We start from the raw sequence: 138,003 nt of genomic DNA, 5'->3' as shown, positions 1-138,003 counted from the left end.
TCCTATGGCAGAGCTGTGCACGTGTCTACAGTGCAGAATTCTGCTGGCAAAGCTCTATCAGTACAGGGTGTGATGAAATTTCATTCCTGACTGAAATGCCGCACTTGAAAGATCTTCCAGCACAGCCCTATCAACCAGCAGGGTAAATATATCAGCCTTCCTGGAAAACAGCTGTGCTGAACAATCCCCAGTATAGAGGCACCTAGACTGACTCAAGAACGAGTCTGTTGTCTTCCTGGATGTCAGTCAGGGAGGCGGTGTTGGTGTGTAGGAACAAGTTCTTATGTCTGCATACGCAGCATCTACACTAGGAGCTAGGCAGGCACATGCTCGGTAGCATAGACATGGCCACATTTCCTTTGCAGCAGAGAATGTGCTATAGTGGTGGAATTGGATCAGCACAGTGCTGTGAATGCACAATTGACTTGTACAAATCTATTGCCATTTTAATTGGGAAGAACCAAGTACGCTGAAGTGATATTGTAGAACACTAGTGCGCGGGTAGAACTGTACTGGTAAAGTGTTCCTGTGCAGAGCCGTCTGGTAAAGCTGTTGCTATTATCATGGTGAGGAATCAACTATATTGAATTAATATCAGAGAACTGACTTACTTGATCCTGCTCTATTTCCTTCCAGGAGCTCTTGGGTGGACTTCCAACGACTACTCAAAATTATTTTGCTGGTCAACTGTGTATATTACCTTAGTACCCCTAAGCTAGCCTGGACCCCGAGCCTAGTACTCAGCTGAAATAGTCAAGAAACACAGGGAAAGAGCGAAGCAAAGCACAAAACTCCTCACACGTCAGAGATGCTGAGCAATTGTTCTTTGCTGTTTCAATTCTCCCATTACACAAGTAGGCAGGACATTGAGTGCCTGTGATTGCTGCTTATCACGCCCACTTCCCAGATGTAGTAACACCTGATGTGTGTTGTGCATCCCTGGCAATCCTGTGAATCTCCGCACCTCAGACAGGATACAACAGTGGCACATGCTATACTGGTTACAGCACACTAATACACTGGTAGACCTGTACTGGCAAAGTGTTCCCAGTGCAGAGAGGGCTGGTAAAGCTGTTGCCATTGTCATGATCCTGCTCTATTTCCTACTTACTTGATCCTGCTCTATTTCCTTCCAGGGGCTCCCAGGTGTCCTTCCGGTAAGTACTCAACATTACTTTACTATTTATATTACCTTAGTACCCCTTTGCTAGCCTGGACCCTGAGCCCAATGTTCTCATGGATTAGCCAAGAAACACAAGGAAAGAGCGAGTCAAAGCACAAAACTCCTCACTCGTCAGGTGTGCTCATGAGTTAATACAATTGTTCTCTGCCCTTTCAATTCTCCCAGTACACAAGTAGGTAGGACACTGCATGCCTGTGATCGTTGGTTATCATGACCACTTCCCAGACGCAGTAACACCTGATGTGTGTTGTGCATCCCTGGCAATCCTGTGAATCTCCACACCTCAGACAGGACACAACAGTGTCACCTATCTGACCTCATCTGTACAAGGGAGCAGACTGGGGATCTGGAGAAGTAAATTGGTTTCACTCCCATAAAATATGTGGGGATAGTCACATGAGTCCGTACAGAGTCACGTGAATCCAGCAGGAAGTCTTCTTGAGGTGAGTACTCAGAATGACGGTGCTTTCTAGCTATTGCACAGAACCGTTTCAAGGCCATGCTTCCATGCTGATTTCTGGTTCTGCTTGATGACTGGTTCTGTTTTTTATACCGTAAAAACCACTGCAGTGCTCTGGTGGAATTGTACTGGCCAAGTGTTTCTAGTGTAGAACAGGCTGAGAAAGCCTTTGACATTTCCACGGTGAGGAATCAGCTTCACTGATATAATACGGAAAAAATACTTTTTGGAAAAAATACCGAAACAGCTTTTTTACAAATTTTCCCCAAACGCACAAGCGTGACGGTTGGCTTAGTGAACATCAATCAGTGCCCTTCTGTCTGCATACGCCACATCTACTCTAGAAACTCTGCGGACAGAGGCTGTGTAGTGGACACTTTGCTGGCGGACTGGAATATGCTATACTGGTTAAAGCACGCTAGTGCGCGGGTAGAACTGTACTGCTTAAGAGCTCCTAGTGCAGAGCCGGCTGGTAAAGCTGTTGCCATTGTCATGGTGAGGAATCAACTATGTTGAATTGATATCAGAGAACTGACTTACTTGATCCTGCTCTATTTCCTTCCAGGGGCTCCCAGGTGGCCTTTTGGTAAGTACTCAAAATTACTTTACTGTTTATATTACCTTAGTCGACTTCCTGAATGTCAGTCAGAGAGGTGGTGGTGTTATTTCAGAACAAATCCTTATGTCTGCATATGCAGCATCTACGCTAGCAGCTATGTGGGCACAGGCTCCATAGCATAGACATGGCCTCATTTCCCCTGCAGCAGAGAATGTGCTATAGTGGTGGGATTGTACTGGCACAGCACTCTGAGTGCAGAACTCACCTGTAAAAAGCTATTGCCATATTCTTTGGGAACAGCCAAGTACATTGAAGTGATATCCAAGAACTGAATTTCTTTCTCCTGCTCTGTTTCCATGCAGAAGGACGTGGGTCCAGTAGAAAATGTTCTTGCGGTAAGTATTCAGAATTACGGAGCTTTCCAGCTGTTGCACGTAACCGTTCCAAGGCCATGCTTCCATGCTGATCTCTGGTTCTGCTCGATATACCATAAAAAGCACAGTAGTCTCCTGATAGAACTGTACTGGCCTAGTGTTTTTAGTGTAGAACAGGCTGAGAAAGCCTTTGCCATTTCCACTGTGAGGAATCAGCTACATTGATGTGATACGGGAGAAGGGCGTTTCTTCATCCTCCTCTTGCCATATTCTTACAGGAAGCCTTGCTTCCCCTTCAGGGTGTTCTTGGGGTGGATACTCTGAAGCACTGTCCAGTGTGATTGCTCTATACAATCATTCCTGAGTCTTGAGTGGACTTCCGATGAGTACTCAAAATTATTTTGCTGGTCAACTGTGTATATTACCTTAGTACCCCTAAGCTAGCCTGGACCCCGAGCCCAGTGCTCAGCTGAAATAGTCAAGAAACACAGGGAAAGAGCGAAGCAAAGCACAAAACTCCTCACACGTCAGAGATGCTGAGCAATTGATCTTTGCTGTTTCAATTCTCCCATTATACATGTAGGCAGGACATTGAGTGCCTGTGATTGCTGCTTATCACGCTCACTTCCCAGATGTAGTAACACCTGATGTGTGTTGTGCATCCCTGGCAATCCTGTGAATCTCCGCACCTCAGACAGGACACAACAGTGGCACATGCTATACTGGTTACAGCACACTAATACACTGGTAGACCTGTACTGGCAAAGTGTTCCCAGTGCAGAGACGGCTGGTAAAGCTGTTGCCATTGTCATGATCCTGCTCTATTTCCTACTTACTTGATCCTGCTCTATTTCCTTCCAGGGGCTCCCAGGTGTCCTTCCGGTAAGTACTCAACATTACTTTATTGTTTATATTACCTTAATACCCCTTTGCTAGCCTGGACCCTGAGCCCAATGTTCTCATGGATTAGCCAAGAAACACAAGGAAAGAGCGAGTCAAAGCACAAAACTCCTCACTCGTCAGGTGTGCTCATGAGTTAATACAATTGTTCTCTGCACTTTCAATTCTCCCATTACACAAGTAGGTAGGACACTGCATGCCTGTGATCGTTGGTTATCATGACCACTTCCCAGACGCAGTAACACCTAATGTGTGTTGTGCATCCCTGGCAATCCTGTGAATCTCCACACCTCAGACAGGACACAACAGTGTCACCTATCTGACCTCATCTGTACAAGGGAGCAGACTGGGGATCTGGAGAAGTAAATTGGTTTCACTCCCATAAAATATGTGGGGATAGTCACATGAGTCCGTACAGAGTCACGTGAATCCAGCAGGAAGTCTTCTTGAGGTGAGTACTCAGAATGACGGTGCTTTCTAGCTATTGCACAGAACCGTTTCAAGGCCATGCTTCCATGCTGATTTCTGGTTCTGCTTGATGACTGGTTCTGTTTTTTATACCGTAAAAACCACTGCAGTGCTCTGGTGGAATTGTACTGGCCAAGTGTTTCTAGTGTAGAACAGGCTGAGAAAGCCTTTGACATTTCCACGGTGAGGAATCAGCTTCACTGATATAATACGGAAAAAATACTTTTTGGAAAAAATACCGAAACAGGTTTTTCTACAAATTTTCCCCAAACGCACAAGCGTGACGGTTGGCTTAGTGAACATCAATCAGTGCCCTTCTGTCTGCATACGCCACATCTACTCTAGAAACTCTGTGGACAGAGGCTGTGTAGTGGACACTTTGCTGGCGGACTGGAATATACTATACTGGTTAAAGCACGCTAGTGCGCAGGTAGAACTGTACTGCTAAAGTGCTCCTAGTGCAGAGCCGGCTGGAAAAGCTGTTGCCATTGTCATGGTGAGGAATCAACTATGTTGAATTAATATCAGAGAACTGATTTCATTGATCTTGCTCTATTTCCTTCCAGAAGCTCCCAGGTGGCCTTCCGGTAAGTACTCAACATTACTTTACTGTTTATATTACCTTAGTACCCCTTGCTAGTCTGGACCCTGAGCCCAGTGTTCTGCTGGATTAGCCAAGAAACACAAGGAAAGAGCAAGTCAAAGCAAAAAACTCCTCACTCGTCAGGTGTGCTGATGAGTTAATACAATTGTTCTCTACCCTTTCAATTCTCCCATTACACAAGTAGGTAGGACACTGCGTACCTGTGATCGTTGGTTATCATGACCACTTCCCAGACGAAGTAACACCTAATGTGTGTTGTGCATCCCTGGCAATCCTGTGAATCTCCACACCTCAGACAGGACACAACAGTGTCACATATGTGATCTCATCTGTATAAGGGAGTAGATTGGAAATCTGAGAAGTAAATCGGTTTCACTCCCATAAAATATGTGGGGATAGAACAACAATGGGTGACATTCAGCTAAACTAGTCCTCATAGGCCTCATGATTGGAAATCAGACGAGTACATTGGTTCTCTTCTTTCAAAATGTGGAGTATCAGCACTTGCTGCATAGCCTGGTAGACAGTAACAATCTCTTGCTGCCAATCTTCTTTGTCTCTGTCCCTGCCCAAAAGTCCCATCCAAGTGGGGCTGGAAAAAATGGCAGCAATGGCAGGAGGAACATACTGTCTATTCTACTGATGATTTTCTCTCCGAAATGAGACATTTCCTGTTCTGCCCAAAGGGGAACTGTTCAAGGACAGTATCTGGGCATCCCCAGTGTCTGAGTTCGGGTTCTCTACGTGAGCGAGAAGGCAGATCCAGGGTTCTCCTCGCCTATTCAAAATATTCTTTACATCTAATATCGTCAGCATGTCCTCTGGACTGTTGGTGGAAAAGCTTGAACAGGCAGAAGAATGTTTACCAAACCTGGCATGTAAATACCATGAACGTCATATGCAAAGATCTTATCTTGACTCCTGTTCTCACTTTCAGGGGATATTGTAAATGTTTTGTTCAACATCTTTATTAATGACCTGGCTGAGGGAATGGGTTGCACCCTCAGCAAATTCGCAGCTAACTCTGCCAAAGGGTAGCAGTGTTTTGCCACTTGAGTGTATTTTCTTTGGGAAGAACCAAGTACATAAGTGATATCGGAGAACTGAATTTCTTTCTCCTGCTCTGTTTCCGTACAGAGTGACGTGAATCCAGCAGGAAGTCTTCTTGAGGTGAGTACTCAGAATTACGGTGCGTTCCAGCTGTTGCACAGAACCGTTCCAAGGCCATACTTCCATGCTGATCTCTGGTTTTGCTTGATGACTGGTTCTGTTTCTTATACCGTAGAGCACAGTAGTGTCCTGGTGGAATTGTATTGGCCAAGTGTTACTAATGTAGAACAGGCTGAGAAAGCCTTTGCCATTTCCATTGTCAGGAATCAGCTTCACTGATATGATAGGGGAGAAGAGAGTTTCTTGATCCTCCCTCTTGCCATGTTCGTACAGGAAGCCTTGCATCCCCTTCAGGGTGTTCTGGGGTGAATACTCCAAACCACTTTCTAGTCTGATTGTTCTATACAATCACTCCTAAGGACGAGCTTCCATGCTGGTCCTAATAATGATCTAATGCTGTGAGGATGGACACACGTTCATTCTCATCATCTGACTCAGATTGCACCAAGAGACAGTTAATTTTCATTTTTGGTGGGTCTGTAGCTTCTGTATGACAATGTTTCTTTTTTAAGACTTCTGATAACATACACCGCATCCCATTTCACTCATCTTTGGGAGGACACTGAAGACTCTTAAAATTCGGATTAAGTAGGACTGAGTGTAATTGCTGGCACTAATGTTTTCTATTGCTTGGTTACTGAGTGCAGTTCTTACACATATAGCTACATTTGTAAGTTGCACTTTCATGCTACTAACAAATGTAGTTAATTTTCAAAACAACAATCAGAATGCTCGGTCATTTTTGCAACCGGAAAAACGCAGAACTGCTGAAAGTTTTTCATTGTATGAGAAAATATTCTTTCCAAAGCAAATATTTGAATAAACAGTTTCTTCCATTTTCTCTCATTCTTAAATGGAAAAAATAAAATGAAACCAACAATGTTTTTGATTCTGTTATTTGATTTCTCAAATCCCTTTTTGGAAAAAGTAATGAAACAACTTTTTTAGAAATTTCCCCCAAACACACCAGGGAGACGGTCGCCTTAGTGACCATCAATCAAGGAGATGGTGCTATTATGTCGGAACAAGCCCTTTGGTCTCTGTACGCCGCATCTACTCTAGGAGCTCTGTGGACAGAGGCTGTGTAGTAGACATGGACCTCACTTTGTTGGCAGCGTGGAATATGCTACTCTTTACAGCACACTAGTGCCCTGGTAGAACTGGACTGGCAAAGTGCTCCGAGTGCAGAGACAGCTGATAAAGCTGTTGCCATTGTCATGGTAAGGAATAAACTATGTTGAATTGATGTTGGGCCATCCTCCGAGACTGCTAGAACATGAAACAAATGGCAGGATGTGAGTTAACACAGAGCAGGAAATATACCTTTCTCCCCTAAGGAGTTCAGTCACAAATCTAATTAACACTTTTTTTTTTGAGCAAACATCATCAGCATGAAACATTATATCGGGAACAGAAAAGGGGCAGATGAATGTTGAGCATATCTGGCATGTAAATGCTTTGCCAATACAGTTCCAAAAGTGCCATGTGACTATCTGAGCATGGTGACACTGACAGGTCCCACTGTAAATAAGAAGTGGGCAGCATTATCTCCGGTAAACAAGCTTCTTTTTCTTAGCGATTGGCTGAACAAGAAGTAGGACTGAGTGTAATTGCAGGCACTAATGTTTTCTATTGCTTTGTTACTGAGTGCAGTTCTAACAAACACAGCTACATTTGTAAGATGCACTTTTATGCTACATACAAATCTAGATAATTTTCACAACAAGCAGGATGCTCAGGCATTTTTACAACAGAAATAATTAGAACCTCTAGAAGTTTGTCATTTTATGAGAAAATGTTTTTTACCAAAACAAACACATATTTTAATGGAAGAGTTTCTTCCATTTTCTCTCATTCTTAAATGGAAAAAATGAAAATGAAACCCCAAATATTTTCGATTTTGTTATTTGATTTCTTAAATCCCTTTTTGGAAAAAATACCGAAACAGCTTTTTTTACAAATTTTGCCCAAACACACAAGCATGACGGTTGGCTTAGTGAACATCAATCAGGGAGGTGATGTTATTATATCGGAACAAGCCTTTCTGTCTGCATACGCCACATCTACTCTAGAAACTCTGTGGACAGAGGCTGTGTAGTGGACACTTTGCTGGCGGACTGGAATATGCTATACTGGTTAAAGCACGCTAGTGCGCGGGTAGAACTGTACTGCTAAAGAGCTCCTAGCGCAGAGCCGGCTGGTAAAGCTGTTGCCATTGTCATGGTGGGGAATCAACTATGTTGAATTGATATCAGGGAACTGATTTAATTGATCTTGCTCTATTTCCTTCCAGGGGCTCCCGGGTGGCCTTCTGGTAAGTACTCAACATTACTTTACTGTTTATATTACCTTAGTACCCCTTTGCTAGCCTGGGCCCTGAGCCCAGTGTTCTGCTGGATTAGCCAAGAAACACAAGGAAAGAGCGAGTCAAAGCACAAAACTCCTCACTCGTCAGGTGTGCTGATGAGTTAATACAATTGTTCTCTGCCCTTTCAATTCTCCCATTACACAAGTAGGCAGGACATTGCATGCCTGTGATCGTTGGTTATCATGACCACTTCCCAGACGCAGTAACACCTAATGTGTGTTTTGCATCCCTGGCAATCCTGTGAATCTCCACACCTCAGACAGGACACAACAGTGTCACATACGTGACCTCATCTGTACAAGGGAGCAGATTGGAGATCTGGAGAAGTAAATCAGTTTCACTCCCATAAAATATAGAACAACAATGGGTGACATTCAGCTAAACTAGTCCTCATAGGCCTCATGATGGGAAATCAGACCAGTACATTGGTTCTCTTCTTTCAAAATGTGGAGTTTCAGGAGTTGCTGTATAGCCTGGTAGACAGTAACAATCTATTGCTGCCATTCTTCTTTGTCTCTGTCCCTGCCCAAAAGTCCCAGCCAAGTGGGGCTTGTAAACATGGCAGCAATGGCAGGAGGAACATACTGTCTATTCTACTGATGATTTTCTCTCCGAAATGAGACATTTCTGTTCTGCCCAAAGGGGAACTGTTCAAGGACAGTATCTGAGCATCCCCTGTCTCTGAGTTCGTGTTGTCTACGTGAGCGAGAAGGCGGATCCAGGGTTCTCCTCGCCTATTCAAAATATTCTTTACATCTAATATCGTCAGCATGTCCTCTGGACTGTTGGTGGAAAAGCTTGAACAGGCAGAAGAATGTTTACCAAACCTGGCATGTAAATACCATGAACGTCATATGCAAAGATCATATCTTGACTCCTGTTCTCACTTTCGGGGGATATTGTAAATGTTTTGTTCAACATCTTTATTAATGACCTGGCTGAGGGAATGGGTTGCACCCTCAGCAAATTCGCAGCTAACGCTGCCAAAGGGTAGCAGTGTTTTGCCACTTGAGTGTATTTTCTTTGCGAAGAACCAAGTACGTAAGTGATATCGGAGAACTGAATTTCTTTCTCCTGCTCTGTTTCCGTACAGAGTGACGTGAATCCAGCAGGAAGTCTTCTTGAGGTGAGTACTCAGAATTACGGTGCGTTCCAGCTGTTGCACAGAACCGTTCCAAGGCCATACTTCCATGCTGATCTCTGGTTTTGCTTGATGACTGGTTCTGTTTCTTATACCGTAGAGCACAGTAGTGTCCTCGTGGAATTGTACTGGCCAAGTGTTTCTAGTGTAGAACAGGCTGAGAAAGCCTTTGCCATTTCCATTGTCAGGAATCAGCTTCACTGATATGATAGGGGAGAAGAGAGTTTCTTGATCCTCCTCTTGCCATGTTCGTACAGGAAGCCTTGCATCCCCTTCAGGTTGTTCTGGGGTGAATACTCCAAACCACTTTCTAGTCTGATTGTTCTATACAATCACTCCTAAGGACGAGCTTCCATGCTGGTCCTAATAATGATCTAATGCTGTGCGGATCGACACACATTCATTCTCATCATCTGACTCAGATTCCACCAAGAGACAGTTAATTTTCATTTTTGGTGGGTCTGTAGCTTCTGTATGACAATGTTTCTTTTAAGACTTCTGACAACATACACCGCCTCTCATTTCATTCAGCTTTGGGAAGACATTGCAGACTCTTAAAACTCGGATTGAGTGCTGGAGCGATATTTAGCAATCTCACATTGGTGGCTTCTTTGCCTTTTTGTCAAATCAGCGGTGAAAGTGTTCTCAAAATGAGCAATATATGTTGGGCCATCCTCCAAGACTGCTAGAACATGAAACAAATGGCAGGATGTGAGTTAACACAGATCAGTAAACATACTTTTCTCCCCTAAGGTGTTCAGTCACAAATTTAATTGACACTTTTTTTTGAACAAACATCATCAGCATGAAATATTGTGTTTGGAGCAGAGGCAGAAGGGTAAAGGGGCCGATGAATGTTGAAGATATCTGGCATGTAAATACTTTGCCAATCCAGTTCCAAAAGTGCCATGTGAATATCTGAGCCTGGTGACACTGACAGGTCCCACTGTAAATAAGAAGTGGGCAGCATTATTTCCACTAAACAAGCTTCTTTTCCTTAGCGATTGGCTGAACAAGAAGTAGGACTGCGTGTAACTGCAGGCCCTAATGTTTTCTATTGCTTTGTTACTGAGTGCAGGTCTTGCAAATATAGCTACATTTGTAATTTGCACTTTCACGTTACATACAAATCTGGTTAATTTTCAAAACAACAAGCAGGATGCTCGGTCATTTTTGCAACCAGAATAATGTAGAACCACTGGAAGTTTGTCAATTTATGAGAAAATATTTTTTACAAAAAAAACAAATATTTTAATAGAACATTTTCTGCTCTTTTCTCACATTCTTAAATGGAAAGAAAGAAAATGAAACCAAAAAATGTTTTTTATTTGTTGTTTGATTTTTTTGACAGAATATTGAAACAGATTTTTTTTAAATTTCCCCCAAACACACCAGGGTGACGGTTGGCTTAATAACCATCAATCGACGAGATGGTGTTATTATGCCAGAACAAGCTGTTCTGTCTGCATATGTCACATCTACTTTAGGAGCTCGGTGGACAGAAGCTGTGCCATGTAGACACAGCCTCATATTGGTGGAAGTGTGCCATATGCTATAGTGATTAAAGCACACTAGTACACTGGTAGAGCTGTACTAGTAAAGTGTTTCCAGTGCAGAGACGGATGGTAAAGCTGTTGCCATTGTCATGCTGAGGAATCAACTACACTGAATTGATATCAGAGAACTGAGTTTCTTGATTCTGCTCTATTTCCTTCTAGGAGCTCTCAGGTTCATTAATCGGTGGCCTTCTGGTGAATACTCAAAATTACTTTGTTGGCCAACTGTTTCTATTATCTTAAAACCCCTTAGTTAGCTTGGATCCTGAGCCTGGTGTTCAGCTGGAAAAGCCACGAAACACAAGGAAAGAGCGAGGCAAAGCACAAAACTGCTCATTCGTCAGAGATGCTGTTGAATTCATACAATTGTTCTCTGCTGTTTCAATTCTCCCATTACACAAGTAGTCAGGACATTGCATGCCTGTGATTGCTGCTAATCATGACCTAGATCGATGCAAGAGCAAGTCTGTCACCTTCCTGAATGTCAGTCAGAGAGGTGGTGGTGTTATTTCGGAACAAATCCTTAAGTCTGCATACACAGCATCTACGCTAGCAGCTATGTAGGCACAGGCTCTGTAGCATAGACATGGCCTCATATCCCCTGCAGCAGAGAATGTGCTATAGTGGTGGGATTGTACTGGCACAGCACTCTGAGTGCAGAACTCACCTGTAAAAAGCTATTGCCATATTCTTTGGGAACAGCTAAGTATGTTGAAATGATATCCAAGAACTGAATTTCTTTCTCCTGCTCTGTTTCCATGCAGAAGGACGCAGTTCCAGTAGAAAATGTTCTTCCGGTAAATATTCAGAATTACGGTGCTTTCCAGCTGTTGCACATAACCGTTCCAAGGCCATGCTTCCATGCTGATCTCTGGTTCTGCTCGATATACCATAAAAAGCACAGTAGTCTCCTGGTAGAACTGTGCTGGCCTAGTGTTTTTAGTGTAGAACAGGTTGATAAAGCCTTTGCCATTTCCACTGTGAGGAATCAGCTACATTGATGTGATACTGGAGAAGGGCGTTTCTTCATCCTCCTCTTGCCATATTCTTACAGGAAGCCTTGCTTCCCCTTCAGGGTGTTCTTGGGGTGGATACTCTGAACCACTTTCCAGTGTGATTGTTTTATACAATCATTCCTGAGGACTAGCTTCCATGCTGATGACAGGTTTTGCCTAATAATGATCTAATGCTGTGCAGATCGACACACGTTCATTCTCATCATATGACTCAGATTGCACCAAGAGACAGTTAATTTTCATTTTCGGTGGGTCGGTACCTTCTATATGACAATTTTTCTTTTTTAACACTTCTGACAACATACACCGCATCCCATTTCACTCATCTTTGGGAAGACACTGCAGACTCTTAAAATTCGGATTGAGTAGGACTGAGTGTACTTGCAGGCACTAATGTTTTCTATTGCTTAGTTACCGAGTGCAGTTCTTACAAATATAGCTACATTTGTAAGTTGCACTTTCATGCTACTAACAAATGTAGTTAATTTTCAAAACAACAAGCAGTATGCTCGGACATTTTTGCAACCGGAATAATGTAGAACCGCTGGAAGTTTGTCATTTTATGAGAGAATGTTTTTTTCCAAAACAAACACATATTTTAATAGAAGAGTTTCTTCCATTTTCTCTCATTCTTAAATGGAAAAAATGAAAATGAAACCCCAAATATTTTCGATTTTGTTATTTGATTTCTTAAATCCCTTTTTGGAAAAAATACCGAAACAGCTTTTTTTACAAACTTTGCCCAAACACACAAGCGTGACGGTTGGCTTAGTGAACATCAATCAGGGAGGTGATGTTATTATATCGGAAAAAGCCCTTCTGTCTGCATACGCCACATCTACTCTAGAAACTCTGTGGACAGAGGCTATAAAGTGGACACTTTGCTGGCAGACTGTAATATGCTATACTTGTAAAGTACGCTAGTGCGCTGGTAGAACTGTGCTGCTAAAGCGCTCCTAGCACAGAGCCGGCTGGTAAAGCTGTTGCCATTGTCATGGTGAGCAATCAACTATGTTGAATTGATATCAGAGAACTGACTTACTTGATCCTGCTCTATTTCCTTCCAGAAGCTCCCAGGTGGCCTTCCGGTAAGTACTCAAAATTACTTTACTGTTTATATTACCTTAGTATCCCTTTGCTAGCCTGGACCCTGAGCCCAATGTTCTGCTGTATTAGCCAAGAAACACGAGGAAAGAGCGAGTCAAAGCACAAAACTCCTCACTCGCCAGGGATGCTGAGCAATTGTTCTCTGCCCTTTCAATTCTCCCATTACACAAGTAGGCAGGACATTGAGTGCCTGTGATTGCTGCTTATCAGGACCACTTCCCAGATGCAGTAACACCTAATGTGTGTTTTGCATCCCTGGCAATCCTGTGAATCTCCACACCTCAGACAGGATACAACAGTGTCACATGCTATACTGGTTACAGCACACTAATACACTGGTAGACCTGTACTGGTAACGTGTTCTCAGTGCAGAGCCAGCTAGTAAAGCAGTTGCCATTGTCATGGTGAGGAATCAACTACACTGAATTGATATCAGAACTGACTTTCTTGATCCTGCTCTATTTCCTTCCAGCAGCTCCCAGGTGGCCTTCAGGTGAGTACTCAACATTACTTTACTGTTTATATTACCTTAGTACCCCTTTGCTAGCCTGGACCCTGAGCCCAGTGTTCTGCTGGAATAGCCAAGAAACACAAGGAAAGAGCGAGGCAAAGCACACAACTCCTCACTCATCAGAGATGCTGAGGAATTCATACAATTGTTCTTTGCTGTTTCAATTCTCCCATTACACAAGTAGGCAGGACATTGCGTGCCTGTGATCGCTGCTTATCACAACCACTTCCCAGATGCAGTAACATCTAATGTGTGTTTTGCATCCCTGGCAATCCTGTGAATCTCCACACCTCAGACAGGACACAACAGTGTCACATACGTGATCTCATCTGTATAAGGGAGCAGATTGGAGATCTGAGAAGTAAATCAGTTTCACTCCCATAAAATATTTGGGGATAGAACAACAATGGGTGACATTCAGCTAAAAGTAGTCCTCATATGCCTCATGATTGGAAATCAGACCAGTACATTGGTTCTCTTCTTTCAAAATGTGGAGTTTTAGAAGTTGCTGCATAGCCTGGTAGACAGTAACAATCTATTGCTGCCACTCTTCTTTGTCTCTGTCCCTGCCCAAAAGTTCCAGCCAAGTCTATAATACTGATGATTTTCTCTCAGAAATGAGATCTTTCCTGTTCTTCCCAAAGGGGAACTGTTCAAGGACAGTATCTTTGCATCCCCTGTGTCTGAGTTCGGGTTGTCTGCGTTGGATCCAGGGTTCTCCTCGCCTATTCAAAATATTCTTTACATCTAATATTGTGTTCTAATAAATTAAGAGCAGCTTCAGCCCATATCTCTAAGAAATTTGTGTGCTGGAGAAAGAGAGAGGCCCTCCCTGACTGTCAAGAGCCCACAGTGCCGTTTCCCTCACACATTTAAGTCACCAAGAGGAAAAGTGGTCCCTCATTTCAGGATTTCACATTTGTGGGCTTCAAGCACAGATGTCTGGGGTTTGATTTCAAAAGGTACCAAACACCCGGGGCTACACTAGAGTCTGTAGGAACTTTGGGACAGTAACAAATATTTCCCAAGGCACAAGCAACTCAGTTGCTTCTGTCCTGGGAGGAGCTAACCACCCTCCTTGCAATGGCACAGGACTTCAGTGGAATCAATAACTTTCTTCTTTGTTTTTTTCTTAAAGGGCTAATCAGGGAAATGATCTGCGGTGAGTATCTCCGGTTCTCTCTTTCAGAAGCTTCTGTGGTCTCTTGTCTGCTCTCACCGTGGGAACTGAGACTGGAGCCCTTTGAGTTGAAGGAGGCACCATTAGTACAGTTCATGGTGCAAATCAGTAAAGGAGAAAAGTGCCCCCCTCTTGCTGCTGCCCAGCAGCCTCAACCCAGACATGCCCCCCACCGAGTATGGCAGGAAGCTCTTTGTCTCATCTGCCACTTTTAGTCCATGCCACAGCGTAACAACCAGTGAGCAGAAACAAACCGTTACCTGTCAGCATCTGAGGTGTTGTTTTCCTGCTTGTCTGGCAGTCAGAGAGAAGCTGGTAAGAACCAGGCTCACATTTATGTTAACAGCAGAGAACAGCACTAGCACAATTCATGGTTCATAGGATATGTCTACATTGCATTCCTCCTTCGAGAGAGGAATGCAAATGCAGACAAACAAAATTGCAAATGAAGCACAGATTTGAATTTCCTGTGCTTCATTTGCATAATGGCGGCCGGCTGCTTTTCCAAAATACCATATTTCGAGGAAAAAAATATGGTCCACGCAGGGTTATTTCTAAAAGAAACCTTCCTTCGAAATAACCCTTAAACCTCATTTTTTAAGGAGTAAGGGTTATTTCGAAGGAAGGGTTTCTTTTCAAAATAACTCTACTTTTTTTCTTGAAATATGCTATTTCGGAAAAGCGACTGGCTGCCATTATGCAAATGACGCATGGGAAATTCAAATCCTCACTTTATTTGCAATTTCATTTGTCTGCATTTGCATTCCTCTCTCGAAGGAGGAATGCAGTGTAGACATGCCCTTACTTTCTAAGGACAGAAGGGACCATTCTGGTCAGTTTGTCTGACCTGCATAAAACAGAGAATTTCAACCAGCCGCCCCTGCATTTACCCCATGATTTGTAAAGGGCATAAAGTCCTCTCCAGCACTTACATGTTTTAAGCTCACAAGCTGCTTTTAGAGATGTGAGATAAACTTAAGCTCCTCATATCCCTGGACTTAGGCTCCACACGGCTCACCTCAACGTTGAATATGGGACTTGGACTTCTAAGTCCCTTAGTGGCATCCTCAGCAGCCTATGGGAATGAACGACAAAATTTATTTCTGTTACTCCCATTGATCCCGCGCTCAGGTTAGACACAAGGGATAGAACAAACATGAAAGGATCCAGTGAGAACACCACGGACTGTTTAGATCCAAGTCATTACATCTTATTCGGCCCTTCTCAAGGGCTTTGCCGGCAAGATCCTCAAACAGTTCACGAAATCTGTGCCATGAGGGGGCAGGGAGAGAACGGTCATCCAGGCCAATCCGGTGTTTCTGTCTGTCCATGTTACGGGCCAGGCCCTGGGTGGTGTTTCTGGGGCCTCTGACCTCGCAGCCATTGCCTTTCAATTCAGGCAGCTGAGCGTCCTGCTTTCATTCTCCAAAGAGCCCATGTGGAGGAACCTGACTTGCTGTGGGTGTTGGAAACAGGGTGGCCTGCTCTGGCCAAAGGGAGCTGACTGTTGGACAGAAAAGACAGTACCTCCTCCTGCATTTCTCAGCATCTCTCCAACAGGGTGCGGGGATCAGGCTGAAGGAAGGGGGGGTCCCTGGGATCTGCAATTAAAGTCAGTTCTCTCCAATGACCCCAAGTCGCTGTATCCCCAAAGCCAGCACTGAGGGGGAGAAAGCATCCATGTCACTGCTGTGCTGAGCTCTGTTCCCACATCCCCATGAGCTTCATGCACCACCGAGCAGGAGACAGAGGGGCAGAGGGCTCCTCTCCACAGCACTGGCCTGCCCCCTTCAAGCAGCAAAGTTCTTCTGCCGTCACCCGGTCACCCCATCCTCCACTGGCTGTAATGCTGGGAAGTGCGATGCTGTCTCATCGAAACAGCAGCCCCGTGGCACTCAGAATACTCTCTCACAGGGAGTGCTGACAAGCGGCAGGGATCTGAGACGTGTGGGAACCACTGCGTGAATCCTAGTGCCCGCTCACATCCCCAAAGACAGTTTCAGTTTTTCTAAAATAACCCCTCGGCCTCAGTTCCAGCCCTCCCAAAACTCCCCCGACCCTCTCCTCCCTCTCTGGCCCATCCAGTGCCATCAGTCACCATTTGCAAAGGGCACTGCTGTGCAACGCACACTAGTGTAAGTGGGCCACGGGCTACGCACAGCTGTATCTGGGCAGGAAAGGACTAATGATATCTGGGAGTGGGGGGAGAGCTCTTGTCTGCTCCCCGTGCATTACTGGGGCTATAATGACTGTTTGTCGTCTCTCCCCAGCAGTAAGAATTTGGAGTTAACCATCCAATGCTGACGAAACCGGCCTGGCTGACTTCGAGCACGTCACTTGCCATTCCCCTTCCCATGCTGCTGCCGGACAACTTTCCACCAATCACACGCTGAATGAAAACGTCAATCCGACCGATAGGGCCTCTGGCTAATTCCTGGGATGGTCATTGATTTGTGCTGCTTTTTGATGTAACACTGGGTGGAGGGACACTGAGCTCTGTCCCACGCCTGCCTGGGGGAGGTGAGAGCTTTGCAAATCTTCAAATAAAATAAATAGAAATGCACAAAAAGCTGTTTCTTAGTTTTTAGTAAGTTACGTTTCCTTCCAGGCTGGGATAGGATTTGTACCACGGTAGATGCAGAGTCTGCCACTTTCATTAGTGAATTCCCCGCTCTTTGTAGGCAATGATTGTTCTATGGTGGGAAGGGATGTTCTCCAGTATTGCTCCCTCTCCCTCAGTGGGGGAACCCAGAAAGCAACAACAGTGGTAAAAATGAGCAATGGAGCGGCTGCCTCCCTGAAAAGGAGAGAAGAGTATTTGCCACATTACCAGGGCTGTGACGGGAGAACATGCGGCAAGTTTTCCTTTCAGGGTAGATGTTCTAGCACATAATTCCCATCTGTCTGGAGATGCTTCCCCGCACTCCATAAAATGGTCCCTTTCTACCAGGGCCGGCTCTAGGTTTTTTGCCACCCCAAGCAAAAAATTCAACCACCACCCCTTTTTTTTGTTGGCTTTTACATGTTTTCACTTTGCAATTTTTTATTTTGTTTTCATTTTTGTCCCGGCATTTTAGCCCTATAAATAGCAAATAGAATTTTAATGTTTTTTTCCATAAAAGCCAAGGTGCTTCAAGTAAACTCCCCCTCCCCTTTCACACACTGCTGGATCACAACAGCCTTTTCCCTGGCCTGTCCAGCCCCGCCCCATGGACAAGCACCCCTCACTCCCAACCCACAGAGGGAGCAGGGTGCAGGGATGGCACACAGCCAGAGGGGTGCAGGGAACAGTGGGGAGCTACAGGGGTGGCACGGGGAACGGGAGGCACAGAGCCAGAGGGACACAGGGATCAGGGGGAGCAGGGTGCGGGGTGCAGGGGAGGCATGGGAAATGGGACGTGGGGAACGGGAGGGGCAGAGGGAACGGGGTCCAGGGACAGTGGGGGGCACAGACCAAGAGGGGCACAGGGAAAAGTGGCTGCGGGGTGCAGAGGGGGCGCAGAGCCAGAGAGTCGCAGGGAACAGGGAGAGCAGGAGGTCCAGGGTGCAGGGGACTAGGGGGCGGAGTACAGGGGCAGCGTGGGGAGCTGGCAGAGCGTGCCAGAGGGGCATGGAGCGGGGCGGGCACAGCGAGCCGGGCAGTCGGCAGGGAGAGGTCTCTTGCTGGCGAAGGGGGCTGGGGCTGCAGGGTACTGGAGCCGGCAGGGCGGGGCAGAGCCTGGCCATGACACACTCCGTAGCCAACTTCCGGGGACACGCAGCCAGAGCCAAGCTCTGCCTTTAAAATTGGCAGGGCGGAGCTGGGCATTGTCGGGGGCAGCTGCTTACCTGGAAACGCTGCCCCTGGAAATGTGCCGCCCCAAGCACGTGCTTGATTTGCTGGTGCCTAGAGGCGGCCTTGCTTTCTCCTACAGTTTCACTCTTTTGGCCTGAACATCAGACCACAAACCACTCCCTTAAAATAGCCCAGAAACTACACGTCAGTGTTGCTTCAAGGGACACAGATTATGGCACAAAAACCAGAGACGGCTTCATTTGTTATAAATTCTTTTGAGCATCAGCCCCTTCCACTGGCATCTCAGCCTCAGCACCCCACCTCCATATGTCTGGACAGTATCTCTCTCTCTCTTCCGTGAGATCCAGAATCTCTTTCTCTGAAAGCACTGGGGTCGTTACTGGCAAAGAACCCTAAAGGAGTGACAGGAGCTGGGTCCCGAACCTCCTTCAGTAGGACTGAAAATCCCAGTCTAGAGCAAGAGCATAATCCTCCACAGGGGAAGGGCATCTTGAAATCCCAGCTAACAACACTCCTGGGGGCTCTGTATTTGCCATCGGGGGCTTGAGGTCTCAGGCTGAACTCGGGGCGTGTTCTAGATTTTCTCCACACACCACGAGATCTAAAGTCTCCGCCTGAAAACAGAAAGCAAAAGGCGGCCAGGAGGTGTCTCTTCGAATGCCCTGAACCACAAACCAGCAGAAGCTCCAGAGCTGATAATGGTGCAGGAGGCCTCCGGTCGTGAAGTGCCCAGATCTGGCTTCATTCTAATGGCTGGGGCTTTCCAGGGGAGCAAAAGCCCCACTTATCCTCAGGAGGCTTGTGATCCAACCAGGGGGGCGGCAGCCCCGATCGCTAATCAGTTTCACAAAGGGAGGGAACAGCGTCACAGCTGACAGCTCTGGATGGGTAGGGTCTGCACACACCTCCCTGGGCCACAGAGACGTGCTGGCAGCCGCATGGGGCTAGCAGCAGGAAGCCGCTCTAGCCCCACTGAATTGCCAGGGCTGGCAGTGGGGGGCCCTTGTTGGGTTCTAAATCTGGTGGGAAGGAAACGTGTAGAGACACCACCGCCTGCCCACCTGGGGCCCTACCAGAGGGGGTGCCTTCTGGCTCACTAGGAGAATTAGGGCCCTGCCAGGAGCGAGGGGGAGACCCGCCGGCTCGCTAGGAGGATTAGAGGACTGACTCTGGCCCAAGGTAGATTGAGTTTGAGACCCCTGCTGGAGAGGGACACAAGGCTCCTAAGGAAGTCCGTAAGCCTGCGCTAGCATTCAGTTTGTGAATGGATCCCAGCTCCCCCTTCGGAACTTTTCTCTCTGGGGCACGGGCCAACAGGGTTGTGGATTCACTTCAAGACAGGGATTAGGGATAAATAGTTGCTTTTATTAATCTACTACGTCACTACTATTACAGGCATAATACTGCGAGAAGGTTACACAGCTACTGCAAAGCAATACGCCAATAAGCACAGGCAGAGCAATGCATAAAAGAGTAACAGGCACTTGGAAATGTTTACACCCCTTCAGTCTCCGGGGAGTCCCATTCCGGTCATCTCACACCCGGCCACAGTGGATGTGGCTCCAGCTGCGGGGGACCCGGGGCACCCTTCAAGGTCTAGGTCCCTGGTGAGACTCACAAAGGGGTGGGACTCCCAGTGATATTATACTTTAGCTGTTGACTGAGTGTGTGCGAGTTGGCCCAATGCCACTCTCAATGTTCTCTTGGGGCTCAGAACTGAGGTCATGTTATTTATCCTATACTCAGCTCTCAGCTAGCAAGCATAGGGAGTTGCAGCTGATGAAAGCCGTCTGATAAAGAACACCTGGTATTTTCACCAGCAGGGCTCATGGCTGGCCTAGAGCAGGGGTGGCCACCCCATTTAACAAAGAGAGCAGAAATAGCGGCAGAAGAGCCGCGCCGGAATTATCAAGGGAAAAAAAAAAGGGAGGTTGCCCCTTTAGGAAACAAGCTTAGGGGTTTTTGGCCATATCAGGCTCCCATCAATGGCCGCCATCTTGGGCGTCATTTTGAATCTCCACCCCGGTGAGCACAGGGGAGCCGGGGGCTGGGAGGAGCCGGGGGCAGGGGGGTAGGGGCCGTTTGGGAGGGGCAGGAGTGGCTTCGTGAGCCGCACTTTTGGGGGAGAAGAGCCACATGCGGCTCGCAAGCTGCAGCTTGGCCACCCCTGGCCTAGAGGAATACAAATGTAACCCCTGCAGGTCTACATATGGCTTTTTTATGTGACATTCACCTGGATCTGGTCCCGGGTGAACTGCACTGTGACAGGGCCCCCCCATTTTGCCGCAGGCTGGGATGGGCAGGCCCATGGAAAGGACAGCGAGGGGAGTGAGGGAGCTGCTCAAACAGAGCACGCCATAAGCAAAGAGGATGCCGATGTCCAGGGATGTTTTAATCTCCGCCGGCAGTGCGCCCCCTGAGACCTGCAGGAAATTGAAGATGTGGTACGGGAGCCAGCAGAGGAAAAAGGTCAGCATCAAGACAAGGAGGACCGAGTGGGGCTTCTCAGACGGACTGAAATGGCTTCTCCTCAGCGTGGCAGCTAGAAGAACGTAGCAAGTGACGACCAAGGCTAATGGAATGAGGAACCCAGCCAGGAAGTGGGTCGCCGCGCTGCCCATCGACCTTTCTGTCAGCGGGAGGCTCTCGGGGACGTGGTGCAGCCCGCCAGAGGCGACTTTCCAGGCTGAAGATGAGCTCATGGACTCCCACAGATCCTGGTACCGCAAGCTGAATGCAAGGGCCAGGAGCCACACGACCAGTATGGCGACGGAAGCCAGGCGGGGTGAGCTGCGGGCCCAGGGCCGCCCGGGGCAGGCCACGGAGATACAGTGCTCGGCGTTCATGAGAGTGAGCAGGAAAACCTTCGCGAACATGTTGAGTGAGGTGACGATAATGGTCAACTTGCGCAGAAAGTTGCCCAAGGGCCACTGCGAGTCCAGTGCTCTGGGCAGAACTCGGAAGGGGAGGAAGGAGGAGAAGATGAAGTCAGCAATGGCCAAGTTGAGGAACCACAGATCAGGGACTGTCTTCTTCCCCTGGAAGCCAGTGAGGAAGATGATGCAGCCGTTTCCCACCACGCCCAGGAGGAAGGCCAGGCCATAGACCATCAGGAAGACCAGGTGAATCATGTCCTCTGCTCCGAAGGCTGCCATCTAGGGGTAGGCTCAGGCAGTGCAGCCCTTGTACGGACCAAACAAAGAACAAATATCATGTTTCTGAAAAGCTTAACTCGGTCAGGAGAGATGGATGGGGGTGCTGGAATGATATATCGGGGTGGGGGGGGGCGCTCAGAGCCATTGACCCAAACTGTAAATCTTGAATATGGAGGAAAACCCTTCAAGCCAGGGGTGCAGCCAATGGGTTGACAGCCACTGCGGGGCCTGAGGCAAGGTGAGTGTGTGGAGGAGGGTGGGGCAGTTCCACGCCCCCAGAAGGGGCAGGGCCAAGGGCAGTCAGCCCTTAGCTCTGCCCAGACCATGGCACTCTGCCCCCCATCCCCCAGCCCTCAGAGCCCTGCTGAGCACACTCCAGCAGCAATTCAAAGGGGCCCAAGTCTCCAGCCACTGCCTCATCTCTGGGCCTCAAGGCTACTGCCCCTTCCCCCCACACACATTGGCAGGCCTGGGTGCAGCCCCCCCCAGCACCCTTAGTTCTAGCACCTACATAAAAGGTTGGAGGTTGGGTAGCAAATTGTAAGTAACACCCACACTCTAGCTGAGTTCTGTTAAAAGCTCTAGAAAGCGCTAAGATGGCCAAATAAAGTGCAAATTGCCTGTCTCCTCTAGAGTTTGTGGACCCATTTATGGACTGTGCCACCTAACAGAACTTCCTGGACATTTTTCATCACAAAGACTTTTCTGTGAAAAAAATAGCGGTTTCGTTGAAATCACACCACCTAGAAAAACAGGCCCATGTTGATCCAATTTCCTTTTTGAAAACAAAGCAAAGTTTTTCGGCATTTTTACTTAACAATGAAATTCATGAAGTTGCATAAAAAAGTGAATGTTCCACGAAGATCGACGTGGAAACAAAACATTCCAAAGGGCCTAAAACGAAGGGACTAGTCCGAATTTTCTTTCCCAGTAAAGTGGTGTTATTTGGTTTCGGTTCAGACTGGGATTCTTCTCCGTAGCCACAGCTTTTCCTGAGAGAGGAAATATTTGATTTTGCCCAAATCAAGTTGCTAATATGCATCAAAATAAGCCCCCTGTGTATCTTACTCCATGCCATCCCCGGGAAGGCCACGGAGCGTCCACCAGTGGTCCCCAACTTTTCGGGGCTGCCAGGCGCCTGGGGGCGGGGCTGCTCACATGCCGGGCATCCAGGGGCGGGGCGCATGGACGTATAGATGCATGGGTGGCCCTTGCCCCGGGCGCACGGCGCATGCACGATGCCAGCACCCACATGCCCTGCGCCCAGGGCTGACACCGCGCATGTGCCGTGCACCCAGGGCAGGGGCTGCCCATGTGCCACACGCCCGGGGCCGGCCCAGATGATTCGGCGGGCACACATGAATGCCCCAGCGGGTGCCATGGCACCCGTGGACACCACGTTGGGGACCCCTGCTCCACAGGATTTATAAACACCTCTCAGCCGACTGAGGAAATGTTTGTATAAACTCCCCTCCGCAGCCGCGGTCCCGGCGGAGCTCGAGGTTCGAATAAACCCCAAGTCTGTGGATCTGACCAGGGCTTCTCAACCTCTTCCATGGACTGGGCAGTGTTTTAAGAGAGACCTGCCGGCTCATTGGCCATCGCCAGGTGAAAACTCCTCCCAGCTCCACTCGCATTGCCATTCATAGAATCATAAAACCATAGAGCTAGAAGAGACCTCAGGAGTCATCAAGTCCAGCCCCCTGCTCTAGGCAGGACCAATCCCAACTAAATCAACCCGGCCAGGGCTTTGTCAAGCCGAGACTTACACACCTCTAGGGATGGAAACTCCACTGCTTCCCTCAGTATCCCATTCCAGTGCTTCACCACCCTCCTAGTGAAATAGTTTTTCCCATTGTCGCATGACACCCGGCTTCTCTCTCCTTCCCAGCCACCCAGCCACCACTGTCCCCACCCGTCACCTTCCCTTGCCTAGCCCCACCTACTCCCACCACCCCTCACCAGACGTTGCCTCCCCTCTTGCTGGACCCCCACCTGCCTTCTGGTTGCCCCTTCACTGCCACCCATCTCCCCACCTGGCCTCCTTCACCTGACCCCCGTCTCCCGTCCCGTTTCCAGTCGCCCAGCCCCTCCCCCTCCCCGCCCTGTGGCTCCCCATTGTCTGGTCCTTGGCTGTCCCATTCATGACTTCAGAACGCCCGGGAGCATTGGTTCCAACAAAACGTCTTGCAGCAAACGGCCCATGTGCCTCTGGCTCCTGCTCCCAGGCTGAGCAGCTAGGAATACGACGGGTCGGCAAGACGTGACCAGCCAGCTGCGTGTCCACCACCAGCGAGGGCTCCCTACGGATCCAGCCTCCAATGCACGGAGGCCGGGTTGAGGGGTTAGATCCCTTCTTACCTGCGGGCTGCCGGGCTGTGGTTCAGGGTTAATCTAAGAGGTAATCTCCTCTCGGGCCAGGATCCAGACAGCCGGCAGGACCTCACTCTGCACTGGGCAGGAAGCTGTTCTTGTGGGTTTCCAAAAGAGAAGGAAGGGATGTTCGTGGCGGAAAGTGTGTGTATGGGGGGATGGGGTTTGACAGTCTCATCTGTGTGTTACAGGCAGGCAGATGTCCTGAGCACACGGGCTGCTCAGTCGCACCCCGCTCTAAACCGTGCACCCCGAGTCCCTCCCAGAGCCAGGGAGAGAACCCAGGAGTCCCAGGAGTTAGGGCTTTAACTCCCCGTGCAGCACCGAGCGCGGGACCAGGCATCCTGACTCGCAGCCTCTCCTCTTCCCTCACACCTGCTGCGCATCTTCCTAAAAGGTACTTAACAGCCCAAAGTGAAGACGTGGGCTTGCTGCAGAGGCGTCCGGTGTGGCTCTTTGGCCCGTGCCACGCATGAAGCCAGACTACATGGCACTTTCTGTGCTCAAAATCTATTAAGTGCTAGGCCCCCAGAAACCAAACGCAGACCTCCTGGTGGCAGCCTCACTGGATTTCAGGGCTTAGCCTCAGAAACCCTTGCGGCTGGGTACAGAACAGGATTGGGATACTATGAGACCAGCTCTAATTAGGCTGCTGCACAAGTCGTGGCTGATTGTACTCAGGATCCACAGCGTCAACAGAGAAACAGCCCCTAGGAAGGGATTATAGACCCATGGCTGATGTGCAGATAGTGACTAAGGAAAAGGGATCGACTCCTTCCCAGAACACAAGAACCAGGAGCCACCACAGGAAATGAATAGCGAGCCGGTTTAATACAAACCAAAGGCAGTATGTCTTCAGATAACCTGTGGAACTCCTTGCTGGAGGATGTTGTGAAGGCCAGGATGTTAACAGAGTTCACAAAAGAACCAGATAAATTCATGGAGGTTAGGTCCATTGATGGCTGTTAGCCAGGCTGGGCAGGGAGGGTGTCCCTAGCCTCTGTTTGCCAGAAGCTGGGAATGGGCGACAGGGGGATCCCTTGATGAGTCTTTTTTCTGTTCATTCCCTCTGGGGCACCGGGCCTTGGCCACTGTCAGAAGGCAGGACACTGGGCTAGATGGGCCTTTGGCCTGACTCAGTCTGGCTATTCTGATGTTCTTACTGAGACCTCTTTTTGCTTCCCTGAACATGGCGTCTCTCACCAGCAAGTGGGCTGCCGGAGGGCTTGTGTGAGGAGGGCAGCCAGCAAAGCAGCCGTGTAGGTCTCTGCCTTGTGAGGAGGCCACACGTCCGTGAGTGCCGGGCCCCAGTGCCACAGCCCGGAAGAGCTAATGCCCACGATTCGGTTCCCACAGCTGGGAAGGTGCTGCCGGATGAGCTAAGCCGACAGCGCCTCTGATTCACCTCTTGGCGTCTGTCCCTCGGCCCCATCGGGGGGGGGGGGGAGATGGGCAAATGTCAGACCTGGCTGTGGGTACGGAAAGAGCCAGCATTTTCAGTGTCCAACGGGGACAGCACAGCAAGACTCAGGAAAGCAGGGATCTGGGGAGCTAGCGATTCCCTGCACTCCGGGGCACGGGGCCACCTGGAGCCACACAGCCGGCGGGAACAGAAAGAAGCACCAGAGCTGGCTAGCGGTCGGGTTTACTTGCCTCAAATGGCCCAGGCGGCAGGAGAGCGGAACGGGAGAGACACAAACCAGGGACACTTTCCACCACCCGCCTGTGGAGGGCACCACAGGGATACCTACAGAAGAACATAAGAACGGCCGTACTGGGTCAGACCAAAGATCCATCTAGCCCAGTATCCTGTCTGCCGACAGTGGCCAGCACCAGGTGCCCCAGAGAGGGTGGACTGAAGACAATGATCAAGCGATTTGTCTCCTGCCATCCTTCTCCAGCCTCTGACAAACAGAGGCCGAGGACACCATTTCTACCCCCTGGCTAATAGCCTTTTATGGACCTAACCTCCATGAATTTATCCAGCTTCTCTTTAAACTCTATTATAGTCCTAGCCTTCACAGCCTCCTCTGGCAAGGAGTTCCACAGGTTGACTACACGCTGTGTGAAGAAGAACTTCCTTTTATTAGTTTTAAACCTGCTACCCATTAATTTCATTTGGTGTCCTCTAGTTCTTCTATTATGGGAACTAATAAATAACTTTTCTTTATCAGCCCTCTCCACACCACTCATGATTTTATAGACCTCTATCATATCCCCCCTCAGTCTCCTCTTTTCTAAACTGAAAAGTCCCAGTCTCTTTAACCTCTCCTCATATGGGACCCGTTCCAAACCCCTAATCATTTTAGTTGCCCTTTTCTGAACCCTTTCCAAGGCCAAAATATCTTTTTTGAGGTGAGGAGACCACATCTGTACACAGTATTCAAGATGTGGGAGTACGGTACCATAGTTTTATACAGGGGCAGTAAGATATTCTGGGTCTTATTTTCTATCCCTTTCCTAATAATTCCTACCTGCTGGATCTCACCGAGCAGGGAAAGTCAGATGCCAGCTAGTCAAAGCTGGGACCATCTTCCTCACCTGTGATGAATCCCTGAGCTGGGATATAGGATGCCCAGTCCTTAAACTTGGGTTTGCTGACAAGGCATCTGCCCCGCACTGCCCCTTTAAGGGTTAAAAGAGAGGGCGGAGTGTGGAGCCCACAGCTGAGGCAGATACTGCCAATTAGGGCCCAGCTGAGGGCTGTAGAACACCTGGGCTATGTTTACACTCGCAGCTTCTTGCACGAGAAATATGCAAATGAGGCTTAGCGGCGAATATCACCGAGCCTCATTTGCATACCTAATGAGCCGCCATTTTGCAGAAAAGGCTCTTACGCCAGAAGGAGCTGGCAACACGGCTCCTTCTTGCACAAGAAAACCCCTCTTGCGCAATGCCGTTTTTCCTGAAAATAATCAGCGTAGCGACATTGCGCAAGAGGATTTTTCGTGCGCAAGAAGGGGCAGTGTAGACAGCTCCTTCTGGCGCAAGAGCCTCTTCTGCAAAAAATGGCGGCCCGTTAGGTATGCAAAGGTTCGGCAATATTCCACGCTTAGCCTCATTTGCATATTTCTGGTGCAAGAACCCGCCAGTGTAGACATAGCCCTGGAAGGCAGGGGAGACTGATTCACTCTTGCTCCAGCTGGGGAGCAGGAGGGACCTGGGACGCTGGGGCCTTCCTGAGACAAAGCAGGCCTGGGGAGGCTGCAGGGCCCGAGGCAAGGCCTGAGGGTATTAAGGGACACAGCCAGGGCAGGAGAAGACAGCAGGGTCACCCCCCCTTGTCAACGAGGGGCCATGTCAGATGCCTGTTTGCCCCCAGGCCGGGGCTAGATGACAAAGGTGGGGGTCACTGAGGCAAGGTGGGTGTTGGGGAAGTCTAGATTGTAGAGTAGGACAAACTATTTCCCTAGGCGGGTGGGAAGCGCTGGGCTGGGTTCCCTAGGGACGGGGTGGAATCTCCATCCCTAGGGGTGTGTAAGTCCCGGCTGGACCAAGCCCTGGCTGGGATGATGGAGTTGGGGTCGGTCCTTGTTTTGAGCAGGGGGCTGGACTCGATGACTCCAGAGGTCTCTGCCCGCCCTGGGAGTCTATGATTCTAGAGCAGGGCTACTCAACACATGGCCTGTGCCCCGTTTGTTTGTGGCCCGTGGTGCAGTTTGGGTTTCCGTGGGGCTCAACACGCAGCCCCCAGGTGGGAGCCAAAACAAAAAAGGCGTCAATAGAACGGTCTCCTGTTGAGATGCATTTTCGCAGGACTGTCATTGCTCATTAAAAGTGCCGTCGTATGGGTGGAAATTGGGTCAACGTTGCATTTTATTAATATCAGCAGAACTGACTTAAACGGGGCCTGTGTGTTGGGTAGTTTTGCCTTAATCTTCATATTCATGCCCGTCAGTGTGCAAGAAGCTATTTGCATATATTTGCATATATATTTGCATGTCTATGCAACCACACGTAAGTTGCAGCCCTCGGCATGTGCTGGGAGTATCATTGTGGCCCCCGGGGATGCCAAAGTTGAGTTGCCCTGGTCTAGAGCGTTGGGGGCTCCCTGGGAGGGAGGACCCCAGAGAGTGGGGACCCTGCGTCAGGGCAGTCACTGTCTGGGAGGGACGCGGGTTCTATCACAAAATGGAGGGAAAAAAGTAACAGTAGGTGAGACACCGGCCCAAAGGGGGCGCTCCAGGGTGGAAAAGCTGATTCCCTGAGTGACCAGCAGGAGGCGCCGTGACAGAGAGTCCTGCCACATTGCAGGCAGGTGTCTGGACAGGGGCTGCCGTGCTTCCCAAGCAGCGGAGACTCCAAGGGACACGTGTTACGAAGACCGAGACCTCGTGTCAGACGGAGGATCCGAGGGGGGGAGGTTTCATCCGGGTGCCTGTTACGCTGAAAGCTCCGACGTGGGGAGACTGTATCGGGAGCAGAGTTACCGCCAAACAGCTGGTGTGTAAAAGGGATGGGAAGTCTTCCCACGTCTGCGGGCGGGCTGGTGGCACGTGCGAAACGCTCGTGCGGGAGACGGTGCACCGGACTCTCGCTGCCCCTGCCCGGGGACACCTGCCTACGAAGCGCCACCTGCACATCCCGGAGGTGGACTCTGGGCAGCCCTTTGGGAAAAGCCTGCCCCTCCGCAGAGAGCTCCGGTGCGGTGCAAGAGGGGGCAAGTCGTGCCTTAGCTGGGACAGCCCTTCCCTTGCTGGGCGCGCCTCACCTTTCTCCTGTGTGACGTCACCACGCAGCCCGGCATCGCCCAGGCGACGCGGTAAACAAGTCCCCGGGGGTTCTGCTGTCCCATGGGGCCAATGGCTTCCTCTGCCCCAGGCCAGTTTACTTACTTGCCTCCGAGCCAAGGTACTGACCGGCAAACCCGGGCCGGGAGCGTGGGAGGGACCCCGTCCTCTCTGGGGGTGCCTGAGAAGAGGACGGGGTAGGACCACATGCAGGCCGGATGGTTCTCCCCCTCTCAGCGGAGGTACACCGCCCCCTGGTCACGCCAGCCACGAGCTTCTCTGCCTCTCGACCCACCTCCCCATCCTGTCTCTCTTCGGCTGTCTCTCCAGCCTAGCGGGTCTCTCCAGCCTTCCTCCCCATCCCCCCATCCCCATGCTGGTCTCCAGTCCACACAACGCTGCCTGTTCCCTGCTTCTCCGTACTGGGACTCTCGCCTTGTTTTGCAGGCTATGGTGGGAACCCAGCTGCGCCTGCCCCAGCCGCCACCAAGCCCAAGGGAGGAAGAGAAGGGAGCAGCCAGCAAGAATTCCTGCTGCCCCCACCGCCCATCTGCCCCCAGCCAGCTCTGCCAAGCTGCAGCCTGATGGAGGCCACCGTGTCCTCCCCCTCCGTGCTGGTCCAGACCATGCCGGGCGCCTTCCCAGACATCTACGACGGAGACCCCAAGAAGTGGGAGGTGCATTTCCACAGCATCCAGCGGGCCTACAAGGAATTTGGCAAGGAGGACGACTTCGCCATCCGGGTGCTGACTGAGGACTTCACCCTGCCCTTCCCGTTCACCTGGCCGGCGGAAGGGGAGGCGTCCCCGCAGCCGTCCGGCAGCCCGGCCGACTGCTCCGGCTTCGACTTCTTCCTGCATCCAGGCCAGCCGGTGCCTCGGCTCCTGCAGCCACTGCACGCCACCACCCAGGCCTTCTTCAAGAAGCGGCGCCTGGAGCAGCTGGCTCTCAGCTACGCCAGCCAGGCTGCCCAGGGGGCACCTGCCGCCACGCCCCCGACGCGGACGGACGTCGTCATGGTCACCGGCCTGCCCCAGGCCCCTTCCGGAGAACTTGCCTTCCTCCTGCAGGACGGCAAAGCCCTCCGGAATATCCAGGCTGCCCTGGTGGGGGGCGCCAACCCCCCCTCACCACCGCTAGGAACCCCCAGGCTCCTGCCCCCCACCGGAGCCCGTGGAACCATGCATTAGGCCCCGGGGGAGGGGGGTGCCCCTGCACGCTGCCCCTCTGGACCCTCCAGCTGTTTACGAATCCATCACATGGCCCCTGTGAACGCTCAATAATATTCCAGATGTTTACGAACTCCGGCAGCCACCCGTCTTAATGCTCATGTCATGGCCATTGACAGCCGTGCAGGCGGGGGCGCCAATCGCGCCTTCCACCTGGGGCGCCAGCTGCCGCAGCCGGCCTCGTGAAATGAGGAGTAACGGTAGTTCGAACTAGGAAGCCTAGTTCGAACTAACTAGTTCGTGCCCCGTGTAGCCGCGCTGCACGGGGTTCGAACCAGCGGGGTTTTAAAAATGGCGGCTCCCCGCTTATGCAAATGAAGCCCGGGAAATTCAAATCCCGGGCTTCATTTGCAAGTGCGGTATGCCTACATTACCCTCCTAGTTCGAACTAGTGGGGTAGTGTAGACATACCCGGAGTGAGCAGGGACGGGAAGGAGGCGGGGCCAGGGTGTTGATATTTGAGGTAGATCTTGGATTACACCTAAATTCAAACAGTGATCTCATGCTCCAAAAGGTTGGAGACCCTTGTGTTACAGCTTGGCCGGAAAGTTTCCTAAAGCCCCACCCCTTGGCTGGCGAGGGACCCTCCCCCAGTGGAACACAGAGCGTCCCGGGGCAAAGGTTAGTAACAGGGAATCCGCTTGGGCTCATCTTGGATCTTAGATGCTGCTTCTGTCGTGGCCACGTGGGCAGGCACGTGGCTCTGCTTCCACCCGCCAGCCACGTCCCTCCCGGTCGGGCCCAGGGCCCCAGTCCTGGTACCGGCAGCAGGACTCAGCGGCCCTTACCACTGGCACCTGTTGCAGCACAGTCAGAGATTAAAACCGCCCCAGAAGATGGAGGCTACAGCACCCAGATGAAGGCCGGTCACAGAAGGTACGTCCCAAGCCCCAGGTATCCGGCCCAGGAGCCTTGTGGGAGCTGCAGTTTGGGGGACTCGTTCTCGGAGTGTTCTCTGTGGGCGAGGCCCCGGTCAGAGGCCACGCTGCATCGTGGTTGTACAACGGCCCCCGGCTCCCCCTTGCTAAGAGAGGAGCCGGCTGGCCCCTGTGGGGAGATTTCCAGCCAGGGCTGGTCCTGCAGGAGAGCCCGAAGCACCATTTCAGAATGGAAATACAGTGAGGCTACGTCTACACTGGCATGATTTTCCGGAAATGCTTTTAACGGAAAAGTTTTCTGTTAAAAGCATTTTCAGAAAAGCGCGTCTAGATTGGCACGGATGCTTTTCCACAAAAGCACTTTTTGCGGAAAAGCGTCCGTGGCCAATCCAGATGCGCTTTTCCGCAAAAAAGCCCCGATCGCCATTTTAGCCATCGGGACTTTTTTGCGCAAAACAGTTCTGTGCTGTCTACACTGGCCCTTTTGCGCAAGAGGGCTTTTGCCTGAACGAGAGCAGCACAGTATTTCCGCAAGAACACTGACGATCTTACATGAGATGCAGATGATTTTGCGGAAAAACTTGCCAGTCTAGACACAGCCTGAATGTGTTGCCCCAAACTCCACACCGAACCCATTTCCCACCCCTAATCCAGACCCATTGCTACCCTCCACAGGGCAGATCCAGCCCCTCTCTGCAGCGGGCTCTGCATCACAGAAGGGTGAGGACGAATTCCTAAATTCTGCCCTCCCCGTCGCTCCTGGGATACCCAGGGCTGGGAGGCCACCTGCTATCCTCCGCCCTTAACATGAGCGAGCCATGGGCCAGCTGCTCTACTCCACCATGAGCAGGCCCTCCTCCTGTGCACACCCCAGCCCCCCTGCACAGCTCCCAGGGTGGCCAGGCATCGCCAGGGTGGTTTCTCCGAAGACCGGCATCCCCCACTTTCCGAACAGCACTCTGCTTAATCCCAGCCCTGGGAGCTGCTAGTGGGGAAAGCAAAGACCAGTGTCTTGAACAAAGAGCAGCTTTCAACTAGCAGCACGGAGGAGCAACCGAATATACAAGGTTACCTGTGAAATAAACGCCTAAGAGGCATGGTAGGGCCTCGGCAATTCACCGAGTCATTCTGTCTAGCTAAGGGCTGCTTCCCCAAATACCTCACCGCAATCTACATCCTGTGTGGCTGTGATCTTGTGTTCAGAGGCAAACACGCCGCTTGCTTCCTAGAAGGCCCCGGCCTGCTTCTTTGCAAGCTCAGCTATGGCAAAGCAGGCCTTTGATCTTTGTTCAAACCCAACCGCTCTCCCCCTGCGCATGCCTTCCTGTAAGCGTCACGCACGCTTGTCGGTTTCACAATCTCCATTAGCCGGGGACTTCGTGAGATGTGGCGACCATTCCGAGGGACACGGTACTCGGGGATCAGCCCAAGAGAGAAGCACAAAACTCCCCCCCACACACACCTGAACAGAGCCTGCCACTCCCAATGTACCCAGGCATTCCTCCCCGGCTGCACACCTAGCTTCCGAAGCACGATCCGACACACATTTCCCACTGGCGATGCCTGCTGGCTCCTGGCAGACATCTCTCATGCCATCCTTCGGTGAATTATTCAGCATGTATTTGTCCCAAGCACCCCTGTAAAACCCTACAGCCCCTCCCACTTCTCCACCATGGGCTAGGGTTGCCAGATACTTTCACAAAAAAATACCGAACATGGCGGGAAAAAAATTGGTTGAGCAAAAAAACAAAAACAGGGGACCAAAGTTGTTAAGCAAAAAAAAAACCACAAAAAAAGAGTCACTGTGCCTTTAAATTCCCATGCTCCCTTTTCTCCCCGCCCCCGCCAGACGTGGTGGGGGAATAATGTTCCAAGTGGCCTTCCATCCGAGAAAAAAAATACCAGACATTTTACATGTCCGGAATTTTGGTTTTTTTACTGGACAGAGGCCGCAAAATCTAGACCTGTTCAGGCCAATACTGGACACCTGGCAACCCTACCAAGGTCCCTTCTGCCAACCAGCACAAGGGCTTGGTGTCACAGCACCACGTCCATCCGCCCTATAAAGGCCACACTGAATCGGGGGCACCGAAAGTTGGTTCCCTACAGCTCCGGTTAGATCAATTCAGAGACTCCTAAGGCCAGATGGGACCATTGTGACCCAGGGGTAGGCAAACACCGGCCCGCAGGTCAGATCCAGTCTGTCAGGGTCTGGTGGGATCTGCGGGGGCCCCCAGATCCACCCCCCTGGTGGGCCCCCGCATTGCCATATTTACCTGTGCGTCTGCAGGTATGGGGATCACAGGTCACAGCTCCTATTGGCTGCAGCTCACCGTTCCCGGCCAATGGGAGCTGCGATCGCCTGTATCTGCAGCTGAGCAGGTAGATATACTGGCAGGGGCTAACCAGATTGAAAATTGTCCTGGGGATGAATTCCTCGCATGGTTACAAACTGACACTTTATTTCCAGGCTGAGGGGGTTTAGCTTCAACCGCCGGCCACTGATCTCTCCCGGCTGGGTCAGAGCCTGCTCACAAACCCTGGCCCGCCACGCAGCGACCAGCAGACGGATCAAATCGCCCCGCACCCGCCTCCTCGTTCAGCTTCACCGCAAAGCCAGGGGCCTCGAGGCCTGCCACGGGAGGCAGGTTTTCTGACCCTGTGATCGTGCTCAGGGGTCGTCTCTGACTCCCCTCTCCCTTGTATCAATGTCCTCCTGCAATGGTGGGCACCAGCTCTGGGCTCCGGCGCCACCCCAAGGGCTAAACCACCCGAGGCCGAGCGCCAGGGAGCCTCTCGCACCAACCCGAGCGGGTCTGGGAAAAGAGCCGAGTAACCTCACGCCCCTTGTCCACGTAGGACGGAGTCGGCTCACGGGGGAAAGGGGCTTCCGTCGAGTGGGGCTGGGAGAGGTGCCTGCTGCTCAGACCTTCCCCTCTGTGGAAAGTGGCAGCCTCGTGAGACGCCCTCGTGCGCCGCTACCCGGCCTCGCCCTGAGGAGCCGCAAGCCCTGCCCCCTTGCAGGATGGAGTGTGTGTGTGTGTGTGTGTGTGTGTGTGTGTGTGTGTGTGTGTGTGTGTGTGTGTGTGTGTGTGTGTGTGTGTGTGTGTGTGTGTGTGTGGTAGAGATGTAGCCGTGTTAGTCTGGGGTAGCTGAAGCAAAATGCAGGACAATGTAGCACTTTAAAGACTAACAAGATGGTTTATTAGATGATGAGCTTTCGTGGGCCAGACCCACTTCCTCAGATCAAACATCCTTGTTCTGTCCCTGTGTGGCCCTGTCAACCGGGGTGAGCCCTGCTCTGCACGGGGACACTGCCCTCTGCTGGATGGAGAGAGAGAGACAAGGAGAGTGTCGTCCTTCCCCCCTCCCAGCCCCAATCCCAGCTGGAGCTTGTGCACAGGGTGGGGGGGTCTGTCCCTGCTGGAAAGTGTGAGCCCTGGGGAGAGGGTGTGTGTGTGTGTGTGTGTGTGTGTGTGTGTGTGTGTGAAAGGTGCGAGCCCTGCTGTGTGTGTGTGTGTGTGTGTGTGTGTGTGTGTGTGTGTGTGTGTGTCCCTGCACCCATGCACCCCTGTCTGGTCGGGATCAGCAGCACAGCCGCTGCCCAGGGCTGATTCAGCCAATGCAGAAATACAGCAGTGTGGGTGGGACACGGGGGGAGGAGGGAACGGGGCAGATCAGGAGCTCACTTGCCTGGCATAGGAATGCAGTTGCCTCTGGGGTGGAACATGGACACCCTGTAACAGCTGCACAGCAAAGTTTATCCTGCAGCTTCCAGAAATGCCGAGATGTTCATGGCGCCAGAGAACTGTGCGGCCTTCCAAAGACTCCGTGTGGGGCCCGGTCACGCCCCCTCCCCCAACCCTTTCAGCTCACGGGGGCTGTTCACTGTCTCCAGCACGTTCTCTCTTTCCTTTCGGGAACAAAGTTGCTCCCCCTATTTAAGCCAAGCCAGTAATTCCGAGGAGTCCCTGGTGCTCTGCTCCTACCGGGGAAGGGAGGGCTAGTTTTGTATTAAAAGGAGTAACAGAGTTTAGGACCCCCTGGGGCCGGGTGCTGCGCAGACCCACAGCAAGAAGCAGGCCCTGGCCCAGCAGGGACCAGGGTCCCATTGTGCTGGGTGCGGCACAACCAGCGACAGTCTGCATCCCACGGTGCAGAGGGGAAACTGAGGCACAGAGGGAGGCCAGGGCTCGCGGAGGGCAAGACAGGGATTCCGTGGCACAGTCACGGCTCAAACTCAGTTCTTTGGTGTCCTCATTTAACTCCAGGCCAGCCTGGCTCTCCAGGGGACTGGACGGAGCATCGAGCCACCCTGGGCCCCATCCTCATTGCCCCCGAATGACCTCCTCTAGCCCCGTCCTCTCTGTCCTGGCTCCGGGCCAAGCACACTTGGCTGCCGTTTGGTTTTTATGGCTGGATCGCCACCTCGTGGCAAAACATAGAAATAAGGCTTTTTTCCCCAAAAAAACATGGAAGCCAGGCCTCACTAGGGGAGGAGAGAGGAGACTAGTGGTTAGAGCACGGGAAGCTGCAGGGTTCTGTTCCATTCCAGCCCTACGTCTACGCAGCAGCGTCATTCCGAAATACCAAAGAGCGCGTCGATGGTTCAAGCCGTTATTTCGAAATACAGTCGAGCTGGAGGACGTCTCCGGTAACCGTCATTTCCCCAGGAGTAAGGGAAGGCGGAGGAAGAGCACGCTGCCTTCCACTTCCTGCTGTGCAGACGGCGCCAACAGCCCAATTCAGCTATTGCAACTTCAGCTACGCAATTGACGTAGGTCAAGTTGCGTCGCTTAATTTGACATTAACCCTGCTGGGTAGAGGGGCCCTGGGAGAAGGCCGGCATCTTCCCAGCTGGGAGAGGGGCAGAGTCTAGGAAAGTGACGGGCTGTCTGAGCCAGGGAGTGACTCACAAGAGTGGCCCTTCCTCTCAGCGGGCCCCAAGATTGTCATGACAAAAGACGGTCTCCCGGGACAAGCGGTTTTGCTCCTGGCACTTGCAGACTTGGAATGTGGGGGGCGGGGTATGCAGATTGAGCCATGGCAGTGTTACGATTGGCTGAGGAGCAAGCCCCTGGCTCACAGTGTTGTGTGCAACTGGCACCCACCTCGTTGCACGTGTGTGTCACGTCTGCAATGCCGGTAGGGAAAACGACATGGATGGAAACCAGCAGAATCTGGCCACCCCGCGCATGGACAACGGCAAGCAAAATGTCAGGAAACAGAGCACTGATGGGCCACGTCTGGCCCTCCACTGGTCTAGGGGTTAGCGCAGCAAGGTGATGTTACTAAGGCCAGGTCTACGCCAGTGGAGAAAATCGGTGCAATTGCGTAGCTGGAGTCGGCGTACCTCACATCGATTTTCTGGGGTGGCCCCACAGAGGGAGAAACTCTCCCACCAACTTCCCTTCGCAAGGAGTACCGCAGTCAACGGGGGCACCCTCAGCCTTCGATTTAGCAGGTCTTTACTAGACCCACTCAATCAAACTCAGAAATATTGATGGCTGGAGCGTGAATTCTCTGGTGAGTTGGTTTTCAGGGCTGTAGCAGCTACTGCTTGTGTGTCATGTAGCTTCTGCCTCCCTTCCCAGGCGGGGTCACTGACAGGGCCTGTCAGACAAGTTCAGGCAGGCTACGGTTCGATCCCTCGCTTACGCTGCAAACCCAACTACAGCACAAAACAGCAAATAACACAGAGATTGAGACAGATTCACAAAAAGCCTCCAATGTGGGGCCGGAGGAGAGCAGATGGCTTGACAGCTCCGTGCGGAGGGGGGAGTCCTTACCAGCATCCACCACCAGCAAACTCCCCTCTTCCATGACTCCTACGAACCCCTTGCCAATGCTCAGGCAGTTGAGATTTTGGCTAGTCGTGTCTACCATGCCAGCCTCACTGGGGAGCGCGTGCTCCTCTTTGGAACCACTGGCTGCTTGAGTTGGAAGCTTGAAGGCAGGGACTGCCTTGCTGGTGTTTATGCAGCGCCTAGCGTAGTGATCAGTACAAGGGGCTAGTGGTTAGAGCAGGGGGAGCCTGCCAGTCATGGCTCCTGGTTTCTATCCCTGTGCCAGTTGTAGCATGAGGCTAATATCCAGTGGATGTTGGGGGGGGGGGGTAAGGAACCAGGCCTCTGGGGTTCTCTTGGGCAGCAGAGGGAGCTCTCGCGGTTACAAGAGCATGGCTGTGACACAGTGGCACTGTTGGGGCTGAGTCTGTGGGCCCCCCAATGCGCCCCTGAAAGGTGGATCCCCAGCAGAGCGTCCGTCTGACCCAGGCTGGGTACGAGGGCAGATGGCCCCATTGGCCAGATCCACGGCAGCAGGGAGGTGGGATGCAGGCTAGATGGACGCATTGATCCAAGGAGGCAGGAACTGGGCTGGAAGGACCCAGGGGACTGATCTGACGTACGGCACAGCAGGCCCTGGGGCTAAGCTGGCTCAGTGTTTCTCAACCAGCAGTACGGGTACCTTAGGGATACACCAGAGAAGTCTGGGGGTACGTCAACACAAGTGACAGGGAGGGACCGGCGGCACGTGGTTGTCAAATCCAACATTCGGAGCCACACGCCCGGACATAAATAGCCAATCTGTGCGCGCGCCCCAGCACTGGTGGAAAAAGCACGTAGCAGTGGCAGCGACACCGGTGAGATGGTCAAGGCTGTTCGCCACTTTGGCACAACGATTGGAGAAGTGAAAGCCCACAAGAGCTCTCCAACACCCGATCTCTACAGGCTCTGGCACAAAACTCCCTCTCCCACCCCGCAAGAAAATCTTATATCTGGAGTTTGGGGTATCCGTTGCCACCACCCAAGTAATTCCAAGAAAACCAGGGAAGAGATCACCTGGGAAATCCTCTGCCTAAGGTAAAACTCTCCCCCTGCCTCAACCTGTTTTACCTGGAATTGGGAAAACAGGGAATTTTCAGACAACAATGGGCTCGGCCCTTGTAACTAGGCGCTGAGTTCTAAGGACACAACAATCAACCAATCCCAGTTCATTAGAACAGAAAACAATCCTTTATTATCAAAACAAAACTACAGTTGCAAGCACAGTAAAGTGGCTAGATGGAAAGAGCCAATTGATATAGGTACTCAGGGAAAACCCCGGGCTAAAACTTAGTTACAAAGAAAGAAAACACAATTATCAGCTCAGACATTAGTTCCAAATTCCCAAACAAGGAAACCAACAAATCCTGATGGACTAGCTAAACTCTTCCCCACTTACACATTGTAAGGAGTCCATTCTTGGCGAGAGAGGTGTCTCCCATCTCCCTCAGTCTTGGAAGAAACTGCTCTGCCTCTCAAACACAGAACAGAAAGATAAACCCCTCTCTTCCAGTTTGAAATTCCTACCTGCATTGTTATTGGTTGACCACCCAATACCTGGCTAGGTACAGGAGACATTAGTTAACCCCTTAGTCACCAGGTGCTGGTCAGCACTCCTCATTATGAAGCACGTGGCTGCTGCAGCGGTAGATCCAGTGAGACCCAGAGCAGTTCCAAGTTGGGGGGTGGATTTGGCCAGAGGAGTAGCCAGGGGGAAATTGCCCCCGGGCACCATACTAGGGGGGTGCTAGGCTGGGAGCGCACAGCCCCACGCAGCAAGCCCGGCACTGGTGGGCCACTTGCTCCCTGCAGACAAGTGACCGAGGCAGGTGCCTGGCTCTGGGGGAGGGGAAGGGTATTGGGTTACTATATGGCGACATTTGATGAGTGTTTAAACTGAAGCGTTTTAAATGGGCCAATTTCTTGTGAAAACAAAGAATAAAAGTGCAGATCTGGAAGAAGGTAGGACACAAGAAACCATATCAAACATTTTAGTGAAAAAAACTGTAGTGAAAAAAACAGGTGCCAGTGTTGGAAGTGGAAATTCTTCTAAGATAAGCAAAATGCGCAGTTACAATTCCGGGTTACGACAAACAGAAGTGTACCCCCCTTTGCCACTTTGCGGGATTTGCTGAAAGACTTTATCTAACCACTATGTGAAACCGTCTCTGTTGAAACGACACCTTAATACAAAGCAGCCCATGTTAAAAGATAAATCGATTATTTTACAAGAAAATGTAAAGGTACCAATATATCTAGTGCTGCTATGAAAGTGTACACACAAAGCTCCCAACAAGCTTTTCAAGCTTCAGAAGAAATCACACAAATGATAGCAAAACCAAAATACCCACATACCACTGCTGAGAAACTTGTTATTCCGGCTTATCAGAATCGCTGAAATTAGTGAAAAAGAAGTCGCCAAAAGTAAAAATATTGTATTGGTCAAGTGTGGGATAAGAAGAATTGAAGAGATGGCAGATGACGTAATAAAACAAAACAAATTACTGGAAAAAATTATTCAAAGAAACAGTTCACTTTACAATTTGACGAATCAACAGATATTTCCAATTACACAATTAAGGGTGTTTGTCAGATACATTGACGATGAAGATGAAAAAATGAGGAAATATACTGCTGTAATGAATTTAACATGAAAACAACGGGGGAAGAAATTTTTAACTTGTTAAATGAACAGATTTTGAAACATGGATTTATCATGGGAGTGGTGCATATCTGTGTGTACAGACAAAGTAACAGCAATGGTAGGTTGCCAAAATGGTCTTATTGCTCAATTAAAAACTATAAACTCTTCAATAAAGTGAACTCGTATCATTCACGGAGAAGCGTTGGCTTTAAAACAGCTGAATAAAGATTTAAACCCTATGCTAGAGATTGCAGCAAAGACAGTTAATCTCAAAGTCGTGGGCTCTAAATTCACGTCTTTTTCGATCACTGTGCCGTGATATGGGATCTGAACATATAACTGTATTACTTCATTCCAATATTTGATGGCTGTCCCGTGGAAGATTATTCAACCATCTATTTGAACTAAAGGCTGAAGTTGCAGTTGCTCACAGAAATCAAATCTGAGTTAGTACAATTATTGTCAAGACGAATTATGGATTTGCAGATTAGCCTAACTTTGTGACATTTGATAAAATCAGTAACTTGAACCTACAGTTACAAAGTTTTAATACAAATATCTCAATCTTGCACGATAAAATACAAGCATTCAAGAAAAAATTAACATTCTGGAAAAATAATGCTTTATCTGGAAATTGCGTGTCATTTCAACATCTTTCGGAATTTTGTGTGGAAAATAAAATTATTTTGGATGAACATGTCAAAACATCAATAAAGGAACATTTGATAAATTTGGAATTAAATTTTGAATGATATTTTCTGAGCTTTGATGAAGCTGAACACAGGCAGAAGCTTTGGATTTTGAATCTGTTTGATGACAATGCTATTGAGAAAGCAGGGATTTCAGAAGAAATGAAGAAGCAACTTTTTGAGCTTTCTACTGACAGCGTACTAAAGATGCAAGGCATGGGACTTGGATACATTCCAGTGTTCTGGCAGAAAATGAAAGTGAATATAAACAACTGAGTAACATGGTTCTCACAGAACTCCGCCCATTTACATCAACTTAGGTATGTGAGGCAAGTTTTTTGGCTATGACTGAATTAAAAACTAAATTAAGAAGTCATATGTCTTCAGAAAATCATTTAATTGTGGCCCTCAGCAGTTTGAACCCTAGATCCGAAAATCTGATTTCATCCAAACAAGCTCAAATTTTGCATTCAATTAATTATAAATTTTCTTGTAATTTTATTGATCACTGTTCATTGATGTTTGTATAAAAGTATATACATATGCAGGGTTCGACAAACAGTGTGATCTAATCACCCACGGTGAGTAGATTACACCCCGGAAGAGCCGGCGCATGCGCAGAGCGCAGAACCGCACGGCTGGCGAGCCCTGTACATATGTGTGTATGAATAAATAAAAAAATTGGACTTATTTTATGTTCATCTCATTTTTTAATGTATCCTTTTTGCACAATCATAAGTACGTTGGCAAGTTTATTACCCATACGCAATGTCTTCCAACCAACAGTTACGATTAAGTTGTTTGAACAAATTTGTTGCAAATGTAGAAAAAAATTGTCTGAAAATTGTAGACACTGGGGGTACTTATTTATTTTTTGGAAAAAGGGATACTTTATAAAAAAAAAAAAAGGTTGAGAAACACTGGGCTAGCCCACGGGTCTGACTTGACTGGGATGCACATGGTCCATGCCACTCCCTGGAACGCCCCCTGCAGGGCAAGCTGTGCCACTGAGCCAACCCTTCAAGGAGCCTAAGAGTCTGAGCTCTGTGCCATAACTGCCCTGGACTGGGCTGAGGGGCAGAAAAGCATGTTTGGCGCAGAGATCTCCATGCTGCAGCACGTTGAGTAAAACCAGCCGCACTTCTCACCCGCGGTGAACAGCCTGCACTGGCTCCAGAGACAGTTTGCGTCTTCCCTTCTCTTCTCAGTGAGCACACGGAGCAGCTGTTGGAAAGTATCAGTATCACATGCTGCAAGGCAGGGAAATGCACTAGCCTCTGATCGGACGTGCTGGGGTTAGAAGCCCAGGTCAGACACTTTAACACAAGCCGGTATGGCCAGCAGAGGGCAAAACGGACACTGTTCATACAGTGCTGGGATCACGGCCCCATTGTGCCAGGCACTGCCCAGACCCAGCCAGAGACAGGCCCTTCCCAGCTGGGATCATGGCCGTACTGTGCCAGACACTGCCCAGACCCAGCCAGAGACAGGCCGTGCCCCCACTGGGATCAGGGACCCGTTGTGTGAGGTAGGAATGCAATGGTGTTGTCGATTAACTGATTAACCGATAAGCAAAAGCTTATCGATTAATGCTATCGACTACATGCATTTAAATACAGAGCCACAGCAGGGGACTTAATCGTGTAATCAATAAAAATTTTAGCAACTAGATGATTAGCAAATTACCCACTTCTTAACATCCCTAATTTGAGGCCCTGCCCCGCTGGGATCAGGGCCCTGCTGTGCCAGACACTGCCCAGACACACAGGCTGTGTCTACACTGGCCCCTTCTTCGGAATAGCCATGCTAATTTAGAACTTTGGAATAGGGAAATGCGCAGGGGATTTAAATATCCCCCGCGGGATTTAAATAAACATGGCTGCCGCTTTTTTTCCGGCTTGGGGAAAAGCCAGAAAAGAGTGTCCAGACTGGCGCGATCCTCCGGAATAAAGCCCTATTCCGGAGGATCTCTTATTCCTACTTTCAATAGGGCTTTATTCCGGAGGATCGCGCCAGTCTGGACGCTCTTTTCCGGCTTTTCCCCAAGCCGGAAAAAAAGCGGCGGCCATGTTTATTTAAATCCCGCGGGGGATATTTAAATCCCCCACGCATTTCCCTATTCCAAAGTTCTAAATTAGCATGACTATTCCAAAGAAGGGGCCAGTGTAGACGTAGCCACAGTGAGAAACCATCTCCAAAGAGTTTACAATCCGTCTAGACAAAGGCAAAATAATTCTCATTTAGGAGAGGAGGGACGAAGGCACTCAGAAATGATCCACTTGCCAACCTTTCTGGCAGAGCTAGGAATCAACCCCAAACTTCAAGTCTCCCTCATGAGCTTTTATGCCCCTGTAACTGCCTCCTGCCTGGCCTGGGATGACACATATCATCAGTCTCAGGCCTCCTCCATCGCTGGCCTCTCAGCTGGGGACAACCACAAGGAGTCACTGGGAAGGGCGGCCTGGTGGCAGGAGTGAGGCGCAGGAGCTATGAGCTCGATTCCTGGATCTGTGATGCTCTGAGTGAGCCTGGCAAAACACAGGATCGCCTTGTGCCTCCATTTCCCCAGGCATGGTATTCCCCCTTTGCAGTCAGTGTTTTGATGATCCATCCCTGACAATTGTAAATCCCTCGCATTTGCCAACGAACTGCGACGTCAGACTGGGGCTGTTACATCATTTCATCTGACCACTGGGATCCAAACCAGTGAGCTCCCCTGGCTCCTGCACTGAGCCCAGTAACATCTGGAGAGGCACGCAGTCCAAGCAGTGACAGAGTAACCAATGCTTCCCTGTGGATTTTGCTTCAACGATTCATCTCTCCTAGAGAACACCCAATGCCTTCTTTCTGCCTGGAATCCTTCTGGCTGTAACACTGGGGTTGCTGGGTCTTCCTTTCCAAAGTGATGTGAGAAGCAGGAGGGGCCTGTAGGGAGCTGTTCTGGAAGAGCCATGTGCTGGAAGAATGGCACCACTCCAGCTGGGTGGCTGGCTTGGGAGGGTAGCCAGGCCCGGGAGCGCCTGTGGGTAGATCTGCATGGGACAGAACGCTGGCGCCGGTAACTTTAAGCCAGCAAAGGGAAAGCGGGAGGGCAGTTTAGGACAGGAAGTGAGGACAGCTGGATCCGGGCAGATTGGGAGCAGGATGGAACAATTCATGCCCCAGTTTAGCTAGAGAGACTAAGAGGGGAAAGTGTCATTTCATCCCCAAGTGACCCCAGCACCAGCCTGGACACAGGGGCCAGCCCTGACTCCCCCAGGAGATTGCCCCTCGCCGGGCTCCGTGCAGCACAGCGCCCCCTGCTTCTGCCCTAGGCTCAGATCTCACCCAGGAGGGGGAAAGGGCTGCTCTGCCCAGACATCGAACAGGCCCTGCATGCAGAGGTAGGTGCAAGGGCCGGTCAAACACGCACAGATCCCTTCTCCTTCCTGTTTTTTTCCGGGGGGGGGGAGGTGGGCGCGGGAAGGGGAGGAACCAGCAGCAGCTGGCACCACCCTTTAGCGACCGCGCAGGCGCGGGGGCAAGGGCAGGCTCTGCGCCCTTGATCCCGCGTGGGTAGTTCTCTCCCCCATCCCCGACACCGCTATTTTCTCACAGCGAGTCATTGGGGGCTTCCCAGCGTTCCGCAACTCCCCCCCCCCCATACACACTTCCTCCCTCCACTGACCAACGCAACCTTCTGTCTCCTCCCCCGCCCCCGGACTGCAGTAACGTGCGATCGGAGCAATATTCCATCGCCAAGGCTCCTTCCGCCCCCCAACGTTCTATTCCCGCGACCACCCGATTGTCGCAGCGTTCCATCGGGGTATCCCACATTCCATCCCCCACCCCTCCAGCGACAAGGGGGTCCCCCACGTGTCCTCCGCTCCCCAGCACAACGTCCCAGGCTCCCTCCCGTCCCTCAACCCGCGTCCTGTTGCCCTGCCCCCCCTCCCGTACAGTGTCGCCATGTTCCACCGGGGGTCCCTAACTTCCAGCCCCCGCTCCACGCACCCCCTCCCCAAGCCGGCCAATGGCAACGCTGGATCCGGGGCTCCCCAGCAACGTTCCACCCGCGACCTGGGCTGCTGGCCACGTTCCCGCTCCACCCGCCGCAACCTTCTGCCCCCTCCCGCTGGACTGTTGCAACGTTCCATCTGCGGACGTGGGGGGGGGTCCTCAACCTTCCTTCCACCGCCCCCTCCCTGCCGGCAGCTCGCGACGCTCGGCCCGAGGGGCTCCCCAACGTTCCATCCGCTCGCGACGTTCCACCCCTCCCCCTCGACCGTCGCAACGTTCTATCCCCTCCCCCACTCTCCTCCCCGGATTGTTGCAACGTTCCATCCGCTGCTGCCGCCGCCGCCCGCGACGCTTCCCCCGGGTCCAGGCCGCGCTCGATCGGCGGCTCCGCCGGCTCCCCCCTCACGTGTCCCGGGCTCCCAGCTGGGGAAGAAGGGAGGGGAAGAGGGGGAAGGGGAGGGGGGGAGAGGATCGCTCTCGCTCTCCTCCTCACATGACCCGAGTGTTTGTCCCCGTGATCAGCGCCTCGGCTCCCGTGTCTCCTCCGCGTCCCCTCTGCCTCCATCCGGCGTGAGATTTAAACTCACCCGCCCCCCTTCCTCTCCCTCTTCTCCTCCCCCCCCCCCCCCGCCCCGGCCTGGTGCTGAGGGGCCTCCCCACCCCTCTCCTTCCCCCTTCCCCTTCCCCTCCCCCCCTCTCCCCCCATGGACATGCTGGATCCCGGCCTGGACACAGCCACCGCCTCTGCTGCTTCCAGGTAAGGGGGAGAAGGGAGGAAATTCCCCACCCCCTCTCTGGGGGGCCTGATTTCTTCCCACCCCCTCGCTGGGCCTGCGGAGGGGCAGGGTGGGGGGAGGGGAGGGAGCCAGCCATGATCCTCCTGCAGCCGCGGCGCGGAGAGGGGGAGAACAAAATGGAGGACGAGGCAGAGAGAGCCCGAGGGGAAGGGGGGAAGCGGGCTGGGGTCGGGAGAGAAGCTTGGGTGGGGGGACAGGGAGCGGATCTGGGGGGCCATGACCTAGGGCGACGTGGAGTGTGGGGTGGGGAGGGGAAGATGTGGGGGCAGGGAGTCGGGGGCGCGCTGTGAGCCGGGAGGTAGGGAGTCGGGGGCGCGCTGTGGCCAGGGGGGCAGGGAGTTGGGGGGTGCTGGGAAGGGCGCGGATGGGGCCCTGTGACTTGTGTGGTTTGGGTCCGGAGGAGTCCGGGGTCAGAGAGCTGGTGTCGGGAGGGGGACGCGGGAGGCCGGGCTGGGGTCTGTGCTGGGGGCAGGCGGGGGCTGGGCTGCTGGGGACGGACCTGACGGGGCACAGACAGGGTGCGTGGAGGGAGGGTCTCACGCTGGTGGGGGGCAGAGATGAGGGGGGAGCAGATGGGGAAGGAGGGAGCTCCCAGGTCTGCGAGCGGAGTGAATTGGTGGGGAGGGGGCGGGGCGGAGACAGAGGTGGCTGTTGGGGTCCTAGTAACTCAGTGTGAGGAGGGGGTCTGGGATGAGGGGGCAAAGCAGAGGACTGGGAAAGTGGGGCAGGGAGGGAGCCAGCTCTTGTGTCTTGGTGGGGCGGAGCAGGGAAGGGTCCTGTGACCTCTACTGAGAGGCAGGGGAGGGTGCCCACCAAGTAGTTAGCTTCCAGGATCTCCCCCCCCCCCCAAAGCCTCGCAGTGGGGGGGGGTCGGGGCCGTGGCGGGAAAAGGGCACCACTATAGGTGAGGGTTGTGGCCCAGGTGGTGGAAGGAGAGTGTGGAGCTCTGGGAAGGATTTGTCCAGGGGCTCGGGGTCTAGGAGAAAGCAGGCAGCCGAGAGATAGAAGAGTGTGTGTATGTTGGGGGAGGGGCCGTGTGCTGGAGGTGGGAGGCTGCAGTTAGGGGGCATCTTCTGGGGGCCCTTTGTGCCAAAGGGACTGGGGTTGGGAGACCTAGGAGGGGGGGAGCAGAGACATAAGGGGGGGAGGGGAGGGACGGTCTGATGGCCTTGGGGAGGTGGAAAGTCTGGGGGCAGCAGGGGGTCATGGAGGGGTGGGGGTTGGGAGGCCCATGCTCCATATCTGTCCCTTGCAGTTGCTGGCAGCCTTGGGGAGGAGGGGGCAGCCATAGGCTCTGACAGGCGTGGGAATCTGTGCTTGGACAGTTCCCTCCCTCTCACATTTTGGGGCGGGATTGCAGGGAGCAGACGGGAGGGAGTGGGGGGGGCAGTGACTGTGGTGGGGGCAGGGTTAGGGCAGGCCTGTGGGAGCCTGGAGTCTGTCCAGGGGCAGCCCTGGGCTCCGGGTGCAAATGCTTGTTTGGGATCAGTGCGAAAGAGGGGGTGGCTGGAGGCGATAAACACTCAGTGTATGGGCGGGGGATCGTACACTGTGGGCCAGCTCAGTGGAGCTACGGCCCATTGACCCAGCTGGGGTCTGGCCCCATTGACTTGGGTGGAGCTATGGCTGACAGCTGGGGCTTGGCCCTGTATCTGGCAGACTCTGAAGGTCATTCACGCCTCCAGGCTTTGTGTATTAGTGGCTGAGACTGGGATGGAGCAAGACTCACAAGGGGACGCCCCTCTTCTCTCTCTCTCTCTGACACACACACACACCCCCAGTCCTCTGATCAGCTCCCCCTCCCCCCGCTGCTCCATCCCTCTGCTTCCTGCACTGTAAGGCAGCTGAATCAATTCCCCTGCCTTGCTCTCGAAGTGCTGGAGAGGCTGTCGCTCGCTGTGGGGACAGGCCAGGAATCGAGGGGTCTCTGGGAGGAAACTTGGTTAATACGCTTCAGAGCCAGGGACTTTCTTGGGCCTGTGAGAGGTGCTGATGGTTGGGTTTTCCCCCATCTGCCTCTTCCCATGCCTGCTTCTTCCCCCAGAGCTGCCTGCCTGCTATTTGCTACTGGCCCTTCGCTGCCCCCTCCTGCCTTCAGGGTACAGCAGGGGCAGGGTAGGCAGAGGGCCAAAGCTGAGCAGCTGTTGGGCGGCCAGCCCCAGGCCACCAAAGCAGCAGCCCCTGTGAACCCACGGAGCCCCCAGGCCACCAAAGCAGCAGCCCCTGTGAACCCACGGAGCCCATGCCTGTGAAGGGAGCTGGCAGGGCTGAGGGGCACTGTATTGCAGGGGCAGGGCATCAGGCAGGGGGCTGGCCCCAGTGCTCTGGTGCAGCGCTAGGGGATGCTGTGCTGTGGGGGGGCAAGCAGGGGGCTGGCCCCAGTGCCCCGTTGCAGCACCAGGGGGTGCTGTGCTGCAGGGGCCTGGCCCCAGTACCCCAGGGCAACACTAGGGGGCGCTGTGCTGCAGAGTACAAGATGCTGACACATCTGGCTCTTGTCAGAGTAGATGGGTCCCTGCGCCCATGGGCACTGAGCACGCCGAGAGCCTGCAGAAGGTGCCTCCCCGGGCACAGCTGGCAACGCGGGCTGCTAGGGAGATCTGGGGGGCTCTCCCTGCTACCCCAACTGTAATTAACTCAGTGAGTGACCCCTTCCCTGGCTACTGAAGCAGCCACTCCTTGCCTCAGCTGGGATCAGGGTGCTGGGCGCTGCCCAGACGCAGCCAGAGACAGGCCCTGCCGCAGCTTGGGTCAGGGTTAATCCAAGCAGGGAAGCCTGGTGCATGATGGGAGATGTAGTCCAACCTCTCCAGGACACTAACTCCCACAAGGCACCACAATTGCATTTTCCACTGACAGTATTTCAGGGCCCCAGTTTTTACCAACAGATGTGTGTGGGGGTTGGGGCTGGGGCGGCTGCATTTCATAGACTCCCACGGCTGGAAGAGACCTCCGGAGGTCATCAAGTCCAGTCCCCTGACCAAGGCAGGGCCAGCCCCAACCAATCAATTTCTCCGACTTGATTCTGCTTTGGGGTCTCAGTGTTTATGCGCCTCGCACAGACTCTCTTTCCAGGCCAGGCGGGTTTGTCCCCCGTTCGGGGGAGGGGGAAGTGGAGGCGGGGGGGTGTTCCAGGGAGCGTGCGGTGGACCTGAGAATGGGACTCGAGGCCCAGTATCTGAGTCCTGACGCCACCCTGAGAGGTGCCATCCTGGGTCTGGTGGATGGCAGATGTGGAGTCACCAGCTGCAGTGCCTGGGATGTCTGGGCTGCCTTGAGAGGCCGAGGGGGGGAGGGGGGACAGTTGTGTTCCACTGGGTGTCGGTGAACACAACGTCTGGCATAATTCCAGAATAACTCTGTTGATTTCCGCATGGCTCCTTGTCAGCGTGAAGGCCGGGCGGGGCCGCGCGTCAGGGTCTGACTCGTTTACTGTCACTAAAAACAGGGTCCGGATGTATCCCCTGGTTTCCTTCACTCCCCCATAGCCAGTTCTGACGGGCTGCCGGTCGATTGAGGAGGGGAAAGACCCCCCCACCCTGCCTCTCTGAGCCCCCGCCCTGGGGCCAGATGAAATGTGATGGTCCTTAGCTGCTATTCCCTGAGCCAGGCTGTTCCGGAGCAGCGCCGGAGCCCGGTCCATGTTGGGGCCCTTCTGCATGCTGACCTGGGGCGTTAGCATTTCTTAGGGTGATGTTTCGCAGGGCGTTAATCAGTGTGTAACGCCCGCTCCCCCATTCCCCCCCTTCCCTCCTCTGCAGGGCTAGAACCAGGGGACCAGTGGATCTCAAAGCGCAAGTGCCTTTGGCGTCACCTGCTCCAGCCATGCAGAGGAAGTCGCTGACTCCTGCCATTCCTGACCTAGGCACGCGGGAGTGACTCACACCTCAGGGTCACTGAGTCAGGAGCGACCCTACAAAAACAAAGCTGCAAACACAGTCCGGGCACGTTGTGGGGCAGCCGCGTTGCCAAGTGCCCACCCGTTGCCTCCATCTGATAGCTGTAGCCCCTAGTGTGAAAGAGGATGGCCAGTGAGGTGAGGTTTCAGGGGTGCGGTCAAAGGCCCCTGGTTTACCTGGGGCTAGCAGGCACGCACGAAACTGACCAGGTGGAAAGGAACCCAAGGGCTCCAGCCTGGTGTAAGCTGCTAAGTAAATCTCCGCGCCGTCCGAGTCCCGTGCATAGGAGCATCCCTTGGCAGTTATGTTCCACGCTGGCTTCCGGTTAGGACATGGGCCTTGTCTTGCCTGGCCCACGGGCAGGGTTAGAGTTAAACCAATTCTAATACCCGATGGCGAAGGCAGCTGCCTGAGCCTTCCGCGGCGGGAAAGCTGAGAAAATTGCCATGTGCACTGGAGCTGGAAACTTTTGGGAAGTATCTGGGTTGGATTTAAGGCTCCTTTGTGTTTATGGTAGGACTTACAGGGAGTGTTGTCAGTGTCAGACCCACTGCGCGAGGCAAATCCTGCCCCAGCCAAGATGGGGGGTGCCCCCCCACCCCAGACACTTAGAAACAGTCTCTGAGCCTGGGGCAGGGAGTCTGACAGACTAGGACTCAAACCCAGTTCCTACTCTAGCTCCTCAGGCGGTAGCTCGTCGCTCTTCCTGCTCGCCACCTCTCTGGAGAGGGTAGCGAGTGCTGGCAAAAGAGGTCGGGCGAAACTGATCCGGCCGCAAATGCAGCTGCATCTGGGGTGAGGCGCTTCCACAGCACACAGCAACGGTGCCGAGTGTAGGACAGGAAGGCGAGGAGAGCCCCGGAGCAGGTTAGAAGGGAAGGGGGAGGAGGTGGGGGCAGGATTAGCTCTTTGCAGGAGTCCGGGTGTCCTTGGCGAACGAAGCCTTCTCCAGCCGCGAGCTGGGTGCAGGGGACGGTTCAAATGTTGTCAGCTGGGTCCTGTTCGGTTTCTGCTCAGTCCGGTGGCTTGGCGGCATGGCTGTGTGTCTGGTCTTCGCATCCTGGGGTGGCCAAGAGCCACACGGCCTGGCGCACAGTCGCAGAGTGAATTAACTGCCTCCTCTAGCACGAGCGGCTCCCAGGGTCTGCTGCTCCCTCTGGCGTCCTCTTGGAGAACAGAGAAAGGGAGTGGGGCCTAGTGGTTAGCTCCAGAACTCCTGGGTTCTCTCCCCAGCTCTGGAAGGGGAGTGGGGCCTCCTGGGTTCTCTCCCCAGCTCTGGGAGGGGAGTAGGGGCCTAGTGGTTAGAGCAGAGGGGTGGGAACCAGGGCACAGCAGCTCACGCTGGGTGTTGTCTCCTTCTGTCTTCCAGCCACGAGAAAGGACAAGAAGCTGAGGAAGGCGTCGAGCTGCAGGAAGGTGAGGGAGGGAGCAGGCGGCCCTGGGCTGTCTGTGGGAGCCCAGAGAGCCGCCTTGGTCCCTTTCAGCCAGTGGGGTGGGACTCGGGCTGCCCCTGCACCCCAGAGAACCCAGGAGTTCCCAGCCCCGCCCTCTCCCTCGGCAGGCTCCTGTGTGCACCACAGCTCTGCTCTCTCCGGCCTTGCAGGGGACGTCACCAGCGCGGAGGAGCAGACGGCCGTGGCCATAGCCAGTGTCCAGCAGGCCGCCTTCGCCGACCACAATATCCAGTACCAGTTCCGCACAGAAAACAATGGAGGACAGGTCAGAGCTGGGGGGAAGGAGGCTCCCCCGACGCTATGGGGTGCTGCTCTGCAAGGATGGGGGAGGGCTCCCTTGGCACTAGGGGGTGTTGCAGGGAGGGGGCTCTTCCCCTGGCACTAGGGGGCGCTGCACTGGAGGGAGGAGGCTCTCTCCTGGCACTAGGGGGCGCTGTGCTGCGGGGGGGGGGGAAGGGTTTCCCCTGTCACTAGGGGGCGCTGTGCTGGAGGAAGGGGGGGGAAGGGTTTCCCCTGGCACTAGGGGGCGCTGTGCTGGAGGAAGGGGGGGGGAAGGGTTTCCCCTGGCACTAGGGGGCGCTGTGCTGGAGGAGGGGGGGGAAGGGTTTCCCCTGTCACTAGGGGGCGCTGTGCTGGAGGAAGGGGGGGAAGGGTTTCCCCTGGCACTAGGGGGCGCTGTGCTGGAGGGGGGGGCTCTTCCCCCCCCAGGCACTAGGGGGCGCTGTGCTGGAGGAAGGGGGGGGGAAGGGTTTCCCCTGGCACTAGGGGGCGCTGCAGCATCTGGGGATTCTGTTCCCATTTCTCTGTCTCAAATGCTCTCTCTTTCTCATCCTCCCAGGTGACATACAGAGTGGTCCAGGTGACGGACAGTCAGCTGGATGGACAGACGGACGCGACGGGGGCTGTCAGCGTAGTCTCGACAGCAGCCTTCGCTGGAGGCCAGCAGGCTGTTGCCCAGGTGAGGGACGGGCTGCACCTGGTTCCCGTCCGGGTGCGGTGGAAGGGATGGGGGTCTGGACAGGAGGGGGCTCTTACGACACTTCCATTGGCCCCCCGGCGCTTTCCAAAGGAGGCTGGAATCCCCAGGCCTGTTAGAGCATTTGGGGAAACTGAGGCACGGGGCAGTGAGGTGACATGCTGGGGTCAGCCCACAAGCAGGTGGTAGGGCCAGAAATGGAGCTCAGGAGTCCAGAGACTCAGTCCAGGAGCCTCCTCGTGCTGTCCCTTTGGGGAAGCCCAGATGAATCGTTCACAAAGCGCTCCACAGCCACCGTGTCTGAGAAATCGCCTGGCAAAAGCCGGCTGGGTTAGGTGTCTAGGGCAGCGCCTGAGGGCCCTTCTGGGATCAGGGCCCTGTTGTACCGTGCACTGCCCAGACCCAACCGGACACGGCCCTGCCCAGCCGGGATCAGGGCCCCGTTGTGCCAGGCGCTGCCTATCTGGGATCTGGGCCCATCTGAAGGGCGCGGCAGAGCAGGGAATTGAGCCGGGGTGTCGGCTGCTCCCAGCCAGTGTTTCCCTCCCTTGGGAGCTGGAGCTCGGGGTTGGCTCCCTCCCCCACATGCTGCTGGTGGTTATGGGTTAGCCTGGCCTTGTGAAGGCGCCTTCCTCCCGCGTGCGCTCGCTCAGAGGTGGTCGGGGCCAGGTGTTGCCTGCTGCTCTGGTCGTGTGGGACAAGGGCTGCCCACGGAGCGCACACAGTGCCTCTTCACTGCAGCCAGATGCGCCACCCACTGGATTGCCAGCTGCTTGGCACGGGCTGTCGGTGCAGTGGGGGCGCGTGTACAGCGCCTGGCGCGGTGGGTGGCCGGACCAGCCTGGGGGCTGATAATAGCACTCCCTTCTGTCAGTGGATCGCCGGGCACTTTGAGCATTACCCCCCCAGATAGGGGAAACTGAGGCGGGGGGGTGTCAGGAATGAGAACAGAACCTAGATTTCCCGAGCCCCACCCTGCTCTATCCACTAGGCAGCACTGCCTTGCGGGTGCTCTTGTCAGTGCTGACAATTGGTCCATCTCAGGCAGGTCTTGCTCCAAACTCAAGGGTGTTTCTCTGTGGCAGGAAGCTGCCGTGTTTACACTGTCCTAGAACCCCAGAGATTTCTGGGCCTGATGCTCCTCTGGGGCCAGCTCCAGGGGTGACCAGGGCCCCTCTGCTGTGGGCGGGGCTAATCACTCCCTCCGTCCATAGAGTCCCCAAGTGCATCTCCTCTTGGGCAAACTCCTCCCCCCCTCACTCTGTGGTTGACTTCACCGTTTTCCCCAGCCCTTCCCAAGGGCCCGGGCTCTGTGCCCAGGACCAGGGGGGTGCGTCCCCATCACAAGGCTGTGAAGGGCAGGCCGGCTTGCTGAGCAGAGTGCTGGTGTGTTCCCAGCCTGGTTTGCCGAGTAACTTTACCAAATCCCCTTATTCCGTGCCTCAGTTTCCCCACCAGTGACATGAGGCGAATGGTGCTGGCTGCTGGGGGCGTGTTTCTGCTAAGGCGCTCGGGGGACGGGGGACGGGGGTGGTGGTGGTGGCTATTTGTTGTCTGGCTATAGGCTGGCCCCTGTGGCCACTTTGGGAAGTGCGGGCACCGACTAGAGACTGTGCCCAGCTCTGGGGGGGCCGCATGTCAAACAGGACATGGGGAAATTTGGGAGGGATCAGGGTAGAACGGCGGGGCCAATCCGAGGGCTGGAAATCCTGCCCGAGGGCCAGGCGTGGAGGGAGCTCCAATCGGGGAAGTTTCTCCAGAGATGCCTCAGAGGGGACCAGATCCGGGTCTGTCAGCACCTCCCTGGGGGAGAGCAGAGGGCCCGTTAACCCAGCTAGGGCAGGCCAAGTGAGGGGGAGAGGGCGGATTAATTCAGGCTGGAGTTAAGGGGCAGATTTTTAACCAGCAGCAGGGAATGAACCTTCTCGGGATGGTTCATCATTCTAGATCCTGGCCATGATTTCAGGCCAGCAGTGGTGGTGCCCACCTGCCTCCTGCAGCACAGCGCCCCTCCTGGCTTCCCTGCGCCATGCAGGCTGGATCTGCCCCAGCCTCACTGGGGCACTGAGGGGTCTGGTCTGCAGGGTGGTGGGATCAGGAGGAAATCTGTCCCTTGGCAGGTGATTCCGTCATTGGCCACTAGAGGGCGCCTTTGTCTGCAGCAGTCTGTTCTGCCCAGTACCGGAGACTTGATGCCGGGCTAGATGGGCTGGCTGGTCTGATCAGAGGGCAGGGAGGCAATCAGGCTAGATCCCACGCCCCTCCCAGAGCCGGCGATAGAACCCAGGAGTCCTACTGTCAGCCGCCATGTTCTAACCACTACACACCACTCCCCTCTCAGGCTGTGATCCAGAACCCGTTCAGCAATGGCGGGAGCCCGGCGGCAGACGCGGTCAGTGGGGAGGCCCGCTTCGCGTATTTCCCCGCCTCCACGGTCGGGGACGCCACGGCGGTGTCAGTCCAGACCACGGATCAGTCCCTGGCACAGGCTGGAGGTGAGAGCCCCAGGGGGTCTGCTTGCTCCTCGGGGCCAGGCCTTCGCCACCGCGGGGGTGGCTCCTGCTTCCCTGGGTGAGGGTGCCTCGCTGGGAGGGGCTGACCTGGCTTGGAGTAGCGCAGCCGGGCTAGCTGTGGAGGGGCCTCGAAAGGGTTAGCAGAGCTGGGGGGGCCTTTGGGGAGACAGGAGGGGGCGGATGTGGTGCCCTCAGCAGCATCTGTATCAGTTGCATGTGGGGCAGCCCCCTTTTTCTCCCAGTGACGGGCGTGGGCTCTGGGCAGCTCCCAGCCACGGCAGATCCAGGTTGCATTGGTCCTGCTCAGGGCAGCGGCAGGCCCGGGCTCCGGGCAGACCCAGGCGGCGTCAGTTTCGCTCGTTCCCGGCTTGGGGCTTTTCTGCCCAGCCCCTGGGAGCAGAGACTCCTGGGAATGGAGCCGGGTTTCTGCCTCCGCCGCCTGAGCCCAGCCCTGAGCAGGCGGCTGCGGCATCTCCCTGCCTCCGGGCTGGCTCCTGGATCCCCAAGGAAATGCCCCAAACAGGCGGCCGGTTTCCTCTTCCCGGTGCACCCGCCGCGGAGCCGCTCGGGGGGGCGCCAGCGTGACGGGATCCTGGCACCAGTGGCTGTTCCCAGTTGCCCAGTCCCCTTGGTATCCGTGACCGGCAGGGCATTAATTCTCCCCTCGTTAATGCCTCGTCGGGGCCTGGTCCGGCCCCCACAGCATCTAGCCCGTCTGCGGGGCCAGCCTCCCCCTCTGTCACCTGGCCCCTCGAATCCTGGCTCCCAGCCGGCCTGCTTCCTGCTCTAGCCACTAGACCCCACTCCCCTCCCAGCACAGGGGATAGAGCCCCGGAGTCCTGGTTTCCAGGTGTCCCTTTCTGCGTCCGTCTGACCCCTCTGTCGTCCCCCCCCAGGCCAGTTCTACGTGATGATGACCCCCCAGGAGGTGTTGCAGACTGGGACGCAACGCACCATCGCTCCCCGCACCCACCCGTACTCCCCGTACGTAGCCTGTGGAGTTGAGGGGGGGGCCTGAAAATCCACGACTTGCTCAACTTCCGCTATGTGGGGAGGGCCCCCCATGGGGCTGGTTGCTGGGGGGAGGGGCTGCCCCAGGGGATTGCCCGGCTCCCCCCACCTGTCTTGGCTCCTGGGTTCCTGCCTCGCTCCTGGGGATTCCCCCGGCCAGCTCCTGCTCCAACCACCTCCCCAGCTAGGGGAAAGCCTGTACCGGACAACCCCTCCCTGCAGCTCTGCCCCCCTCTGCCACCTGCCTCACGTAGCAGCTCGCCTGGAACCAGCAGGCCCTGGGTAACCCCCTTCCTCTCCCCCGCCCCTGGTATTACCCACACGGGCATCGGCCTCAAGGGGATTAGAGCCACCTGCAGAGCAGCCAGCGGGTGACCGGGTGGGGGCGTTAGGTCCCAGGACTGAGTGTGGCTGGGAGGAGGAAAGGGAGGCTTGGAAAGGAGTTGAGACACCACTGCCCCCTGTTGGGGGGGGTGTGTGTGTGTGTGTGTGTGTGTGTGTGTGTGTGTGTGTGTGTGTGTGTGTGTGTGTGTGTGTGTGTGTGTGTGTGTACTGCCCCCTGCTGCATCTGCTTTGTGTGTATGTGTGCGCTTCCCCGTGCTGCATCTGCTTTGTGTGTGTGTGTGCGCTTCCCCGTGCTGGATCTGCTGTGTGTGTGTGTGTGTGTGTGTGTGTGTGTGTGTGTGTGTACGTGCACATATATGCTGCTCCCTGCTGAATCGGGGGGGGGGGGGCGGTTGTGAGCGCTGCCCCCTACTGGATCTGTTCTGTGTGCATGCTGCCCCTGCATGTCGCGTGTGTGCGAGGCAAGAGCCGAAAGATCCATACTTGGTGCATCCTGGACTCAGCACGGCGATCTGGTGTCAGGACAAATATTTTTTGCCCCCAATAACGTCCTCTTCCCTCTGGTGCCACCCCAGGAAGATGGACGGGACGCGGACGCCCCGCGACGAGAGGCGGCGAGCCCAGCACAACGAAGGTGGGTGGCGGCTCAGACCCCCGCTGGGCGCTGGCCCCATGGTGCCATTTCACTCCAGGGATCCCGGGACTTCCCCTCCCACACACAGCCCCCTCCTCGCGGTTCCTGCTCTTCCGACCCTTGCCAGACAAGCTGACTGCATCTGGCTCTACGACCGTCATTCCCAAAGCCACTCGGCCGTGGGAGAAACGTCTCGTCCTTTGAATAGGATCTTCCGGCCCCCGAGGGCCCTGCGCTGGGATGTCTCTGAGCAGTTGGCCAATACCCCAGAGCAGCTGGCCCTGGGCAGAGCGTCTGGGTTTGGGAGTCGTTTCCCATCCCGGACTTTGAAGTGCAAGCAACGAGAGGGAACGTGAAACTGACCGGTGTGCGCGGGTGGAGAAAAGGGGAGAAATCTCTCTCTGCAAATCACAGAGAGGACTGGGCTATTGGGGTTCTGAAACTCTTAGGCTCGGGAGCAGTCAGTGTGTCTGTAGCAAGGGGTTGGCTATTGGAATGGGATTAGATGGAAAATGAATTTTTTTGAGGCAACAAAACAGCAAAACCATTTTCCTCCCTATAGGAAATTCTGATTTTTTTTATTTTATTTATTTATTTTTTTCCTGCAAACAATTGCTGAATCTGAAAACTGCCCTGGTTTGGGTGAAAACAGAAATGCTGAATATTTCAATGCTCTGAAAACCGACTTTCCATCCGGCAAAACATTTGCGCTATGTCTACACTGCAGGTTTTTGCCGGCAGAGAGTATGCTAATGAAGCGCTCATTAGCATTTGTCGGGCTGTCATTTTCATATTCTCTGCCAATGCTTTTTGCGCAAAGACAAGCAGTGTAGACAGGGCTGTTTTGCGCCAAAAAACCCTTTTGCACAAGATTGTTATACCTTCTTTTTTGAGGCTCTTGCGCAGAAGTGGGTTTTTGTACAAAATAGCGCCATCTACACAGCAGCTTGTTGCGCAAAAACCTCTTGCACAAAAAGCAACGGCGGAGAATATGCAAATGACAGTGCAGCAAATGTTAATGAGCACTTCATTAGCATACTCTCTGCTGGCAAACAGCTTCGATGTAGACGTAGCCTTGGAGACATTACATTTTTTTCTGCCAGTCTGGCCAAAAAGCCAAAATGTTGATGGGTGTGTGTGTGGGGGGAGGGGGGGTTGTGGGGTGTTGGGTGGGTGGTTGTAGTTTTTGTTTGTTTGTTTTTTGCACCAAACATATTTTCTAAAGTGTAGTTTGGGGTGTCAATACAGACCATTTTCTGTTTTTAAACACTTAGAATATCAAAATATGTTGAAACTAACCGTTTAAACTTAGCTAGTTGAAAGATTTTCTTTTTTTCCCCGAATCTTCCTTCCCCTCTCCTCCCCTCTGGTGCTCCCAGCTCTCTCTTCCCTCCCCCCCCCCCCCCCCCCCCACCGCCTTGGCTGAGATACCACCCCGCCAGCCTGCTCCTGCACCCTCCCCCTCCAGCTGGACACCTACCCCCAGAGGGGGGGTACAGCCCCCTAATATTTTTAAACCAAATGTCGTCCATCTCAGTAGGATTTCAGGTTTAAGGAAGAAGGTATCCAATGGAAACCTGGTTTTAGGTAGGGTTTTTTCCTACCAATTTTTCTTAAATTCCACCATGTGGCCTCATGCCTGCTGGCCTCTGTGTTGTGCTGTTTGGTGAAACTACATTTCCCATGATGCACTGTGGTGACTCATGCATTTTGGTTGGTTGAGCTCCCCTGTGATATTATATCCCCCAAGATGCACTATGGCCACGCAACTGTCCTGATCACATCTGACCAGGAGGCAGGACTGGTGCATCATGGGAGGTGTAGTCTTGCCAGAGAGATGACTCAGTACAGTGGGCTGCAGCAGGTGGCATCTGGACTACAATTCCCAGAAGGCCCTTGCAGGAGTCTTTTTAGAGTTTTGGCCAAAACTCAAATTTGTTTTTTTGTTCATTTTCTGGCCTCCTTCCCTGTTTTCCCGGTGACTCCAGCCCTGCTGTGACCTGCCAAGAGGCTGGGCGGAGGTGCCAGGTGGGGGTGCTGTGCATAACCCGTGTGCTTTTCTCTTTTGCCCCCTAGTGGAGAGGAGGAGGCGAGACAAAATTAACAACTGGATTGTCCAGCTATCGAAAATCATTCCAGACTGCAACACTGACAACAGCAAGACGGGCGCGGTGAGGGGCAGGGGCTGGGAGGGGATGGCGGGGGACGAGGGGGAGGCTGGCCAAGGCTGTGCATTGGTTTTGTTTTTGTAGGGTCTCCCAAAAAACCAGAGTGCAGAGGGCGGGATGAAGGATTCCAGCCTTCCCTGGAGGGGTGGGCATGGGAAAACTCCACTCCTCCCACCCGCTCTGCAAAGCCATCTCTCGCTGAGGGGCCCTGGCATGTCTGAGAGACCCTCCAGTAACAAACTGGTGCCTCTGGCGCCCTGCTTCCAGGAGACCCTACAATAACATACTCCTCCAGGGCTCCCAAAACCCAGGGCCTGAGAAGACTCTACAATAACAAAGCCAGGGCTCACAGAGCCCGAGAGCCCTGTGGGGTGAAGGTGGGAGACAGCAGAGGGGAGCGATGAAAACCTCAGTGTGGGGGGAGTTGCCCCCAAGTTCTGGCTTTGTCCCTTCCTGTTGGGGGCGGGTAGATTCAGGGAGGGGGAAGGGGTCAGTAGGAGGCGTTCGAAGGATGTCCGAGATTGTGGGGATTTCAGGGGTGGGGGAGGTTTTGGGGGGCATCGGGGTGGGGCGCTGAGTAGGGATGTAAAGGGGTAGCTGGTTGCCCCAGTAGGCCACCCGGTAAGCCAGTGCTCTAAAATCTCCCCTGACATCAGCCCCTCCCTGCACTCGCGTCCCTGAAACCCCCCGAGCACCCTCCTACTTCCTGGGAACGCCTCCCCGCTGGCCGGCAGAGTAACCAGTGAACCGGCCGGTTAACCGTGTCGTTCAGCCAGCTAACATTAACGTTTTCAACGGGATTTTCCATCCCTAGCGCCAAGGTCGTGGGGGGAGTTCCAGGGCCAGTAGGGAGTGGGGGAGCTTGGGTAGAGGGGTTTCCATGGTAGCGGAGGCGGGGTGGATTTGGGGGCGGTTGTGGGGTACAAGGCGGGTGATGGGGCCAAGGGGGTGTCAGGGCATTGTGTGCTGAAGGGTTCCCCTGTCTGTCTGTCCGTCCGTGCATGCAGAGCAAAGGCGGCATCCTGTCCAAGGCTTGCGACTACATCCGGGAGCTGCGCCAGACCAACCAGCGCATGCAGGAGACCTTCAAGGAGGCCGAGCGACTGCAGATGGACAACGACCTCCTACGGCAGCAGGTAGCCAGGGAGGCGCCCGTCTCCCGCCCTCCCCATCTCGGCCCGTCCCCTGCTACCTGCTCCCCCTCTCACCTCCACCCCCCCCCCACCCTCCCCATCTCAGCCTGCCCTCTGCTACCCCCCCACGCACACCTATCCCCTGCCCTCCCCGTACCCTCGCATCCCTTCCCCCGCTGTCTCCGTCTCTGCCCATCCCCTGCTACCCTCCCCCCCCACACACCCCTCCATCCCCCACCCTCCTCGTCTCAGCCCGTCCCCTGATACCCCCCACAGCCCGCGACCTCCCTGTCTCTACCCATTCCCTGGTATCTGACCAGTATTCTCATCTCTGATGCCAAGGAGAAGTCTGGGATGGTTTGCCTCAAGGCCTGACTGGCTGAGGAGAGCCCCCACCCCGCCCCCTGCAGCCCCTGCCCCTCTCCCTGCAGCCCAGCGCCCCCTGGTGCCTCATAGAGGCATCAGGGCTGGCCCTGCCAGCTGAGGGAGAGCCCCTTTCCCTCTCCCGCGACCCTGCCCAGCTCCGTGGTTGACTCTCTGGTTTCCCTCTCTCCTGCCCAGGTCGAGGAGCTGAAGAACGAGAACGCCCTCCTCCGCGCGCAGCTGCAGCAGCACGGCATCGAAACTGTGGGCGACGCCCCGGGGCAGTGACCCTGCCGCCTGCTCCTTCACACGGGATCCCCCCGCCTCCTTCCGTCCCCCCGCCCGCCCTTCGTCTGGTGCAGAGACCTCCCTGTGTTACCTCCACGTGGCCAAACTCAACTGGGGGGCAGCCGCACAGCCCCTGCTTGGCCGGGCCCCCTTCCCCGGGGCCCCCCTCGGCCGCTGCCCGCCCGCCCGCCCCCCACGCGTAGGAAATGTTAAGATTCAAGCAAACAAACGGGGTTTTTTTTATAGTAGGTTTTTAACACAGGATAGCGGCCCCGGGGTGTGTTTTCCCCTCCCCCAGCCCAGCAACAGGTTTGAATCCTCCCTCTTCCGGCTTCGAGTCGTAGCCACGCGGTGGCATTTTCTTAGCGTTCCTTTTCTTCAGGCCGCGGCACGTATTTTGCTTGGTGAGGAGGAGGCGGCTGTGTGGGGCCAGCCACCCGTGTCTCCCGGCAGGTCGCTTTGGCGTTGGGGGAGTCTGTGACTGCCATCCATTTTGGACACCCGGAGGGGGGGTGTTTTTCCTCTCCAGGCAGCAAGCCTCTGAAAAATCCCACCCCTTCCCAAATGTAGCAACTTGGAGGGGCAGGAATGGGACCCCCCCCCCCAAACTCCTACCCCAGTTTGGCAACTTCTCGCCAGCCGGTGCGGTTCCAGCGGGATCTAATCCGCTCGTGTTTCACCAGCTGGCAACTGCAGAAGCAATTCAGTACCTGGCTAGGGGATTTCCAGCTCTTACTTTATTTTTTTTCCCTGCCTTTCAAATCCCAGCTGCCTCTTCCATGGAAATCGGGCCTCTTGGGACTTCCAATAAAAACTCCCAAGGCATCTCCTGCTGAGCAGCCGGAAACAAAAGCAGAGAGACACGAAATTGCCAGCCAGTTCGCTCCCGAAAGCCGTGGCTGCCGCACCTGGCCACTCGTCTGATCTCCTCTTCATCCCTCCCTCTATTGTAATTATGTTTTTAACAGAGGGACGTCGGAGTGCAAACCCTTACACTTTTTTTTGTAATTAATCTATATTTTATTTTTTAGTTCCAAATGCATTTGTATAGAGGTACGTCTGTATCATAGCTCGAGCCCAGAGAGTTTAATATTGACTGAGGTCGACTAAATGGTTGTTTTCTGTGGAGGGTTTTTGCATATATATATATATATATACATATATATATAATTTTTTAACAAAAAAAATCAGCAATCGATCTTGCAATATTTGGGTCAAAATCAGGAAATCTCTTCAGTTCCCTTTTCTTGCGATTTTTCAATTGGGCTTGATTTCTCTCCTGCAAGCACGACATTTTTTGGCTTTGTGTTTGGTTTTTTTTGGTTTTTTTTTTTTGGTTTTTTGTTTTTTAAATAAGCATGGCTCTAAGAAAACCAAAAATACACAAAAATCAACAAAAAAAAGTTTATAATAGCGAGCTTTTAGCTTTGGGTTTTTTTATATACCGGCAAAAAAAAAAAAAAACAGGAAAAAAAGAGAAGCAAGACTTTCAGATGGAGTTGGAAATACGTGTAACCTTTCTGTCCTGGTCCCCGCTTCCCACAGAATGGAAGAATGAATGAATCAAGGAAAGAAAAAGACGAATCAGATTAAAGGAAAAGCAAAAAAAAAAAAAAAAAACTAAGTGGAATGAGTTGAATTGCAGAGTTTGAATGTTGGAAAGTAGGAAATTAATTCTGTTTATATATAAAAGAGGAAAAAACTGTGCAGATGTAATATTGTACGGGATGATTTCTTTGTGGGGTGGGGACAGAAGGGAGAGGGGGGGTAAATGGGGCATCCCCGGGTGAGGAACAGATGTGCCAAAGGCTGGGGGAGGGGGGGTTTGCAGAGACATGGAGCATTGCTGGGGGGGGGCAAAAGGGAAGGGTGGAGGGGGTGGGGTACATGCCATTGGCTGGAGAAAGTAGCTTTCAGCTGCGTCACATGGGGGACAGACCTCTGCACCCTGCTGGAGGGTGTGAGAGCTGCGCTAGGGCTGTCTGTCCCTTGCTAGGTGGGGCATCTCAGGCACCTGCGGGACCATCGCCCCCTGCTGGATTCTCTGCCCTGCTTTAAGTTGCAAGGAGACTAGGGAAGAGCAGAGCAGCTAAACCAGCCTCTAGGACCCATCCATCTCGCCCCAGGAATCTCTCGGGCTACCGCCAAGGTAAGGGGCCTCCCGCAGCCTCACCTCTGGAGACTGCAGCGTCATCTTCAGATCTGCTGCTTGGGGGCCCAGTTCCCTTAATCTGACACTTTCCCCAAGCAGAAATGAAAATGCTTCCTGGTGGGGGGCCGGGCATACGTCTTGCTTCGGTCACGTGGAGTCATTTTGTTAGAATCCTAGAGCTGGCAGAGACCTCAGGGCTGTGTCTAGACTGTATCCCTTTTCCGTAAAAGGGATGCAAATTAGACACATCGCAATTGCAAATGAAGCGGGGATTTAAATCCCCCACGCTTCATTTGCATAAAAATGGCTGCCGCTTTTTTCCAGCTCGGAGCTTTGCCGGAGAAAAGCGCCAGTCTAGACGGGGATCTTTCGGAAAATAAAGCCTTTTCCGAAAGATCCCTTATTCCTCTTAAAATAAGGGATCTTTCGGGAAAGGGTTTATTTTCCGAAAGATCCGCGTCTAGACTGGTGCTTTTTTATGCCAAAGCCCCGAGCCGAAAAATGCGGCAGCCATTTTTATGCAAATGAAGCGGGGAAGATTTAAATCCCCGCTTCATTTGCAATTGCGATGTGTCTAATTTGCATCCCTTTTACGGAAAAGGGATGCAGTCTAGACACAGCCCAGGAGTCATCAAGTTCAGCCCCCTGGCCAGGGCAGGACCAATCCCAACTAAATCAACCCAGCCAGGGCTTTGTCAAGCCGAGACTTAAAAACCTCTAGGGATCCCATCCCAGTGCTTCACCTGCCTCCTAGGGAAATAGCTTTTCCTAATCTCCAATCTAGACCTCCCCCGCTGTAACTTGAGCCCATTGCTCCTTGTTCTGCATCCACCACTGCTGAGAACACCCTCTCCAGCCTCTTTGGAGCCTCCCTAGGCGGAGTGACTGGATTTACGCTGCAGTGCAGGGATGAGGGAGGAGGGGTGACTCCACTTCTCTACCAGGCCTGGAGTCACTCCAACAAGGAGCGGTTGACTCTGGATTGACTCCAGGGGGGAGCTCGGTGGGCATAGGCCAAGGTGTGTGGCAGGAACGCTTGACTTTCCAGTAGGGTCCCAGCCCCAGCTCCCTGCCGGGGGAGGGCGGCTGGCGCAGCAGTGCCTCAAGGCTGTTTAGACGAACTGTGGAAGGTCTCCAGGTTGCTGCGAGTGGCCCCTCTGGGGGCCAGCGGGCTGCCTCGTGGGAAATGCCCTGACTGCCGTTTGTGTCTGGCCACAGGTCCCCTCAACCTGGCTCCCAACACCGGCCAGGGCAGCGGAAAGTGACGTTGCATTTAGCAACCGGAAGGCAGGATGCTCCTCTCCGGGGGGCGAGCGTGTGGCTTCAGGGATCCCGGGCGGATGAGAGTTTTGAGGGGCCTAGGGCAGCATAATTTTATGGGGCCCCCTTTTGGAGAATAGAAAAAAGGCGTCCCCCTGTGCCCACTCCTCCAATAGCCCCACTCTGATCGTGTGAGCTGCCCCTCCTCATCCCCTCTTCTAACACCTCCCTCTCCAGACCTGCCCTGCCTCTCTCCTCTGGTGCTGGTTCCTCCCCTGCAGGTGTCTGCCCTTCTGCTTCACCCCCAGAATCCCCTGGCACCTGCACCTTCCCTTAGCCCTGCGCCCTCCTGGTGCCTCCCCCTTCCCTCACTGCCCCTGCACCCTTTGCCCTCCTTTTCCCTAATGCCCACCCCCTCACCACCTTCTGCCCCTCTGTGCCCTCACACGTGCCTTGCTCCATCCCTCCTTCCTCGTGCCCACCCCTTCTTTCAAGCCTTCTCCCAGCACCTCCCCCTCCCCCTTTTAGCCCCCAATGCCCTTCCCCTCTCCTCTCCCAGCATCACCCTGTCCCCCTCCCACTGACACCTCCCCTCCTGCCCTTTTCCTCACTGTCTCCACTTGGCCCCCTGGCATTTGTCTCTCCTCCACCCTGCCCCTTGGTGCCTTCCCCTTTCTTCTCCTGACCTGCCCCCCTCCCCTCAGCACAAGCCCCTTCCTCTGCCACCCATCTTCTGCCTTCCAGTTTGCAGGGCGGCCGCAGCCCCGGCCCAGGCTCCAGACAACGTGCCGGGCCACTTGGTGCAACTCTGGGCAGCGCGGTTTTAAAGTCCTGGGCCATGACATCACGTCAGGCCCAGGCATCTCCCCTCTCAGCTGTTGCGTGGCGTTTCAGCACGCCGTGCATGGGCTCCCTCGGCCCCACGTGGCCCGTACTGGCCAGCATGGGAATTTCAAGTGCAGGGCTGCCGTGCTCTGTCAAAATCCCCCGCCTCCTCCAGCAGCCAGGAAATTCCCGGTATCCCGCCTGGCTAGTCCACCCCCGGTGCTGGCACGGGGCCTATTGAAGCACAGCTGCCCGCTCGCCCTGCCTTATATCCGCCACCGGGGATCCCCCCAGGTGAAACGTCATCGACACGGGCTCGCACCCCGGCAAGCGACTTGGCCTGGTCAGTCGCTTCGCCGGGGGGGACGAGAACAACTTTGGGGAGAAGCCTAGTCCCCCGGGCGGGTCGAGAGGAGCCAGGCTCTCTGCAGAGTGACTCGAATGGGGAAGATGTTCGTGAAGCATCCTTTGTGCCTACAGTTCAGAAAAGCAAAATCCAGTGTGTGGCAGCGTTATTGCGCTGGTGGGTGGCAGGCCCATGGCTGCAAGCGGTGTTGTGGTGCTGGGTGACAGGCCCCAGCTGGCTGGGTGCAGGCGGTGTTGGGCGCCAGGCCCCGGCTGGCTGGGTGCAGGCGGTGTTGGGGGCCAGGCCCCGGCTGGCTGGGTGCAGGCGGTGTTGGGCGCCAGGCCCCGGCTGGCTGGCTGCAGGCGGTGTTGGGCGCCAGGCCCCGGCTGGCTGGCTGCAGGCGGTGTTGGGCGCCAGGCCCCGGCTGGCTGGCTGCAGGCGGTGTTGGGCGCCAGGCCCCGGCTGGCTGGCTGCAGGCGGTGTTGGGCGCCAGGCCCCGGCTGGCTGGCTGCAGGCGGTGTTGGGCGCCAGGCCCCGGCTGGCTGGCTGCAGGCGGTGTTGGGCGCCAGGCCCCGGCTGGCTGGGTGCAGGCGGTGTTGGGCGCCAGGCCCCGGCTGGCTGGGTGCAGGCGGTGTTGGGCGCCAGGCCCCGGCTGGCTGGGTGCAGGCGGTGTTGGGCGCCAGGCCCCGGCTGGCTGGGTGCAGGCGGTGTTGGGCGCCAGGCCCCGGCTGGCTGGGTGCAGGCGGTGTTGGGCGCCAGGCCCCGGCTGGCTGGCTGCAGGCGGTGTTGGGCGCCAGGCCCCGGCTGGCTGGCTGCAGGCGGTGTTGGGCGCCAGGCCCCGGCCGGCTGGCTGGCTGCAGGCGGTGTTGGGCGCCAGGCCCCGGCCGGCTGGCTGCAGGCGGTGTTGGGCGCCAGGCCCCGGCCGGCTGGCTGCAGGCGGTGTTGGGCGCCAGGCCCCGGCTGGCTGGGTGCAGGCGGTGTTGGGCGCCAGGCCCCGGCTGGCTGGGTGCAGGCGGTGTTGGGCGCCAGGCCCCGGCTGGCTGGCTGGCTGCAGGCGGTGTTGGGCGCCAGGCCCCGGCTGGCTGGCTGGCTGCAGGCGGTGTTGGGCGCCAGGCCCCGGCTGGCTGGCTGGCTGCAGGCGGTGTTGGGCGCCAGGCCCCGGCTGGCTGGCTGGCTGCAGGCGGTGTTGGGCGCCAGGCCCCGGCTGGCTGGCTGGCTGCAGGCGGTGTTGGGCGCCAGGCCCCGGCTGGCTGGCTGGCTGCAGGCGGTGTTGGGCGCCAGGCCCCGGCTGGCTGGCTGGCTGCAGGCGGTGTTGGGCGCCAGGCCCCGGCTGGCTGGCTGGCTGCAGGCGGTGTTGGGCGCCAGGCCCCGGCTGGCTGGCTGCAGGCGGTGTTGGGCGCCAGGCCCCGGCTGGCTGGCTGCAGGCGGTGTTGGGCGCCAGGCCCCGGCTGGCTGGCTGCAGGCGGTGTTGGGCGCCAGGCCCCGGCTGGCTGGGTGCAGGCGGTGTTGGGCGCCAGGCCCCGGCTGGCTGGGTGCAGGCGGTGTTGGGCGCCAGGCCCCGGCTGGCTGGCTGCAGGCGGTGTTGGGCGCCAGGCCCCGGCTGGCTGGCTGCAGGCGGTGTTGGGGGCCAGGCCCCGGCTGGCTGGCTGCAGGCGGTGTTGGGGGCCAGGCCCCGGCTGGCTGGCTGCAGGCGGTGTTGGGGGCCAGGCCCCGGCTGGCTGGCTGCAGGCGGTGTTGGGCGCCAGGCCCCGGCCGGCTGGCTGGGTGCAGGCGGTGTTGGGCGCCAGGCCCCGGCCGGCTGGCTGGCTGCAGGCGGTGTTGGGCGCCAGGCCCCGGCCGGCTGGCTGGCTGCAGGCGGTGTTGGGCGCCAGGCCCCGGCCGGCTGGCTGGCTGCAGGCGGTGTTGGGCGCCAGGCCCCGGCCGGCTGGCTGGCTGCAGGCGGTGTTGGGCGCCAGGCCCCGGCCGGCTGGCTGGCTGCAGGCGGTGTTAGGCGCCAGGCCCCGGCCGGCTGGCTGGCTGCAGGCGGTGTTAGGCGCCAGGCCCCGGCTGGCTGGCTGCAGGCGGTGTTGGGCGCCAGGCCCCGGCTGGCTGGCTGCAGGCGGTGTTGGGCGCCAGGCCCCGGCTGGCTGGCTGCAGGCGGTGTTGGGCGCCAGGCCCCGGCTGGCTGGCTGCAGGCGGTGTTGCTGGCCCGGGTGTGGAACTGGAGTAACTCAGAGCCCCTAGGACCAGTTCCCCTTTTGCTAGGCCAGCTGGAAGTGGACCGTGCACAAATCTAAGTCACTTGCTCAGCCCTGGGCTTTGCTGTGGGCGAGGATGCGGTAACGCGGCTGCCTCTTCCGGCCTCTGAGTGGCGGCTGGGGGGGGGGGTGGCAAATGATCTTTTTGGTTTATAAAACCTGTTGTTTGGTTTTCCCACTTGCTGTGGTTTCTGGCAGAGGGTTATTTGTTAGATGGTTCCTTTTCCTTTTTCATAGCGGCGGGGCCTGATGGGAGAGATTAAACATAAGAGTGGCCAGACGGGGTCAGACCAATGATCAATCCAGCCCAGTGTCCTGTCTGCCCACAGTGGCCAATGCCCCAGAGGGATGGAACAGAACAGGGAATCATCATGTGATCCCTCCCCATGTCACCCACCTCCAGAGGCACCATTCCTACCCATCCTGGCTAATAGCCACTGATGGACCTAACCCCCGTGAGTTTTATCTAGCTCTTTTAGAATCCTGTTAAAATCCTGTTCTTCACAACATCCTCTGGCAAGGAGTTCCACAGGTTTTGCACTGAGTGAAGAAAACTTCCTTTTGTTTGTTTTAAGGCTGTTTAAAATGGCAATGCAATAAAAACGGCAAAGTCTGAGTGAGTCTTCCTGTGTGTCCATCCAGCCGCTGTCTATCTGTGTCCCAGGCAGCTGTTCTGATGCTCCTGCTGCTGTCCACGCTCCTGATTTGCCACCTGCTCATTGGCTCCTGCATTATTGTCAGCGTCCTTCTACCGCACCATGGGACCAAATTCTGCCTTGGCACGAACTTGCCATGTCTCTGGGAAGTCACCTGTTTCCATCCCTCGTGCTTCCAAATCCAGGCCCTCTGGGAGCGCCTCGTTCAGGCCTCTCCCAGCTGCTGTTTCAAGTTCTCGGCAAACTCAGATGTAGTGCAAGCAACCCGCGCCTTGTTGTTACTCTTCCAACCAGGCAGCCCAGCCGTGTGATTGGTTTTCCCCACTGGAAGTGGAGATGGGTGAGTCCAGTTCTCTGGAATTTCTTCAGAATTACCTCCACTGTGCTGGTCTGGGAGCCACTTCCTTTCCCCACCCCACCTCCCCTTGCTTCCTGAAGCCAGCCCAGGGTAACTCCCCAGGATTTGACCCATTTCCCCCAGGCCTCTGGCCAGACAAAACAGCAGCAGTCAAGCTGCTCCTGTCACTTCACTATCAGCCTTGGTCATTCTCCAAGGGCAGCACTTGCGGCGCGTCCCAAGGGCAGGCCGGAGCTGGGATCCCTGTCGTGCATGAGGGAAACTGAGGCACCAGAGTGGGCCAGGAACGTGCCTTCGCTCACCTGTTTACCCTGCAGTTGTGGGCCAGGCGGAAGGTAATTTGAGGGCAAAGGGCCTGTCTGGCTGGGGCAGTTCTGGGTGAACAGGGCCGGGGGGGGGGAAGGGCGGACAGGAAAGCAGGTGGGACCCGCCGTGAACCCGGCTGCCTGCGGGGCTGAACGGGACCCCCCGGGTCAGACTCTCCCACACTCCCGGCCCTCCGGGCGATTGACACAGGCATGTGTGGGGGGTTGCACTGGGGCGCGCACACGCCCGGGCTCAGGCTCGGTGCTGGGGCCATGGCACTCGGGCTGTGCAGGCCTGGGCGGCTGATTGGCCCCCTGCTGTACTCACTGGGCCGTGCTGGGGGGTGGATTTGAGTGTCTGGAGTTCCTGGAGGTGGCGCCCCCTAGAGGGGGGTGGCCTGGGGCCCGATTTCCCAGCCCCCACAGCCTGTTCAACCCGCCCCCCCCCACTCTGGGCACCCTCTACAGGGATGTTTGCCCCACCCCAGCGGAGTGGGGTAGTCCACACACGCCTCCCCTCCCACAGCCACGCTGGAGTCAGGCCAGGTCACATGCCAACCCCTCCTTGAGCGACCACAGCCCTTCCCCCACCCCATCCCACCCCCCCCACCGGTCTCCACCCCCGCTGTGTGTGAGCAACCGTCTCCCCTTGCGCTTGCTGTGTGCCCGGCTCCTCGGCGAGATCCCCTCCCCCTGCCCTGGCCGGCCTCTGTCCCAGCCCGCTGTGAGTCCCTCTGCCCAGGCGACCGCCACCCAGGGAGCCGCCGGTCCCGTGGAAATGAGGCACCAGGTCAGCCCGAGCCACTGACTTCCTGGAGGTCGACCAACTGGCTAAGCAGCAGTTCAGCAGAAGAGGACCTGGGGATTGCAGTGGGTGAGAAGCTGGAAATAGCCTCTCCTGGTAGGTTGCGCACTTCAGCCCCTCATCATTGTCATTGCCCTCTCCAATGCGTCCATATCCTTTCTGTACCGGGACACATTACTCCAGCTGTGGCCTCACCAGCCCTGAATAAAGGGGAACAATCACTGCCCTAGATCTGCTGGCAATGCTCCTCCTAATGCACCCTAGGATGCCATTAGCAAGGGCCCCCTTTTCACTGACTTCTCCGGCTTCTGTTCCCTTCTTATGGACTCCAACGCATCCCCAGGTTCTCAGCTCATGGGGAACGTGATGCCAACCCTCCGTCACCCGCGCTGCTTCCTCGGGGCTGTTCTGGGAGCTGGGGGAGGACAGACCCACCGGCCACACCCCAAGGGCAGGCGGGCATCCTGCACATTTCTACTGCGGCTTTAGGCAATTTGCTCACCATTTCCTGCCCCATGAGCGTTTTGCACAGACAGTGACACTATGGGAGACCTACCCATGATGGTGCCAAGATCTGTCTGCAGGAGTAACATCCCAGTGGCTGTGAGCGAAGAGGAAGGGCGAATAATAAACCCCAAGTGAATGTTCTGACTGAGCATGAGCTAAAAAGTCAAAGAAAAGCCAAGGGAAGGCTCTGGAAACTGATCTAAGCAAGTCCCAGAAATAGTGATCTGTACCTCACCCCCAGGTGAGGGGGCTAGCGGGCTGGGGTGTGACTGTGGGCCACAAGTAGGGCACACTGACATACAGCACAGAGTGTGGGCTGCCCGAGTGACAACCTGCCTCTCCCATGTTCATAAAACTATGATAATACTAGGACGGTGTGAGCCCTGTGGGGGTATCATACAAAAACTCATAACCCGCTGAACATTATGGTCCTGGTGAAATACAGGGAGCAACACTTTATGAAGTTTGAAGATTCTACGGGATGGCTGTTGCTGTAATTCCGGGTAACACCTACACAATTTTCTCAGAGACAAAGGCACATGGGGCCCAGCCCTGTGTTACGGAGCTGTTGTCCAGCAGGGCAGAAGGGACAGAGGGAGGGTATTGATGGGAAATGTATATTTCCTCAGTGAAGCTCAAATCCCACCACCTTCCCAGGCTGCTTTGGCCTTTGTTAAATTAATGGACTTTGTCTGAGCTCCCACAGGGGTGGGCAGAGGCTGGAGTGGGGAGTGTTTCCCAGTGATGCAGCATTGTGAGGGGCAGGAGGGACACGGCTGGTCTCCAGCCCTACTCGCATCCTGTCCAGTGTCAGCCCCCGTCAAAGGGGAAATTCCCAGCAGGGGGTGTGAAACCAGAGCGGGGGTGTGAATGACGCGGTGCTGAGGACACAGGCTGTGGGGGATGGACACAGAGAGCGCTGGCTGCCCCCAGCTCTGTGTGCACATGGGGCTGGGTGGGGCCGGCTGGATGTGATTTCCCCAAGAGAGGTGGGAGTCCCAGGCTCTGCAGTGCACCAGCTCTAACCACTAGCCCTCACTCTCCTCCCAGCAGCCCCTTTTATAACCACAAGGACACCCTCCAGCTCATTCCTCCCCAGGGTCTCCACACGCAGGGACCCCCTGGAAAGGGTGAATCGGGGCACCCGTGATCCCAGGCTGCCCCCAAAGCCGCAGAGCGAGAGGATGTGGGGGCCAGGAGCCGGCCAGACGCCCCCTTGCACCAGGCGAGGCCTCGGAATCCTCCTCGCGCTGCTCTGCCAGGGTAAGAGCCGCAGGGAGCCGGGGGCAGGAATCCCGCAGCGCCGGGGAGAGACCCAGGACTCCTGGCTTCAGACGCCTTCCTGCACCAGAGCTGAGACTGTCAGATACAGGACGGTGTGAGGGGCACGGGCAGAGTGGGGGGCTGTGGGTTAAGGTAGAGGGGCACTGGGAGAGCTGAGGGTTGGGAGTCAGGATTGAGGGGCACTGGCAGAGCTGGGAGCTGTGGGCAGGGGTTGAGAGGCACTGGCAGAGCTGGGGGCTGTGGGTCGGGGTTGGGGGGGTACTGGCAGGGCTGGGGGCTGTGGGTCGGGATCCAGGGGTACTACCAGTGCTCGTCTGTTCCCCTGCAGCCCAGCTCTCCCAGGGGCAGGTCTATCGGATCCAGGTGGCGCCCCATGTCACGGTGCAGCAGGGCCTCTGCGTGCTGCTCCCCTGCCATTTCACAGCCGATTTCGAGTCCCCCGGGCCTCTCTACAAATACTGGTTCCTTGAAGGTGCCGACAAAGATCACGGTGTGCCTGTGGCCAGCACCAACCCGGACAGGCCCCCACAGGAGTCCAGGGGTCGGATCCGCCTGGCTGGGGAGGCCGAGGACGACTGCTCCTTGATCATCAGCGACGTGCGGGCTGACGACAGGAGGCGCTACTACTTCCGCTTCGAGAAGGGAGAGAGCAAATACAGCTACCTGGAGTTCCAGCTGCTGGTGAACGTCACAGGTGCAGCAGGGGCCCCAGTAATACTGAGTTTGGCTATGCCCAGTGGTGGGGAGTTCCATGGCTCAGTCCCCAAAATACCCAGTGGCAGGGAGTTTCAAAGGTTACCCCAATAATACCCAGTGGCAGGGAGGTCCATGGGTTAGCTTCAATAATATCCAGCAGCAGGGAGTTCCAGGGATTCACCACAGTAATTCCCACAGGGCTGAATCTTAATGGTTTCTCCTGCCTAGAGCTGAGGGACCAGCCAGTCCTGAGGGTCCCTGAGGTGCTGAAGCCTGGGCAGCCAGTGAATGTGACCTGCCAGGCTCCAGGCACCTGCTCTGGGACCCCTCCCCAAATCACCTGGACAGGAGGGTTCGACTCCACGGCCATGGACGTCTCAGAGCCCCAGGGGAACGGCAGTGTCTCCTTCAGCTCCGTGCTCCACTTCACGCCCACCCTGGCGCACGATGGCAAAGAGCTCGGCTGCACCGTCACGTATCCTGCGGTCGGGGTGTCCACCCGCCGAGCCCTCCGGCTCCACGTTGACTGTGAGTTGCCCCGTGCAGCTCCGTGAAGGGAGTGGGGGCTAGTGGTTACACAGAGAGGCAGGACTCCTGGGTTCTATGCCTGGCAATGTGAGGGGAGTGGGGGCTAGGTGTTAGGGAGGGGGTGGAGTGGAGAACCAGGAGGGCATTGGGGTCGCAGGAGGCAGATCCCCCACACGCCCTGTGTCCTGTTGCAGACGTGCCAGAGCTACTGCCGGGGGGAACTGCACGGTGTGGGGCAGCGGGCCCGGGGGGGCGGCCACGTGCTATTGCGCGGCCGATGGGAACCCCCCGCCCCACCTCCAGTGGCACTTGCCCAGCCGCACCCGCCCCAGGGACATCGAGGGCCCTGAGCTGTGGGCCAAGTCCTGTGCGCGAGGCCGGGCCGTGAGCGGGGAGCTGCAGGGCCCGGCCGGGGCCCTGGCCAACGTGTTCTGTGCCACCGCCAAAGCCCACGGGCTGAGTTGGAAAGGGTTACAGGTCACGGTTGAGGGGCACTGGCAAACCTGGGGGCTGTGGGTTACGGTTTTGGGGGCACTAGCAGAGCTAGGGGCTGTGGGTCGTGATTGGGGGGCACTGGCAGAGCTGGGGGCTGTGGGTCAGGGTTGGGGGGGGTACTGGCAGAGCTGGGGGCTGTGGGTCAGGATCCAGGGGTACTACCAGTGCTCGTCTGTTCCCCTGCAGCCCAGCTCTCCCAGGGGCAGGTCTATCGGATCCAGGTGGCGCCCCATGTCACGGTGCAGCAGGGCCTCTGCGTGCTGCTCCCCTGCCATTTCACAGCCGATTTCGAGTCCCCCGGGCCTCTCTACAAATACTGGTTCGTTGAAGGCACCGACAAAGATCACGGTGTGCCTGTGGCCAGCACCAACCCGGACAGGCCCCCACAGGAGTCCAGGGGTCGGATCCGCCTGGCTGGGGAGGCCGAGGACGACTGCTCCCTGATCATCAGCGACGTGCGGGCTGACGACAGGAGGCGCTACTACTTCCGCTTCGAGAAGGGAGAGAGCAAATACAGCTACCTGGAGTTCCAGCTGCTGGTGAACGTCACAGGTGCAGCAGGGGCCCCAGTAATACTGAGTTTGGCTATGCCCAGTGGTGGGGAGTTCCATGGTTCAGTCCCCAAAATACCCAGTGGCAGGGAGTTTCAAAGGTTACCCCAATAATACCCAGTGGCAGGGAGGTCCATGGGTTAGCTTCAATAATATCCAGCAGCAGGGAGTTCCAGGGATTCACCACAGTAATTCCCACAGGGCTGAATCTTAATGGTTTCTCCTGCCTAGAGCTGAGGGACCAGCCAGTCCTGAGGGTCCCTGAGGTGCTGAAGCCCGGGCAGCCAGTGAATGTGACCTGCCAGGCTCCGGGCACCTGCTCTGGGACCCCTCCTCAAATCACCTGGACAGGAGGGTTCGACTCCACGGCCATGGACGTCTCAGAGCCCCAGGGGAACGGCAGCGTCTCCTACAGCTCCGTGCTCCACTTCACGCCCACCCTGGCTCACGATGGCACAGAGCTCGGCTGCACCGTCACGTACCCTGCGGTCGGGGTGTCCACCCGCCGAGCCCTCCGGCTCCACGTTGACTGTGAGTTGCCCCGTGCAGCTCCATGAAGGGAGTGGGGGCTAGTGGTTACACAGAGAGGCAGGACTCCTGGGTTCTATGCCTGGCAATGTGAGGGGAGTGGGGGCTAGGTGTTAGGGAGGGGGTGGAGTGGAGAACCAGGAGGGCATTGGGGTCGCAGGAGGCAGATCCCCCACACGCCCTGTGTCCCGTTGCAGACGTGCCAGAGCTACTGCCAGGGGGAACTGCACGGTGTGGGGCAGCGGGCCCGGGGGGGCGGCCACGTGCTATTGCGCGGCCGATGGGAACCCCCCGCCCCACCTCCAGTGGCACTTGCCCAGCCGCACCCACCCCAGGGACATCGAGGGCCCTGAGCTGCGGGCCAAGTCCTGGGCGCGAGGCCGGGCCGTGAGCGGGGAGCTGCAGGGCCCGGCCGGGGCCCTGGCCAACGTGTTCTGTGCCACCGCCAAAGCCCACGGGCTGAGTTGGAAAGGGTTACAGGTCACGGTTGAGGGGCACTGGCAAACCTGGGGGCTGTGGGTTACGGTTTTGGGGGCACTAGCAGAGCTAGGGGCTGTGGGTCGTGATTGGGGGGCACTGGTAGAGCTGGGGGCTGTGGATTGTGGTTGAGGGGCACTGGCAGAGCTGGGGGCTGTGGGTCGCGATTGGGGGGCACTGGTAGAGCTGGGGGCTGTGGATTGTGGTTGAGGGGCACTAGCAGAGCTAGGGGCTGTGGGTCGCGATTGGGGGGCACTGGTAGAGCTGGGGGCTGTGGATTGTGGTTGAGGGGCACTGGCAGAGCTGGGGGCTGTGGGTCAGGGTTGGGGGGGTACTGGCAGAGCTGGGGGCTGTGGGTCAGGATCCGGGGGTACTAGGAGTGCTTGTCTGTTCCCCTGCAGTCCAGCTCTCCCAGGGGCAGGTCTATCGGATCCAGGTGGCGCCCCATGTCACGGTGCAGCAGGGCCTCTGCGTGCTGCTCCCCTGCCATTTCACAGCCGATTTCGAGTCCCCCGGGCCTCTCTACAAATACTGGTTCCTTGAAGGCGCCGACAAAGATCACGGTGTGCCTGTGGCCAGCACCAACCCGGACAGGCCCCCACAGGAGTCCAGGGGTCGGATCCGCCTGGCTGGGGAGGCCGAGGACGACTGCTCCCTGAGCATCAGCGACGTGCGGGCTGAGGACAGGAGGCGCTACTACTTCCGCTTCGAGAAGGGAGAGAGCAAATACAGCTACCTGGAGTTCCAGCTGCTGGTGAACGTCACAGGTGCAGCAGGGGCCCCAGTAATACTGAGTTTGGCTATGCCCAGTGGCGGGGAGTTCCATGGTTCAGTCCCCAAAATACCCAGTGGCGGGGAGTTTCAAAGGTTACCCCAATAATACCCAGTGGCAGGGAGGTCCATGGGTTAGCTTCAATAATATCCAGCAGCAGGGAGTTCCAGGGATTCACCACAGTAATTCCCACAGGGCTGAATCTTAATGGTTTCTCCTGCCTAGAGCTGAGGGACCAGCCAGTCCTGAGGGTCCCTGAGGTGCTGAAGCCTGGGCAGCCAGTGAATGTGACCTGCCAGGCTCCGGGCACCTGCTCTGGGACCCCTCCTCAAATCACCTGGACAGGAGGGTTCGACTCCACGGCCATGGACGTCTCAGAGCCCCAGGGGAACGGCAGCGTCTCCTACAGCTCCGTGCTCCACTTCACGCCCACCCTGGCGCACGATGGCAAAGAGCTCGGCTGCACCGTCACGTACCCTGCGGTCGGGGTGTCCACCCGCCGAGCCCTCCGGCTCCACGTCGACTGTGAGTTGCCCCGTGCAGCTCCGTGAAGGGAGTGGGGGCTAGTGGTTACACAGAGAGGCAGGACTCCTGGGTTCTATGCCTGGCAATGTGAGGGGAGTGGGGGCTAGGTGTTAGGGAGGGGGTGGAGCGGAGAACCAGGAGGGCATTGGGGTCGCAGGAGGCAGATCCCCCACACGCCCTGTGTCCTGTTGCAGACGTGCCAGAGCTACTGCCGGGGGGAACTGCACGGTGTGGGGCAGCGGGCCTGGGGGGGCGGCCACGTGCTATTGCGCGGCCGATGGGAACCCCCCGCCCCACCTCCAGTGGCACTTGCCCAGCCGCACCCACCCCAGGGACATCGAGGGCCCTGAGCTGCGGGCCAAGTCCTGGGCGCGAGGCCGGGCCGTGAGCGGGGAGCTGCAGGGCCCGTCCGGGGCCCTGGCCAACGTGTTCTGTGCCACCGCCAAAGCCCACGGGCTGAGTTGGAAAGGGTTACAGGTCACGGTTGAGGGGCACTGGCAAACCTGGGGGCTGTGGGTTACGGTTTTGGGGGCACTAGCAGAGCTAGGGGCTGTGGGTCGTGATTGGGGGGCACTGGTAGAGCTGGGGGCTGTGGATTGTGGTTGAGGGGCACTGGCAGAGCTGGGGGCTGTGGGTCGCGATTGGGGGGCACTGGTAGAGCTGGGGGCTGTGGATTGTGGTTGAGGGGCACTAGCAGAGCTAGGGGCTGTGGGTCGCGATTGGGGGGCACTGGTAGAGCTGGGGGCTGTGGATTGTGGTTGAGGGGCACTGGCAGAGCTGGGGGCTGTGGGTCAGGGTTGGGGGGGTACTGGCAGAGCTGGGGGCTGTGGGTCAGGATCCGGGGGTACTAGGAGTGCTTGTCTGTTCCCCTGCAGTCCAGCTCTCCCAGGGGCAGGTCTATCGGATCCAGGTGGCGCCCCATGTCACGGTGCAGCAGGGCCTCTGCGTGCTGCTCCCCTGCCATTTCACAGCCGATTTCGAGTCCCCCGGGCCTCTCTACAAATACTGGTTCCTTGAAGGCGCCGACAAAGATCACGGTGTGCCTGTGGCCAGCACCAACCCGGACAGGCCCCCACAGGAGTCCAGGGGTCGGATCCGCCTGGCTGGGGAGGCCGAGGACGACTGCTCCCTGATCATCAGCGACGTGCGGGCTGACGACAGGAGGCACTACTACTTCCGCTTCGAGAAGGGAGAGAGCAAATACAGCTACCTGGAGTTCCAGCTGCTGGTGAACGTCACAGGTGCAGCAGGGGCCCCAGTAATACTGAGTTTGGCTATGCCCAGTGGCGGGGAGTTCCATGGCTCAGTCCTGAAAATACCCAGTGGCAGGGAGGTTCAAAGTTTACCCCAATAATACCCAGTGGCAGGGAGGTCCATGGGTTAGCTTCAATAATATCCAGCAGCAGGGAGTTCCAGGGATTCACCACAGTAATTCCCACAGGGCTGAATCTTAATGGTTTCTCCTGCCTAGAGCTGACGGAGCAGCCAGTCCTGAGGGTCCCTGAGGTGCTGAAGCCCGGGCAGCCAGTGAATGTGACCTGCCAGGCTCCAGGCACCTGCTCTGGGACCCCTCCTCAAATCACCTGGACAGGAGGGTTCGACTCCGCGGCCATGGACGTCTCAGAGCCCCAGGGGAATGGCAGCGTCTCCTACAGCTCCGTGCTCCACTTCACGCCCACCCTGGCGCACGATGGCAAAGAGCTCGGCTGCACCGTCACATACCCTGAGGTCGGGCTGTCCACCCGCCGAGCCCTCCGGCTCCACGTCGGCTGTGAGTCTCCCTGTGCAGCTCCGTGAAGGAAGTGGGGGTTAGTGGTTACACAGACAGGGAGGACTCCTGGGTTCTCTGCCTGGCAATGTGAGGGCAGTGGGGGCTAGTGGTTGGGGAGGGGGTGGATCTGAGAGCCAGGAAGTCAGTGGGGTCCCAGGAGGCAAATCCCCCACACGCCCTGTGTCCTGTTGCAGACGCGCCGGAGCTGCTGCCGGGAGGGAACTGCACGATGCGGGGCAGCGGGCCCGGGGGGGCGACCACATGTTACTGTGCGGCCGAGGGGAACCCCCCACCCCACCTCCAGTGGCGCCTGCCCAACCGCGCCGTCCCCGGAGACTTCGAGGGCCCTGAGCTGCGGGCCAAGTCCTGGGCACAAGGCCCGGCCGTGAGCGGGGAGCTGCAGGGCCCGGCTGGGGCCCTGACCAACGTGTCCTGCGCCGCTGCCAACGCCCATGGGCAGAGCCAGGCCGAGCTGCCCCTCGTGCCTGCAGGTACCTGGGACCCGTGGGAGTGGGGGGCGGGTCCCTGCTACCATAATTACCCACATGTACACCCCAGCCTGGGTATATGCTGCATTGCAGGTGCAGCGGGGTGGTAGGAGCTGGCATGGGGTGTACTCCTGTCATAATTACACTCATACACAGTCGTGTCTGCCAGTACCGTAATTACTCTGCTACGCAGATTGGCCGTGAAGGGAGTGGGGGCTAGTGGTTATGGAGAGAGGCAGGACTCCTGGGTTCTTTGCTTGGCAAAGTGAGGGGAGTGGGGTCTAGTGGTTGGGGAGGGGGTGGAGCCAAGAGCCAGGAGGTCAGTGGGGTCCTAGGAGGCAAATCCCCCACATGCCCTCTGTCCCTCGGGAGACGCACCTGAGCACTTGATAGGGGAGAACTACTCGGTGTGGGGCAGTGGGCGGGGGGGTGGCTACGTGTTACTGCGCGGCCGAGGGGAACTCCCCTCCCCGCCTCCAGTGGCTCCGAGGGCCCCGAGCTGCAGGCCAAGTCCTGGTTGGGAGACCAAGCCGAGAGCGGGGAGCTTCAGGGCCTGGCCAAAGTGTCCTGTGCTGCCGCTAATGCCCACGGGCAGAGCCTGGCCAATCTGCCCCTCGTGCCTGCAGGGACCAGGACCCGAGGGAGCAGGTGTGGGGGCCCCTGCTACCGCAATTACTCACATATACACCCCAGCCTGGGTATAAGCTGCAGGGCTGAGGCGACTGGGTGGTGGGGGCTGGCATGGGGCATCCTGCTGTTATAATTATGCTCATACACATTCATGTCTGCTAGTACCGTAATTACTCTGCTACACAGATTAGCCTAAATATAATTTGCCTTTTATTTATTATAGACTGAGATTGGGGTTGGGGTTACCGTATATTCTCAAACCCAAGTAGAAGCCACCCCCAACTTACCTCAGGGCCAGGGGAACCCAGGAAGCAGGGGGTAGCTAGTGAGCTCTTACCGTATTTTCTTAGATATACACCATGCCCCTGCCCAATGTCTCTGAGGGGAGGGGACAATAGCACCTTCCCCCCATGCATGAGCAGGATGTAGCTAACTGTAATTACCCTCATACACATGCTTCCCCATGCCCTGCTTGACGCCATTCATCCCACTTCTCACACCAACAGTGTCCGTGTCTCTCCTCAGGTGATGGCAATTTCCTGCTTAGAGTCTGCAGTGGAGTCATTGGCGGCATTTTACTCCTCTTGATGCTGGTGATCATGGCCTGCAAGGTAGCTAGAGGCAAATGAGGGCAGACAGACCAAGAGAACTGGCCGAGGAGGACTGAGGGTGGTGAATCCATTAACACACAGGGAGATACCCGTGGAAAACAGGGAACTGAGAAGGGATTGGCTGCTGCTCTCCTGTAGCATGAGGCTCCTCTAAGACAGAATTAGCCTACAGACTTTCTGCCACTGGGTAGTAGCAGGGATAACCTGTGGAACTCCATGCTACCAGATATTATCAAATTTAACCCATAGGATCCCCTGTCACTAAATGATAGAATCCTTAACCCATGGGACTCCCTGCCACTGGGGATTGGTTGCATTAACCTCTAGGACTCCAGGGCTGTGGGAACTGAGCTAAAGCTTTTCACTTCTGCAGGAAAGACACAAAAGAGGGTCCTTCAAGCTACGACAACAGAGGCAATGGGGAGAAGCCCAGCAAGGCGAAGAAAGAGGAGCAGTTCAACTAGTACAAGGCCAGTACAGGGGGAGAGGTGGGGAACACTAGGGCTGCGGGCCTCTACACATGCCTTCCCTGGATGGGTGGGGGCTCTCCCCTGGCAGGTAGGGCTGGCCCCAGTGCCCCAGCGCAGCACTGGGGGGCGCTGTGCTGCCGTTGTTCTCCCTGAGATACTGGCCAGAGCCTTCCAGTGCTGTTGGTAACCAGATGTCTCCTCTGTTTATCAGAGTTTGGGGGTCATGGATCTGGCTGATATTGCCGGATTCCCAGATAGTTAATGGTATTTGCCTTCCAAACAGCCATGCTGGTGCCCTAGATACATTAGTCTTCCTTCCTGCCCCTGGCTTCAGCTTGACACTTAATAAGCTGTCCCCATGCGGTGTTGTATGGGGCCGTTCCCCAGATGCTCCACCCCAGAAGTAGCTGCACCTAAGACACTGTGTGAACCAACCCTTCCTTTTTGCAGAGCTGAGCACTGATGACTATGAGAACAGAGAGCAAGTGGAAAATGATGAGAATTTAGCAGAAGGAGGAGATGGAGCCTAATAGAGTATTGGCAATTGGCAGACACATTTGCCATCTGACCACATCTACTCCAATGTCTCACCCTAGAGCGGGAGTGGACGAGCTGACAGTGCTTCTATTTAAGCAAGTGCTTGTATCACCCCATGCTTTCTTTTGAAATCCTGAGAGCCATCCTTACTGTTTTGCCCCAAGTCAATGATGGATTTTACTGTAAAATGTTTCAGAATACATGGATCTGCTTTTGTACTTTCAGTGCATTCACAGTGGCTTGATTATATTATAATACTGAGTTTAATCTGCAAGACTCCCTGCCACTGGCTATTAGCATCGTTAAATTCTGGAACCCCCTGCCAATAGCTATTAACAAGACTTCCCGCCATGCTGTATCAATTGGACTTGTCTGCATTCCTCCCTGCCTCTGGGAATTAGAGGGGTTAACCCCTGGGATTCCCTGCTTCTTGCTATTTGGGGAGTTAGCCTGCAGGACTGCCTGCCACTGGGGATCAGTAGATTTATCTCCAGAGGAGGGGGGGCACTCATATCAGTGTTAAACCAAAGAACTCACAGCCACCACCCTCCCCATGGTTTATGAAAATAGATGTATGAATAAGCGTGACTTGAAGGCAAAATCAATCACATGATGTAGCATTTTTAAAGCTACGATCTGCTGCATGTCCATATTCACTTTCTGTGCAGGGATCTTTCTTGTGTGAGGAGTTGGAAAAGTGAAGTGTGAATCTGGGTCAATCTAGACATTGGCGTGTGAGCCAGTAGTGGCACTGGAGAACTCAATGGCCCAGTGCTCAAGATCACAGTCTGTCAATGGGCTTGTTTTTCCTGTAAGCCTGTTTTGGAATTGGCTCTACAAAGGCCTGTGGCCAGGCCAGCTGATGCTGGAACCCATTCTGGGTCTGGTACTTTCCAACTCAAGATGAGACAAGTTTGGACTGAACACAAAGAATTCCTGCCTTGCGCAAAGAGGTAGAAAGGGGGGAATAGGGGCAGTGGCCAGATTACATGAGACCCCCGATTTACCCCCCAAGAAGCCAGTTGGGAATATCTAAGATTGAAGAGTGGTCAGAACTGGGCCCAACCCAGGTGGTTTCCCAGCTGGTGAGAGAATCCGATTAGAACAAGTCTCAGGGTGAGAATTTGCATGTCACAAATAACGTCCCTTGATCTGAGTGTTTCACTTGCAACCACTTAGGTCTGACCTTTTAAACTTAATAAAACCCTTTGTTCTTTATCAGGCCTTTCGTAAACAATTGCTTATAAGGGCAACAAAAATGATGAGGGGTTTGGAGCGGGTCTCATATGACGAGAGATTAAAAAGACTTGGACTTTTCAGCTTAGAAAACAGCAGCCTCAGGGGGATATGACAGAGGTCTCCATGACTGCCCTGGAGAAAGTGAATGAGGAAAAGTGATTTACTTGTTTCCAGAATAAAAGAACGAAGGGTCACCAAATGAAATCAATAGGCAGCAGGTTTCAAACAAACAAAAGGAAGTTTTTCTGCACGCAGCACAGCCAACCTGTGGAACTCCTCGCCAGAGGATGTTGTGAAGACCTGGACTTTAACAGGGTTCGAAAAAGAGCTAGCTACATTCATGGAGGTTAGGTTCATCAATGGCTATTAGCCAGGATGGGTAGCAGTGGTGTCCCTAGCCTCTGTTTCTCTGGAAGTGGGTGACAGGTGGGAATCACATGGTGATTCCTGTTCTGTTCACTCCCTCCTGGGCATCTGGCACAGGCCACTGTGGGCAGACAGGACACTGGGCTACATGGACCTTTGGTCTGACCCAGTCTGGCCGCTCTTATGTTCTGATGTTACCTGGGGGGAGCAACCACTGTGCGTATCTCCTGTTGATTGATAAAGGGGGCTGAGCTTATGAGCGTTCTCTGGGTACAGCTTTTACTCATGGAACTCAGATTTATTTGGGGTTTGGTCCCTTTGGGGCTGTGTTCCTGGGAGCGGTCAACAGCCTTGCAGCTGAGCTGTCCAGGAGCGAGCCGGTTCACTGTCTGTATTGCTCTTCTGGGGGGCAGTTACCCCAACTCTTTGCCTGGGTTGGGGGACACACCAACGAATCCCAAGCTGGTGATCCAACCCATCACACCCCTGTCTAAGGACACTTCACTCAGGACCCTTTTTAGATTGGTGACCTAAAAGAGCCCATGAACCCCCCTCCCCCAGCAATGAGCCCCAATGTCCCTACCAACCCCTCTGCCCCCTTTCGCATGGAGATTAAGCTCCTGTTGGCCAAGCGGCCTGGCTGGGGCATTTCGAAGCGGTGACCTTCGTCTGTTTCAGCACCGACAGCAAGGAACCGGTGGCACCCTAAGCCCAACGTGCCCATTAGGGTCGGAGCTTTCATGGGCGGCACAGAGGGGCAGGATCCCATGAGTCTGTTAACGCGCTTGCCAGCTGCAGCGTCTTCCTCTCCAGCAGCATCCCCTGGGCCTGGTGCTGCGCAGTTCCCCTTGTGGTTGGGCAGATACAGCTTCATTCTGGACAGCCAATTCAGCTGAGCGGTGGAATTGTTGAGGCTGAGCCATCATGCCTGGCCGCAGCAGGAGCAGAATCCCTCCCCCTTCCCCCAGGGCAGGTGGACCCCCAGCGAGGGCAAAGGACAGGCCAAAGTTGCAGCTCCCTTTGTCGGGTGCTGTTCCCCTCAGGGCTCAAACGCTCCCCCCTGCACTGATCTCAGCTGGCTGCTCCTGCCGGCTCTGCTGGGGGGGTATCCGGAGGCCAGGCTCTGGAGCCAGCGCAGGGAGGCGGATCAGACTCCAGGAGACTCTGCTGCAGACTGGGGAGAGCCGACCGGCACCGCAAACATTTCCTCTCCGCAGCATCAACAGAAGGGCCTTCACTTGTCAACTTCTGCACCAAAGCCGGCTCCTGGCAGGGCGTTCCCAACGGCCCCCTCAGAGCAATCCCCCTGCTGGGGACAGACCTGCTGCAGGTGACTGGGTGGCGTATGTTTCACCCAGGCAGGGGCCCACCAGGGCCGAGGGACTGAAACCAGGCAGGTCTTTTCAGTCATCTGCAGGTGGAATCGAACCAGGGACCTCAGTGCAGGAGCCTCTGAGGCATGAGCTAAGAGCTGCTGGCTGGTAGCTGGGGCTGGGGAGCAGATTCATTCTCTCTGCATGTGATCTCAGTGCCACTAGAGGGGCCAGCGCCACAACCAAGCCGCGTGTGGGTTACACGTCCAGCCTCTACAGCTCCCTCCCCCAGATAGGTGGGTTCCTGGCCTCCGGCAGGTTATCCAGAGCCTGAGCCCCCCCAGCCTCTCTCCCAGCCTTCACTCCCCCCAGGTTCCCTCCTCCCACTCCACATGGGCTCTGGGACCCCCCCATACCCTGCTTCCAGAATTACACTGCTGGAATCTCGGCCTCCCCTTCCCCCCCCAGTACACTCCATTGGTTCCCCTGCCCGTCCCTGCCCCTGGGCATGGCAGCCCAGCTACCCTTATTTTTCCCACACAGGATGGCACAGGGGGAGGAGGAACCCTTAAGAAGGAAGAGGAGGAGGAAGTTGGCCAGGGCATAGGGGTGACAGGGCACCATTCCCAAAGAAAATAGTTAGTCTAGCATCTAAGGCTGGAGTGGCAGGGGCGGGGGAGGAGAGTGCTGGTGGGAGCGGTGGGATAAAGGCTTTGTGACTAAGGCTCTAATCTGGGTTTCCAGATGCCAAGCTCTGCTTTGGAATTCCTGTGAGAGACTCCCTGCCCCGCTTTGTGCCTCAGTTTCCAGCAGCATCCGGCACCACGGGGCCCCGATCTCAGCCCGAGCAGGGCCTACTTCTCACTGTGTCCAGGCAGTGCCTCCCTCCCAACCTCTGAGCACACCCCTGGGGCTGCTCTGGGCTCCTCTAACACACCCGAGAGGCAGTTACTGCCCCAGACTGAGTCATTATGAGCAGCTTTCACTGCTGCAGCGAAATACCAGCCAGCCCCAGATCCTCTCTGGCTGAAGTTTTATGTTTGCCTCGGTTTCACCCCTCACTCTTTAACCTGCTCAGGCCTGAGAGCTTAGAAAACATTCACTGCCCAGGCCTGAGAGCTACAGTGTATTGGGAAGAAGCTCATGAGAAATAATGCTTGATGCTGAGATGCAGCCACCTCTGGGGTGGGGCAGCTGGGGAACAGCCCCACAGAAACCCCACATGCCCGGGAGAGGGGGGACGGAGGAGTGGCACATCCAGTGTTGTCGTGGCTGGGGGAAAGGGACGAAGCAGGACTCCTGGGTTCTGTAGGAGGAGAGTGGGGTCTATGGGTCAAAGGGGAGGAGCTGGGTGCCAGGACTCCTGGGTCCAATTCAGTAACCATGACGACAGGCTCGTGACTTTAAAACCCATGTTTAATGACCAATAACAAAAAAACAGAAGAAAGGGTCAATAAATAAGGCGGGTGGGGGGGCGGCAGAGCTGGGGGGAGCAGGCCCGGCCGGGCGAGGTGCTTGAGGTGGGAGGCCCCAGCGCCCCCTAGCGCTGCTGGGGTCTGTCCAGGTGCGTCCATCCGGGTCAGGTGCGGCAGCAGAACCCGCAGCCCTGGTTGTGGCAGCACTTGCAGCAGAAGGTGCAGATGGGGAAGTGGCTGTTGTGGCGCTTGGGCCGTCGCAGCAGGGCCTGGAGGGCGAGAGCAAGGTCAGAACTCCTGGGTTTTCCGCAGCTCCAGGAGTGGAGTGGGGCCTAGTGGTTAGAGCAGGGGGGCTGGGAGACAGAACTCCTGGGTTCTCTCCTTGGCTCTGGGAGGGGAGTGGGGCCTGGTGGTTAGAGCAGGGGGGCTGGGAGACAGAACTCCTGGGTTCTCTCCTTGGCTCTGGGAAGGGAGTGGGGCCTAGTGGTTAGAGCAGGGGGGCTGGGAGACAGAACTCCTGGGTTCTCTCCTTGGCTCTGGGAAGGGAGTGGGGCCTGGTGGTTAGAGTGGGGGAAGGGGGCACTGTGAGGCATGACAGCTGGGTTTCTAGCCCCAGTGCTGCCCCTGAGGAAGCACTCTGGCTCAGAGCCTGAATGTCTGGCATTCAGTTCATCGGGAAGGTTGTAAGTAATAAGGATTGTGCTGCTGGTGCTGCAGCTTTTGAGGCAGCCCACCCTGCCCCTGCAGCACAGCGCCCCCTAGTGCTATGCTGGGGTATGAGAGACAGGGGAGAGCCTCACCCTGCCCCTGCAGCACAGCGCCCCCTAGTGCTATGCTGGGGTATGAGAGACAGGGGAGAGCCTCACCCTGCCCCTGCAGCACAGCGCCCCCTAGTGCCACGCTGGGGTATGAGAGACAGGGGAGAGCCTCTCCCTGCTCCCTGCAGCACAGCGCCCCCTACTGCCACGCTGGGGTATGAGAGACAGGGGAGAGCCTCACCCTGCCCCTGCAGCACAGCGCCCCCTAGTGCCACACTGGGGTATGAGAGACAGGGGAGAGCCTCACCCTGCCCCTGCAGCACAGCGCCCCCTAGTGCCACACTGGGGTATGAGAGACAGGGGAGAGCCTCACCCTGCCCCTGCAGCACAGTGCCCCCTAGTGCTATGCTGGGATATGGGAGACAGGGGAGAGCCTCACCCTGCTCCCTGCAGCACAGCGCCCCCTAGTGCCACGCTGGGGTATGAGAGACAGGGGAGAGCCTCACCCTGCCCCTGCAGCACAGAGCCCCCTACTGCCACGCTGGGTATTGGAGACAGGGGAGAGCCTCACCCTGCTCCCTGCAGCACAGCGCCCCCTAGTGCCACGCTGGGGTATTGGAGCCAGGGGAGAGCCTCACCCTGCTCCCTGCAGCACAGCGCCCCCTAGTGCCACGCTGGGGTATTGGAGCCAGGGGAGCGCCTCACCCTGCTCCCTGCAGCACAGCGCCCCCTAGTGCCACGCTGGGGTATTGGAGCCCGTCCTGCCTGCTAGGGGAGAGCCCCCATCCAGTTCTTACCTGCAGGCCCTGGGTTTCTTCTCTGGGTTCCACGTGTTGTGTTACAGCAGCAGGCTCGGCTGTCTGCAGAGACAGAGACAACAGCCCTTAGCTAAGTGCTAGGTGCAGAGGGCTGGAGCCAGGGGAGCTGGGAGCCAGGGGACCTCGGTTTTGCCCTGCCTCTGGCAGGGAGTGGGGGGAGGGGAAGGGCCTGGGAATCAGGGCTCTGGGTTTCTGGCTCCAGTTCTTCCTCTAGCTTGCTCCCCCTATTTCTGCCCCTCAGGACAGGTATGCTCCATTCTGACGCACACAGTGTAAGGCCGGAGTCTGACCCCAACCCTCCTGGGAAAGTTGGGAAAATAGCAAAACAGCTTTAAAAAGGCGTCCTTGCAAAGACGGTGGAGAATCACTCCGAGCCCCATTTCGTGTCCCAGTCGGGCTCCTGGGCCTCTGCAGGGAGTTTATTCCACAATGCAGATGTTCACCGCGAGGAAATGGAGATTCGGGTTAGGAACCAAGCTGGATGTTTTGTGGGGCAAAAGAAAGGGTCATTCCCCGCCCCCCACAACACCACTACAACTCCACATGTGTCGACCCTACACACGTCCTGCTGGCTTTCATCGGCGCAGAGCCGGGGTCTGGAATAACGAGGACGGGGGAGGGGGAGGGGTTGTCTGTGCGTATGTGGGTCATTATATGTTGTATCAGCTTAATACTAAACCAAACCAAGCCAGTGCTGGGATCAGACACGGACCCCCCTGGGGGCAGGGATGCTGCAGCCTGGCCAAAACAGCCTTCAGCTGGTGCAGGAGGGGGTGGGCGGATTCCAGCCCAGACCTCCATTTAATTGGTTAAACTTAACGTTTAACCAATTACTGAATTAAATGGGATTTTACATCCCCAGGTCAGACTCCCAGGTTCAGTTCCTGGCTCTGTAGCACTGTGCCCATGTGACCCAGAACCAGTTACTCTGTGGCTCCGTGCCTCAGTTTCCCCATCCCTGGAAAAAGGAACTGATAATCCTGTCTGGCACAAGGGGGCCTTGATCCCAGCTGGGGCAGGACCTGTCTCTGGCTGGGTCTGGGTAGTGCCTGGCACAACGGGGCCCTGATCCCAGTTGGGCAGGGCCAGGCACAAGAGGGCACTGATCCCAGCCTGGGCAGCACCTGGGACAGCCATCATACAAAAAAAAGGCCAAAATGTGTTTACCTGGCCCTGGAAGCCGCAGGCATTCTGGGCGGAGAAGAGGATGAGGGTGAGAATCAAGCAGGTGATCTGAAGCCTCATCGTGGTGTTTTTCTGCCTGGTTTCGTCCTGTCTCCGCTGTCCGGCTCACTGCTCTGTCTGCGAAGGGTTGGTCTGGCTGCTGAGTTCTGCCTGGACGCAGGGCTGCGTTTATAGCCCCGCTGCTCCTGCCCCCGCCGGGACACAGCCAATCCCCCGTGTGCCAGGAAAGGACAGGTGAGGAGAGGGAAACCGTCCACAGCACGTCAATAAGGTTATCGCAGCGGGGCTAGAAATGCCGACGTACCATTGGCTGGCTCCCCGGGTAGTGTCAATGGGTCATTACGCTGCTGGAGTCAGTGGGGCCAGATCCCTGATGGTGTCAAAGGGACATGACGCCCCTGGCGTCAATGGGGCCAGCCGCTCCCCCTCCCCCTCCACTGGTGGCGTTTTTGAAGTGGAGCCACATTCCCTCTTGCAGGCCTGCGACTGGCGTTGGTCCCGGTAGGATTTCAAAACATTTACAGTAAATTTCACAGCCAGACTCTCTGTCGCTTCATCCTCCCGGCTAGGATCCAAGCGGGCCGGAACTCACCTCAGCTTTGTTTGCAACTTGCCCAAGTTTGGAAGTTTTCCTCCCAGCCCCCCGCTGAGCCAGGCATCCATCGGGGGATTGGTCCTGGCCGCCCATTAGCTAAGGCCATTTCTAAGGGTGAAGGGGAGCGCTTTACTGATTTCCATCACAGCCCGGGTTATGCCTGAGCATGTCCTAATCAGCAACCAGCCCCGAATCTGAGCATAGGCCCGTACCATCAGGGCCCGTCTCACCCGGTTTCTCCCGCTTCCCACACTCCCCTCCCTTGATTTCACTCTGGCAATTCCAAATGGGGGTTTGTGTGATCTAGGTAAGCAGCCTGGCCTTACTGTTTTCAATGCGCTAAGTCGGATGTCGCTTTGGGGGACTATCCTGTGGTGAGCAGTTCCGCAGGTAAACGGCCAGTCAGGCACAAAAAGCAACAGGGAGTTTGATTCCAGTCAGGCACTTGCTTCCCTCAGTCTCAATGATCAGTCTTCTAGAGATTTCCCTCGTGATTTCCACAGGAGATGCTGCCACTTCCCACTGCCAATCAGTGAGAGCCCCCTGCAAAACCCAGCCCTAACACGTGATGTGACAGCTTACAGCAGGGTGTTACCAGATTTGCCTAGTACTATGAGGTATGCTCATTTATTAGGGTTACTCTCATGGGCAGGGCTCAACAAATGAGTCAATCTACTCACTCGGGGCGAGTAGATTTGAAGCCGGCACGGCGCCGCAACGCAATCAGTGCATCCGCAGCATGGTCTGTGCATGCTCAGCGTGCCAAACCACGCAGCTGGCAAGCGGGGCTCGCCGCTGCTTGTCAAGCCCTGCTCATGGGACTGGGGAAGGTTATCAGTTCTATCAGTGTGCTGCTTGTGCTTACTTGTGCTCTCATATGGAGCTGAATTCTCCCTGCGGCCAATTCCCTGTCCCGCTGGAGCTCTCCTGCAGGGACTAGATTCCCCAGGCTGGGGTCCTTCCCACCTTAGCAACACACACAGACACTCACACCCACTAAAAGAGTACGCCAGAAAGGACAGGGTAATCAGCACTCACAAGCTGACCCCTCATATGTCGCTGGATGCAGCAGGCTGGGTTAACAGCAATGCCCTCGTGAGCCTTTGGACTCAGTGGGCTAGATTAAACAGCACTTTAAGCTACCATCCTCATAAGCCTTCAGGTTCAGCACTTCCCTATCCCCACTTTCACACCACAATCATTTACTGGTGAACCACACGATGAGCAAACCCAACAGGACTTTGGGCACTACAGGGATCTTTAGCTTGGGTACGAGAAGTGTTGTTGCAGAGCGAATGGGAAAGTCAAAACAACACCCCTTGAGGAAGAGTTGTTTAAGAACACTTAAAGATATATCTCAAAGGACAAGATCTTAATACAAAGTTATATGAGAATGATATTACAGGGATTTATCCACATTGTCCCCCTTTTGACCCCTCAAGAACAATTCTTGAGTGGGTCACACTTTATATAACTAATTAATGGCAATATACTGAGAAGCAATTTGAGCTTGTGGTTGTAATTCAATAAATATTCTCTTTATCCAACCACACTTTTAATAAACAATATTTTGTAATAGGATGGAAGTCCAAGTGAGTGACCAACCCTTATGTGTAAAATGTAGTTACATCATATACATTGCTGCACAGGGAGTTTAAAGAAATGCCTCCTGTATTGATCCCATAAATTCCCTGCTAACAACAGCATAATTGTCAGAGGGGGAAATACTGGCAGTGTACTGCCCCTTACAGTCAGGGATGGGGTTACAATGGCCTTAAACTTCCAAGTGTATGCAACATCCGGGTGCATTCACCTGGCCTTACAGGCTGAAAGTTGATTTAAACATTCCAATGAACACTGATTTTTTTTTGACCAATGTTTTCACATATCTATCCTTTTTGTTTAGTAATTTAACCTTGTGCTTTATGTTTATTCCTTCAAGTTTTTTATCAATAGATAAACTTTGTGTTTCATGCATAGTTTTTCTTTTAAATGAACCTTAATTTTTCCAATTAGCAAGATTCAAATTCCTTGGCCTCTACTCTTTTGAGATACTGGTTTCTGTAAATACACTCAAAATGCATAATGCTCATTAACCTTTCCTGCCTAATGCAGTATCATTTTTAACACAGTATACGAGCTAGTAAGACAGACAGACATTAGACAAACATAAAACATAAAACAATCTTTGTTGCAACAATACATCCATGGTGTTGTAGGGGAGTTCAGCTGGTACCAGCTTGTCCTGATTTTCTGAAAGACAAAAAAAAAAGAACATACTTCTACCCCTTTGGGGGTGGCACATTATTATTTACATACTTTTTCTTTTACAAATATGCTTTCATTCCTCTCTTTGCTTACAATTACTCCTATAGTTACATATTTTTGTTTTGTAGGCAAAACAGGTTTCAATGGTTTCTACCCCTTCTTTTGGGTGAATTACCCCATTGTGTAATCATCAAATTCAGGAGGTGTACTTCAGTGTTCTTCTTGTACAGCAGACTAGGTTAGCAAGTTTCTGCTGTGTTAGGTTTATGTGTAGAGAATAGCCAAGAAGCATTATTACTGTAATTCTGGAGGATTTTCAGTGTCAGTTGTGTTTCCAATGACCATTTTTCTAAAAACATTCCTTTAGACTACTTATCTTTGAGACCAGTTTGTTAATAGCATCTTTAAATCTTTGCTTATACAGACCCCCTTTTGTATCTGTTTTCACATTTAGCATTGTACAAACATAAATCCTTTTTCTTGCTTGTTTTTAGATCTTGAGATTTTTAGATTCTCATTTTTAGGTTTGACTCCTTTTTCCCACCTTTCTTTCTGGAGGGCTACAGTTTGAACTTTCTGATCTCAGGTATTTTGCTGATCAAACTAGCTATTACCTGCAATGCTTCTTTGTGCTGCCAGCTAGGGCATTTACACCACAGCACACTTTCTGGCTTGCTTTTAGATTCAAAGCTGTCTGTAGCTTTGTCTTAAAAAGAGACACAATCACTTTTGCCAGAGATTTAGAGTTTTGAGTTTTTACTTTTAAGTCCTGCTTTCACACACAGCAACCTGAAAAGGCAAGTACAACCTGTTGTGGCTCCTGGAGCTTTCACAGGATTTTGATTTGTTTGCAGTTTTTGTTTGTTTGTTTGTTTTTTACCCCTTCTACAATATACATGGCATGCCACAGGAAAATGTGCAGTCTTTGTTTATAACATTACTTAGCCATATTACACTTTGCATAGGGTGTAACTCTTTCTTTTATGCTCTCAGAGTTTTCCTGTACTTTCATTGAACAAGATGGACTGAAATGGTCTTACTGAAAATAAACCAAACCAATTTGTTTTAAGCCTACAAAACAGTTCACTAACCTACAAAACAGGATTACTGGATCTCAAAAACCTCACTTATTTACACTATATATATATTTACACACAGATACACATACATTCTCTCTGAACATTTCTTACACTATTTCTACATAGCTACACAACGATTACTTTCCCTTTATTCATTGGGGTAGTTAAGTTCCAACAGAAACCCCCTTAAAGTTCTTTTAGCAGTATCTATAATCAAATGTATGGATTTGAGTCACATTTGCCTGGATTATTTACAGACATTCTTTTGGAAAAGGGCCCATTTTTCCTTCAGAATGGCTGCAAAGAAACCAATTTTTTTTCCTATACCATTTTAGCATTTTCACAACTGCTCAATTCCCTCCATTCTCTGTAGAGTTAACTTCTCTGTAGTTTTCTTTTTCTTAAAACACTTTCTTATCTCTTAAAATGAAAACGGGCCTTGTTTCAGACATTATTCTTGTAAGTATTGTTTTAAGGATTTAGATTTCCAGTACCTGTACTTACTGCTTTTTCTCAGTTCGGCCACAATGCCTTCAATCTATCTTTTGCCTGCCTGCTTGTCTGGGCCTGATCCTGTTTTTCTTGCTAAATGGAAAGTGGCTCCTTTCCACAGACTCAGGCTTTGTCCCATTATCAGATTAACAAGGAGGGTGGCCTTGTTCACTAAGCCCCACACCTCCTGGTCCTTTTTCTTAAGCATATTCCTGAAAAATCAGAGAGTTGCTTTAACTCTCAGTACCCATCCTTAAGGGAGTCTTGCTGTGTCTGGATACTGAGGGACATGCATTTCTACCTCTCCACTTCTGCAGCAGAGGCTTTTACATTTTGCAGTTTCACATTTGCATTCTTATATTCAGTCAATTTGAGGAACACCTCATTACAGGTTTCATAGGAGCCAAACTGTGTCTGCTTTTTCTTTTCCTTTTTTTCTTTTTCACTATTTAGCTTTTTTCTCCCTAGGTTTTAAATTATGTGGATGTCAACAAGAGCCTGTTTCATCCATGAATTATTCCCAAATGTATGCAGGATATATTTAAAAGGAATCTCTTTTACACAAGTTCCCCTCTCTTTTAAGGGCTACAGCACCTCGCCTGACCTTAGATTCCCTTTTTCTAAACATTAAGAATAGTCCAACCCACAATGTTACAAAGTATCCCAAAGTAAAAGCCTCCCACAATGTTACTAATTAAATATTCCCAGCACACTGTGCTATAAGCAAATATCTCCAACACACAGTGTTGCAAATCCACCATGTGACTGGAGGCTCTACGCTCCGACCTTGTCTCAGGACTCTATGGCCGAGGGTATCTTATACCAATTACTATACCCATTCGTGGGCTGGGGCAGGGATTCTAAACCTCCCCAGGTCAGGACTCTATGGCTGAGGGTATAGATACTGAAAACAATTCTTCACCAGTTTCTCTTACCACCCTTACCTAGTGAGGGGGAAGCAAGGACTCTAATCCTTCTTCCTAACCCGGGGATTCTACAGCCGGGGGTATGCATGCCTTAATGATCGATCAATTTCCAATACTTCTCAATACTTTTCAATACTTCTCAATATTTTTCAATACTTCTCAATACTTCTTTTCATTACCCTGTAAATGCTCGTGGTACCTTCCCCCTTTTGCATTCTCCACCAGAATGCTGAGCTTAAAAGAAGCACCCGGGATCTTTTTCAGCGGGATAATGCAACACGCCACATTTATTGAACATACATAGATCAATCAATACTTATCATATGCATATGACATATTACACTCGTGCACTCTCTCTCACACATAAGCACACTTGTCTTCTTGTTACCAAAAGTTGCCCCCCTCACTGCACTGGCCAGGTGAGTTAGATGGGGGAGGGGTGGAGTGAGGCTTCTGCCGATCCGGATGGATGCTCCCATGTTGACAAGACGAAAACCTGGGGTCCCTCTGCAAGATGCCTCATATTTACCCCTCTCCTGCAGCCAATTAGTCATCACCTTGCCTTTCTTAATGCTGCTTCAAAGAGAGTTCTTCCAAGGGCAGCACTTGCTGCTTGACTCCCAAGGTGTCTGTATGTCCAGTCTTCTTAATGAGCTCAATACAGATCCAAGACAATACCAAGACAGGTATTGTCTTGGCTCTGGCTCCCAGACCTTCTCCACCCTTGCAACTGCTACTAGAAGGGCTCCCCTTTCATTCTCCATTCACACCTCATTCATTTCAACAGGACAATCAAGGAAAGGGGGAGAGCTCAAAAAACATTTTTTCTTACAAGATCTATATATATGAAAAGGAAAGTTTCTCAATACAAAAATGATAGGAGAAATGTTACAGAGATTCTATAAGAACACTTAACAAAGGTATATCTAAAAGGACAAGATCTTAATACAAAGTTATATGAGAATGATAATATTACAGGGATTTATCCACAGAGTGAGCAAAAGAGAAAGAAAGAGAAGCAACCAGCTTAACAATGAAAGTTATTTATTATATATATAGGGAGCCAAGCGCACAAAACAGTTACAATATTAAATCTAAATTGGAACTGAATACAAATGTTAGGGCTAGCTAACCATATAACAGTTTACATAGGGCAGAGGCTTAGAGATAGGTAGTTGGGGTGGGGGGGAGGAGGAGAGAGAGAGAGAGAAAGAGAGAGAGAGATCTCACCACTCCATGGAGCTTGCACTGATCGGGATTCCCAGATGGTGATGGGCACCGGGGGTCCAGAGGGCAGGAGAGAAGCAGGACAGAGTCCCCAGCACGATCAGACAGGAGATGATGAAGTCTCAATGGAATTGATGCAGTTTAAATCCAGGTATCAGAACAGTTTTTCTTGGGCAAACGTAGGAGTTTTTATAGGGATAGGACAATAGTTCAAAGAGAAAGAGGCGAGACGATAGAGACTGATCACCCCTGGTTATGGGGGATGTTCCTTGAAGGAGCTCACAATGCAACTAGGCAGTTTCAGTATTTTGGATGTCAATAGGATCGTTATTAGAATTGGTTGGATAATGACTAATTTGGGGGTGAGCAGGCCAGGATTCATTAGCATCTGGAGTAGAGATTTCCCATCAGGCAGTGCTTCTCTGCTTTCGGTGTCCCATAGTTCACTGCGATTCCTGCCTTGGAAGAGCTGCTCTCCATTCTGTATGCTAATGAGTTCTATCTTCAATGCAGATGAGGCTGGGGTGTTTCCTCAGTTTGTTTAGGTGTGTCTTCCCTGGCCTTTTCATTGCTTTGTCTGATTCCAGCAGGGGGGGGGGGGGGTACATGACATTTCCATGAATGTCACTCCTTGGCTCCCCAAGAGCACAGGGCTGGTTGGTCACAAGTGTGAAAGGGTTTCATAGCTGGGGGGAGGGAGTCCCTGCTGTGGTAGACCTGAGTCACTCTACTCTGAGTTTGGACACAGATGTTGGGGGGTCCTGGCTGGGGCAGGGACTTCCTGGCTGCTCTGGCCCCACTGATGCTGGGGTTTCCCAGCCTAACTGCTTCTGGCCCAGCTGGGACTCCCCAGTTCCTGTGTTCTCCCAGCTGGCTCCCACTCCTGGGCTCTGGGGCTCTTGGTCCAGTAACATCCGTGGCCCTTTCGATCCACTGATGTTGCTGGACCAGCGAGTCCTGGATTTGGGAGGTTCAACCTGTAGCCACTCAGGGCTGTACCCCCAGCCACCTGTAGCTTCACTGGAATTCATGGCCTGATTTCCAGCTGGTGTCAGTCAACCACCGCTGTGCGGAATGGCACCAAGAGACCCAAGCGACTGGCACCGCTCACATCTCCGGCTCTCCAGACTGCCCCTGTGCAGGAGCTGGGTTTGACTTGCGTACCCCCAAGATTCCTGGCCCTTAAACATGCCTCACGTACAGAGTCAAGCCTAAGACTGTGCCATGTCACAGCGAGGCAGCATGGACAGAGCGCTGGCTTCCTCAGTGGGACCCTCATGGGACCAAATCGATCCACTGGAATGGAAATAGTGCATTTTGGTGCATTTTGACATTTCGGTGTCTAGCCTGCAGTGCACTATCAATGCACCATTGCACGAAATGTGCATGGAATGACTGCGCGGGGGCTTTTCACCTTGCCTGGAGTAAAAGCAGGCAAACAGCTACGTGTACTGATGTACCCCTGGATGATGGCACGTACCCCCAGGGGTTCACGGACCTTGCTGCGAGCCACGTCTCAGATGATTAGTAGAAACGGCGCCAAAGTTCAAACAAAAACCACATTGATTTTTTTTTGGTAAAGGTGAGCGTCGCCTTGACTGCTAAGAGCCGCGCTCGCCTTTCCGGCGGGTTATGGGAAATAAACAATTTCCAGGGAGGGATATTGCATGTCGTTTGCATCAGTTCCGTGAAGCCTGAAGATTTAGAGATTAAACAGGACGTCTCTGCAAAAGCAGAATTTAAAAACAAAGACAGAGCAAAGTTCTCTCCGAAGCCTGGAGTGGCTTCATGGTGTTTTTAATAATCACTATTACAAAGAAAAAAGTCACAACGTTACAGACCCAGCTTCATGACACAAAAGGCATTGAGAATATTAGCAACATCAGACCCAGCGGCCAAACACTGATTTATTCCTTTATTTCAATAACTGGCCTTTACAAATCACACAAACTATTAACAGAACGTTCAAATGAAAGAGAAATTTTGCTACCTGTGTAAAATGACTTATTGTTTCAAAACCCACCAAATGTAAATAGCTTATTTAAACATATATGTCTTAAATTACTTTGTTTTGTTTGTTTGCCAAAAGGAACTAAATTAATTAAATTAATAAGCAAAGACTGTGACTTTTTAAAAAGTCAGTGTAGCAAGTTGTTTTCAGTTAGCTGATTCTAGGAATTTTATGTCTAAAGGAAACTAATTTGAAGATGTTTTGGGGGTGGGCATTTTAATTTAATTTCATAAACTATTTCAGTAGTTTGTTTAATTAATTAGGTAAACATAATTATTTTATTGGTTGGAGAAAAGGAAATTCATTGGAAATTTTTGAAGAAAAAAGGTATGAAAAGATATTACATTATTGCAATAGTTTAAACTTTAACTAATTAATGCATGCAAATTGATTAAACACAGGATATTATTTTAATTGATAGACATTTGAAATTATTTTAATTGCATTTTTCTAGTATTTTAAAAAATAAACAGTATTACTACATAGAAAAAAACATGATTTTTTAAAACATTAAATATAGGTAACAAAATAGTTAAACCAGAAACATTTGAATTTTCTTTGGTAAGCAGTTTCATTTTGCAACTTTTTAAAAAATAAGTAGGGATTTTAAAAATTGTATTTATTAAAATATTTAAATACATTTTTTCTAGTGATTTCCTTAAACAATGAACATTCATTTTAAAAAGTGAGAATTTTACTGATTCCAGAAGTGACTTTTTCAATCTAATTTATGAAATTATTTCTGTAATTTATTTCTAGTACTCTCAAAAGAAATCACGCAATTAATTAACATAGAAATCATAATTGGACAATATAATAATCAGTTGTTTATTAATTATCTACAGCATTAATTAAGGTATACTAATTAACTTGCTATGATATTAACTTCCATTTTGATACACTCTATGGTGTATTCTATATTATATGAATTTATCATATGCTACTTTGATTAAGATAATAAATTAATTAACAAGGCACGTATTGGTAGTATATTAATTAGCTAACATATTAAACAATACTCATTAACTTGTATCTCTTAATTGGCTAGTATATTTACTAAACAAATAGTTAAATAAAATAGTAATCAATGTATTAATCACCTACTGGATTAATTAACTGTCTAGCTTATTAAATATAATAAACACATGGAGATACAACTAATCTTTTCATTGCTAATGTATTCATCACCTTGATAGCTATTATTAGTGAAGCTATTGACTATATTTGTTTCCTAGCTAGTATATTGATTAAGATAGTATTACATTATTAACTTCCCCATTAATTGATGAGTATAAAAGAGTTAATGTTAATTCCAACAGTGATTCCCGATGGATCTATTAATTAACTAGCACAACAATTATCCTGCAGGTGAGTTAACATATTATCCAGCCAGTGCCCGTTTTTCTGGCTTCTGGGCGTCCCACTTGCTGTGCCCAACCAACCCCCCCCCCCCCTCGGGCCACCCCTGTTGTGCCGAGCGCTGCTCAGACCCAGCGAGAGACAGGCCCTGCCCAGCCAGGATCAGGGCCCCGTTGTGCCGGGTGCTGCCCAGACCCAGCGAGAGCATCATTTCGATGCTCTCGCATCTCGGGCGGGGCAGCGCCTGGCTCCGGGGGGCTGTTTGCTCCCAGCCCTATCTCACTTTGTTTGCTGTCCTTGCACGAGGTCAACTGGGTGCCTGCTGCCTGCCCTGACGTGCCGGCGCCCTGCGGCAGACCCCACGGCGCCAGCCCACCTCACCCCCCCCTTCCCCGCACACCACCCCGGCCCATAGCCCTTGGCAGCAGAGCCAGCGGCAGGATGCCCCTCGGAGGGGGCTTGAGCCAGCTGCCAGGGGTAGGCACTGGCCGGCCTAGGGGACTGGGGATGGGACACAAGGCCTGTCCCTTCTGGGGGGCTCAGACCTGGCTTAGGGGTTGGGGGAAGGGACCTGGGGCCTGTCCCCACTGGGGGGCTTGGACCTGGCTTAGTGGTTGGGGGGAGGGACCTGGGGCCTGTCCCCGCTGGGGGGCTCAGACCTGGCTGTGTAGGGGCGGTTGCTGGCTGGCTGAGGGGACTGGGGCTGGACACAAGGCCTGTCTCCTCTGGGGGGCTCCCCTGCAGCCCAAGGGTTGAGGACTGGCCAACTCGGGGGTGGGGCGGGTCCCCTCTGGGGGGCACTGATGAGGCCTGAGGGCAGGGACTGGGGGGGACCCAGGACCTGGGGGGTTGCTGTCTCTGCAGGCCGGGCACGCGCTGCGCAAACAGCGCCTGGGGCCTTGCGACACCTCTCGGGGACGGGCCGCGCCGGAGCCAAGCCCCGGCCAAGCAGCAGTGGCGCCGGCGCCGGGCGACAGCCAGGCTGGCCAAGCTGCCTGCCAGAATTGCCCCCCACCCGCTCCCCAGGCCCCTGTCCCCACCGGGGGTGGGTTCTGCTCTGGTACTGTCAAAACACCTCAAGGACACTGTAACCAGACACCCAGCTGAGGAGCCGAGGCGGGGGGGGGGGGGGGGGGGCTGTATCCAAATACAGAGAGACTGGGAGAGAGAATGGAACATGACCCTCCCCAAATCCAGTGGGGACTCCTGGGTTCTCTCCCTGGGGGAGAGGAATGGGATCTAACCACTAGACCTCATTCCCCTCCCAGAGCCAGGGAGATAACCCAGGAGTCCTGGCTCCCAGCAACCCTGCTCTAACCACTAGGCCCCATTCCACTCCCGAGCTGTGGAGCACCCAGCAGCCCTGACCTTGCTCTTGCCCTCAGGCCTGCTGCAATGGCCCACGCCCCACAACAGCCCCTTCCCCATCTTAGTGCTGCTACAACCAGTCAGGTTGTCAGGTAGACCCTGCTAAAAAACCGGACATGCTTGTCCCGGAGGCGGGGGGGAGGGCTGGCCAGAAGGGGAGGCGAGAAGCAGAGCTGGGTGGGGATCGGGGGCTGTGAGGCTGGAGGAGAGGATGGGGGGGCTCGGAGGAAGGGGGGCAGGAAGCAGGGCTGGTGGAGGGGGCCGCGGGGCTGGCCGGAAGGAAGAGGGGGGTGGGAAGCAGAGCTGGGAGGGGATCAGGGGCCGTGGGGCTGGACGGGAGGAGGGGGGGACAGAGAAAGGGGGGGCGGGAAGCAGACATGGTGGGGGGGGGGGGTGCAGCCACTGGCCGCAGCCGGAGTCGTTCCGGTTGCACCCCCGGCAGGCGCTCCCTTTACTTGCCAGCAGAAACAGGGCGGGGGCGGGCGGGCGGGGGCGGGGCTGGAAGCCACTCCCCCCCCCGACTTCTGCTCCCAACCAGAGACTCCCAGCTGGGAGGCGGGGCCACGATTGGCGCTGGGAGCCTCTGGTCCCGTGCAAAAGCTGCGCTGGGAGTCCCGGCCCCCACCCTGCCCCGCCCCACCCGGCGTTTGCGCGCGACCACAGGGCTCCCAGCGCCAATCGCGCGCCACCTCCCAGTCGCTCCCCCGCCCCTGCCCAGCCGGAAATTCACAAAATACCAGACATTGCACATTGCACGTGGCCGCTATTTTCTGAATTTTTCTACCAGACAGAGGGCCCGAAAACCGGACACCTGGCAACCCTAACAACCAGGGCTGCGGGTTCTGCTACCGCACCTGACCCGGATGAACGGATGGACCTGGACAGACCCCAGCAGCGCTGCCCCAAGTACGCTGCCTGGCCGGGCCTGCTCCCCCCAGCTCTGCCGCTCCGCTCCCGCACCGCCCACCCGCCTTTTTTATTGACTCTTTCTTCTGCCTTTTTGTTATTGGCCATTAAACATGGGGTTTACAGTCACCAGCCTGTCGTCATGGTTATTAAAATTGGACCCAGGAGTCCTGGCACCCAGCTCCTCCCCTCTGACCCACTGGACCCCACTCCCCTCCTACAGAACCCAGGAGTCCTTTCATCCCCTCCCCCCAGCCACGACAACACTGGATGTGCCACTCCTCCGCCCCCCCTCTCCCAGGCATGTGGGGTTTCTGTGGGGTTGTTTCCCAGCTGCCCCACCCCAGAGGTGGCTGCATCTCAGCACCAGGCATTATTTATCATGAGCCTCTTCCTAACACACTGTAGCTCTCAGGCCTGGGCAGTGAATGTCCTGCCGCAGCTGAGCAGGTCAAAGAGCAAGGGGACCCCTCCCCCCCAAAGTGAAACTGAGGCAACATAAAACTTCAGCCAGAGAGGTGCTGGGTCTGGCTGGTATTTCACTGCAGCAGTGAAAGGGTTAACACAGGAAGCTGCTCATAAGGACTCAGTCTGGGGCAGCAGCTGCCTCTCGGGTGTGTTAGAGGAGCCCAGAGCAGCCCCCAGGTGCGATCAGAGGTTGATGGGCGAGCGCTGCCTGGACACATTGAGAGGCAGGCCCTGCCCTGGCTGAGATCAGGGCCCCATGGTGCCAGGTGCTGCCCAAACAGTGACAGCCCATTGCCAATGTGGTGTCCTTCTCCCCATTACAGCAGGGAAACTGAGGCACAGAGTGGGGCAGAGAGTTGTCCAGTCTCACACAGGCATTCTCTAGCAGAGCTGGGAATGGGTCCCCAGTATCCAGCAACCCAGGTTGGTCCCTTAGCCACAAGGCTAGCCTGCTATCCCACCGCTCCCACCAGCACACTCCCGGCAATGACTCCACCCTCTCTCTGGCCTTAGATTTTGGCCTAGATGTTTTCTTTCGGAATGGTTCCCTGTCGCCCCCCTGCCCTGTCCAACTTCCTCCTACTCTGCCTTCCTTCTCAAGGGCTCCTCCTCCCCTGGTGTCCTGTGTGGGAGAGACCAGGTTAGCTGGGAACACCAGCTGCTATGCCCAGGGAACCCAGTGGAGGATGCTGGGCGTGGGGAAATCCCAGCAGAAGGCAGCTGCAATTCCGCCCGTCCTTCGTCCTCGCTGGGGTCCACCTGCCCGTTGGGCTGTCCCACACAATGGCCCAGCCTTGGGTGAGGTTCCTTTTCCACCATTCAGCAGAACCATGTCCGGAAAAAAGCTACTTCCTGCCCAACCATGAGAGGAACCAAGCACCCGCTGCAGCACCAGACCTAGGGGCCACCGCTGGAGAGGAACATGCCGCAGCCGGCAGGCGCATTAACAGAATCGTGGGATCCTGCCCCTCCATCCCTCCCACGAAGGGAGCTGCCGCCCACAGGAACTCCGGCCTTAATGAGCGTGTTGCTTTTCCAAGTGCCACCGGATCCTTGTTGTCGGTGCTGAAACAGACGAAGGCCACCTCTCCAAAACGCCCCAGCCAAGCCGCTCTGCCAACAGGAGCTTTAATCTCCATGGGGAATGGGGGAGAGGGGTTGGCAGGGGCCTTTGGGTTCATTGCTGGGGGGGGGGGGGGTTCGTGGGCTCTTTTAGGTCACCAGTCTGAAAAGCGTCCCCAAGAGAAGTGTCGTTAGATGGGGTGTGATGGGTTATATCACCGGCTTGGGATTCTCCCCCCCAGCCCAGGCAAAGAGTTGGGGTAACTGCCCCCCAGAAGAGCAACACAGACAGTGAACCGGCTCGCTCCTGGACAGCTCAGCTGCAAGGCTGTTGACCGCTCCCAGGACACAGCCCCAAGGGGACCAAACCCCGAATAAATCTGAGTTCCCCGTGTAAAAGCTTTACACAGAGAACGCTCATAAGCTCAGCCCCCTTTATCAATCAAAGGGAGATATGCACAGTGGTTACCCCCCACAGGTAACATAAGAACGGCCAGGCTGGGTCAGACCAAAGATCCAGCTAGCCCAGTGTCCTGTCTGCCCACAGTGGCCAATGCCAGGTGCCCCAGAGGGAATGAACGGGACAGGGAATCGTCACGTGATCCCTCCCCGTCACCCACCTCCAGAGAAACAGAGGCTGGGGACACCACTTTTACCTGGAAGCAGGGTATGGGGGGTCCCAGAGCCCATGTGGAGTGGGAGAAGGGAACCTGGGGGGAAAGGAGAGGAGCTGGGGGGCTCAGGGGCTGGGATACCTTCTGGAGCCCGGGAACCCACCTGTCTGGGGGAGGCTGGACATGTAACCCACACGCGGGTTGGGCGTGAGATCCCATGCAGAGAGAACGAGTCTGCTCCACAGCCCCAGCTACCAGCCAGCGGCTCTTAGCTCATGCCTCAGAGGCTCCTACACTGAGGCCCCAGGTTCGATTCCACCTGCAGATGACTGAAAAGACCTGCCTGGTTTCAGTCCCTCGGCCCCGGTGGGCCCCCGTGTGACGGCGTGTTGGGGTTCCCCAGTCTCCTGCAGCCCCGGAATGGCACGAACAGACTTCACCAGCCAATAGAATACAGGTGGTTTATTGCTTCTCCACAATACAGCACAGATGTAATCTAGTTACAGGAACTGGGGGCTAAGAGGCCTCAGTGCCCCCCTTGAGATAGGGGAATCCCAGCCCCCTCCCCAGTTCCTTCTCCCCTGCTTTCCTGCCAGGTACTAACTCCCCCTCTCCAAGCCCTGCCCCCAGCCAGGGCAGCCTTCCACCTCCCTTTGTTTCTCCCCATGGGGGGGTTGGCTGGTTCAACCGGTATGGAGTCACCTTTGCATAATAAGGTTTTCCCTGCTGGGTCTTGCTACAGACAGCAGAGGTCACCACAGCCCAGCAAGTACCCCCATTACGTCACACCCCGCCTGGGTGAAACATACAGCACCCAGTCACCTGCAGCAGGTCTGTCCCCAGCAGGGGGATCGCTCTGAGGGGGCCGTTGGGAACACCCTGCCAGGAGCCGGCTTTGGTGCAGAAGTTGACAAGTAAAGGCCCTTCTGCTGATGCTGCGGAGAGGAAATGTTTGTGGTGCCGGTCGGCTCTCCCCAGTCTGCAGCAGCGTCTCCCGGAGTCTGATCCGCCTCCCCACGCTGGCTCCAGAGCCTGGCCTCCGGACACCCCCAGCAAAGCCGGCAGGAGCAGCCAGCTGAGATCAGTGCAGGGGGGAGCGTTTGAGCCCTGAGGGGAACAGCACCCGACAAAGGGAGCTGCAACTTCGGCCCGTCCTTTGCCCTCGCTGGGGGTCCACCTGCCCTGGGGGAAGGGGGAGGGATTCTGCTCCTGCTGTGGCCAGGCATGATGGCCCAGCCCTGGGCGAGGTTCATTTTCCACCTCTCAGTAGAACCAGGTGTCTGGAAAGAAGCCACTTCCTGCCTGACCACAAGGGGAACCTCTCCACCCCCGCAGCACCAGGCCCAGGGGATGCTGCTGGAGAGGAAGACGCTGCAGCTGGCAGGCGTGTTAACAGACTCGTGGGATCCTGCCCCTCTGTGCCGCCCATGAAAGCTCCGACCCTAATGAGCGTTTTGGTCTTATGGTGCCACCGGATCCTTGTTGTAGGTGCTGAAACAGACGAAGGTCACCGCTTCGAAACGCCCCAGCCAGGCTGCTCTGCCAGCAGGAGCTTTAATCTCCATGGGGAGTGGGGTTGGCAGGGACCTCGGGGCTCATTGCTAGGGGGGGTTACGGGCTCTTTTAGGGCACCAGTCTGAAAGCATCCCCAAGAGAAGTGTCGTTAGACAGGGGTGTGATGGGTTGGATCACCAGCTTGGGATTCTCTGGTCCCCCTCCAGCCTGGGGGGGGGGTAATTGCCCCCCAGAAGAGCAACACAGACAGTGAACCGGCTCGCTCCAGGACGTCTCAGCTGCAAGGCTGTTGACCACTCCCAGGACACAGCCCCAAGGGGACCAAACCCCGAATAAATCTGAGTTCCCTGCGTAAAAGCTGTACTCAGAGAATGCTCATAAGCTCAGCCCCCTTTATCAATCAAGAGGAGATACGCACAGTGGTTACCCCCACAGGTAACATAAGAACAGCCAGACTGGGTCAGACCAAAGGTCCAGCTTGCCCAGTGTCCCATCTGCCGACAGTGGCCTGTGCCAGCTGCCCTAGAGGGAGGGAACAGAACAGGAATCACCATGTGATCCCTCCCCTGTCGCCCACCTCCAGAGAAACAGAGGCCAGGGACACCACTCCTACCCATCCTAGCTAATAGCCATTGATGGACCTAACCTCCATGAATGTAGCTAGCTCTTTTTTGAACCCTGTTAAAATCCAGTTCTTCATAACATCCTCTGGCAAGGAGTTCCACAGGTTGGCTGTGCCGTGTGCAGAAAAACTTCCTTTTGTTTTGTTTAAACCTGCTGCCTATTGAGTTCATTTGATGGCCCCTCATTCTTTTATTGTGGGAGCAAGTAAATCACTTTTCCTTATTCACTTTCTCCAGGCCAGTCATGATTTTATAGACCTCTGTCCTATTCCCCGAGTCTCCTCTTTTTTAAGCTGAAAAGTCCAAGTCTTTTTAATCTCTCGTCATATGAGACCCGCTCCAAACTCCTCATCATTTTTGTTGCCCTTATAAACAATTGTTTACAAAGGGCCTGATAAAGAACAAAGGGTTTTATTAAGTTTTAAAAGTCAGACCTAAGTGGTTGCAAGTGAAACACTCAGATCAAGGGAAGTTATTTGTGACATGCAAATTCTCACCCTGAGACTTGTTCCAATTGATTGTCTTCTCTCACAAGCTGGGCAGCCACCTGGCTTGGGCCCAATCCTGCCCACTCTTCAATCTTAGATATTCCCAGATGTGCCTTGGGGGTAAATCGCGGGTGTCCTGGCATCTGGTCACTGCCCCTATTTCCCCCTTTCTACCTCTTTGCCCAGGCGGGAATTCTTTGTGTTCAGTCCAAACTTGTCTCATCTTGAGTTGGAAATCACCAGACCCAGAATGGATTCCAGCATCAGAGGCCTTTGTAGGACCAATCACAATCCAGGCTTACAGGAAAAACAAGCCCACTCAGACACAGTTACCTCGAGCACTGGGCCATTCAGTTCCCCAGTGCCACTACTGGCTCACACGCCAAAGTCTAGATTTAGACACAGATTCACACTTCACTTTTCTAACTCCTCACACAAGGAAGATCCCTGCACAGAAAGTGAATATGGCCATTCAGCAGATTGTAGCTTTAAAAATGCTACAGCATGTGAGTTCCTTGGTTTAACACTGGTATGACCCCATGAGATAAATCTACTGATCCCCAGTGGCAGGCAGTCCTGCAGGCTAACTCAGCTAATAGCAATAAGCAGGGAATCCCAGCAGTTAATCCCTCTAATTCCCAGGGGCAGGGAGGAATGCAGACAAGTCCTATTTACACACCATTGCAGGAAGGCTTGTTAATAGCCAGTGGCAGGGAGTTCCAGGGATTATCCCAGCAGACACCTGCCCCAGAGGCAGGGCATCCTGTAGGTTAACCTCAGTATTAGAATATAATCAAACCACAGTGAACACACTGAAATTACAAAAATATATAAATGTATTTTGACAAATTTACTGTAAAATCCATGACCATGTTGGGGCAAAGCATCAGGGATGGATCTCAAGATGTAGAAAGGAAGAGTGGTGTAAAATATTACTCCTCTGAGGGCTACAACAGTGATTCACAGCGGGTAACCCAGGGGTGGGCAATAATTTTTGATGGGGGGCACTCCAAGAATTTGGAAAGTGGTCGAAGGTTGCACTGTTCCATGATTTTAATGGAGGAGGTGTGGGGTCTGGGATGGAGGTTGGGCGCTTGGGGTAAGGGAGGGAGTTTGGGTGAAGGAGGCAGTTGTGACCTGGGGCACTGGACTGGGGAACAGGGGGTTGGATTGTGACCCAGGGCAGGGAATTGGGGTACAGGAGGGGTTGCAGGGATTTGGGTTGTGAGCTAAGACAGGAGGGGACTGTGATCTGGGGCAGGGGACTGGGGTGCCAGATCTGAGCGGGGATAAGGATGCAGGAAGGGGGCAGAGGATTTAGGTATGTGGAGTAGGGGGCAAGACAGGGGGCAGAGGGCTGGGGAAGGGAGGGGCTGGGGTGGCAGAGGCAGGCTTTGGCCAGGAGACTTACCAACCAGCAGCTGTTCCTGAATCAGCCTCCTTGCCAGCCAGTGTCCCTCTCAGCTGTGGGGCAGCCCAGCTTCCTAGATGATTAATCAGCCCTGCCCAGTCAGTCAACTCTGTGCAGTGACCCCGGAGCCTCTGGCTAGGAGGGGGGGGGGGGGGGGGGGGCTGATGAATCACCTGTGCGGTTGTGCTGCCATGGGGCTGAGAGGGAACATGCCTAACTGCCCTGCCCCTGCACAGGCTTCAGCCATGTGCTCTGGAGGCTCTTGTGCTTCGTGGCTGCCTGTTATTGAAACAGGCAGCTCCCATTGGCCCCCAAACCAGTCCAGTACCCCAGAGCACAACTGCCTCCTTCACCCAAACTATAGATTGTGACGGAACTGATCACCCTGTCACCGGCTACAATTTTACTGCTGAGTTTAATCGTGTTAACCCCTGGAACTCCCAGCCATTGTATATTAGTGAGGTGATCCTGGGCAAAATCAGTCAGTGGGATTGTGCTGGGGGTAGGAACAGCTCCTCAATCTTTCCCTCCTCCCCTCCAGATGCACAGTTTTTAAAGAAAACCTGTCCACAGCCATGTTTCTGAGCAGTGTGTGGGTAGGGTGAGGCAATCAGGGAGCCTGTCTGGGGCTCCCTGCAGCATCCACAGGCCAGATCTGGTGGCTTCTTGGGTTCGATCTGGCCCATGGGCCATATTTTGCCCAGGCCTGGGTTAATTTCACCGACATACAATGGCAGGGAATTCCGGGGGTTAACACTGGTAAACTAAGCAGTAAAACTGCAGCTGGTGACAGGTGTGCTCAGTTCCTTCACAGTCTATTGTGTTTGACATCCCCACTTTTCATCCTGCCCTGATGGGACTTTTGAACCTTTAGGCTACGTCTATACTGGCGCGTTCTCACACAAAAGCTCTTCCAGAAGAGAGTGTCTACCCGGGCATGTGCTTTTGCACAAGAGCATCCATGCTCGTGTAGACCAGTGATCCCCAACCATCTGAGGCTGCTGGGCACCAGGGGGCGTGGCCGTTCGCCTGCCGGGCGCCAGAGGGCGGGGACACTTGGGCGCTCGGGGGCGGGGCTCCCCCCATAGCCACGTGCCTGGGGCCGCCCCTCCAAGCACCGCGCGCCCAGAGCATGGGCGGCTAATTCGCACCTGGAGCCGCCCCCCCCCCCCGTCCAAGCGCCACGTGCCCAGGGCCGCCCCCCCCAAGTCCCGCGCGCCCAGAGCGCAGGCGGCTAATTCGCGCCCGGGGCCGGTGCCTCCCCCCAACCGCCACGCGCCCAGAGTGTGGGCGGCTAATTCACGGCGTTCCCGTGGCCAGCACTCACCGTGCGCCATTCGCCCAGGCCGGCTCCGGCACCATGCATGCGCCACATGCCCGGGGCCAGGCCAGCCCCGAGCACTTGGCGGGCGCACGCAAATGGCCCCGCGGGCACCGTGTTGAGGACCACTGGTGTAGACGCTCTCTTGCTCAAGAAAGCTCCGATGGCCATTTGAACCATAGGGCTTTCTTGCACAAGAAATTCGTGTTGCCTGTCTACACTGGCCTCTTCTGGAAGAGCTCTTGCACAAGAGGGCTTATTCCTGAGCAGGAGCATCAGAGTTCTCACGCAAGAAGCCCTGAGTTCATACATTACAACGTCAGTTAAGAACATGCGGCCAGTGTAGACAGGCAGCAAGTTTTTGCGCAAGAGCAGCCGCTTTTACGCAAGATCAAAAACCTGGGGTCCTGAGATTTTCTGATTTTAGGATTTTAGCAGGGTGGGGAACAGGAGGGTGGGGAGAAAGAGCTGAATGCTTAAGAAATCAGAGTTGGTAGAAAATTCGACACTTTCCAACAAGGACTTAACAAACATTTGAACTATCTCACCCATTACCAAGATAGTTTCCCCAATTATCACCTCTAATACCATTAACTCACAAACATCCCACTCTCCCTACCTCTAATATCATCAATTCACAGACACTTACCTTCCTTCCTTCCCCCCCCCCCTGCATCCCCCTTCTGTTCTGCAATGTGATTTGTCCTTTTCATATTTGTTCATTTTTTTTAATTGTATCCTTTGGTATATATGGTTGTGACTACTTTCTTCCACTATTTGATCTGAGGAAGTGGGTCTGGCCCACGAAAGCTCATCACCTAATAAACCATCTTGTTAGTCTTTAAAGTGCTACATTGTCCTGCATTTTGCTTCAACTACCCCAGACTAACACGGCTACATTTCTATCACTATTCTAAGGCGTTCACAGGACCTAGCACAAGGACTAGCTGACACGGGGGCACCACCCATTTGGGTGCCTGCTGTTATGTCATAAATGGCACCAAACCTATCTGGGCATCTGGGAGCAGGGCCTGGTTATCGGACATCAGGAAAGTTCATGCACAGGAAAGCTGGCACATGGCCTAGGGCACCACCCCTAGGGCACCAGGGTAGGGGGGGTCTTGTGCTGCTCCACATGGCGACTGAACCATACCTGGTACCGTAAAGAGGAAGTAACTCTACTTCTTACCTCAGTTGCTGACATGTGTTGGTTCTAGGCATATCCCACTTCCCCCACCATGTCACTGCCAACTATCCCACTGCTCACTCCCACTCACTAGCTATAATTACCCATAGCAATACAAGCACTTGTTGAAATAGAAAAGATAATTAGAAGCACTGTCAGCATGTCTAAGGTTAGACATTGGAGTAGATCTGGTCAAATGGCAAATGTGTCCGTAAACCGTCAGTGTTCGCGTAGACTTCGTCTCCTCCTCCTGCTACAGTCTCACTGTTTTCCTCTTGTTCCATGTTCTCATAGTCGTCAGAGCTCAGCTCCGGAGGCTGCGAAGAGGAAGGGTTGGTTTGCACAGTGACTGCGGTGCAGCTGCCTCTGGGGTGGGGCAGCTGGGGAACAGCCCCACACATCCCCGCATGAGGAAAGAGCACGTGCAGCCAGGGGCAGGAAGCAAGACAAATGTATCTAGGGCATCAGCACGGCTGTTCAGAAGCCAAATGCAATTAACTATCTGGGCATCCGGCCTGCACATCGGGATTTGCGACCCGTGAGCTCTGACGAACCGGGAAACGTCTGATTACAAGCAGGTGGAGGCTCTGGCCAGTACCTCAGGGAAAACAACTGCAGAACAGCGCCCCCTAGTGCTCTGCTGGGGCACTGGGACCAGCCCTGCCTTCCAGGGGAGAGCCCCCACCCATCCTGGGAAGAAGCAGGTCTCTTCTGTCTTAGCCCCAAGGCCGATGGGGGAAGCATGCAGCCTGGCGTTCCCCACCTCTCCCCCTGCCTTGGTCTTGTACGGGTTGAACTGCTCCTTTTTCTTCACCCTGTTGGGCTTCTCCTCCATAGGGGATGGCTGCTGCTCCCTGTTGCCACCGTCGCCATAGCTTGAGGGTCCTTCCTCTCCATCTTTCCTGCAGGAGGGAACAGCTTTAGCTTGATTCCCCCAGCCCTGGAGCTGCCGATGAGTCCACCCGGAAGCAGTCAGTCCCAGAGTTTACCACAATCAAGCCCCAATGGCAGGGAGTCCCATGTATTAATGCAGATAATATCTAGTGGCAGGGAGTCCCACAGGTTGATCCTGCTAATACCCAGTGGCAGGGAGTCCCATTGATGAATTATTTCTTAGCGGAGTCTCAAACTACAGGAGAGCAGTGTCCAATCCCCTCCCAGTGGCCTATTTTCTATGGGTATCTCCCGGTGCACTAATTAATCCCGCCCCCCCATCTTCTTCCCTCCAGTTCTCTGGGCCTGTCTGCCCTCCACTCATTCCCCTTCCTATTTTGAGCCTCCTGCAGCCCCTAGTGCTGAGTGGGGCCCATGGCCCATGCAGCCTCTTTATGACTAAGCCACTCCAAGACCCTGGCTCGGTGCCCTCACCTGGCTCTGGCTATTTTATAAACCACGATCACCAGCCCCGTGAGGAGCAGAACGCCACCGATGACACCACTGGAGACTATGAGCAGCAAATTATTGTCCCCTGATGAGAGAGATGGACACAGCTGGTGTCAGCAGTGGGATTATTGGCATCAGGCAGGGCAGGGGGGGCAGCAGGTATTTGTGCGTAATTACAACAGCCTGCCCGTGCAAGGGGGGAGGGTGCAATTGTCTCTTCCTCTCAGCTACATTACACGTGTGCCTTGTATCATGGTGTGCATACATCTGCAAATACGGTAAGGGCACACGAGCTACTCAGAGGTTCCTAGGTTCCCCTGTGTCACGTTATTGGATTTTAAAGATCATTGCTGCACCCATGGGAGGGTGTCTGCCCCAAAAGTCAGTACAAAGGGGGGCGTGTGAGGTGTCACATGAAAGCTTGTGTTCTACTGATTCTATGTTTGCTATTCATGTACTTCTGTGATATCTGTACATGGAGTTATGAATAAGTACTCTGTGCTTATGCTGGAAAAATCTCTGTCTGAGACAGCAACCGGCAAAGAATGTTCAGCCAGTGACTGTGCTAAATAGCACAACTCCAGGGACAACAACTCTCCAGGTGCCAATACACAACTGAAGAATGTGTCTGCAAATCTGGATTCCGGCAAACCAGCCAGGGCATAATGGCTGCCAGCATGTGAAATAGGGATAGGTCACTTGACCAGGTGACCTGCTCTGGCCGGAAAGATGCCAGAAGAAGTATATAAGTGCCATGTGGCACCCTCAATTTTGTCTTGAGTTCAGCTCCTGATCCCAGATGCAGCCTTGCGAGGGACAGAGAGCCGGGAAGGATCGTGGACCCATCCTGACATAGGATGTAGGCCAGAGACTTTTCAGACTGGAGTTTATAACATCTCTGCTGAGAGCCTGTATTGAGAACTGGGTGGTTGGATGCAGGTAACATATTCTCCTTATCAACTTTACTCTCCTTCTTTTCTTTCTTTTAGTTATAAACCTTTCGATTTTAGATTCTAAAGGATCGGCCCAACGTGAACTTGTGGGTAAGATCCAGAGTGTAAATTGGCTGGGAACTGTGGCTGGTTTCTTGGGACAGGGAGAACCCGTTTGGGGTAGGTGGGACTGGGTTCGATAACCCCTCCCCGGGCTGACTGCGGCACAGAGGGAGCTGGAGTGTCAGAGGCGCTTTGCTTGTGAGGATTCTGGATAGCCAGATTGGCACCTGGAGTGCTCAATGTGACCGGTTTGTGGCCAGTTTGGGAAGGTCTCCAGTCAGGGGCTGTGAGGAGCCCCGAGTTTTGAGCAATTCGCCCTGAGCAGACGACCTCAGCTGTGACCAGACCTGGCCCGGTCCGACACACCCTGGCCTTGGAGTAAATTAGGGGGGTGGTTACTATTCGGTTATGAGAATATACGGTAACCCCACCCCCATGCTCAGGCTATATTAAATAAATGGCAATTTGTACTAGGCACATGATTGTATACGAGTAATTACGGTACTAGCAGACATGGCTGTGTATGAGTGTAATTATGGTAGCAGGAGATCCCATGCAAGCTCCACCAACAATCTCTCCCAGCCATGAACCATATACCCAGAGTGGGTCATATATGTGAGTAATTATGGTAGCAAGGTGCCCCACACCCACTCCCATAGGTCCCCAGTACCTGCAGGCACGAGGGGCAGCTCGGCCTGGCTCTGCCCGTGGGCGTTGGCGGCGGCGCAGGACACGTTGGCCAGGGCCCCGGCCGGGCCCCTCAGCTCCCCACTCACGGCCGGGCCTCGCACCCAGGACTTGGCCCGCAGCTCAGGGCCCTTGAAGTCCCCGGGGAGGGTGCGGTTGGGCAGGCGCCACTGGAGGCGGGGTGGGGGGTTCCCCTCGGCCGCGCAGTAACACGTGGCCGCCCCCCCGGGCCCGCTGCCCCACACCGTGCAGTTCCCCCCCGGCAGCAGCTCCGGTGCATCTGCAACGGGACACAGGGCGTGTGGGGAATTTTTCTCCTAGGACCCCACTGGCTGTCAGCTCCACCCCCACCACAACCACGAGCCCCCACTTCCCTCGCATTGCCAGGCATAGAACCCAGGAGTCCTGCGTTGTCCCCCGTAACCACTAGTTTCCACTCCCCTCACATTGCCAGGCATAGAACCCAGGAGTCCTGCCTATTCCCCCATAACCACTAGTCCCCACTCCCTTCACGGAGCCAAACATAGAATCCAGGAGTCCTGCCTGTACCCCCATAACTGCTAGCCCCCATGCCTCTGCCGAAGCTGCACTGGGTGACTCACAGCCGACGTGGAGCCGGAGGGCTCGGCGGGTGGACACCCCGACCGCAGGGTACGTGACGGTGCAGCCGAGCTCTTTGCCATCGTGCGCCAGGGTGGGCGTGAAGCGGAGCACGGAGCTGTAGGAGACGCTGCCGTTCCCCTGGGGCTCTGAGACGTTCATGGCCGAGTAGTTGAACCCTCCTGTCCAGGTGATTTGAGGAGGGGTCCCAGAGCAGGTGCCCGGAGCCTGGCAGGTCACATTCACTGGCTGCCCGGGCTTCAGCACCTCAGGGACCCTCAGGACTGGCTGGTCCCTCAGCTCTAGGCAGGAGAAACCATTAAGATTCAGCCCTGTGGGAATTACTGGGATTAATCCCCAGCACTCACTGCCACTGAGTATAACTGAGATTAACATGTGGAACTCTCCGCCACTGGGTATTATTGGGACTGACCCATGGAACTTCCCACCACTGGGCATAACCAAGCTCAGTATTACTGGGCCCCCTGCTGCACCTGTGACATTCACCAGCGGCTGGATCTCCAGGTAGCTGTATTTGCTCTCTCCCTTCTCGAAGCGGAAGTAGTAGCGGTCCCGGTCTTCAGCCCGCACGTCGCTGATGCTCAGGGAGCAGTCGTCTTCGGCCTCCCCAGCCAGGCGGATCCGACCCCTGGGCTCCTGCGGGGGCCTGTCCGGGTTGGTGCTGACCACGGGCACACTGCGGTGCCAGTCGGTGTCTCTGAGGAACCAGTATTTGTAGACAGACCCGGGGGACTCGAAATCGGCTGTGAAATGGCAGGGGAGCAGCACGCAGAGGCCCTGCTGCACCGTGACATGGGGCGCCACGTGGATCCGATAGACCTGCCCCTGGGAGAGCTGGGCTGCAGGGGAACAGACCAGCTCTGCCAGTGCCCCATAACCCCGACCCACAGCCCCCAGCTCTGCCACTATCCCCCATCCCCAACCCACAGCCCCCCAGCTCTCCAGTGCCCCATAACCCTGACCCACAACCCCCAGCTCTACCAGTGCCCCATAACCCCGACCCACAGCCCCCAGCTCTGCCACTACCCCCCATCCCAAACCCACAGCCCCCCAGCTCTCCAGTGCCCCATAACCCTTACCCACAGCCCCCAGCTCTGCCACTACCCACCATCCCCAACCCACAGCCCCCCAGCTGTCCAGTGCTCCATAACCCTGACCCACAGCCCATGCCTCTGGATTCTGACCCACAGCCCCCCTCTCTGCCCGTGCCCCTCACACCGTCCTGTATCTGACAGTCTCAGCTCTGGCGCAGGAAGGCGTCTGAAGCCAGGAGTCCTGGGTCTCTCCCCGGCGCTGCGGGATTCCTGCCCCCGGCTCCCTGCGGCTCTTACCCTGGCAGAGCAGTGCGAGGAGGATTCCGAGACCTCGCCTGGTGCAAGGGGGCGTCTGGCCGGCCCCTGGCCCCCACATCCTCTCGCTCCGCGGCTTTGGGGGCAACTGGCAGCCGGGCCTCACGGACCCCCCGATTGGTTCCTTTCAGGGAGTCCCAGGTCCCTGCATGGGCGGGTGTTGGGGAGAAAGAGGGTGCAGGAATGAGCAAAGCCGGAAAGTGTGGTCTAGCAATAAGAAAAGGGGCACCCGGGAGGGAAGTGTGGTCTAGTGGTTAGAAAAGAGGAAGCTGAGAGTCAGGGTCTAGCTTGGGCTCTGGGCAGGGAGTGGGGATCAGAGCAGGGAGCTGGGACTCAGCCAGTGTCTGTCTGTACTTACCCAGGGGCCAGGCGATTCTGCACCCAGCTCTGTGCTCTGCGGGTGCTACACCACGGAAACCGAGACTCCCACTTCCCTTGGGGAAACCACATCCTGTCAGCCCCACCCAGCCCCACCCAGGGCAGGCCCTCCTGCCGGCGTGCCGCCTGCCCCATCCACGCACATGCAGAGCCGGGGGCAGCCAGCGCTGCCTGTGTCCGTCCCCCACAGCCTGTGTGCTCAGCACTGCGGCATTCACACCCCGCTCTGATTTCACACCCGCTGCTGGGAGCTGCCCGTTTGATGTGGCTGACACTGGACATGATACGAGCAGAACGAGGGACCAGCCATGTCCCTCCTGCCCCCCGTGATGCTGCATCCCCGGCAAACTGCCCACCCCCACTGCCCAGCGCCGGGGGAGCTCAGACAAAGTCCGTCAGCTCAACGAAGGCCAATGAGCCGCCCCAGCCCTTTGGCCCCCCAGGCCGGGCTGGAGGAAACTCTGACCCATGGCTCAGGGCACAAGCTAAATGAACAGCAAAACAAATGATTTGTCTCCTCACAAGCTGTAGTACACAGCCCAGCCGGCTTGCACCACAGGCTGGAGCCACCGTCCCCAGCGCCTCCGCTCTCTGGTGTCTCTTGACAAGAATGCGAGAGCTAAAATGGATCCACTGTCTCGTTTTCCCACCGTTCTTCTCCTTGAGCAGCATCCTCCCCCTCAGCTGGGAAGCAGCCGACAAGCAGCCTGGGAAGGTGGTGGGATTTGAGCTTTCACTGAGGAAATTTACATTTCCCATAAATACCCTCCCTCTGCCACTTCTGCCCTGCTGGACAATGGCTTTGTTACACAGGGCTGGGCCCCATGTGCCTTTGTCTCTGAGAAAATTGTGTAGTTGTTACCCAGAATTACAGCAGCAGCCATACCGTAGAATCTTCAAACTTCATAAAGTGTTGGTCCCTGTTTTTCAGCAGGACCATAATGTTCAGCAGGTTATGAGTTTTCGTATGATACCCCACAGGGCTCACACTGTCCTAGTGTTGTCATAGTTTTATGAACATGGATGAACATATGAGGGGCAGGTTGTCACTCGGGCGGCCCATACTCTGTGTGTATGTCAGTGTGCCCCACTTGTGCACCACAATCACACCCCAACCCGCTAGTCCCCCTCCTGGGAGTGATGTTCAGATCACTATTTCTGTTTCCAGAGTCTTCCCCTGGCTTTTCGTTGACTCTCTAGCTCAACCTCAGTCAGAGAATGTTCACTTGGGGTTTATTATTAGCCCTTCCTCTTCGCTCGCAGCCTCTGGAGTGTGACCGCTGCTGACAGATCTTGTGTCACTCTCTGTGCAAACATTCATGGGGCAGGAAATGGTGAGTGCATCCCCCACTGCCACAGTAGAAACATGTGGGGCGCCCACCTGCCTTGGAGCTTCTGTCCTCCCGCAGCTCCCAGAACGTCTCCGAGGAAGAAGTGCGGGTGACGGAGGATTGGCGACGTGTCCCAGGCAAGTTGATACCAGGGGACGTGCCAGAGTGTGTAAAAGGGGAACAGAAGATCGAGATGAGGGAATGGCTTTAGCTCGGTTCCCACAGCCCTGGAACTGCTGAGGAGTCCACCCTGCAGCAAGCAGTCCCAGAGGTTAACACAACCAATCCCCATAGGCAGGGAGTCCCAAGGGCTAATGGTTGTGTCATTTAGCAAAAGGGGATCTTCTGGGGTGTCAAATGAAACCTTCTGTTCTACTGATTCTGTGTGTGCTGCTCATGGACCTGTGTGAGATCTGCATGTGCAGCTATGAATGTGGACTCTGTGCTGATTCTGTGAGTGTTCTCTGCCTGAGACAGAGCAGGGCCTGACCTGCCGGCTGTAAGGAAGGAATGTCCAGTCAATCACTCTGCTAATTAGCGAGGCTCAGGGACAATGGCTCTCAAGGTGCCCAATACACACCTGAGGAAGGTGTCTGGGACCTGCAAACCTGCCAGGGCATGATGGCTGCCAGCATGTGAAACAGAGATCGGTCACTCGGCCATGTGACCTGCTCTGGCCAGGAGGACGCCGGGAGAGATATATAACGCTACGAGGCGGACTCCATCTGGCCTTCAATTCCGCTCCTGATCCCAGATGCAGCCTTGCGAGGAACAGCGAGTCGTGAAGAATCCTTGGCCCGTCCTGACGTAGGATGTACCCCAGAGACTTTTCAATTAGTACATTGTAACATTCCTGCTGAGAGCCTGCGTCGAGAACCTGGTGATTGGTGCATGTGATGTATGGGTATGTCTACACTACTACTCTAGTTCGAACTAGGGTGGTTAATGTAGGCATCCGAAGTTGTAAATGAAGCCCGGGATTTGAATTTCCCGGACTTCATTTGCATCTTGCCGGGCGCCGCCATTTAGTTCGGACTCTGTGCCCGCGGCTACACGCGGCATTGACTAGGTAGTTCGGATTAGGCTTCCTATTCCAAACTACCTGTACTCCTTGTGGCTTCATTTGCAACTTCGGATGCCTACATTAACCACCCTGGTTCGAACTAGGGTGGTAGTGTAGACAAACCCTATTCTCCTTCACAACCTCACTCTCCTGCTTTTCTTTCTTTTAGTAATAAACCATTATAGATTTTAGGTGCTAAAGGAGTGGCCTGGGGTGTCTGAGGGGTTTTCTCGTGAGGCTTCCTTCCTGCCAGATGAACGTGGGACAGGCAGGTTGTCTTTCAGGTGGCCCACACTCTGTGCCGCATGGCAATGTGCCCCACTTCTACCCCACAGTCACACCCCAACCCACTGGTCCCCACCTGGGGCTGAGGTACAGACGACTATTTCTGGGACTTGCTTAGCTGTTTCCAGAGCCTTCTCCTGGCTTTTCTTTGACTCTTGAGCTCAGCCCCGGTCAGAGAATGTTCACTTGCAATTTATTATTCGCCCTTCCTGTTTGCTCGCAGCCACTGGAGTGTTACCGCTGCCGACAGATCTTGGCACCATCCTGGGTGGGGCTCTGATAGCGTCACTCTCCATGCAAATGCTCATGGAGCATGGTGAGCAAATCACCGAAGGCCTCAGTGGAAATGTGCAAGGCGCCCGTTTGCGCCTGGAGTGCGCCCGGCGGGTCTGTCCTCCCCCAGCTCCCAGAACGGCTCCTAGGAAGCAGCGCGGGTGACGGAGGGTTGGCGACGCGTCCCCCGCGAGCTGAGAGAAGGGGACGTGCCGGAGTCTGTAAGAGGGAAACAGAAGCTGGAGATGAATCAGCTGGGGGCCCTTGTAGCCAGGCAGGCTAATGGCCTATCCGCTGTCCTCTCTGTCTCCTCCGCTCCGCTTTCCTCCTTTTGAATCCGGCGCCCTTTCCTGACGCCAGAGACACACGTTCGTCCAGGCCCCGCCCCAGCTGTTCCCTCTAGGTGGCGCTGTTGCCTCCTGCCGTAGCGCTCGGCTGACTTCTGCCCGCGCACCCCATGAAGCACCCCAGAACAAGAGGCGCCATCTGCAGCCAGCATGGGGCGGAGCAAACCCTTCGAGGGAGGATTCGCTACAGAGAGCTGGGGAGGGGATGTCACTGGGGTGGGAGGAGGGGCTATTCGAAACCCTGCTGCCCCGGAGACCCCACAGCGGTGCCCAGAATAGAGCAACTGTGCAGCGCTTCACCCTGCCCTCCCCTTGGGGCTCCCGGCAGCCAGAGGTTATGGGTTGTCCCAGGCACCTGTCCATGTTGGCCACCTGCAGCTGCTGGAATGATCCTCTGGGGGCTTGTCATCTTGTGTGAAGCCAGCACAGCTCAGTCTCCAAGCCCCCAACAAGGAGTTCCACAAGTTAACAGTCAGGCCGGGTGTGCTGATGTGCATGAAGAAGCACCTCCTCAAGTTCACACTGAACCTGCTGCCTCTTCATTTCAGCAGGTGCCTCCTGGCTCACGTCTTCTGTGCAGGGCCAAACATTTCCTCCCTTGCGTTCTCTGCTCCCGTCCCGCTGAGAGAATCAGAGAATCCCAGGGTGGGCAGAGACCTCAAGAGTCAAGTCCACCACCCTGCTCAAAGCAGGACCAACCCCAACTCAATCATCCCACCCAGAGCTTGGTCCTGCCAGGACTTAAACACCCCTAGGGATGGAGATTCCACCCCCTCCCTAGGGAACCCAGCCCAGCGCTTCATCACCCTGCTAGGGAAATAGTTTCTCCTAATAACCACCTAGACCTCCCCTCCTGCAACTTGGGACCATTGCTCCTTGTTCTGCCACCTGCAACCCCTGAGAACAGCCTCGGTCCAGTCTCTTTGGAACCTCTGTTCAGGAACTTGAAGGCTGCTCTCAAATCCCCCCTCACTCTTCTCTTCTGCAGACAAAAGAGACCCAAATGCCTCAGCTTCTCCTTGTAGGTCACGTGCTCCAGCCCCCGAATCATTTTGGTCGCCCTCCGCTGAACCCTCTCCAATGCATCCACATCCTTACTGTAATTGGGGGCCCAGAACTGGACACAATACTCCAGATGTGGCCTCACCAGAGCCGAATAAAGGGGAATAATGACATCTCTGGATCTTCTGGCAATGCTCTTCTTAATGCAACCTAACATGCCATTAGCCTTCTTGGCTACAAGGGCACACTGTTGACTCATATCCAGCTTCTCGTCCACTGTCATCCACAAGTCCTTTGCTGCAGAACTACTGCCTAGCCAGTCGGTCCCCAACCTGTAGCAATTTTTGGGATTCTTCCATTCCAAGTACAGCACTCTGCACTTGCCCTTGTTGAACCTCATCAGATTTCTTGTGGCCCAATCCTCCAATTTGTCCAAGTCACCCTGGACCCTATCTCTGTCCTCCAGCCTATCTACCTCTCCCCCCAGCTTAGTGTTATCCGCAAACTTGCTGAGGGTGCAATCCAGCCCCTCAGCTAGGTCATCAATAAAGATGTTGAACAAAATCGGTCCTAGAACAAATCCTTGGGGCACTCCGCTAGAAACCGCCCGTCATCCTGACATCGAGCCGTTGATCACTACCCGCTGGGCCCAACCTTCTAGCCAGCGTTCTATCCATCTTACCATCCATTTATCCAATCCACATTCCCTTAACTTGCTGGCAAGAATATTGTGGGAGACCGTATCAAAAGCCTTGCTAAAGTCAAGGTATTTCACACCACTGACTTTCCCACGTCCACAGAGCCAATTACCTCATCATAGAAGCTAATCAGATTGGTCGGGCACGACTTTCCCTTTGTGAATCCATGCCGACTATTCCTGATCACCTTCCCCTCTTCCAAGTTCTTCAAAATGGATTCCTTGAGGATCCCTTCCATGATTTTTCTGGGGACTGAGGTAAGACTGACTGGCCTATAATTCCCTGGATCGCCCTTCTTTCCTTTCTTAAAGATGGGCACCACATTCCAATCATCCAGGATCTCTCCCGATCTCCACGACTTTTCAAAGATAATGGCCAAAGGCTCCTCAATGACATTTGCCAACTCTCTCAGTACCCTCGGATGCATTAAGTCCGGACCCATGGATTTGTGTACGTTTAGCTTTTTAAAATAGTTCCTAACCTGTTTTTTACCCACCAAGGGCTGCCCACCTTCATCTCATCTTGAGTCACTTAGCACATTAGTCTGGGAGCAGACCTTGTCCGTGAAGACAAAGGCAAAGAAAACATTAAGTACTTCAGCTTTTCCCACATCATCTGTCACTAGGTTACCTCCTTCATCCAGTAGGGGCCGCACACCCTCTCTGATCACCTTCTTGCTAACATGCCTGTAGAAACCTTTCTTGTTCCCCTTCACATCGCTTGCTAGTCCCAATTCCAATTGCGCTTTCGCCTTCCTGATAACTCCCCTGCGTTCTCGAGCTAGACATTTATAACCCTCTCTGGTCATTTGTCCAAGTTTCCACTTTTTGTAAGCTCCCTTTTTGTGCTTAAGTTCACCAAGGATTTTCCCTGTATGCCAATCCGGTCTCCTACCACATGTGCTTCTCTTGCTGCGCATCGGGATGGTTTCTTCCTGTGCCTTCATAGAATCATAGAATCATAGAATTATAGGACTGGAAGGGACCTCAAGAGGTCATCGAGTCCAGCCCCCCGCCCTCAAGGCAGGACTAAGGCTTCTTTAAAATACTGCCAGCTCTCCTGGACTCCTGTGGTGTTTTAGATGCTGCTTGTAATTATTAGAACTGGGAGCACTGGCTGTTGGGAACTGGGAGTGCAGGAAACAGGAAGGAGGGGGGAGGAGATGGGCCAGGCCTGAGTGAGAGCTACAGAGGGGAGCAGCAGCAGCTTTGTAAAGAGGTTTCACCTTTGTTAAATAAAGGCCTGTTGAAGTTTGTTACAACCATGATACAACTGTCAGGGTGGTCAAATATTGGAATAAATTGCCAAGGGAGGTGGTGGAATCTCCCTCTCTGGAGATATTTAAGGACAGGTTAGATAGACATCTGTCAGGGATGGTGTAGACGGAGCTTGGTCCTGCCTTGAGGGCGGGGGGCTGGACTCGATGACCTCTTGAGGTCCCTTCCAGTCCTATGATTCTATGATTCTATGATTCTAACATTTTGGCCATGAGGATGGATCTTCTGCCTCTGAACCCACCTGCACCCTTTCTGCAAAGGCCAGGTGAGCCTCCAATTGTTTTTACTGCCTGGATCCATATGTTTGGGTATGTCTACACTACCACCCTAGTTCGAACTAGCGAGGCTAATGTAGGCATTCGAAGTTGCAAATGAAGCCCGGGATTTAAATATCCCGGGTTTCATTTGCATCTTGCCGGGCGCCGCCATTTTTAAATCCCCAGTAGTTTGGACTCCGTGCCCGCAGCTACACGCGGCACAGAGTAGGTAGTTCGAATTAGGCTCTCTAATTCAAACTACTGTTACACCTTGTTCCACACACTTTAGATAACCAGTTGATCACCCTATCTTCTCCATTCCAATCAGGAGTCTTCCCTTGTTGCTCATTCCTCTTTGTATTTCTTCCCGGTATCCAACTTGCCCCCTCCCCTCAGTGTTTTGGTCACCATCCCCCGACGAACCTAGTTTAAAGCCCTCCTCACTAGGTTTGCAAGCCTGCCCGCGAAGATGCTCCTTCCTCTCTTGGTTAGGTGGATCCCATCTCTTCTTAACAATCCTTGTGCCTGGAACAGAGTCCTATGGGCGAAGAAACCAAAGCCCTCTCTGTGACACCACCTGCGCAACCACGCATTGACTTCCTCAGTTCAATGATCCCTACCCAGTCCTTTCCCTTCAGCAGGGAGGATGGACGAGAGCACCACTTGCGCTCCGAATTCTTGGATCCTTCTTCCCAGCACTACATAATCCACAGGAGACAAATTGCTTGATCATTGTCTTCGATCCACCTCCTCTGGGGCACCTGGTACTGGCCACTGTCAGCAGACAGGATACTGGGCTAGATGGACCTTTGGTCTGACCCAGTCTGGCCGTTCTTATGTTCTCTCTAACACATCCATAACACATCTCTATAACTATAACACATCAAGAATAGTGATAGAAATGTAGCCGTATTAGTCTGGTGTAGCTGAAACAAAATACAGGACTATGTAGCACTTAAAGGGTTCTAGGGGTTATAGCAGACCACAAGCTAAATATGAGTCAGCAATGTGATGCTGTTGCGAAAAAAGCAAACATGATTCTGGGATGCATTAACAGATGTGTTGTGAGCAAGACACGAGAAGTCATTCTTCCGCTCTACTCTGCACTGGTTAGGCCTCAGTTGAAATATTGTGTCCAGCTATTACCCCTAGCGATACAAGCACGTGCTTAAATAGAAGAGAGATTTAGAAGCACTGTCAGCTCTTCCCCTCCCGCTCTAGGGTTAGACATTGGAGTAGATGCTTTCCTGGTCAGACAGCAAATGGGACTGTAAATCGTCAATGTTCTCAAAAACTGCATCTTCTCCTGCTGCTAAATTTTCAGGCTACATCTAGACTGGCATGATTTTCCGCAAATGTTTTGAACGGAAAAGTTTTTCTGTTAAAAGCATTTGCAGAAAAGAGCGTCTAGATTGGCACGGACACTTTTGCGCAAACGCACTTTTTGCGGAAAAGCGTCCGTGCTAATCTAGACGCGGTTTTGCGCAAGAAAGCCCTGATCGCCATTTTAGCCATCGGGGCTTTTTTGCACAAAACACTTTTTAGCTGACTACACTGGCCCTCTTGCGCAAATATATTTGCGCAAGAGGGCTTTTTCCCAAACGGGAGCAGCATAGTATTTATACAAGAACACTGACAATCTTACATAAAATCGTCAGTGTTCCTGCACAAATTCAAGCTGCCAGTGTAGACGGCTGGCAAGTTTTTCCGCAAAAGGAATTGCTTTTGCGGAAAAACTTGCCAGTCTAGACTGGCAGCCTCATAGTTTTCCACTTGTTCTATGGCTTCGTAGTTGTCATTGTTCAGCTCCTGAGGATACAAAGAGGTAGGGTTGGTTTCCACAGTGACTGAGGTGCAGCCACCTCTGGGGTGGGGCAGCTGGGGGAATAGCCCCACACAACGCCACATGAGGATGATTTGTGTGCTACCACAAAGGTAGCAGGAAAGGAAGAGTAATGTATCTATGGCAACCAAGTGGTTCTTAGGAGGTGTGACGTAGTGGGGGTACTTGCTGGGCTGTGGTGACCCCTGCTGTCTGGAGCAAGACCCAGCAGGGAAAACCTCACTATGCAAAGCAATGTAGCACTTTAAAGACTAACAAGATGGTTTATTAGCTGATGAGCTTTCGTGGGCCAGACCCACTTCCTCAGATCTAATAAACCATCTTGTTAGTCTTTAAAGTGCTACATTGTCCTGCATTTTGCTTCAGCTACCCCAGACTAACACGGCTACATTTCTATCACTATTTCACTATGCAAAGGTAATGCCAAACTTGTTGAACCAGACACCCCCCATGGAGAGGACCAAAGGAAGGTGGAATGCTGCCCTGGATGGGGGGCAGGGCTGGAAGAGAGTTAGTTAGTTCCTGTCTGGAAAGCAGGGGAGAAGGAGCTGGGGAGGGGGGCTGGGACTCCCCTATCTCAAGGGGAGCACTGAGGCCTCTTAGCCCCAGTTCCTGTAACCAGATTACATCTGTGCTATGCTGTATCCTGGAGGAGCAAATAAACCACCCTCAATTCCACTGGCTGGTGGAGTCTGTTTGTGCCATTTCGGGGTGCAGGAGACGGGGGACCCCCAACGCGCCGTCACAGGAGGGCAAATGTAATTAACTATCTGGCCAGGACAGTGGTATCCACGACCGCCCCGCTCTGACAAACCGGGGAGAGGTCTGGTTACCACGAGCACTCGGCTGCGCTGGCCTGTACCTCAATGATGAGAATCTGAAGTCGACAATCTGAAGTGATGCATCTGATGAAGTGGGTCTTTGCCCATGAAAGTTTATGCTCCGATACATGTTAGTCTATAAGGTGCCACAGGACTCCTGGTGCCTTTTGCAGATCCAGACTAAGAGGGCTACCCCTCTGATAAGAGGAAGAATAGCGCCCCCTAGTGCTCTGCTGAGGTATTGGGGCCAGCCCTGCCTGCCAGGAGAGAGCCCCCATCCATCCAGGGAAGGAGCAGGTCCCTCTCTGCTTAGCCCTGAGGGCGGTGGGGGAAGCATGCCGTGCTGGTGTTCCCTGCCTTTCTGCCTCTGCTAGCCTTGTATAGGTTGAACTGCTCCTTTTTTCTTTGCCTTGCTGGGTATCCCTGTTTTGGGGGACAGCTCCTGCTCCCCGTTGCCTCCATTGCTGTAGTTTGAGTGACCCTCCTCTCCGTCTCTCCTGCAGGAGGGAATGGCTTTAGCTCGGTTCCCACAGCCCTGGAACTGCTGAGGAGTCCACCCTGCAGCAACCAGTCCCAGAGGTTAACACAACCAATCCCCAATGGCAGGGAGTCCCAAGGGCTAATGGTTGTGTCATTTAGCAAAAGGGGATCTTCTGGGGTGTCAAATGAAACCTTCTGTTCTACTGATTCTGTATGTGCTGCTCATGGACCTGTGTGAGATCTGCATGTGCAGCTATGAATGTGGACTCTGTGCTGATTCTGCGAGTGTTCTCTGCCTGAGACAGAGCAGGGCCTGACCTGCCGGCTATAAGGAAGGAATGTCCAGTCAATCACTCTGCTAATTAGCGAGGCTCAGGGACAATGGCTCTCAAGGTGCCCAACACACACCTGAGGAAGGTGTCTGGGACCTGCAAACCAGCTGTTTGTGTCTGGGACTTGCAAACCAAATGATGGCTGCCAGCATGTGAAACAGAGATCGGTCACTCGGCCATGTGACCTGCTCTGACAAGGAGGATGCCGGGAGAGATATATAACGCCATGAGGCGGACTCCATCTGGCCTTCAATTCCGCTCCTGATCCCAGATGCAGCCTTGTGAGGAACAGCGAGTCGTGAAGAATCCTTGGCCCATCCTGACATAGGATGTACCCCAGAGACTTTTAAGCCAGCACTTTGTAACATCTCTGCTGAGAGCCTGCATTGAGAACCTGGTGACTGGTGCATGTGACGTATTCTCCTTACCAACCTCACTCTCACACTTTTCTTTCTTTTATTAATAAACCTTTATAGATTTTCGATTCTAAAGGATCGGCCCAGCGTGATCTTGTGCGTAAGATGTAGAGTGTAAATTGACTGGGAACTGTGGCTGGTCTTTTGGGACCGGGAGAACCCGTTCGGGGTAGGTGGGATTGGGTTCTATAACCCCTCAGCTGTGTGCAGGCCTGGGGCTGATTGTGGCACAAGGAGCGTTGGGGGGTCAGAGGGGTTTTGCTAGTGAGGCTTCCTGCTGGCTGATTGGCAGCTGAAGCGCCCGGTGGAACTGGTTTGTGGCCTGTTTGGGAAAGGCCTCCAGTCAGGGGCTATAAGGAGCCCTTGTTTTGAGCAATTCGCCCAGAGTGGACATACTCGGTGGTGCCCAGACACTGCGTGGTCCGTCACAGGATGTGAATCGGAGGTCTCCTGGCATCTGGCCACTGCCCCTATTTCCCCCTTTCTATTCCTTTGCCCAGGGCGGGAATTCTTTGTGTTCAGTCCAAACTTGTCTCACTGGGGAAGTACCACATGTAAAATGGGTTCCAGCATCAGCTGGCCTGGCCACAGGACTTTGTAGGACCAATCGCAGTCCAGGCTTACAGGAAAAACAAGCCCACTCAGACACAGTTACCTAGAGCACTGGGCCATTCAGTTCCCCAGTGCCACTACCGGCTCACACGCCAATATCTAGATTTAGACACAGATTCACACTTCACTTTTCTAATTCCTCACACAAGGAAGATCCCTGCACAGAAAGTGAATATGGACATTCAGCAGATCGTAGCTTTAAAAATGCTACATCATGTGATTGATTTTGCCTAAAGTAGCTGCAAGTCACACCTATTCATACACCTATTTTCACAAAGCATGGGGGGAAAGGAGAGCTGTGAGTTCCTTGGGTTAACACTGATATGACTCTCTTCCCCCCAGGAGATAAATCTACTGATCCCCAGTGGCAGGCAGTCCTGCAGGCTAATTCCGCTAATAGCAAGAAGCAGGGAATCCCATGGGTTAACCCCTCTATTTCCCAGAGGCAGGGAGGAATTTAGTCAAGTCGTGTGGATACACCATGGCAGGAAGTCTTGTTAATAGCCAGTGTCAAGGAGTTCCAGGGTATAACCCTGCTAACAACCAGTGGCAGAGACTCCTGCAGATTAAACTCAGTATTATAATATAATCAAACCACTGCGAATGCATTGAAAGTACAAAAACAGATACATGTATTTTGAAACATCTACCACTAGTTTGCTGTAAAACAGTAAAAATGGCTCTCAAGATTTAGAAAGGGAGTGTGGGGTGAAATGTCTCCCTTCTAAGCACTACAGCAGTGATTCTCAAGCATTCACCCCACTAATATCCAGTGGCAGGGAGTTCCAGAGGTTAACACCATTAAACCCACCATTCAAATTGAAACCAGTGAAAGATTTGAACAGTTCCTTCATAATCTATAGTGTTTGACATTCCCCCCTTTTCACCCTGCCCTGATGGGGCATTTGAACCTTTAAGGGCCCTAAGATTTTCCCCTTCCAGCATTTTAGAGGGATATTGGAATGTTTAGGAAATTGGACGTGGTAGAAAAATCCTCTCTTCTTAGCATTCCAGGGGCCTACATGCATTTCAATCACTAAGGCATTAAGGGGACCTGGCACAAGCATCAGCTGACACTATGGGCATGACCTCTAAGGGTGTCTGCTGTTATGTCATCAATGGCACCAAAACTGACTGGGCATCTGGGGGTGGGGCCTCGTTAACAGACATCAGCTTATGTGCAGAGAAGTTGGCACATGGCCTGGGGCTGGTGGGTGCGGGGGTCTTCTGCTGCTCCACATGGTGACTAAACCATCCCTGGTACCATAAAGAGCAAGTGACGCTACTTCTTATTGTGTTGGTTCTAGGTGTATCCCACCGCACCCACCATGTCGCCACCAGCCATCCCACCGCTCAACCCCACGACTCTAGCAACAATTATTGCAAGTGATACAAGCACTTCCTTAAATAGAAATGGTACTTAGAAGCACCATCAGCTCTTCCACTCCTGCTCTAAGATGAGACATTGGAGTAGATGTGGTCAGATGTCAAATGTGGCTGCCAATTGCCAATGTTCTCGTAGACTCCATCTCCTCCTGCTAAATACTCATCATTTTCCACTTGCTCCCTGTTCTCATAGTCATCAGTGCTCAGCTCTGGAGGCTGCAAAAAGGAAGGGTTGGTTCACATGGTGACTGAGGTTCAGCTACCTCTGGGGTGGAGAAGCTGGGGAACAGCCTCATACAACACCACATTGGGACAGCTCACTTGGTGTCAATTTGCAGCCAGGGGCAGGAAGGAAGACTAATGTATCTAGGGCAACAGCATGGCTGTTTGGAAGGCAAAATGCCTTTAATTATCTGGGAATCCAGCCAGAACAGCCAGATCCATGACTCCCAAGCTCTGACAAGCAGAGAAGATGTCTGGTTACCAACAGCACTCGGAGGCTCTGGCCAGTATTTCAGGGAGAACAACTGCAGCACAGCGCCCCCTAGTGTTGCTCTGGGACTCTGGAACTGGCCCTGTCTGCTGGGGAGAGCCCGTACCCATACAGGGAGGGTGCAAGTCCATCTCGATTTAGCCCTGAAGGTCTGTGGAGAGTCATGTGGCATTCCCACCTCTCCCCCTGCACTGGCCTTGTACAGGTTGGACTGCTCCTTTTTCTTCACCTTCCTAGGCTTCTCGCCGTTAGGGGAAGGCTGCTGCTCTCCGTTACCTCCGTTGTCATACCTTGAAGAACCCTCCTCTGTGTCTTTCCTGCTCTTGCTCCTGCTCCTGCTTTAGCTCAGCTCCCACAGGCCTGCAGCTGCAAGTCCTAGAGGTTAATGCAACCAATCCCCAGTGGTAGGGAGTTCCATGGGTTAAATCTACTCCTCTTAAGTGGCAGGAGTCCTATGGGTTAAGTACTCTATCATTTAGTCACAGGGGAGCCTATGGGTTAATTTTGATAATATCTGGTGGCATGGAGTTCCACAGGTTATCCCTGCTACAACCAAGTGGCAGAGATTCTGTAGGCTAATTCTACAGGAGAGCAGCATCCAATCCCTTCCCTGTTGCCTGCTTTTCATGGGTATCTTCCTGTGTACTAATGAATTCACTACCCTCAGTTCTCCTCGGCCAGTTCTCTGGTCTGTCTGCCCTCCACTCCAAGCCTCTGGCTTGGTGCCCTCACCTGACTCTGGCTACCTTGAAGACCACGATCGCCAGCATAAACAGGAGAAAAACGCCACCAGTTACTCCACTGGAGACTAGGAGCAGGAAATTATCATCACCTGAGGAGAGACACGGACACAGATGGTGTCAGTGGTGGGATTAATGGTGTCAAGCAGGGCATGGGGGGCTGTCAGGATCCAGGAGGCCCTGCAGGAGAGCTTCGACCCTGAGGAGCCAGCAGAGCCACCCCAGTCCTCCCCATCGGGGGCTCGTGCCCCATTCCTCCCTCACTTCCTTCCACTTACCGTTCCCTTGTAAAAAATAAAGGACACGTGTTCAAAAATAGAAACTCTCTTTATTTAACAAAACTGGGGAGGGGGATTAACCTCTGGGGAGACTGGGAAAAGGAGGTGGGAGAGGGGAAAAGAGAGGGTGCGAGAGGGGAGGGGGGAAACTGGGAGGAGGGAGCTGGAAGGGGGAAGCCAGGGAAGAAGGAGGAGGGGATGTATAAAACTATGGTACGCCATATCTTCAGTACTGTGTACAGATGTGGTCTCCTCACCTCAAAAAAGATATTTTGGCCTTGGAAAGGGTTCAGAAAAGGGCAACTAAAATGATCAAGGGTTTGGAACAGGTCCCATATGAAGAGAGGCTAAAGAGACTGGGATTTTCAGCTTAGAAAAGAGGAGGCTGAGGGGGGATATGATACAGGTCTATAAAATCATGAGTGGTGTGGAGAGAATGAATAAAGAAAAGTTCTTCATTAGTTCCCATAATATAAGGACTAGAGGACACCAAATGAAATGAATGGACAGAAGGTTTAAAACTAATAAAAGAAAGTTCTTCTTCACACAGCGTGTTGTCAACCTGTGGAACTCCTTGCCACAGGAGGCTGTGAAGGCTAGAACTATAATAGAGTTTAAAGAGAAGTTAGATAAATTCATGGAGGTTGGGTCCATGGAGGGCTATTAGTCAGGGGGTAGGAACGGTGTCCCTGGCCTCTGTTTGTGGAAGGCTGGAGATGGATGGCACGAGACAAATCGCTTGGTCATTGTCTTCAGTCCATCCCCTCCAGGGTACCTAGTGTTGGCCGCTGTCGGGCTAGATGGACCTTTGGTCTGACCCAGTACGGCCGTTCTTATGTTCTTATGTTCTAAGCTCAGGGCTCAGGGTCAGGGGTCTCACTGGACCAACTTGATTTTCATGCAAACCTGCTCCTGGGTTTGCATGTGCCCTTTGGTGGCCAGGTTGGCAGCTCTCCTGCCCTAGACAGCCACATATCTGTGCCTAGTGCGGAGGTCGTGGGCGTTGGAGGCCTCCCCCCAAACCTTGATGAGGTCCACGCTCTCCGCACTAGACCAGGCGGGCGCCCGCCTCTTGCGGCCCTGGTCAGGCTCCTGGGAGCCACCAGCCTGGTCCCGGGAAGAGGCGGAGGGCTGGATGGCAACGGGTGGCTGGCTCATGCCGTGCCAGGTGCAGGGTCTGCTGGCTGGGTGCTGGCAGGCTTGCAACTGGCACAAGCACTGTAGCCAGCCCGTGCCCCTTTAAGGGCTTCGGGGCCGGGAGGGGGGCAGACGAGTTTCCCTGGTGGTGCCCAGAGTGGCCACCAAGGGAACCTGGGAAGGGCTAGCCTCCCACTAGTTTGAATTAAATGGCTACACAGCCCTTAATTCGAACTACTTAATTCGAACTAAGCGTTAGTCCTCGTGGAATGAGGTTTACCTAGTTCAAATTAAGCGCTCCGCTAGTTCGAATTAAATTCAAACTAGTGGTTTGCATGTGTAGCCCCTATCAAAGTTAATTCAAACTAACAGCTGTTAGTTCGAATTAACTTTGTAGTGTAGACAGACCCTTACTGAGGTTAATCCCTGGAATTCCCTGCTACTGGATATGGTTGGTCCTAACCCATGGAACTCCCCACCACTGGTCATAGCTGAGCTCCGTATTACTGGGCCCCCTGCCGCACCTGTGACGTTGACCAGCGGCTGGATCTCCAGGTAGCTGTATTTGCTCTCTCCCTTCTCCAAGCAGAAGTAGTAGTGCTCCCTGTCTTCAGCTCACCTGTCGCTGACCCTCAGGGAGCAGTCGTTCCTGGGCTCCCCAGCCAGGTGGATCCGGCCCCTGGGTTCCTGCAGGGGCCTGTTTGGGTTGGTGCTGGCCACGGGCACGCTGCTGTGCCAGTCGGCACCTCTGAGGAACCAGTATTTGTAGACAGGCCTGGGGAACTCGAAATCGGCTGTGAAATGGCAGGGGAGCAGCACGCAGAGGCCCTGCTGCACCGTGACATGGGCTGCAACGTGGATCTGATAGACCTGCCCCTCGCTTAGCTGGGCTGCAGGGGAACAGACCAGCCCTGCTAGTGCCCCATAACCCCGACCCACAGCCCCCAGCCCTTCTAGTGCCCCATAACCCCGACCCACAGCCCCCAGCCTTGCTAGAGCCTCATAACCCCGACCCACAGCCCCCAGCCCTTCTAGTGCCCCATAACCCCGACCCACAGCCCCCAGCCTTGCTAGAGCCTCATAACCCCGACCCACAGCCCCCAGCCCTTCTAGTGCCCCATAACCCTGACCCCCAGTTCTCAGCTTTGCCTGTGCCCCTCACGCACGACCCACAGCCCCCATCTCTGCCCGTGCCCTTCCCACCGTCCTGTATCTGACAGTCTCAGCTCTGGCGCAGGAAGGCGTCTGAAGCCAGGAGTCCTGGGTCTCTCCCCAGCGCTGTGGGATTCCTGCCCCCGGCTCCCTGCGGCTCTTACCCTGGCAGAGCAGCGCAAGGAGGATTCCGAGGCCTCGCCTGGTGCAAGGGGGCGTCTGGCCAGCTCCTGGCCCCCACATCCTCTCGCTCCGCGGCTTTGGGGGCACCTGGGCCTCACGGATACTGAGATTGGCTCCTTTGAGGGGTCCCAGGTCCCTGCGTGTGCAGGTCCTGGGTAGAAGGGGGAATGAGCTGAGCAGAGAAGCGTAGGGTGGCCTAGTGGTTAGAAAAGGGCTGCTGGGAGGAGAGCGAGGGCTAGTGGTTAGAGCAGGTGCACTGCAGCGCCTGGAACTCCCACCTCTCTTGTGGAAACCACATCCTGCCGGCCCCACACTGAGCAGGCCCATCGGAGCCTCCAGCCTGCCCCAATCCATGCACATGCAGCGCTGGGGGCAGCCAGCTCAGCACTGTCTGTGTCCATCCCCCACAGCCTGTGCACTCAGCACCGCAGCATTCACACCCCCGCTCTGGTTTCACACCCCCTGCTGGGAATTGCCATTTTGACGGGGGAGGGGAGAGGGGGTGACATTGGACAGGATGTGAGCAGAGATGGGGACCAGCCGTGTCCCTCCCCCCCCCCGCGATGTTGCATCACAGGGAAACTGCCCACCCCCACTGCCCAGCACCGTGGGAGCTCAGACCAAGTCCGTCAGCTCAATGAAGACCAATGAGCCGCCTCCCCCCCCACACACACATGCTGGGCTGCAGAAAACTCTGACCCCCGGCTCAGGGCAAAAGCTAAAGTAACAGCAAAGCAAACAATTCGTCTTCTCACGCGCTGCAGTACAGGGCCTGGCCGGCTCCCCTACGTCCTGGAGCCTCCTTCCCCAGCACCTCAGCTCTCTGGTGTCTCTTAGCAGGAAGGCAAGAGCTTCAACGGAGCCACTGTCTTGTTTTCCCACCATTCTCTTCCTTGAGCAGCCCCCTCCCCCTATCTGGGGAGCAGATGACAAGCAGCCTGGGCAGGTGGTGGGATTTGAGCTTTCACTGAGGAAATGAAATTTCCCATAAATACCCTCCCTCAGCCCCTTCTGCCCTGCTGGACAATGGCTCCGTAACATGGGGCTCGGCCCCGTGCGCCTTTGTCACTGAGAAAATTGTGTGTAGGTGTTACCCAGAAAAACAGCAACAGCCATCCCGTAGAATCTTCAAACTTCATAAAGGGTTGCTCCCTGTATTTCACCAGGACAATCATGATCAGCGGGTTATGAGTTTTCTTGTGATACCCCACAGGGCTCACACTGTTCTAGTGTTATCCTCGTTTTTTGAAAATAGGTAAATTCTTTAAAAGCAGCGAACATGGAAGAGACAGGTTGTCACTTGGGCTGCCCACACTCTGTGCATGTCAGTGTGCCCCACTTCTACCCTACAGTCACACACCAACCCGCTAGACCCCACCTGGGGGTGAGGTACAGAACAATATATCTGGGACTTTTTTAGCTCTCTTTACAGAGCCTTCCCCTGGCTTTTCTTTGACTCTTCAGCTCAACCTAGGTCAGAGAACATTCACTTAGGGTTTATTATTCGCCCTTCCTCTTCGCTCGCAGCCACTGGAGTGTTACCGCTGCAGACAGATCTTGGCACCATCATGGGCGGGGCTCCGACAGCGTCACTCTCTCTATAAAAACTCACAGGGCAGAAAATTATGAGCGAATTGCCTAAGGCCACAGTAGTGTAAGCAGGGGCTGAACTGCTGCTTGCTGTCAGCCAGCTGAAAGGAGGGGTGGGTGTGCCCACTACAGTTGTTTAGCTCTACAAGGTAATTAACTGTTAACTGTTGACATGTAAACACTGCTCAGGAGAGAATCCAAGGTGTGGCTATGTAAATCCCATTCAGCCAGGGCTGATGGAGGGTCAGTGTTGGAATGGAATGTGGAGAATTGTATATAATTTGGGACTGTTGTGGGGGTCACTAATCATGCTACCCCTAAATGTGGGAACTGTCAAACATGCCACCAGTGCTTGCAGGAGAGACACCACCATCATGGAAAGAGGTCTCGGAAGAACAAGCCTCCCCCCTTCCAGAGTTGAGTAGACAGAGCTGGGGGAAAGGGTTAAAGGACTTGAGTCAGCCTGCTTCACACCTACCAGGTGTGAGCTATAAGACTGGCCCAGCCTGCACCTTTCCCCCTTTGTTTTAAGGACAGACCTAAAGCAGATTCCCTGAGGAGTCTTTTTGTTTACTAGTCCAGTGAAAGCTGGATTCATTTGAGAGCTGAAATCACTGGTTTGGCTGAGAGCCAGACCTACTGCAGCCAGTAGAGTGGCAGCAGGCGAGGAGCGGCGACTAGCGGTGTGGCGTGGTGCGGCGGCAGGCGAAGAGCAGCCATCAGCGGCGTGGCGTGGAGTGGTGGCAGGTGAGGAGCGGCCATTAGCAGCGTGGCGTGGAGCGGCGGCAGGCGAGGAGCGGCCATTAGCGGCGTGGCATGGAGCGGCGGCAGGCGAGGAGCGGCAACCAGTGGCGTGGCGTGGAGCGGCAGCAGGCGAGAAGCGGCGACAGGTGCCCAGCGGAGCGTCCAGAGGTGTGGGACGAGACAGCTGGTGAAGTGTAGCGGAGTTTCGTATAAGGTGCCCCCTATCTATCTCCCCACCCCCATTTCTACCCAGGTTGGGAGGTGAAACCCTGCGGGTGAACTTTGGGACTCTGGGTGGCACAGAGACTTTTGGGGAGTCGGTGGACTTCGGGCGAATCTTGGCCGGGGTGGGGGCTCATGTTTGGGTTATGAACTCTGTTTGTGGTGTTTTCTCCAAGCTAATGCCGTATGAATTCTTCCTCTGTTTCATTAAATGTTCTTTCCCTACACTCAGACTCAGTGCTTGCGAGTGGGGAAGCATTGCCTCTCAGAGGCGCCCAGGGGTGCGTGAATTTCCCAGATCACTGGGTGGGGGCTCGAGCCGGTTCATTGTGAGATTGACCCCAAGATATTGAACCCAGCCCTGGTTCCTGCCAGGCCTACCCGGCAGAAGGGCTACAGTAGAAATGTGCAGGGCACCCAACTGCCCTTGGAGTGCGGCCGGCGGGTCTGTCCTCCCCCAGCTCCCAGAACGGCTCCGAGGAAGCAGCGTGGGTGACGGAGGGTTGGTAACCCATCATCCGCAAGCTGAGACCTGGGGACATGCCAGAGTCTGTAAGAGGGGACCAGAAGCTAGAGATAAGTGAACAGGGGGCCCTTGTAGCCAGGCAGGCTAATGGCATCTTAGGGTGCATTAGTAGGAGCACGGCCAGCAGATCTAGAGAAGTGATTAGTCCCCTTTATTCGGCTTCGGGGAGGCCAGATCTGGAGTATTGTGTCCAGTTCTGGGCCCCCTGCTATAGAAAGGATGTGGACGCATTGGAGAGGGTCCAGCGGAGGGCGACCAAAATGATTTGGGGGCTGGAGCACATGACTTGCAAGGAGAGGCTGAGGGATTTGGGTCTCTTTAGTCTGCAGAAGAGAAGAGTGAGGGGGGATTTGAGAGCAGCCTGCAAGTTCCTGAACAAAGGTTCCAAAGAGGCTGGCGAGAGGCTTTTCTCAGGGGTCGCAGGTGGCAGAACGAGGAGCAATGGTCTCAAGTTGCGGCAGGGGAGGTCTAGGTTGGATATTAGGACAAACTATTTCCCTAGGCGGGTGGGGAAGCGCTGGGCTGGGTTCCCTAGGGAGGGGGTGGAATCTCCATCCCTAGGGGTGTTTAAGTCCTGGCTGGACGAAGCCCTGGCTGGGATGATTGAGTTGGGGTTGGTCCTGCTTTGGGCAGGGTGGTGGACTTGACTCTTGAGGTCTCTGCCCACCCTGGGATTCTTTGATTCTCAGAGCGGGACGGGAGCAGAGAACACAAGGCAGGAAATGTTTGGCCCTGCACAGAAGACGTGAGCCAGGTGGCACCTGCTGAAATGAAGAGACAGCAGGTTCAGTGTGAACTTGAGGAGGCGCTTCTTCACGCACATCTACACACCCGGACTGACTGTTAACCTGCGGAACTTCCTGCTGGAAGCTTGGAGACTGCACTGTGCTGGCTTTCCACAGGATGACAAGCCCCAAGGGGATCATTCCACCAGCTGCAAGTGACCAACATGGACAAGTGCCTGGGATAACTTATAACCGCTGGCTGCCGGGAGCCTGGAGTGGAGGACAGGGTGAAGCACTGCACAGTTGCTCTATTCTGGGCACTGCTGTGAGGTCACCAGGGAAGCTGGGTTTCAAATAGCCCCTCCTCCCAACCCAGTGACATCCCCGCCCCATCTCTTTGTAGCGAATTATCCCTTGAAGGGTTAACTTCACCCCATGCTGGTCATAGATGGCAACTCTTGTTCTGGGGTGAACATTTTCATTTTTTTCATTGTATTCCTTCCGTTCAACTGCTGCAGCAGTGATTAGGTAGGTAATATCCAGCAGCAGGGAGTCCCAGGGGTTAACACTGTTCAACCTGGCAATAAAATTGCACCTCATAGCAGGTGTGATTAGTTCTTTCATAAACCAGTTTTTCAAGTCAGCCCCTTTACCTCTACCCTAATGGGGCCTTTGAACCTTTCCAGGCCCTAAGATTTTCCCTTTCCAGGATTTTAGGGAGATATTTTTAACCCAGCAAATTGGAGAAGGTAGAATAATCCTCTCTTCTTAGCGTTCACTTCTCCATAACACATCTCTATAACACAACACATCTCTAACACATCTCTATAACACAACACATGTCTAACACATCTATATAACACAACACATCTATATAACACATCCATAACACATCTATATAACAAAACACATCTCTATAACACATCATGTTGCTGCCAGTAACTACTTCTTAATTCAGTTCCTGATATGTTGGTTCCAGGCGTATCCCACTTCCCCCACCATGTCACCAACCATCCCACTGCTCACCCCCACAGCTCTAGCTCCTATTACCCCTAGTGATAAAAAACGTGCTTAAATAGAAGAGAGATTTAGAAGCACTGTCAGCTCTTCCCCTCCCGCTCTAGGGTTAGACATTGGAGTAGACGGATTCCTGGTCAGACAGCAAATGGGGCTGCAAATCGTCAATGTTCTCGTAAACTGCATCTCCTCCTGCTGCCAAATGTTTATAATTTTCCACTCGCTCTATGGCTTCGTAGTCGTCAGTGCTCAGCTCCTGCGGATACAAAGAGGAAGGGTTGGTTCCCACGGTGACTGAGGTGCAGCCACCTCTGGGGTGGGGCAGGTGGGGGAAGAGCCCCACACAACGTCGCATGGGGATGACGCGTGTGCTACCACAACAGGGACCGGGGCAGGAAAGGAAGAGTAATGTATCTATGGCAACCAAGTGGTTCTTAGGAGGGCAAATGTAATTAACTATCTGGCCAGGACAGTGGGATCCACAACCCCCCAGCTCTGACAAACCAGGGAGACGTCTGGTTAACTGGAGCGCGAGGCTGCGCTGGCCTGTACCTCAATGATGACAGTCTAAAGAACAGCGCCCCCTAGTGCTCTGCTGGGGCATTGAGAGGCCAGCTCTGACTACCAGGGCAGAGCCCTGACCCATCTCCACGCCCCCACTACCCCCACCAATACAGCACCCTGGTGGTCCACTGGGACATTGGGGCCTGCCCTTCCTGCTAGAAGAGAGCCCCCACCAATCCAGGGAACGAGCAGATTCCTCCCTGCTTATCCCTGAGGGCGGCGGGGGAAACATGCCGTCCTGGTGTTCACCAACTTTCTGCCTGTGCTGGCCTTGTACAGGTTGAACTGCTCCTCTTTCTTCTCCTTGCTGGGCTTCCCCCCTCTGGGGGATGGCCACTGCTCCCCATTGCCTCCATTGCTGTAGCTTGAAGGACCCTCCTTTCTGTCTTTCCTGCAGGAGAAAATGGATTTAGCTTGGTTCCCAGAGCCCTGGAGTGGCCAATGAGTTTCCCCGTAGCAGCGAGTCTCAGAGGTTAACACATCCAATCCCCAATGGCAGGGACTCCCATGGGCTAAGGGTTGTGCCATTTAGCTAAAGGGGATCCTCTGGGTTAACACTGATAATATCTAGTGGCTGGGAGTCCCACAGATTAACCAGTGGCAGGAAGTATCATGGGCTAGTTCTTTCTTAGAGGAACCTCATACTACAGAAAAGCAGCCAGATTATGTCCTATCCCCTCCCAGTGGCCCACTTTCCATGGGTTTCCTGTGTCCGTGGGATAGATGGGAGGAGAGCTGGTCTTTTCTGAACATCCAGCATTCTGTAACCCAATGGTTAAATGCGGGTAGCTAGGAGGTGTTGTCAGGGAGCCAGGAGAGCCAATGGGGGTAGGTGTAGAGATCTGAAATGAAAAACATCCCATTTGATTTTTCTTCTTTGTGTGCGAGTTTTAAGCCAGGACCTGGGAGAACAAGATGAATGGAACCAGGCACAATTACCATGCCTACAAGGAATATTGGACAGTGAAATGGACTGGACCTTAAAGCATGGATACGTGAGTAGATAGGGAATGCCTAGTTAGATGCACTCTGGTTATTTTCTTTGCTTTCAAGTTCCCGAGTGCTTTCTTCCTGCATTCAAGAAGAAAGGGTTGTTTGTTTCCTCTCCCCTTGGGTGGTGGCAGCTACCTGCCAAGGCCAGGGAAACCGTGACTGTGGAGAGTTTTTAAAACAGAAGCCGATAGAGGCAAATTATTTGAAGGTTTCTGCAGGCTGTCACATTATTGGATTTTAAAGGAAGCAGACAGATCACTGCTGCGCCCATGGGCGGGGGGGTGGGGGTTTGCCCCAAATTCTGTGCAAAGTGGCCATGTGAGGTGTCAAACAAAAGCTTATGCTCTGTAGATTCTGTGTATGCTACTCATGTGCTTCTATGATGTTTGTATGTGAAGTTATGAATATGGGCTCTGTTCTTGTATTGTGAATGTTCTCTGTCTGGGTCTACTTAAAAAGCTCCCCACTGTTTGCAGAACCGTGGCTACAGAGCACTTTCGACATGGCGCGTGATTGGCACAGCACCCGAACGTGAGTATGCAAATGAAGCCCGGGATATTTAAATCCTGGGCTCATTTGCACTTTCTAAGTGCTTGATTTGCATCCCCAGCCGACAGAGGGGTGCACTCTAGACATAGCCTATAGCGTTTTTTATTTCAAAATAAGGTATTTCGAAATAGCGGCCGTCCACAATGATGCAAATGAAGCACGAGATATTTGAATCCCCGCTTCATGAAGTGTAGACACCCTCTGGGAGCGAGCAGTGGGCCTAGACTGCCTATGGTGAGGAAGGATGGCTCAGTGAATGACTGTGCTAATTAGCACTGCTGATGGACAACGACTCTCTGAGCAATGTGTCTGGCAACCTGCAGACTGCCCAGTACCTCCTGGCTGCTGGCATGTGAAACACAGACAGGTCACTTAGGGCTCATCTAGACTACACCAAAATTCTGAAAAAGGATATGCAATTCAACAGGATGCATTTTTTTTCACACCTCCCCCCCCCCCCCCCCACACACACCTTTTTCAAAAAGCCGCTCTTCTTCAAAAAATGAGGTTTATGTGGCTTTTCGAAAAAGGGGGGAGGGAACGCTTTTGAAAGTGAGATCGGAAGAAGATATGCAAATTCCCACCGAATTTGCATATCCTCTTTCGGAACGTCAGCGAGGTCTAGACCAGTGTTTTCCAATTGGTGCTCCGCGGAGCTCTGGGATTCCGCGAAGCGAAAGTAGGGGTTCCACGAGGAGCCGGCACTCCCCCGCCCCCTCTGAAAGAGAGAGCGCCGGCTAGCCAGCTTCTTAAAGAAGGAGCACACTGGTTTCCTGTTCCCCCTAGCGACGCAGAGGCGTAGGGAGGCGGGGGCAGAGGGAACAGTTTCTCCCGACCGGCACACTAGAGGGGTTCCAGACAGAGGTGACCCCACGTGACCCACAGCGGAGAGAGAGGCACTTCCCCTCCTGAAAGGAGCCGGCGCACGCTGCCTGAATAGCTGGGGCTGCGGCACCCGGTAACTTAGTTCCGCCACCTTTCTGCGCAGTGCGGGGGGAGGTCAGGAGTCCCGGGGCTGCGCACCTCTGACTGTTCAGGCAGCGCGCTCTGCCCCGGGACTCCCCACACTGCCCCCCACCCCACAGAAGGGCATCACAGACGTAAGTTGCTGGAGTGCAAGAGCCCCTGCTGGTCAAGCAGCGCGCACACCTGAGCTATGTCTACACTTGTGGCATCTTGCGCAAGAAATATGCAAATGAGTGGAATATCGCCAAGCCTCATTTGCATACCTAATGAGCCGCCATTTTTGCAGAAGAGGCTCTTGCGCCAGAAGGAGCTGGCTACACTGCCCCTTCTTGCGCAAGAAAAACCCTCTTGCGCAATTCTGCTAAACTGATTATTTTCAGGAATAACGGCATCGCGCAAGACGGTTTTTCTTGCGCAGGAAGGGGCTGTGTTGAAAACTCCTTCTGGCGCAAGAGCCTCTTCTGCAAATTTGGTGGCTCATTAGGTATGCAAATGAGGCTCAGAGATATTCCACGCTTAGCCTCATTTGCATATTTCTTTCGCAAGACACCAAAAGTGTAGACATAGCACAGTTGTTTGGGGAGGGGAAGTGCAGTCGCACACTCCCAGAACCCAGAGGTGCTACAGGATTGCCAGGTACTTGTCCCAGCTGCCTCTGTCCCCTGCCCAGACCCCCCATGAGTACCCTGTCCCCTGCCCCCACCAGCACTGTCCCCAGAACCTAGCACCACCCTGTCTCTGGCTCTAGGACCCTGCCACTCAGCCCAGCAGAACCCTGTCCCCAGCCCCAGCATCTTGCCATCCACCCCAGTACCCATCACCACCATGTCCCCGGCCCCAGCAACCTGCTTCCCACTGCAGCACCCAGAAGCACCCTGTCCCTGGCCCCAGCACCCTGCCACCCATCCTAGCACCAAGCAGTACCCTGTTGCTTGACCCAGCACCCTGACACCCACACCAGTACC

At 54.2% G+C, this 138,003-nt stretch overlaps 6 protein-coding genes and 2 long non-coding RNA genes across 21 annotated transcripts; 4 read left to right on the top strand and 4 right to left on the bottom strand.

Annotated features, from left to right (window-relative positions):
• Positions 1-20,297: 20,297 nt before the first annotated feature.
• LOC102461094 (chemerin-like receptor 1) lies at positions 20,298-21,570 on the bottom strand. The gene has a single exon (XM_006129867.2). The coding sequence runs from the start codon at positions 21,546-21,548 to the stop codon at positions 20,376-20,378; it is 1,173 nt and encodes a 390-aa protein (XP_006129929.2). The 5' UTR covers positions 21,549-21,570; the 3' UTR covers positions 20,298-20,375.
• A 7,073-nt stretch (positions 21,571-28,643) lies between these two features.
• Positions 28,644-29,953, top strand: C24H8orf90 (chromosome 24 C8orf90 homolog). Its single transcript, XM_075907671.1, has 2 exons — positions 28,644-28,772; positions 29,099-29,953. The coding sequence occupies exons 1-2, from the start codon at positions 28,715-28,717 to the stop codon at positions 29,839-29,841; spliced, it is 801 nt and encodes a 266-aa protein (XP_075763786.1). The 5' UTR covers positions 28,644-28,714; the 3' UTR covers positions 29,842-29,953.
• Positions 29,954-37,762: 7,809 nt separating this feature from the next.
• LOC142819631 (uncharacterized) lies at positions 37,763-43,726 on the bottom strand. The gene is made up of 2 exons (XR_012897489.1): positions 42,088-43,726; positions 37,763-41,696 (listed from the first exon to the last, which is right to left on the bottom strand). It is a non-coding gene; the product is annotated as an uncharacterized LOC142819631 (long non-coding RNA).
• A 752-nt stretch (positions 43,727-44,478) lies between these two features.
• Positions 44,479-61,212, top strand: USF2 (upstream transcription factor 2, c-fos interacting). 4 transcript variants are annotated; one of them, XM_075907892.1, is made up of 10 exons: positions 44,479-44,672; positions 49,981-50,027; positions 50,215-50,330; positions 50,904-51,023; positions 53,383-53,536; positions 54,451-54,538; positions 55,486-55,544; positions 57,621-57,715; positions 58,720-58,848; positions 59,407-61,212. In XM_075907892.1, exons 1-10 carry the CDS (start codon positions 44,620-44,622, stop codon positions 59,494-59,496), a joined length of 951 nt encoding a protein of 316 aa, XP_075764007.1. In that variant the 5' UTR covers positions 44,479-44,619; the 3' UTR covers positions 59,497-61,212. The 4 variants fall into 4 exon arrangements, with proteins under 4 accessions (XP_075764007.1, XP_075764005.1, XP_075764009.1 ...); XM_075907890.1 differs by having other exon boundaries at positions 50,173-50,330; XM_075907894.1 differs by lacking the exon at positions 44,479-44,672 and adding an exon at positions 49,375-49,406.
• A 75-nt stretch (positions 61,213-61,287) lies between these two features.
• Positions 61,288-80,542, top strand: LOC102448662 (uncharacterized). 8 transcript variants are annotated; one of them, XM_075907861.1, is made up of 16 exons: positions 61,291-61,645; positions 66,959-67,665; positions 68,378-68,536; positions 70,047-70,210; positions 70,560-70,925; positions 71,156-71,455; positions 72,137-72,502; positions 72,733-73,032; positions 73,908-74,273; positions 74,504-74,803; positions 75,679-76,044; positions 76,275-76,574; positions 76,769-77,065; positions 78,218-78,303; positions 78,677-78,773; positions 79,224-80,542. In XM_075907861.1, the coding sequence occupies exons 4-16, from the start codon at positions 70,132-70,134 to the stop codon at positions 79,301-79,303; spliced, it is 3,303 nt and encodes a 1,100-aa protein (XP_075763976.1). In that variant the 5' UTR covers positions 61,291-61,645; positions 66,959-67,665; positions 68,378-68,536; positions 70,047-70,131; the 3' UTR covers positions 79,304-80,542. The 8 variants fall into 8 exon arrangements, with proteins under 8 accessions (XP_075763972.1, XP_075763970.1, XP_075763971.1 ...); XM_075907860.1 differs by having other exon boundaries at positions 61,292-61,645; positions 68,393-68,536; positions 69,998-70,210; XM_075907858.1 differs by having other exon boundaries at positions 61,292-61,645; positions 69,998-70,210.
• A 3,084-nt stretch (positions 80,543-83,626) lies between these two features.
• On the bottom strand, positions 83,627-86,562 carry HAMP (hepcidin antimicrobial peptide). The gene is made up of 3 exons (XM_075907520.1): positions 86,387-86,562; positions 85,199-85,261; positions 83,627-83,912 (listed from the first exon to the last, which is right to left on the bottom strand). Exons 1-3 carry the CDS (start codon positions 86,462-86,464, stop codon positions 83,808-83,810), a joined length of 246 nt encoding a protein of 81 aa, XP_075763635.1. The 5' UTR covers positions 86,465-86,562; the 3' UTR covers positions 83,627-83,807.
• Positions 86,563-93,006: 6,444 nt separating this feature from the next.
• Positions 93,007-98,758, top strand: LOC112546617 (uncharacterized). Its single transcript, XR_003090345.2, has 3 exons — positions 93,007-93,142; positions 96,322-96,370; positions 98,517-98,758. It is a non-coding gene; the product is annotated as an uncharacterized LOC112546617 (long non-coding RNA).
• Positions 98,759-101,135: 2,377 nt separating this feature from the next.
• LOC142819533 (sialic acid-binding Ig-like lectin 13) lies at positions 101,136-112,821 on the bottom strand. Of its 4 annotated transcripts, XM_075907388.1 has the most exons (8): positions 112,717-112,821; positions 112,341-112,503; positions 111,483-111,848; positions 110,991-111,290; positions 110,372-110,668; positions 108,692-108,791; positions 107,922-108,225; positions 101,136-107,640 (listed from the first exon to the last, which is right to left on the bottom strand). In XM_075907388.1, exons 2-8 carry the CDS (start codon positions 112,417-112,419, stop codon positions 107,494-107,496), a joined length of 1,593 nt encoding a protein of 530 aa, XP_075763503.1. In that variant the 5' UTR covers positions 112,420-112,503; positions 112,717-112,821; the 3' UTR covers positions 101,136-107,493. The 4 variants fall into 4 exon arrangements, with proteins under 4 accessions (XP_075763503.1, XP_075763502.1, XP_075763506.1 ...); XM_075907387.1 differs by having other exon boundaries at positions 112,341-112,800; XM_075907391.1 differs by having other exon boundaries at positions 101,138-107,640; positions 108,087-108,225; positions 112,341-112,790.
• Between the last annotated feature and the right edge of the window lie 25,182 nt (positions 112,822-138,003).

The sequence above is a fragment of the Pelodiscus sinensis genome, chromosome 24 (assembly GCF_049634645.1).
Source record: "Pelodiscus sinensis isolate JC-2024 chromosome 24, ASM4963464v1, whole genome shotgun sequence".
Lineage (NCBI taxonomy): Eukaryota > Metazoa > Chordata > Testudines > Trionychidae > Pelodiscus > Pelodiscus sinensis.
The sequence above is the reverse complement of the archived record's forward strand: the minus strand, read 5'-3'. Positions and strand labels throughout refer to the sequence as shown.

What these genes read in the sequence shown, in the direction of transcription:
- LOC102461094 (XM_006129867.2), bottom strand. Translation starts at nt 21,548, where the DNA reads ATGGCAGCCTTCGGAGCAGAGGACATGATTCACCTGGTCTTCCTGATG.
- C24H8orf90 (XM_075907671.1), top strand. Translation starts at nt 28,715, where the DNA reads ATGGGGCCAATGGCTTCCTCTGCCCCAGGCCAGTTTACTTACTTGCCT. An exon ending in TTACTTGCCTCCGAGCCAAG is followed by an intron (nt 28,773 to 29,098) that starts GTACTGACCGGC and finishes CTTGTTTTGCAG; the next exon opens with GCTATGGTGGGAACCCAGCT.
- USF2 (XM_075907890.1), top strand. Translation starts at nt 44,620, where the DNA reads ATGGACATGCTGGATCCCGGCCTGGACACAGCCACCGCCTCTGCTGCT. An exon ending in CAGAAAACAATGGAGGACAG is followed by an intron (nt 50,331 to 50,903) that starts GTCAGAGCTGGG and finishes TCATCCTCCCAG; the next exon opens with GTGACATACAGAGTGGTCCA. An exon ending in CGCACCCACCCGTACTCCCC is followed by an intron (nt 54,539 to 55,485) that starts GTACGTAGCCTG and finishes GTGCCACCCCAG; the next exon opens with GAAGATGGACGGGACGCGGA.
- LOC102448662 (XM_075907857.1), top strand. Translation starts at nt 67,583, where the DNA reads ATGAGGGAAACTGAGGCACCAGAGTGGGCCAGGAACGTGCCTTCGCTC. An exon ending in GCTGCCCCTCGTGCCTGCAG is followed by an intron (nt 77,066 to 78,217) that starts GTACCTGGGACC and finishes GTCTCTCCTCAG; the next exon opens with GTGATGGCAATTTCCTGCTT. An exon ending in AGCAGTTCAACTAGTACAAG is followed by an intron (nt 78,774 to 79,223) that starts GCCAGTACAGGG and finishes TCCTTTTTGCAG; the next exon opens with AGCTGAGCACTGATGACTAT.
- HAMP (XM_075907520.1), bottom strand. Translation starts at nt 86,464, where the DNA reads ATGAGGCTTCAGATCACCTGCTTGATTCTCACCCTCATCCTCTTCTCC. An exon ending in CCTGCGGCTTCCAGGGCCAG is followed by an intron (nt 85,262 to 86,386) that starts GTAAACACATTT and finishes CTGTCTCTGCAG; the next exon opens with ACAGCCGAGCCTGCTGCTGT. An exon ending in AAGAAACCCAGGGCCTGCAG is followed by an intron (nt 83,913 to 85,198) that starts GTAAGAACTGGA and finishes CTCGCCCTCCAG; the next exon opens with GCCCTGCTGCGACGGCCCAA.
- LOC142819533 (XM_075907388.1), bottom strand. Translation starts at nt 112,419, where the DNA reads ATGTGGGGGCCAGGGGCCGGCCAGACGCCCCCTTGCACCAGGCGAGGT. An exon ending in CCTCGCACTGCTCTGCCAGG is followed by an intron (nt 111,849 to 112,340) that starts GTAAGAGCCGCA and finishes GTTCCCCTGCAG; the next exon opens with CCCAGCTCTCCCAGGGGCAG. An exon ending in TATAAAATAGCCAGAGCCAG is followed by an intron (nt 108,226 to 108,691) that starts GTGAGGGCACCG and finishes TCCCTCCTGCAG; the next exon opens with GAAAGATGGAGAGGAAGGAC.